Source organism: Lissotriton vulgaris, chromosome 7, assembly GCF_964263255.1.
Source record: "Lissotriton vulgaris chromosome 7, aLisVul1.2, whole genome shotgun sequence".
Classification (NCBI taxonomy): Eukaryota; Metazoa; Chordata; class Amphibia; order Caudata; family Salamandridae; genus Lissotriton; species Lissotriton vulgaris.
The window spans coordinates 293,989,790-294,133,968 of record NC_141695.1 but is presented as its reverse complement, the minus strand read 5'-3'; the positions used below and the strand labels follow the sequence as shown (position 1 = coordinate 294,133,968).

The window sequence follows — 144,179 nt, the reverse complement described above, 5'->3', positions numbered from 1 at the left end:
GAGACACCCCAGGGCTAGGAATGGAGGGAGACCTGGTGATTGGTTTCCAATCAGTGCACTCCCCAGTACTGTCCAGCACACCCCCCTTGCTATTCTCACCAGAAAACTCCCCTACAAGGCAGACCATTCCGCCTACAGCAGCTCCTGCCACAATCGTGGCCTTGCCACCTGTCCAACCAGTCCTGGGAGCAGGGGCTCAGGGACCGGCCAGCACCACACCCCCACCAGTGGCACCCCAGCCCACTCAGCAGGCCGGAAGCAGCAGTGCCCGACGCCGTGCCACCACCACCACCACTGCTGCACCAGCACGGGAGGGCAGTGTGTTCCTGGGCCTGGAGGGACAGATGGTCAAAATCCAGCGCCAACAGGCCAGATCCACCATGGCCTGCCAACGCCAGCTCCTGCAGCACAACATGCAGATGGGGGAGTTGGTGAAGGGTTTCCAGGCTGTTGTGGACAGCAACAAGGAGGTGGCAGCAGGGTTAGGCAGGCTGACCACTGCCATCACCCACTCATCTGCCCGACAGGAGGAGCATGAGGTTGCGCGCAGGAGGGATGCCCGGGTGCTCAACCGGGCCATGGCCCGCCTTGCAGCGGCGACCGCACAACTGTGCCATCGCAGCTCCAATCAAGAGTCTGTGCTCAGTCAGCATACGGCTGAGCTGACTAGGGGGATGGCCAGGATCACCACGGCCATGGAGGCCATGTTAATATCGAACGCCGCCTCCAATCCTGCCCTGGACCTGGGTGATGCTGGAGACAGCAGCAGCCGCAGCAGCCCAGCCAGCGCTGCATCAGAGCCACGGAGGAGCACCAGGCGATCCGCTGATGCTGCTGGCCATTCGGAGGGGGCCGAGGGACACCCCAGTGGGTCTGGAAAGCGGGCCAAAAAATAGCCTGGCAAGGGGGGATGAGCAAACCAGAACACTGGACTTTATTTGAGTTTACAATCTCCATTTTTTGATGCACATCAGTGCTGTAACTGTGGTGCATCACTATTAAAATTTATTTTTTGCAAGCAACATTTAGCTGTCTTTGCATCTGTACTCAGTCAGAAATAGTTCTCAGTGATCTCCTCACGTCTGTATCTGCCATCACTTGGCGTACACACCCCAGCTGGCTGTGTCAGTGGCACAGCTTCGTCGTCGTCATAGTCCTCGTAGTCAGACAACTCCACCTCAGTGCCCTTCTTGACCGCAAGGTTGTGTAACATTGCACATACAGCTATGATCTTGCAGCAGGTGATGGGGGTATACTGCCTTGCACCTCCACTCTTGTGCAGGCATCTGAATCTACTTTTCCAGATGCCAAAGGTCCATTCAACAACATTCCTGGTGCGTATGTGGGCCCGGTTATACCTCCTTTGGCTGGGTGTGGAGGGGTTGAGGTAGGGGGTGAGTATGAATGAGCGGAGGGCATATGCACTGTCACCTGGAAGAGAAAGGGGTCACATTAGACACATGCATACATGTATTACACCTACCTACTATGTGTTATGGGGGTCTGATGATGTGTCTCACCTAGGAGGTATCCTTCTCCAAATTCGCCAGCCATCAGCCGTGCATATATGCCGCTCTGTTGGAATATATAGGAGTCATGGGTACTTCCTGGAAATTTTGCTACCAGGTCTGTGATGGTGCACTTGGCATTGCAGATCACCTGCACGTTGATGGTGTGTGTAGATTTCCGATTGCGGTATATGTATTCGGTGTCCGCTGGTGGGCAAATCGGAATATGCGTGCCATCTATGCAACCGATGATTTGGGGAAATTGCGCCATCTGGTAGAAGTCAGCTTTGGTTTGTAGCAGTTCTGCGTGGGTTGCAGGGAATGAGATGTATTGGTCCATCCTGTCTATCATGGCGTCAAGGAATATGTGGAAGAACCTTGACAGGCTGCTCTGGCTCACCCCTCCTGCTGCTGCTACTCCACTTTGATAGCTGCCAGACGCTACCAGGTGTAGGCTGCATAGCACCTGGACGTGCGCAGGGATGGCGTGTGCCCTTGGGGTGTGGTGGTCCAAGTATGGCTTAAGGTCCCTGATGAGCTCAAGTATGGTGTCAGAGTCCAGCCTGTATCTCTGTAGGATCTCAGCCTCAGTGAGCATGAACAGGGTTATCCTCTGTCTGTAGACCTGTTCATTTCTTAGCCATTCCCTCTGTCCTTCCTGCTGTAGCCGTAGCCGCCTCGCAATGACATAGAAAGCTGCCATCCTGCAAGTTGCAATGCATTTTGGGACTGTTTATATGGGTTGGAGTTGGTTACCACCTGATTGCAATCCATGGTAAATACCGAGTGAATTCTACCGATTTTGAGCCGATTTCGGTGTTTCTGTGCCTCCCTACATCTCCCCAACTGTCGGAATCGGGGAATTTCCCGATCGGAGAATCATACGAATCGGCATGTTTTCCGATTCGGCTCATGTCCGAATCGGTATTTTTTCCGATTCGGTACATGGACCGAATCGGTGATTTTCCGATTCGGTGTCACTAACGAATCGGTAGTAGGACCGAATCGGTGATTTTCCGATTCGGTGTCACTAACGAATCGGTAGTAGGACCGAATCGGTGATTGTCCGATTCGGTGTCACTAACGAATCGGTACATGGACCGATTCGGTCTTTGTAACCGATTCGGTGTTTTTCCGATTCGTTACATATCCGATTTTCGGTATGTACGTATCGGATTCTTTCCCATTCGGTACTCATTCCGAATCGGTTTTCTATCCGATTCGTTCTGTTTTTGGTTCCCTACATCTCGATGGCTGTTTACCGATCGGTATGGGCCAAAAATCGGTATTTTCGGCCGATACCGATCGGTAAAGCCCTACCTACATCGGGCCCTATCTCCCTCTCTCTCCCTCTCTCTCTACCTCTCTCTCTCTACATCTCTCTCTCTACCTTTCTCTATATCTCTACCTCTCTCTCGCTATCTCTCTCTATCACTACCTCTCTCTCTCTACATCTCTCCCTCTCTACCTCTCTCTCTCTCTACCTCTCTCTCTCTACCTCTCTCTCTCTACCTCTCTCTCTCTACCTCTCCTTCACTATCTCTCTCTCTCTCTAACCGTCTCTCTCTACCTCTCTCCCTCTCTACCTCTCTCTCTCTACCTCTGTCTCCCTCTACCTCTGTCTCCCTCTACCTCTTTGTCTCTATCTCTCTCTCTACCTCTCTTTACCTCTCTCTCTACCTCTTCCTATACCTCTCTGTCTACCTCTCTCTCTCTACCTCTCTCTCTCTACCTCTCTCTCTCTACCTCTCTCTACCTCTTTCAATTCCTCTCTCTCTACCTCTCTCTCTTTATACCTCTCTCTCTACCTCTCTCTCGCTACCTCTCTCTCGCTACCTATCTCTCGCTACCTCTCTACCTCTACCTCTCTACCTTTCTCTCTTTCTACCACTCTCTATACCTCTCTCTCTTCCTCGCTCTATACCTCTCTATACCTCTCTCTCTACCTCTCTCTCTCTGCCTCCCACTCTTTACCTCCCTCTCTCTACCTCTCTCCCTGTCTTTACCTCTCTCTCTCTCTACCTCTCTCTCTACCTCTCTCTCTACCTCTCCCTCTATCTCTCTACCGCTATCTACCTCTCTCTATATCCTCTACCTCTCTCTTTCTTCCTCTCCCTCTTCCTTTTTCTATACCTCTCTCTCTCCCTCCCTCTCTCTACCTCTCTCTCTCTACCTCTCTTGCTACCTCTCTCTCTACCTCTCCCTCTCTACCTCTCTCTCTTTCTACCTCTCTCTCTACCTCTCTCTCTACCTCTCTCTCTACCTCTCTCTCTCTCTACCTCCCTCTCTACCTCCGTTTCTCTCTACCACTCTCTCTCTCTCTACCTCCCTCTCTCTTTCTCTCTCTCTCTTTCTCTCTACCTCTCTCTACCTCTCTCTCTCTACCTCTCTCTCTCTACCTGCCTCCCTATCTCTCTACCTCTCTCTCTCTCTTTCTCTCCCACTCTCTCTACCTCCCTATGTTTCTTTATCTCCCTCTCTCTCTCTCTACCCCTCTCTCTCTACCTCTCTCTCTACCTCTCTCTCTCTACATCTCTCTCTCTACCTTTCTCTATACCTCTCTCTCTCTACCTCTCTCTCGCTATCCCTCTCTATCTCTACCTCTCTCTCTCTACATCTCTCCCTCTCTTCCTCTCTCTCTCTACCTCTCTCTCTCTACCTCTCTCTCTACCTCACTCTCTCTACCTCTCTCCCTCTCTACCTCTCTACCTCTCTCTCTACCTCTGTCTCCCTCTACCTCTTTCTCTCTATCTCTCTCTCTACCTCTCTTTACCTCTCTCTCTACCTCTCTCTATACCTCTCTTTACCTCTCTGTCTACCTCTCTATACCCTCTCTACCTCTCTCTCTCTACCTCTCTCTCTACCTCTTTCAATACCTCTCTCTCTTCCTCATTCTCTCTATACCTCTCTCTCTCTACCTCTCTCTCGCTACCTATCTCTCGCTACCTCTCTACCTTTCTCTCTTTCTACCTCTCTCTATACCTCTCTCTCTTCCTCTCTCTATACCTCTCTACACCTCTCTCTCTACCTCTCTCTCTCTGCCTCTCTCTCTCTCTACCTCCCTCTCTCTCTACCTCTCTCTCCCTACCTCCCACTCTTTACCTCCCTCTCTCTACCTCTCTCTCTTTACCTCTCTCTCTCTCTACCTCTCTCTCTACCTCTCCCTATATCTCTCTCTACCTCTATCCACCTCTACCTCTCTCTACCTCTCTTTCTTCCTCTCTCTCTAACTTTTTCTATACCTCTCTCGCTACCTCTCTCTCTCTACCTCTCTACCTCCCCCTCTCCACCTCTCTTTCTTTCTACCTCTCTCTACCTCTCTCTCTACCTCTCTCTCTACCTCTCTCTCTCTCTACCTCTCTACCTCTCCCTCTCTACCTCTCTCTCTTTCTACCTCTCGCTATACCTCTCTCTACCTCTCTCTTTACCTCTCTCTCTCTACCTCTCTCTCTACCTCTCTCTCTACCTCTCCCTCTATCTCTCTACCGCTATCTACCTCTCTCTATATCCTCTACCTCTCTGTACCTCTCTCTTTCTTCCTCTCTCTCTACCTTTTTCCATACCTCTCTCTCTCCCTCCCTCTCTCTACCTCTCTCTCTCTACCTCGCTTGCTACCCCTCTCTCTCTACCTCTCCCTCTCTACCTCTCTCTCTTTCTACCTCTCTCTCTACCTCTCTCTCTACCTCTCTCTTTACCTCTCTCTCTCTCTCTCTCTACCTCCCTCTCTCTCTACCTCCGTTTCTCTCTACCACTCTCTCTCTACCTCCCTCTCTCTTTCTCTACCTCTCTTTCTCTCTACCTCTTTCTACCTCTCTCTCAACCTCTCTCTCTACCTCTCTCTCTCTACCTCTCTCTCTCTACCTGCCTCCCTATCTCTCTACCTCTCTCTCTCTCTTTCTCTCCCTCTCTCTCTACCTCCCTATATCTCTCTATCTCCCTCTCTCTCCCTCTCTCTCTACCCCTCTCTCTCTGCCTCTCTCTCTCTACATCTCTCTCTCTACCTTTCTCTATATCTCTACCTCTCTCTCGCTATCTCTCTCTATCTCTACCTCTCTCTCTACATCTCTCCCTCTCTACCTCTCTCTCTCTACCTCTCTCTCTCTACCTCTCCTTCACTATCTCTCTCTCTCTCTACCCCTCTCTCTCTACCTCTCTCCCGCTCTACCTCTCTCTCTCTACCTCTGTCTCCCTCTACCTCTTTCTCTCTATCTCTCTCTCTACCTCTCTTTACCTCTCTCTCTACCTCTCTCTATACCTCTCTTTACCTCTCTGTCTACCTCTCTCTCTCTACCTCTCTCTCTCTACCTCTCTCTCTACCTCTTTCAATACCTCTCTATCTACCTCTCTCTCTCTATACCTCTCTCTCTCTCTACCTCTCTCGCTACCTCTCTCTCGCTACCTATCTCTCGCTACCTCTCTACCTCTACCTCTCTACCTTTCTCTCTTTCTACCTCTCTCTATACCTCTCTCTATTCCTCGCTCTATACCTCTCTATAACTCTCTCTCTACCTCTCTCTCTCTGCCTCTCTCTCTCCCTACCGCCCTCTCTCTCTACCTGTCTCTCCCTACCTCCCACTCTTTACCTCCCTCTCTCTACCTCTCTCTCTGTCTTTACCTCTCTCTCTCTACCTCTCTCTCTACCTCTCCCTCTATCTCTCTACCACTATCTACCTCTCTCTATATCCTCTACCTCTCTCTACCTCTCTCTTTCTTCCTCTCTCTCTACCTTTTTCTATACCTCTCTCTCTCCCTCCCTCTCTCTACCTCTCTCTCTCTACCTCTCTTGCTACCTCTCTCTCTCTACCTCTCCCTCTCTACCTCTCTCTCTTTCTACCTCTCTCTCTACCTCTCTCTCTACCTCTCTCTCTCTACCTCCCTCTCTACCTCTGTTTCTCTCTACCACTCTCTCTCCCTACCTCCCTCTCTCTTTCTCTACCTCTCTTTCTCTCTACCTCTCTCTACCTCTCTCTCAACCTCTCTCTCTACCTCTCTCTCTCTCTACCTCTCTCTCTCTACCTGCCTCCCTATCTCTCTACCTCTCTCTCTCTCTTTCTCTCCCTCTCTCTCTACCTCCCTATATCTCTTTATCTCCCTCTCTCTCTCTCTACCCCTCTCTCTCTACCTCTCTCTCTCTACATCTCTCTCTCTCTACCTTTCTCTATACCTCTCTCTCTCTCTACCTTTCTCTCGCTATCCCTCTCTATATCTACCTCTCTCTCTCTACATCTCTCCCTCTCTACCTCTCTCTCTCTACCTCTCTCTCTCTCTACCTCTCTCTCTCTCTACCTCTCCTTCACTCTCTCTCTCTACCTCTCTCTCTACCTCTCTCCCTCTCTACCTCTCTCTCTCTCTACCGCTGTCTCCCTCTACCTCTATCTCTCTCTCTACCTCTCTTTACCTCTCTCTCTACCTCTCCCTATATATCTCTCTACCTCTATCTACCTCTCTCTCTATCCTCTACCTCTCTCTTTCTTCCTCTCTCTCTACATTTTTCTATACCTCTCCCGCTACCTCTCTCTCTACCTCTCTACCTCCCCCTCTCTACCTCTCTCTCTTTCTACCTCTCTCTATACCTCTCTCTACCTCTCTATCTACCTCTCTCTCTACCTCTATCTCTCTACCTCTCTACCTCTCCCTCTCTACCTCTCTCTCTTTCTACCTCTCTCTATACCACTCTACCTCTCTCTCTACCTCTCTCTCTACCTCTCCCTCTATCTCTCTACCTCTATCTACCTCTCTCTATATCCTCTACCTCTCTCTTTATTCCTCTCTCTCTACCTTTTTCTATACCTCTCTCTCTCCCTCCCTCTCTCTACCTCTCTCTCTCTACCTCTCTTGCTACCTCTCTCTCTCTACCTCTCCCTCTCTACCTCTCTCTCTTTCTACCTCTCTCTACCTCTCTCTCTACCTCTCTCTCTCTCTCCCTCTCTCTCTCTCTCTCTACCTCCCTCTCTCTCTACCTCAGTTTCTCTCTACCACTCTCTCTCTCTACCTCCCTCTCTCTTTCTCTACCTCTCTTTCTCTCTACCTCTATCTACCTCTCTCTATATCCTCTACCTCTCTCTTTCTTCCTCTCTCTCTACCGTTTTCTATACCTCTCTATCTCCCTCCCTCTCTCTACCTCTCTCCTCTACCTCTCTTGCTACCTCTCTCTCTCTACCTCTCCCTCTCTTCCTATCTCTCTTTCTACCTCTCTCTATACCTCTCTCAACCTCTCTCTCTACCTCTCTCTCTAACTCTCTCTCTACCTCTCTCTCTCTACCTCTCTCTCTAACTCTCTCTCTACCTCTCTCTCTCTCTCTACCTCCCTCTCTCTCTACCTACCTTTCTCTCTACCACTCTCTCTCTCTACCTCCCTCTCTCTTTCTCTACCTCTATTCCTCTCTACCTCTCTCTACCTCTCTCTCTACCTCTCGCTCTACCTCTCTCTCTCTCTCTCTCTCTCTCTCTCTCTACCTGCCTCCCTATCTCTCTACCTCTCTCTCTCTCTTTCTCTCCCTCTCTCTCTACCTCCCTATATCTCTCTATCTCCCTCTCTCTCCCTCTCTCTCTACCTCTCTCTCTCTACATCTCTCTCTCTACCTTTCTCTATATCTCTACCTCTCTCTCGCTATCTCTCTCTATCACTACCTCTCTCTCTCTACATCTCTCCCTCTCTACCTCTCTCTCTACCTCTCTCTCTCTACCTCTCTCTCTCTACCTCTCTCTCTCTACCTCTCCTTCACTATCTCTCTCTCTCTCTACCCCTCTCTCTCTACCTCTCTCCCTCTCTACCTCTCTCTCTCTACCTCTGTCTCCCTCTACCTCTTTGTCTCTATCTCTCTCTCTACCTCTCTTTACCTCTCTCTCTACCTCTCCCTATACCTCTCTTTACCTCTCTGTCTACCTCTCTCTCTCTACCTCTCTCTCTCTACCTCTCTCTCTACCTCTCTCTACCTCTTTCAATACCTCTCTCTCTACCTCTCTCTCTTTATACCTCTCTCTCTACCTCTCTCTCGCTACCTCTCTCTCGCTACCTATCTCTCGCTACCTCTCTACCTCTACCTCTCTACCTTTCTCTCTTTCTACCACTCTCTATACCTCTCTCTCTTCCTCGCTCTATACCTCTCTATACCTCTCTTTCTACCTCTCTCTCTCTGCCTCCCACTCTTTACCTCCCTCTCTCTACCTCTCTCTCTGTCTTTACCTCTCTCTCTCTCTACCTCTCTCTCTACCTCTCTCTCTACCTTTCCCTCTATCTCTCTACCGCTATCTACCTCTCTCTATATCCTCTACCTCTCTCTTTCTTCCTCTCTCTCTCTACCTTTTTCTATACCTCTCTCTCTCCCTCCCTCTCTCTACCTCTCTCTCTATACCTCTCTTGCTACCTCTCTCTCTACCTCTCCCTCTCTACCTCTCTCTCTTTCTACCTCTCTCTCTACCTCTCTCTCTACCTCTCTCTCTACCTCTCTCTCTCTCTACCTCCCTCTCTACCTCCGTTTCTCTCTACCACTCTCTCTCTCTCTACCTCCCTCTCTCTTTCTCTATCTCTCTTTCTCTCTACCTCCCTCTACCTCTCTCTCTCTACCTCTCTCTCTCTACCTGCCTCCCTATCTCTCTACCTCTCTCTCTCTCTTTCTCTCCCACTCTCTCTACCTCCCTATGTCTCTTTATCTCCCTCTCTCTCTCTCTACCCCTCTCTCTCTACCTCTCTCTCTACCTCTCTCTCTCTACATCTCTCTCTCTACCTTTCTCTATACCTCTCTCTCTCTACCTCTCTCTCGCTATCCCTCTCTATCTCTACCTCTCTCTCTCTACATCTCTCCCTCTCTTCCTCTCTCTCTCTACCTCTCTCTCTCTACCTCTCTCTCTACCTCTCTCTCTCTCTCTACCTCTCCTTCACTCTCTCTCTCTCTACCTCACTCTCTCTACCTCTCTCCCTCTCTACCTCTCTACCTCTCTCTCTACCTCTGTCTCCCTCTACCTCTTTCTCTCTATCTCTCTCTCTACCTCTCTTTACCCCTCTCTCTACCTCTCTCTATACCTCTCTTTACCTCTCTGTCTACCTCTCTATACCCTCTCTACCTCTCTCTCTCTACCTCTCTCTCTACCTCTTTCAATACCTCTCTCTCTACCTCATTCTCTCTATACCTCTCTCTCTCTACCTCTCTCTCGCTACCTCTCTCTCGCTACCTATCTCTCGCTACCTCTCTACCTTTCTCTCTTTCTACCTCTCTCTATACCTCTCTCTCTTCCTCTCTCTATACCTCTCTATACCTCTCTCTCTACCTCTCTCTCTCTGCCTCTCTCTCTCTCTACCTCCCTCTCTCTCTACCTCTCTCTCCCTACCTCCCACTCTTTACCTCCCTCTCTCTACCTCTCTCTCTTTACCTCTCTCTCTCTCTCTCTACCTCTCTCTCTACCTCTCCCTATATCTCTCTCTACCTCTATCTACCTCTACCTCTCTCTACCTCTCTTTCTTCCTCTCTCTCTAACTTTTTCTATACCTCTCTCGCTACCTCTCTCTCTCTACCTCTCTACCTCCCCCTCTCTACCTCTCTTTCTTTCTACCTCTCTCTACCTCTCTCTCTACCTCTCTCTCTACCTCTCTCTCTCTCTACCTCTTTACCGCTCCCTCTCTACCTCTCTCTCTTTCTACCTCTCTCTATACCTCTCTCTACCTCTCTCTTTACCTCTCTCTCTCTACCTCTCTCTCTACCTCTCTCTACCTCTCCCTCTATCTCTCTACCGCTATCTACCTCTCTCTATATCCTCTACCTCTCTGTACCTCTCTCTTTCTTCCTCTCTCTCTACCTTTTTCTATACCTCTCTCTCTCCCTCCCTCTCTCTACCTCTCTCTCTCTACCTCGCTTGCTACCCCTCTCTCTCTACCTCTCCCTCTCTACCTCTCTCTCTTTCTACCTCTCTCTCTACCTCTCTCTCTACCTCTCTCTTTACCTCTCTCTCTCTCTCTCTACCTCCCTCTCTCTCTACCTCCGTTTCTCTCTACCACTCTCTCTCTACCTCCCTCTCTCTTTCTCTACCTCTCTTTCTCTCTACCTCTTTCTACCTCTCTCTCAACCTCTCTCTCTACCCCTCTCTCTCTCTACCTCTCTCTCTCTACCTGCCTCCCTATCTCTCTACCTCTCTCTCTCTCTTTCTCTCCCTCTCTCTCTACCTCCCTATATCTCTCTATCTCCCTCTCTCTTTCTACCCCTCTCTCTCTACCTCTCTCTCTACCTCTCTCTCTCTACATCTCTCTCTCTACCTTTCTCTATACCTCTCTCTCTCTACCTCTCTCTCTACCTCTCTCTCTCTACATCTCTCTCTCTACCTTTCTTTATACCTCTCTCTCTCTACCTCTCTCTCGCTATCTCTCTCTATCTCTACCTCTCTCTCTCTACATCTCTCCCTCTCTACCTCTCTCTCTCTACCTCTCTCTCTCTACCTCTCTCTCTACCTCTCTCTCTCTACCTCTCTCTCACTACCTCTCTCTCTGCCTATCTCTCAGTACCTCTCTACCTCTACTTCTCTACCTTTCTCTCTTTCTACCTTTCTCCATACCTCTCTCTCTTTCTCTCTCTATACCTCTCTATATACCTCTCTCTCTACCTCTCTCTCTCTACCCCTCTCTCTCTCTACCTCTCTCTCTCTCTACCTCTCTCTCCCTACCTCCCACTCTTGACCTCTCTCTCTCTACCTCTCTCTCTCTTTACCGCTCTCTCTCTACCTCTCTCTACCTTTCTCTCTACCTCTCTCTCTACCTCTCCCTCTATCTCTCTCTTCCTCTATCTACCTCTCTCTCTATCCTCTACCTCTCTCTACCTCTCTTTCTTCCTCTCTCTCCACCTTTTTCTATACCTCTCTCGCTACCTCTCTCTCTCTACCTCTCCCTCTCTACCTCTCTCTCTTTCTACCTCTCTCTACCTCTCTCTCTACCTCTCTCTCTACCTCCCTCTCTCTACCTCTCCCTCTCTCCCTATCTCTCTTTCTACCTCTCTCTATACCTCTCTCTACCTCTCTCTCTACCTCTCTCTCTACCTCTCTCTCTACCTCTCTCTCTCTCTCTCTACCTCCCTCTCTCTCTCTACCACTCTCTCTCTCTCTACCTCCCTCTCTCTTTCTCTACCTCTCTTTCTCTCTACCTCTCTCTCTACCTCTCTGTCTACCTCTCTCTCTATCTACCTCTCTCTCTCTCTTTCTCTCCCTCTCTCTCTACCCCTCTCTCTCTACCTCTCTCTCTCAACCTCTCTCTACCTCTTTCTACCTATTTCTCTACCTCTCTTTCTCTCTACCTCTCTCTCTCTACCTCTCTCACTACCTCTATCCCTCTACCTCTCTCTCTCCACCTGTCTCTCCACCTCTCTCTCCACCTCTTTCTCTCTACCTCTCTCTCTCGCTCTACCTCTCTCGCTCTACCTCTCTCTCTCTACCTCTCTCTCTACCTCTCTCTGTACCTCTCTCTCTACCGCTCTCTCCATACCTCTCTCTCTCTCTACCTTTCTTTCTACCTCTCTCTCTACCTCTCTCTCTACATCTCTCTCTCTACCTCTCTCCCTCTCTACCTCTCTCTCTCTCTCTTTCTCTACCCCTTTCTCTCTACCTCTCTCTCTACCTCTCTCTTCACCTCTCTCTACCTCTCTGCCTACCTCTCTCTCTACCTCTCTCTCTACCTCTCTCTCTACCTCTCTCTACCTTGCTCTACTTCTCTACCTCTCTCACTCTACCTCTCTCTCACTACCTCTCTCTCTCTACCTCTCTCCCTCTCTCTACCTCTCTCTTTCTCTACCTCTCTCTCTACCTCTCTCTCTTCCTCTCTCTACCTCTCTCTAACTCTCTCTCTACTTCTACCTCTCTACCTCTCTCTCTACCTCTCTCTCTACCTCTCTCTATACCGCTCTCTACCACTCTATACCTCTCTCTACCCCTCTCTCTCTACCTCTTTCTCTCTCTACCTCTCTTTCTTCCTCTCTCTCTAACTTTTTATATACCTCTCTCGCTACCTCTCTCTCTCTACCTCTCTACCTCCCCCTCTCTACCTCTCTCTCTTTCTACTTCTCTCTATACCTCTCTCTACCTCTCTCTCTACTTCTCTCTCTACCTCTCTCTCTCTCTCTACCTCTCTACCTCTCCTTCTCTACCTCTCTCTCTTTCTGCCTCTCTCTATACCTCTCTCTACCTCTGTCTCTACCTCTCTCTCTCTACCTCTCTCTCTACCTCTCTCTCTACCTCTCCCTCTATCTCTCTACCGCTATCTACCTCTCTCTATATCCTCTACCTCTCTCTACCTCTCTCTTTCTTCCTCTCTCTCTACCTTTTTCTATACCTCTCTCTCTCCATCCCTCTCTCTACCTCTCTCTCTACCTCTCTTGCTACCTCTCTCTCTCTACCTCTCCCTCTCTACCTCTCTCTCTTTCTACCTCTCTCTCTACCTCTCTCTCTACCTTTCTCTTTACCTCTCTCTCTCTCTCTCTACCTCCCTCTCTCTCTACCTCCGTTTCTCTCTACCACTCTCTCTCTACCTCCCTCTCTCTTTCTCTACCTCTCTTTCTCTCTACCTCTTTCTACCTCTCTCTCAACCTCTCTCTCTACCTCTCTCTCTCTCTACCTCTCTCTCTCTACCTGCCTCCCTATCTCTCTACCTCTCTCTCTCTCTTCCTCTCCCTCTCTCTCTACCTCCCTATATCTCTCTATCTCCCTCTCTCTCTCTACCCCTCTCTCTCTACCTCTCTCTCTACCTCTCTCTCTCTACATCTCTCTCTCTACCTTTCTCTATACCTCTCTCTCTCTACCTCTCTCTCTACCTCTCTCTCTCTACATCTCTCTCTCTACCTTTCTCTATACCTCTCTCTCTCTACCTCTCTCTCGCTATCTCTCTCTATCTCTACCTCTCTCTCTCTACATCTCTCCCTCTCTCTCTCTACCTCTCTCTCTCTACCTCTCTCTCTACCTCTCTCTCTACCTCTCTCTCTCTACCTCTCTCTCACTACCTCTCTCTCTCTACCTATCTCTCAGTACCTCTCTACCTCTACTTCTCTACCTTTCTCTCTTTCTACCTTTCTCCATACCTCTCTCTCTTTCTCTCTCTATACCTCTCTATACCTCTCTATATACCTCTCTCTCTACCTCTCTCTCTCTACCCCTCTCTCTCTCTACCTCCCTCTCTCTCTACCTCTCTCTCCCTACCTCCCACTCTTGACCTCTCTCTCTCTACCTCTCTCTCTCTTTACCGCTCTCTCTCTACCTCTCTCTACCTTTCTCTCTACCTCTCTCTCTACCTCTCCCTCTATCTCTCTCTTCCTCTATCTACCTCTCTCTCTATCCTCTACCTCTCTCTACCTCTCTTTCTTCCTCTCTCTCCACCTTTTTCTATACCTCTCTCGCTACCTCTCTCTCTCTCTACCTCTCCCTCTCTACCTCTCTCTCTTTCTACCTCTCTCTACCTCTCTCTCTACCTCTCTCTCTACCTCTCTCTCTCTACCTCTCCCTCTCTACCTCTCTCTCTTTCTACCTCTCTCTATACCTCTCTCTACCTCTCTCTCTCTACCTCTCTCTCTACCTCTCTCTCTCGTTCTACCTCCCTCTCTCTCTACCACTCTCTCTCTCTACCTCCCTCTCTCTTTCTCTACCTCACTTTCTCTCTACCTCTCTCTACCTCTCTCTCTACCTCTCTGTCTACCTCTCTCTCTATCTACCTCTCTCTCTCTCTTTCTCTCCCTCTCTCTCTTCCTCCCTATATCTCCCTATCTCCCTCTCTCTCTACCCCTCTCTCTCTACCTCTCTCTTTCAACCTCTCTCTAGCTCTTTCTACCTATTTCTCGACCTCTCTTTCTCTCTACCTCTCTCTCTCTACCTCTCTCACTACCTCTATCCCTCTACCTCTCTCTCTCCACCTCTCTCCCCACCTCTCTCTCCACCTCTTTCTCTCTACCTCTCTCTCTCGCTCTACCTCTCTCTCTCTACCTCTCTCTCTCTACCTCTCTCTCTACCTCTCTCTGTACCTCTCTCTCTACCGCTCTCTCTATACCTCTCTCTCTCTCTACCTTTCTTTCTACCTCTCTCTCTACCTCTCTCTCTACATCTCTCTCTACCTCTCTCCCTCTCTACCTCTCTCTCTCTCTCTTTCTCTACCCCTTTCCCTCTACCTCTCCCTCTACGTCTCTCTTCACCTCTCTCTACCTCTCTGCCTACCTCTCTCTCTACCTCTCTCTCTACCTCTCTATCTACCTCTCTCTACCTCTCTCACTCTACCTCTCTCTCGCTACCTCTCTCTCTCTACCTCATTCCCTCTCTCCCTCTCTCTACCTCTCTCTTTCTCTACCTCCTTCTCTCTACCTCTCTCTCTACCTCTCTCTCTTCCTCTCTCTACCTCTCTCTCTACTTCTACCTCTCTACCTCTCTCTCTACCTCTCTCTCTACCTCTCTCTATACCGCTCTCTACCACTCTATACCTCTCTCTACCCCTCTCTCTCTACCTCTTTCTCTCTCTACCTCTCTTTCTTCCTCTCTCTCTAACTTTTTCTATACCTCTCTCGCTACCTCTCCCTCTCTACCTCTCTACCTCCCCCTCTCTACCTCTCTCTCTTTCTACTTCTCTCTATACCTCTCTCTACCTCTCTCTCTACTTCTCTCTCTACCTCTCTCTCTCTCTACCTCTCTACCTCTCCTTCTCTACCTCTCTCTCTTTCTACCTCTCTCTATACCTCTCTCTACCTCTGTCTCTACCTCTCTCTCTACCTCTCTCTCTACCTCTCTCTCTACCTCTCCCTCTATCTCTCTAGCGCTATCTACCTCTCTCTATATCCTCTACCTCTCTCTACCTCTCTCTTTCTTCCTCTCTCTCTACCTTTTTCTATACCTCTCTCTCTCCCTCCCTCTCTCTACCTCTCTCTCTACCTCTCTTGCTACCTCTCTCTCTCTACCTCTCCCTCTCTACCTCTCCCTCTCTACCTCTCTCTCTTTCTACCTCTCTCTCTACCTCTCTCTCTACCTCTCTCTCTACCTCTCTCTACCTCTCTCTCTCTCTCTACCTCCCTCTCTCTCTACCTCCGTTTCTCTCTACCACTCTCTCTCTCTACCTACCTCTCTCTTTCTCTACCTCTCTTTCTCTCTACCTCTCTCTACCTCTCTCTCTACCTCTCTCTCTACCTCTCACTCTCTCTACCCCTCTCTCTCTACCTCTCTCTCTACCTCTCTCTCTCTACATCTCTCTCTCTACCTTTCTCTATACCTCTCTCTCTCTACCTCTCTCTCGCTATCTCTCTCTATCTCTACCTCTCTCTCTCTACATCTCTCCCTCTCTACCTCTCTCTATCTACCTCTCTCTCTACCTCTCTCTCTCTACCTCTCTTTCACTCTCTCTCTCTCTCTCTACCTCTCTCTCTCTACCTCTCTCCCTCTCTACCTCTCTCTCTCTCTACCTCTGTCTCCCTCTACCTCTTTCTCTCTATCTCTCTCTCTACCTCTCTTTACCTCTCTCTATACCTCTCTCTATACCTCTCTTTACCTCTCTGTCTACCTCTCTATACCCTCTCTACCGCTCTCTCTCTACCTCTCTCTCTCTACCTCTCTCTCTACCTCTTTCAATACCTCTCTCCCTACCTCTCTCTCTCTATACCTCTCTCTCTCTACCTCTCTCTCGCTACCTCTCTCTCGCTACCTATCTCTCGCTACCTCTCTACCTCTACCTCTCTACCTTTCTCTCTTTCTACCTCTCTCTATACCTCTCTCTCTTCCTCTCTCTATACCTCTCTATACCTCTCTCTCTACCTCTCTCTCTCTGCCTCTCTCTCTCTCTACCTCCCTCTCTCTCTACCTCTCTCTCCCTACCTCCCACTCTTTACCCCCCTCTCTCTACCTCTCTCTCTCTCTTTACCTCTCTCTCTCTCTACCTCTCTCTCTACCTCTATCTCTACCTCTCCCTATATCTCTCTCTACCTCTATCTACCTCTCTCTCTATCCTCTACCTCTCTCTACCTCTCTTTCTTCCTCTCTCTCTAACTTTTTCTATACCTCTCTCGCTACCTCTCTCTCTCTACCTCTCTACCTCCCCCTCTCTACCTCTCTCTCTTTCTACCTCTCTCTATACCTCTCTCTACCTCTCTCCCTACCTCTCTCTCTCTCCCTCTCTACCTCTCCCTCTCAACCTCTCTCTCTTTCTACCTCTCTCTATACCTCTCTCTACCTCTCTCTCTACCTCTCTCTATCTACCTCTCTCTCTACCCCTCTCTCTACCTCTCCCTCTATCTCTCTACCACTATCTACCTCTCTCTATACACTCTACCTCTCTCTACCTCTCTCTTTCTTCCTCTCTCTCTACCTTTTTCTATACCTCTCTCTCTCCCTCCCTCTCTCTACCTCTCTCTCTCTATACCTCTCTTGCTACCTCTCTCTCTCTACCTCTCCCTCTCTACCTCTCTCTCTTTCTACATCTCTCTCTACCTCTCTATCTACCTCTCTCTCTACCTCTCTCTCTCTCTCTACCTCCCTCTCTCTCTACCTCCGTTTCTCTCTACCACTCTCTCTCTCTACATCCCTCTCTCTTTCTCTACCTCTCTTTCTCGCTACCTCTCTCTCAACCTCTCTCTCTACCTCTCTCTCTCTCTCTCTACCTCTCTCTCTCTACCTGCCTCCCTATCTCTCTACCTCTCTCTCTCTCTTTCTCTCCCTCTCTCTCTACCTCCCTATATCTCTCTATCTCCCTCTCTCTCTACCCCTCTCTCTCTACCTCTCTCTCTACCTCTCTCTCTCTCTACATCTCTCTCTCTACCTTTCTCTATACCTCTCTCTCTCTACCTCTCTCTCGCTATCTCTCTCTATCTCTACCTCTCTCTCTACATCTCTCCCTCTCTACCTCTCTCTCTCTACCTCTCTCTCTCTACCTCTCTCTCTACCTCTCTCTCTCTCTACCTCTCCTTCACTCTCTCTCTCTCTCTACCTCTCTCTCTCTACCTCTCTCTATCTACCTCTCTCTCTACCTCTCTCTCTCTCTACCTCTCTTTCACTCTCTCTCTCTCTCTCTCTCTCTCTACCTCTCTCTCTCTACCTCTCTCCCTCTCTACCTCTCTCTCTCTCTACCTCTGTCTCCCTCTACCTCTTTCTCTATATCTCTCTCTACCTCTCTTTACCTCTCTCTATACCTCTCTCTATACCTCTCTTTACCTCTCTGTCTACCTCTCTATACTCTCTCTACCGCTCTCTCTCTACCTCTCTCTCTCTACCTCTCTCTCTCTCTTTACCTCTCTCTCTCTCTACCTCTCTCTCTACCTCTCTCTCTACCTCTCCCTATATCTCTCTCTACCTCTATCTACCTCTCTCTCTATCCTCTACCTCTCTCTACCTCTCTTTCTTCCTCTCTCTCTAACTTTTTCTATACCTCTCTCGCTACCTCTCTCTCTCTACCTCTCTACCTCCCCCCTCTACCTCTCTCTCTTTCTACCTCTCTCTACCTCTCTCTCTCTCCCTCTCTACCTCTCCCTCTCTACCTCTCTCTCTTTCTACCTCTCTCTATACCTCTCTCTACCTCTCTCTCTACCTCTCTCTATCTACCTCTCTCTCTACCTCTCTCTCTACCTCTCCCTCTATCTCTCTACCACTATCTACCTCTCTCTATATCCTCTACCTCTCTCTACCTCTCTCTTTCTTCCTCTCTCTCTACCTTTTTCTATACCTCTCTCTCTCCCTCCCTCTCTCTACCTCTCTCTCTCTACCTCTCTTGCTACCTCTCTCTCTCTACCTCTCCCTCTCTACCTCTCTCTCTTTCTACATCTCTCTCAACCTCTCTATCTACCTCTCTCTCTACCTCTCTCTCTCTCTCTCTACCTCCCTCTCTCTCTACCTCCGTTTCTCTCTACCACTCTCTCTCTACCTCCCTCTCTCTTTCTCTACCTCTCTTTCTCTCCACCTCTCTCTCAACCTCTCTCTCTACCTCTCTCTCTCTCTCTCTCTACCTCTCTCTCTCTACCTGCCTCCCTCTCTCTCTACCTCTCTCTCTCTCTTTCTCTCCCTCTCTCTCTACCTCCCTATATCTCTCTATCTCCCTCTCTCTCTACCCCTCTCTCTCTACCTCTCTCTCTCTCTCTACCCCTCTCTCTCTACCTTTCTCTATACCTCTCTCTCTCTACCTCTCTCTCGCTCTCTCTCTCTATCTCTACCTCTCTCTCTACATCTCTCCCTTTCTACCTCTCTCTCTCTACCTCTCTCTCTCTACCTCTCTCTCTACCTCTCTCTCTCTCTACCTCTCCTTCACTCTCTCTCTCTCTCTACCTCTCTCTCTCTACCTCTCTCCCTCTCTACCTCTCTCTCTCTCTCTCTCTACCTCTGTCTCCCTCCACCTCTTTCTCTCTATCTCTCTCTCTACCTCTCTTTACCTCTCTCTCTCTACCTCTCTCTATACCTCTCTCTACACCTCTCTTTACCTCTCTGTCTACATCTCTATACCCTCTCTACCTCTCTCTCTACCTCTCTCTCTACCTCTTTCAATATCTCTCTCTCTACCTCTCTCTCTACCTCGCTCTCTCTCAACCTCTCTCTCTCTACCTCTCTCTCTCTCTACCTCTCTTTCACTCTCTCTCTCTCTCTCTACCTCTCTCTCTCTACCTCTCTCCCTCTCTACCTCTCTCTCTCTCTACCTCTGTCTCCCTCTACCTCTTTCTCTATACCTCTCTCTCTACCTCTCTTTACCTCTCTCTATACCTCTCTCTATACCTCTCTTTACCTCTCTGTCTACCTCTCTATACCCTCTCTACCGCTCTCTCTCTACCTCTCTCTCTCTACCTCTCTCTCTACCTCTTTCAATACCTCTCTCTCTACCTCTCTCTCTCTATACCTCTCTCTCTCTACCTCTCTCTCGCTACCTCTCTCTCGCTACCTATCTCTCGCTACCTCTCTACCTCTACCTCTCTACCTTTCTCTCTTTCTACCTCTCTCTATACCTCTCTCTCTTCCTCTCTCTATACCTCTCTATACCTCGCTCTCTACCTCTCTCTCTCTGCCTCTCTCTCTCTACCTCCCTCTCTCTCTACCTCTCTCTCCCTACCTCCCACTCTTTACCTCCCTCTCTCTACCTCTCTCTCTCTCTTTACCTCCCTCTCTCTCTACCTCTCTCTCTACCTCTCCCTATATCTCTCTCTACCTCTATCTACCTCTCTCTCTATCCTCTACCTCTCTCTACCTCTCTTTCATCCTCTCTCTCTAACTTTTTCTATACCTCTCTCGCTACCTCTCTCTCTCTACCTCTCTACCTCCCCCTCTCTACCTCTCTCTCTTTCTACCTCTCTCTACCTCTCTCTCTCTCCCTCTCTACCTCTCCCTCTCTACCTCTCTCTCTTTCTACCTCTCTCTATACCTCTCTCTACCTCTCTCTCTACCTCTCTCTATCTACCTCTCTCTCTACCTCTCTCTCTACCTCTCCCTCTATCTCTCTACCACTATCTACCTCTCTCTATATCCTCTACCTCTCTCTACCTCTCTCTTTCTTCCTCTCTCTCTACCTTTTTCTATACCTCTCTCTCTCCCTCCCTCTCTCTACCTCTCTCTCTCTACCTCTCTTGCTACCTCTCTCTCTCTACCTCTCTTGCTACCTCTCTCTCTCTACCTCTCCCTCTCTACCTCTCTCTCTTTCTACATCTCTCTCTACCTCTCTATCTACCTCTATCTCTACCTCTCTCTCTCTCTCTCTACCTCCCTCTCTCTCTACCTCCGTTTCTCTCTACCACTCTCTCTCTCTACCTCCCTCTCTCTTTCTCTCTACCTCTCTCCACCTCTCTCTCAACCTCTCTCTCTACCTCTCTCTTTCTCTCTCTCTCTACCTCTCTCTCTCTACCTGCCTCCCTATCTCTCTACCTCTCTCTCTCTCTTTCTCTCCCTCTCTCTCTACCTCCCTATATCTCTCTATCTCCCTCTCTCTCTACCCCTCTCTCTCTACCTCTCTCTCTACCTCTCTCTCTCTCTACATCTCTCTCTCTACCTTTCTCTATACCTCTCTCGATCTACCTCTCTCTCGCTATCTCTCTCTATCTCTACCTCTCTCTCTACATCTCTCCCTCTCTACCCCTCTCTCTCTACCTCTCTCTCACTACCTCTCTCTCTACCTCTCTCTCTCTCTACCTCTCCTTCACTCTCTCTCTCTCTCTACCTCTCTCTCTCTACCTCTCTCCCTCTCTACCTCTCTCTCTCTCTCTACCTCTGTCTCCCTCCACCTCTTTCTCTCTATCTCTCTCTCTACCTCTCTTTACCTCTCTCTCTCTACCTCTCTCTCTACCTCTCTCTACACCTCTCTTTACCTCTCTGTCTACATCTCTATACCCTCTCTACCTCTCTCTCTACCTCTCTCTCTACCTCTTTCAATATCTCTCTCTCTACCTCTCTCTCTACCTCGCTCTCTCTCAACCTCTCTCTCACTACCTCTCTCTCTCTACCTATCTCTCACTACCTCTCTACCTCTACTTCTCTACCTTTCTCTCTTTCTACCTTTCTCTATACCTCTCTCTCTTCCTCTCTCTATACCTCTCTATACTTATCTATATACCTCTCTCTCTACCTCTCTCTCTCTACCCCTCTCTCCCTCCCTCTCTCTCTACCTCTCTCTCCCTACCTCCCACTCTTGACCTCCCTCTCTCTACCTCTCTCTCTCTCTTTACCTCTCTCTCTCTACCTCTCTATACCTTTCTCTTTACCTCTCTCTCTACCTCTCCCTCTATCTCTCTCTTCCTCTATCTACCTCTCTCTTTATCCTCTACCTCTCTCTACCTCTCTTTCTTCCTCTCTCTACTACCTTTTTCTATACCTCTCTTGCTACCTCTCTCTCTATACCTCTCCCTCTCTACCTCTCCCTCTCTACCTCTCTCTCTTTCTACCTCTCTATACCTCTCTCTCTACCTCTCTCTCTACCTCTCTCTCTCTACCTCCCCCTCTCTACCTCTCTCTCTTTCTACCTCTCTCTATACCTCTCTCTACATACCTCTCTCTCTACCTCTCTCTCTCTCTACCTCCCTCTCTCTCTCTACCTCCCTCTCTCTCTACCACTCTCTCTCTCTACCTCCCTCTCTCTTTCTCTACCTCTGTTTCTCTCTAACTCTCTCTACCTTTCTCTCTACCTCTCTCTCTACCTCTCTCTCTCTCTACCTCTCTCTCTCTACCTCTCTCTCTCTCTCTCTTTCTCTCCCTCTCTCTCTTCCTCCCTATATCTCCCTATCTCCCTCTCTCTCTCTCTACCCCTCTCTCTCTACCTCTCTCTCTCAACCTTTTCTACCTATCTCTCTACCTCACTCTCTCTCTACCTCTCTAACTACCTCTATCCCTCTACCTCTCTCTCTCCACCTCTCTCTCCACCTCTCTCTCCACCTCTTTCTCTCTACCTCCCTCTCTCGCTCTACCTCCTTCTCTCTACCTCTCTCTCTCTACCTCTCTCTCTACCTCTCTCTCTACCGCTCTCTCTATACCTCTCTCTCTCTACCTTTCTCTCTACCTCTCTCTCTACATCTCTCTCTCTACCTTTCTTTCTACCTCTTTCTCTACATCTCTCTCTACCTCTCTCCCTCTCTACCCCTCTCTCTCTCTCTCTCTCTCTCTCTCTCTTTCTCTACCCCTTTCTCTCTACCTATCTCTCTACCTCTCTCTTCACCTCTCTCAACCTCTCTCTACCTCTCTGCCTACCTCTCTCTCTACCTCTCTCTATACCTCTCTCTACCTTGCTCTACTTCTCTACCTCTCTCTCTCTCTACCTCTCTCACTCTACCTCTCTCTCGCTACCTCTCTCTCTCTACCTCTCTCCCTCTCTCCCTCTCTCTCTCTACCTCTCTCTTTCTCTACCTCCTTCTCTCTACCTCTCTCTCTACCTCTCTCTCTTCCTCTCTCTACCTCTCTCTAACTCTCTCTCTACTTCTACCTCTCTATCTCTCTCTCTACCTCTCTCTATACCACTCTCTACCACTCTATACCTCTCTCTACCCCTCTCTCTCTACCTCTTTCTCTCTCTACCTCCCTCTCTCTCTACCTCCCTCTCTCTCTTCTTCTCTCTGTCTCTCTCTACCTCTCTCTCTCCACCTCTCTCTCTCTCTAACTCTCTCTCTACCTCTCTCGCTCTCTCGGTCTACCTCTCCCTCTCTCTACCTCTCTCTTTCTCTACCTCTCTCTCTTCCTCTCCTTCTACCTCTCTCCCTCTACCTCTCTCTCTACCCCTCTCTCTACCTCTCTCTACCTCTACCTCTCTCTCTACTTCTCTCTCTATGTCTCTCTCTACCTCTCTCTCTCTACCTCTCACTCTACCTCTCTCTCGCTACCTCTCTCTACCTCACTCCCTCTCTACCTCTATCTCTCTTTCTCTACCTCTCTCTATACCTCTCTCTACCACTTTATACCTCTCTCTGCCCCCCTCCCTCTACCTCTTTCTCTCTCTTCCTCCCTCTCTCGCTACCTCCCTCTCTCTCTTCCTCTCTCTCTCTCTCTCTCTCTCTACCTCTCTCTCTCCACCTCTCTCTCTCTCTCTCTCTCGCTCTTCCTCTCTCTCTCTACCTCTCTCTTTCTCTACCTCTCTCTCTTCCTCTCTCTCTCTCCCTCTCCCTCTACCTCTCTCTCTCTACCCCTCTCTCCACCTCTCTCTCCACCTCTCTCTCCACCTCTCTCTCTCCACCTCTCTTTCTCTACCTCTCTCTCTACCTCTCTCTCTCTACCTCTCTCTCTTTATACCTCTCTCTCTCTACCTCTCTCTCTACCTCTCTCTCGCTATCTCTCTCTCGCTACCTCTCTCTCGCTACCTATCTCTCTCTACCTCTCTCTCTCTATCCCTCTCTCTCTCTACCTCTCTCTCTCTCTTTACCTCTCTCTCTCTACCTCTCTCTACCTTTCTCTTTACCTCTCTCTCTACCTCTCCCTCTATCTCTCTCTTCCTCTATCTACCTCTCTCTCTATCCTCTACCTCTCTCTACCTCTCTTTCTTCCTCTCTCTCTACCTTTTTCTATACCTCTCTTGCTTCCTCTCTCTCTCTACCTCTCCCTCTCTACCTCTCCCTCTCTACCTCTCTCTCTTTCTACCTCTCTCTACCTCTCTCTCTACCTCTCTCTCTACCTCTCTCTCTCTACCTCTCCCTCTCTACCTCTCTCTCTTTCTACCTCTCTCTATACCTCTCTCTACATACCTCTCTCTCTACCTCTCTCTCTCTCTCTACCTCCCTCTCTCTCTCTACCTCCCTCTTTCTCTACCACTCTCTCTCTCTACCTCCCTCTCTCTTTCTCTACCTCTGTTTCTCTCTACCTCTCTCTACCTCTCTCTCTACCTCTCTCTCTACCTCTCTCTCTCTCTACCTCTCTCTCTCTCTCTCTTTCTCTCCCTCTCTCTCTTCCTCCCTATATCTCCCTATCTCCCTCTCTCTCTCTCTACCCCTCTCTCTCTACCTCTCTCTCTCAACCTTTTTCTACCTATCTCTCTACCTCTATCTCTCCCTACCTCACTCTCTCTCTACCTCTCTAACTACCTCTATCCCTCTACCTCTCTCTCTCCACCTCTCTCTCCACCTCTCTCTCCACCTCTTTCTCTCTACCTCCCTCTCTCGCTCTACCTCCTTCTCTCTACCTCTCTCTCTCTACCTCTCTCTCTACCTCGCTCTCTACCTCTCTCTCTACCGCTCTCTCTATACCTCTCTCTCTCTACCTTTCTCTCTACCTCTCTCTCTACATCTCTCTCTCTACCTTTCTTTCTACCTCTCTCTCTACATCTCTCTCTACCTCTCTCCCTCTCTACCCCTCTCTCTCTCTCTCTCTCTCTCTCTTTCTCTACCCCTTTCTCTCTACCTATCTCTCTACCTCTCTCTTCACCTCTCTCAACCTCTCTCTACCTCTCTGCCTACCTCTCTCTCTACCTCTCTCTATACCTCTCTCTACCTTGCTCTACTTCTCTACCTCTCTCTCTCTCTACCTCTCTCACTCTACCTCTCTCTCGCTACCTCTCTCTCTCCACCTCTCTCCCTCTCTCCCTCTCTCTCTCTCTCTTTCTCTACCTCCTTCTCTCTACCTCTCTCTCTACCTCTCTCTCTTCCTCTCTCTACCTCTCTCTAACTCTCTCTCTACTTCTACCTCTCTATCTCTCTCTCTACCTCTCTCTATACCACTCTCTACCACTCTATACCTCTCTCTACCCCTCTCTCTCTACCTCTTTCTCTCTCTACCTCCCTCTCTCTCTACCTCCCTCTCTCTCTTCTTCTCTCTGTCTCTCTCTACCTCTCTCTCTCCACCTCTCTCTCTCTAACTCTCTCTCTACCTCTCTCGCTCTCTCGGTCTACCTCTCCCTCTCTCTACCTCTCTCTTTCTCTACCTCTCTCTCTTCCTCTCCTTCTACCTCTCTCCCTCTACCTCTCTCTCTACCCCTCTCTCTACCTCTCTCTACCTCTCTCTTTCCACCTCTCTCTCCATCTCTCTCCCCACCTCTCTCGCCACCTCTCTCTCCACCTTTCACTCTACCTCTCTCTTTCTACCTCTCTCTCTACCTCTCTCTCTACTTCTCTCTCTATGTCTCTCTCTACCTCTCTCTCTCTACCTCTCACTCTACCTCTCTCTCGCTACCTCTCTCTACCTCACTCCCTCTCTACCTCTATCTCTCTTTCTCTACCTCTCTCTATACCTCTCTCTACCACTTTATACCTCTCTCTGCCCCCCTCCCTCTACCTCTTTCTCTCTCTACCTCCCTCTCTCGCTACCTCCCTCTCTCTCTTCCTCTCTCTCTCTCTCTCTCTACCTCTCTCTCTCCACCTCTCTCTCTCTCTCTACCTCTCTCTCTCTCGCTCTTCCTCTCTCTCTCTATCTCTCTCTTTCTCTACCTCTCTCTCTTCCTCTCTCTCTCTCCCTCTACCTCTCTCTCTCTACCCCTCTCTCCACCTCTCTCTCCACCTCTCTCTCCACCTCTCTCTCTCCACCTCTCTTTCTCTACCTCTCTCTCTCTACCTCTCTCTCTCTACCTCTCTCTCTTTATACCTCTCTCTCTCTACCTCTCTCTCTACCTCTCTCTCGCTATCTCTCTCTCGCTACCTCTCTCTCGCTACCTATCTCTCTCTACCTCTCTCTCTCTATCCCTCTTTTTCTCTACCTCTCTCTCTCTACCCCTCTCTCTCTATATACCTTTCTCTAAGCCTCTCTCTATACCTCTCTCTATATCTCTCTCTACCTCTCTATACCTCTCTCTCTCCCTCTCCATATCTCCCTCTCTCTCTATCTCTCTCTACCGCTCTACCTCTCTTTCTACCTCTACACCTATCTCTATCTCCACCTCTCTACCTCCACCTTTCTACCTCTACCTCTCTCTCTACCTCTTTCTCTCTACCCCTCTCTCTCTACCTCTCTCTCGCTACCTCTTTCGCTTCCTCTCTCTCTCGCTACCTCTCTCTAGCTCTCTCCCTCTCTCCCTACCTCTCTCTCTCTCTACCTCTCTCTATACCACTGTCTCTACCTGTCTCTGCCTCTCTCTATACCTCTCTCTATACCTCTCTCTACCTCTCCCTCTACCTCTCTCTATACCTCTCTATGCCTCTCTGTATACCTCTCTCTCTGCCTCCCTCTCTTTCTCTCTCTACCCCCCTCTCTCTCTATCTCTCTCTCACTGCCTCCCTCTCTCTCTATCACTCTCTACCACTCTTTCTACCTTTACACCTCTCTTTCTACCTCCACCTCTCTACCTCCACCTCTTTACCTCCAGCTCTCTACCTCCACCTCTCTACCTCCATCTCTCTACCTCCACCTCTCTACCTTTCTCTACCTCTCTCTACCCCTCTCTACCTCTCTCCACCTCTCCCTCTCTACATAACAAAACGTAGCAAAACACAACAAAGCATAGCATAACAAAACACACCAAAACATAGCATACATAACAAAACATTGCATAACAAAACGAAGCATAGCATAACAAAACACAACATAGCATAGCATAACAAAAGAAAGCTTAGCATATCATAACAAAACAAAGCTCAGCATAGTTTAACAAAACATAGCATATCATAACAAAACATAGCATAGCATTACAAAACATAGCATAGCAAAACATAGCATAGCATAATAAAACAAAACATAGCAAAACATAGCATAACATACTAAAACACAACAAAACAGCATAACTAAACATAGCATAGCATAACAAATCATAGTATAGCAAAACACAGCTAAACATAGCATAGCATAACAAAACACAACAAAACATAGCATAGCATAACAAAACAAAACATAGGATAGCAAAACTAAACATAGCATAGCATAACAAAACAAAGCATAGCAGAGCAAAACAAAACATAGCATAGCATAACAAAACATAGCATAACAAAACACAACACATAGCATAACAAAACATAGCAAAACACAACAAAACATAGCATAGCTTATCAAAACACAACAAAACATAGCATATCAAAACACAACATATAATAGCATAGCAAAACATAGCATTGCATACCAAACACAACAAACCATAGCATAACAAAACATAGCATAGCAAAACAAAGCATAGCATAATAAAACACAACAACTTTCATTCTGTCTTGCCCTACCTTTTCCTTTCTCTTTCTTGCCTTCTTTCTCTTTCTTTCTTTCTCTTTCTTTCTTTCTTTCTCTCTTCCTTTCTTTCTTTCCTTCTTTCTTTCTCCTTTTTTCCTTTTTGAATTCTCTCTTTTTTGTGTTCCTCTTTCTTTCTTTCCTTTTTTCATTTTTCATTTATCTTTTCCTTTTTTGTCCCTCTTTCTTTCGTTCCATTTTTTCTTTATTATCTTTTTTACTTTCTTTTGTTCTTTCTTTCTTTCTTATTTCTTTGCTCTCCCTCTTTCTTCCCTTTCTTTCTTTCCTTCCTCATTCTTGTTTCCTTTTTGCATACCTCTTTCTAACATTCCTTGTTCTTTCTTACCTCTTTTTTCTTTCTGTTTTTCTTTTTTCTTTCTTTCTCTTTTCTCTTTTTTCTTTCCTCACTCTTTTCTCATTCTTGACTTCCTCTTTTTTCTTAATTTTGACTCTAATTTTTCTATACTTTTTCTCCTGCTTTATTACTTTTCCCATTGTCTTTCTTTCTTCTGTTTCCCTTTCATCATTACTTGATCTTCCCTACCTCTTACCTTCCTTCCTCTATCTCTGGCTCTCTTCTTTCTTCCTCTATCTGTTTTTATTCTTCATTTGCTTTTCCTTTCTTTTTTACCGTCCCCTTGCTTTGTTTCAATTAATTTATGTTCTTTTTTCTTCTTTCTTCTTTCTTGTCTTCCTCTAAATTTATTGTATTACCCTCTCGTTTTTTCGTTATTCAATCTTTATTTTTCTTAACTTACTCTTTCCTCACTTCCACTTTCTTTTATTCTTGTCTTCTTCTTTCTTTACTTCCTTTACCCTTCTTTCTTACTTACTTTCTTTTTTGTTCTGTCTTTTTCTTTCTTTCTTTCTTTCTTTCTTTCTTTCTTTCTTTCTTTCTTTCTCTCTTTCTTTCTTTCCTTATACACTCATTCATTATCAGATTTTTCTCTTTTTCTTTGTTACCTTCTTTTTTGTTTCTATCCTCCTCCTTTTTCCTTCATCTATAATTTTTCTTTTTCTTTACTTCCTCAAACTTTTTTTCTTGCCTTCCTTTCTTTTCATTTTTCTATTGTCATTCTGTTTTTCCCCTCTATCTTTCCATCCCATTGCTTTCTTGCATTCCTCTTTCCTTCCTTCTTTTGTTGTTTCTTTGTGTGTTTGTTTGTTTCTTTTTTCTTAGTTTTTTTTTCTCTTTCATTCTTTATACCTTTTTTATTTCCTTCTTTCCTCTTTCTATCAGTCCTTATCTAATTTTTTTTAAAATTTATTTTCCTTTCTTGACTTCCTATTTGTTTCTTGCCTTCCTATTTCTTTCCTTCAGAAATCATTTTTCTCTATCTTTCTTCCCTCCTCATCCTTTTTTCTTTTTTGTCTTCCTCTTTCTTTCTTTCTTTCTTTCTTTTCTTCTTTCTTTCTTTCATTTTTTCTTGTGTTTCTATTTTGTCTCCCTCTTTATTTCCTCCTCCATTTTCTTTCATGCATCCCTCTTTCCTGTCTACCACTTGCTTTCTTTTTTCTTATTTTCAGTCCTTTTCTCGTTTTTATTCCTTTTTCTTTTTATATTTTTCTTTCTTACCTTCCTCATTGTTGCCAGCCTTCCTTTTTCTTCATTTAATCATTTTTTCGTTATTTCTGTCTTCCTTTGTTTTTTATTCTTTCTTCCATCTTCCATTTTACTGCCTCCCTCTTTATTTCTTTCCTCTTTCTTTCATTCTTGCTTTCTTTCTTTCTTTCCATCCTCTTCCTTTCATTCTTCCCTCCCTCTCTTTTATTTCTTACTTTCTGTATTTCATTCTTGCTTCCTTGCCTTCTTTTTCTTGCTTGACTCCCTGTTTCTTTTTTCTTTCTTTTTTCTTACTTTTTCTCTTTCAATCTCTCTTTGTCTCTCGTTCTTTATTCTTTTTTTCATTTTCTACCTCTTTCTTTCCTTCTTCATTTGTTTACTTTGTGCATTCCTCTTTTTTGGTTCCACTTTCTTTATTTTATTTGTATTCTTTTTTCTTTCTCTTTTATTCTGTTTTACCTTAGCTCATTTCTCTACTATTTTCCTTTCTCTCTTTTTCTTCCTTACCTTCTGGAATTGCTCTCTTTTTTCTTTGGTTGTTTGCTTTTTTGTTTCGTTTGTTTCTTCTTTAGTTCCTTCCTCCCTCTTGATTTTATTCCTTATCTGAATCATAAAGAATCATAAACTTTTATTCGATTATCCAAAATTTACATAATCATAAAAAGTACAGTTTAAAAAGAACCATCATTTTTGTACTGGGGTTTACATTTTAGAATTTACATCTTATAAAACAATTTTCGGTCTGATTCTTGTTACTATTTTTAAAAAAGTCACTATCATTTTGGCTTCATGCGGGTTTGCCGGTGATTGTAGATAGGCAAGCGCTGGATATGTGTTTCTAAGGCCACTTAGTCGCAGAAGGGGAAGGATCCATTTTTTCCTGGCCACACTGTAGTATTTACAGAATAGTGTGACATGGACCGTTGACTGCTTAGAGAGCCCATCGCAAGGACAACAGTTCATGATCCGTGACCAGTTATTCTGTTCTGGAAATGAGACCAGGCGAAAGAAGAGATCAAACCGGAGTCTAGTCAATAAGAACTTTTCGTGATTCGAAAGAAAGAACGTGAGGTAAGGCTGTATCAGCTTCTCTGATTGCAGTTTAGAGATTTTTTCATTTTGTGTTTTCGCTATCTCTGCTTGATTCCGAAGTTCTCTCAGGTGGCCTAGACACAGTTCTTTCAGCTGTTTCTTGGATATATCTTCAATCGAAGATGGATCAGAAAAGTATTGCTCACGGTTGAGATCTTGAAAAAATTTAAAAACGTAATTAAGCCAGGGAATTTTTCTCCAGTGAGTTAGGCTAAGACAGTCTGTGATGAGGGCGCGTGATACATGGCTTTCTGGGTTGCACCATATGCGATGCCATAGGATGAGAGGTTGACAGCGTATGGTGTCTGTGACGAATTCCATCCCTAGCTCTCGATGAGATGCTAAAATCGGAGAGCTTTGGGGGAGAGCCAGTACATATTTAATGAAGGCGTTTTCCGTAGCCTGTAGTTGCTTGATGCACCCATAACCCCAGATGCCTGCTCCGTAACTCGCCACGCTGTGGCATTTTGCGTGGTATAAAGTTATGAGTTCTGACGGAGCAGGTTTGCCTAGTTTTCTGGAGAAAGCGCAAAGTGCAGATGTTGCTCGACGAAAGTTAAGGTTTCTGGCTTCTATGGCTTTTCGCCAGGTCATTGAATCGTCAACAAGTATGCCCAAATATGGATATACTGACGTTTTTTCCAGCTTAGTGTTGTTTATGTATATGGATTTTGTGTTCCCTGGTTTGGATCCTATGGACATTGTAAATGTTTTCTTTGTATTTACTTTTAGTCCCAATGAGTCCATAAACGTCACATATTTGGCCAGCTGTCGTTGTAGTTGGTTGGCTGTTCGGGCCAGGATGACCGAGTCGTCGGCGTAGAGTAGGATTGGTATAGGGCGGCGAGCTATTTGCGGGAGGTCCTGGCTCCCTGCCAACATTGCTTCTTCAATCCCGTTGGTGTATGGGTTGAATAGGAAGGGAGCCAATACACACCCCTGCCTAACTCCACGCGTGATTTTGAAGGGGCGCGATATGTCGCCGCCAATGCCGTAACGCACTCGGCCTTCTGCGTTGGTGTATAGGCCCCTGAGAAAGGCCAGTATCTCTGGATCTACTCCGAGATTCGACATAATTTCCCACAATTTGGCGTGCTGAACACAGTCGAAAGCCGCGCTCAGGTCTACATAGACTAAATAGATCTTCCCTTCTTTTGCGTGGGCATATTTCCCAGCCAAAAGCGTCAGGTTTAGGGCTTGCTCCACCGTACCGAGTCCCTTCTGGAAGCCGTATTGCAGATCAGTAAAGATGTTGTTTACCTTGGCCCAAGTTTGTAAGCGGTCCAAAAGTAGTCGACCTGCAATTTTGCCCGTAGAATCCAGAAGGGAGATCGGCCGGTAGCACGCTGGGTCGTTTCGGTCCCCTTTCTTAAATATTGGCAAAAGAGTGGATGAGGACCAAGAGGGAAGGAGACCGACTTGAGCGACTGCGGTCATTACCCGGGTTATTATTAATGACCAGTAGTCACTATTGTGCAAGAACAAGTCCATAGGTACCCCGTCCGGGCCGGGAGCCTTGCCAGTTTTTGACGCTCGAATTGCTTTTCTAACCTCGGTGACTGTAAAGCGCAAGTTGATTGGAAGAAGATGGGTTTCTGCCTCGGCCACATGCTCTGTTTGGGGTGTGTCGGATGCCGGGCCGAAAATTTTTGTGAAGTGAAGGACCCATTCATTTTCTGACACTGCGACATCGAGGTGGTTTGGATCGGTGTCATTTTCCAAGAAGGGTGATCTAATGGTCTGCCAAAAAGTGGTGCTGTCCTTTTTTAATGCGCTCTCGTGCAATTGGCACCAAAGATCTCTCTTGATCTGACGCCTGCGTTCTTTCCTTGTTTCATTATACAGTTTCCTCCGGGATGAGATTAGTTGGGCGTCTCTTGGCTTCTGCCGAAGAGCTTCTTTTAAAGCTGAAAGGGCTTTTGTGCAGCCTGAGTTAAACCATCTGTTGGTTTGGGATGTAGGTTTGTTTGCCCTGTATTTAACTAGTTCGTCTCTTATGGCCCCTTGTATGTTATGGAAGGAGGCGATAATTAGTTCAGGAGAAGCTTCTGCGGACAGACAGTCCCTTTGCCAGGGGAGCGTTTTTTCAAGTATCCTTTGCGTAGTCGTCTCAGGGTCGACTTTGGCCCATTTAATTGCAAAACCGTTCCTTTTCTTTAATGTTATTGTTTGCTGATCAAGGGAGCTCGTTCTCGTTATGGGAGGACCTGCTTTCTCCATTGTGATCTCCACGCTTAAAGGATAGTGGTCGCTGATCGGGCTCGACCCTACTTTGTAGTTTGCTAACGTGTTCTTACACGTGTTTGAGGCTAGGATGAAGTCGATGGTAGATGTGCAACCTCTCCCATGGAAGGTGGGTTGAAATTCCTGTACCGGGTCCACTAGCTCATTTACGAAGTCTAAGTCCAGGGTAAATAGAATTTCGTTCAGCTTATTTCCACTTTGTGAGTGTGCAAAGTGAGGGACCGGATTGCCGAATACAGATAGTAGGCCACAGGTTCCGGTTTTGTGGTTTGGGCATATTGGCTGGTTAAAGTCTCCTCCCCAAATGAGTTTTATTGTTGCACTTGGATTCGAATTTTGCAGTGTGGATATATGGGCCACCATTTCATCCAGGTTTATGCAACGGTCCTGGGTGCCTGTGTTATTGTAGTAGTTAATGAGTATGTAGATGTTCCTTGATGCAGTGGTGAGATGTGTGATTTGGATGACCTGGAAGGCAGATGTTTCTTTTATTAGTTTTACCGTGGCTGCTAGAATGTTAGAGAAGTAGATCATAAGACCACCTTTGGGTCTTCCCATTGTGCTTGGCGTTGCTTTGGTGAAAAATGTCTTGTATCCCGGTAGATGGAGGGGGGATAGACGCCAGGTCTCTTGTAAGCACAAGATTTGATGGCTTCGTGCTATTTCCAGCCATTGAGGACATGTTATTTTGCTGGCTAAGCCTGCGACATTCCAAAAAGCTATACCTACGGCAGTGGCCTCGTTAGTTGTCGAGATGGCGAGAGTGGTTTTGCCACTGGTTATGATTTCAGTGGTTACAGATTGCTCAGTTAGTGGTCTTGCGCTCGTGGCCGAGATCTCTGAGGGACAGGGGGTTAAGAGATTGTTTTGTTGAGTCATAGAGGACTCTGCTAGCTCGAGCTGTTCAGATGGAGTTTTCTGGTACTTATTTGGGGCTAGGGAATGTGAAACGTCAGCTAAGTAATGAGAGGCAGCTGTAGGTTGATTCAGATCGACCGTGGATGGTCAATCGATCATATCGAGACACTCGTAGCGGTTGTGGGTTGGGAAGCCCTGCCAACCTTCATATGCGGGATAAGGTCTATCCTGCCAATATGGAACTTGGGTATCAACATACCTTTCTCTTGGTCCTCCCCTATCTGGGTACTCACAAGGGAAGTCCCGCCGATTCCACGGTGTTTGACGCCATGGATCCTGATTTCGTCGGGCTTTGGGAAGATGGTGCCATTCCCAAGGAGGGGGGTTGAATTGTTGTTTCATTGGGGGGTAGAACTGAGAAAGGTGGCAGGCGTCTACTCCTCCTTTTTTCTCGAGTTGTGGCCAGGCACATATATAATCAACCGTTGCGGGATCTTTGCAAGTTACTATAATACAATCACCGCGTATTGATTTCTTGGTTTTGCCTATCCAGGCTACCCTACGTGCTGATATGATCCCTCCTGATAGGTGGGATTCAAGAGGTCTATTTATGCTAAGCCACTGCATGGCCTTGTTTTTAAGTGACCATGCAGTTTCTGGGGTGTCGTCTACTAACTCGGGTACTCCTGTTAAAACTATTGTGTAGGGAGTAGCTTCAGGGGGCAGATGGGCAGGGCGTCTAGCTGCAGGATGTTTTTTCGGGGTGGTTACCGATGTGATCTTTGGTGTTTTTTGGAGGGGTAGGGAATTCGTGGGCTGAATTTCTGTTCTTTGTTCCATCTTCTTTCATTTTGCTCCTAATTGTCTATATTCTCTACTGTCATATTGTGTACATGCTGTATGTTTTCTTTTCCTACTAGCCTTTCTTACTTTTCATTTTGTGATTATCTTATTTTCACCTGCTTCATATTTGTTACTTTCTTTTGCTGATTCTTTTCTACCCCCTTTTATTCTTCTGTTACTCATTTGTCTTTATCCTTTCATTTGTGCTATCCTCCTCATTAGTCTGTTTTAGCTTTTCGTCATCTATTGCATTTATTTCGCTTCTTGCTTACAGTCTTGCCTAACCTTCCATTCACCCTGCCTTATTTAATTCATTAATTCATTATTTCTTCCTTTTGAGGTAATATAGATTTTTGGTCAAGTTATGTTCCCTAGCGCGTACCCCACCGACTCCATGTACGAGGTTAAAGTGCATGTAACTTCCCTCCTGTGCCAGCTATGAAGACGCAAATACATTTGCGTCCACCGTTAACATGTCCTCTTTCAGACCCACCATGAATGGGTTGAATAGGCCGTTCCTAAGTATGCTATGCCAACGTCTTTTTGTAGTGTACTCCTACGTTTTTCAGCTCTGACAAAGTAGGCCTGAATTTCTGCCACCGAGCCTCTTTTCTGGCTTCTGACTACGAGGGCCTCTGCCCAGGCTGCCTCTGTACCCGTGAACTCTGACTTACTTTCAGCGCGGCCCTCCGTGCTCAGCTCAGCCTGCTGCCTGCCAAGATTGACTATAACCTTCGAGTTATCTGTTCCGCTCCCCGAAAATACATTCCTGCCTGCTAGCTTCAGTAAACATCCTTCCTCAGCTGCAGGGCCAAAGGGCCGACCTGTCTCTATGCAACTAATTCAAGTAATTCATAGCCTCCGTTACCATGCTACCATGGAAGGCCCCATGCCCCCACGCTTCTCATGCAGACACCCAGGCGCTTATACACGCACTCACAGTCAGTATAGAATAGCTTCTGCCCTAGAGACCTTTCCGCCCAGATAGCTTAGTTCCTAAACACTAGATATCAGATATGATAGAAGCACAAGTTGATCTGACATGCCAGACTTCTGTCTCTTTCCGTCAGTGTAAATGTCAAGTCCCCTGCACCCCTCCAATTACACGTCATGCAGCTGCGCGCGCATCCAAGTTTCCGATTTCTGCTGACATTGCCATATTTCTGCTTAGTGCCACCCACTTGTGACACCTATCAGTGACGTTTCTAGCACACACCTCTAGTTCACGCCTCTTGATTACGCACTTGTACCACGTGTATATTGTTATCTTGTCTTCTCTCAGCTGTTACGCCTCCTGCACTGTTGCTTATGGTGTAAATTAAGTATATAAGCTATGTACTGTTAATAAAATGTAGCGCTCTATCCCTTCTGACACCCCTGTGGTGGTCAGAACATGATATCCTGGCCATGACCATTCCTTTTTAAGGAATAAAACCCCTAAGAACTCTAACACCACGGACTCTGTCTTTTTTCATCAGATCTGAGTTATTATTGATTAAGTACTTACCTGCATAGAAATTAAGAGAGTAAATTATTTATTTACATCATTTTGGCGCCCGAATAGGGACCCCTCCCCCACCTCACGCGCCGGTTGGCGCATTGCAAGCTCTGTCCCCTGCCATCAGTTAGAAGGACCATACGCGTACCGGCAGGATTTCCTGCATCTCCCTCTGACCCACGGAGGTGACGAAGACTGCGATCAGTGCCCGGACGAGGCGGTGAGGAGTGCGGAGGATCCCGACCAGAGCCTAGCCGAAAGAAGCAAGGTCCGAGGTGTCAAGAGGCCCACCAGGTTTTCCGAAGTTTTCCGAAGTTTTGCCGAAGTTTTCCGAAGTTTCGAGTCGAGTCCAGTCGAGTTTTCCGAGGCCTTCTGTTTCCGTGCTTCCCGGTGAGTACCATTGCTGGGACGTATCTAGACGGGTTTGGGTACACAAGTCCGGTCTGCACTGTTTTTAGGCAGTGTATCCGTACTGTTTAGCAGTATATCTAGTATTCCGAATTTCTGAATTTCTGCACTGTTACAGCAGTGTATCTGTACTGTTTAGCAGTACATCCGGTATAGGGGGTAGTCATTTATGTCTCAAATGTCTCTTCATGTGATTAATGTCGTGGTATGAATGTGACTGTTTCTATGTGCATTATTGTGTTTTCTTGTATAACTAGTTATATTCAGAATTAAGTATCAAGGATCTCGCATTCAGTACTAAGAAAGGCAAAATGCCGTTTTTCAATAAATTAAAGCAGATAGGAACTAGGAAAGGGATGTTAGAGGAGGAAATTCCGATCCCCCCCAGGGACACTCCAGGTAATTTCATGTATAATAAACATGGCATAGATGCCATATTGTATCTAGAATTATGGACCGAGTATACCAAGCACCTAGAAGAAAGACACAGATGGCCCGTTAATGGAACATGGGATGCCGAGTGCATCATGAAGGTAGAAGAAGCATTACGGAAAAAGAAAGCCAGACAATCTCAGAAAGACGCCATAGAATTTTGGCGTAAGGAATCACATAAACGTGCTGAAAGAGCACTCCGTAGAGAAGACAGACTTAAAGAATCAGAAAAAGCCAGAGAAAACGAACTAGTTATTGAAGGAATCCGAGTAAAATCAGAACAAATAGATCGCATCCGAAATAGCCAAGTATCTTTTGGCCGAGGGTACACCTGAGGCCCTTTCAGAAATACCGAAAAACTTACCGTCACCATTAGTTCCAACTAAAGTAATGCATAAAACTACTAAAGACATATTCCTAAATTCATATCTAGAGGATGTAGCACCAGTTTACACCAATCTGCCTGTTCGTGCCCTGCCTACTGACAGGGATGGGGGTGGCACTCCGCCCCCAGGTCATGTTCCGCCGGTACCGCGACAGACGTCCCCCGTTCCGCCAGCCCCGCCACTTCCTCCACTCAAAACAGACCTACCGAAACCACTTCTATCAGATCTTACTAAAAGACAGACTCAAATACAGATTGCACACAGAGATGATGCCCAAGCTTCCGCTTCGGGAGGTGCGACCGCGGGCCTTCAGACCCCGCCCTTCACGCGCAGGTTATCCCTAGGGGACATGCGGAGTCCCACCACGTACAAATCACCCCGTCTTGATGCACTCAAAGGACAACTTACTGTCTGCAGATATGACCCAGTACCCGGAAAAGAGGATAGAATGATGATGGCATCATTGCGGTTACGTGCCGCTACTGATTTTCTGTTAATGTTTTCCGGTATGAAGGAGCACCTAGACAGAATCTACCGGTTCATACAGACTGGAAAAGATCCCGAAAGTATTAAAGTTGCCTTGGAGCATCAGAAAGTTGACACTCAAGCATATATATTACGTTTTTTCATAAATTGTCTAATAAGAGAACGAGATAGGCCTGAGACAGATCAGAGTGAACTAGATGCACTCCACAAGTGGGGTCAAAATATATCGGAAGGAAAACATGACAAGCAGAATTGCATAGCCAGTATGTACAAGAAAATAAGAAAAAGAATAATAGAGATACACGAAAAAGAGAAAGACAAAACTTCCTCCGAGGAGGAAGGAGAATCTGAAGAACCAGAAAGAACTGTAGGTACTATAGCCTATGTAGGTAAGGGAAATTACCTTAGGAAGGGCATCCGTCCAGAAAGCAAGAGAGTTTTCTTCTCTGCTTTGACAAATCCGAATTCTGCTGAGCATCAGTTCCAGGAAACTGATAAAAGGCTTCGAGATCGAGTTGGGTACCATGTACTCAATTCTATGGATGAACAAGAACTAGCCCGATCAGCTGTATCATGGGCCGAGAATGCAGACATATATAATGATGACACCGTAGCGCAGACATTTCTGAACCTCTCCCCAGACGAGCAAAAATTAGCAGGTGTATACATGATTCAGCACCTTCTCATCAAATACAGAAAGCATTATTCTGATCCAGGTCCCTTACATGAAACACTAGAAGCACTACTCATGGATAGATGGAGAGGTTTAAGCACCAAATTAATTCAAATAATTCTAGAACAGCGACACAGATATAATACCTTTGTAAGCTCTGAATACGTTCCCGCCCCACCTCCAGAAAGGAAGATGTACCACATGCAATGCGGGGGTAGTATTGAAAGTCAGAACCCCTTACGAGAAGTACACCCAGTTATGGGTGAGGACAATATCTTGAAACGCGTGTATGTACACACGCCTCTGACTAAATTAGAACTGTTAGAAATGAAGAAACTAGTCCCGTGCCATGATAAAGATCCCGCAGGTTTTCACAGAGAGCTTAAAGACATGTTACTGATGGGGGATTACACGTATGATGATATCATGAAAATGTTGAAAGTATTATTGCCCACGGGTATATTCGAGAAATTGAAGGAAAAAGAATGGGAGGTGGGAGACACGAAGATTGCATGGGCAGAAATAGAAGATGAAGAGAAGAAACGGGTCCCAGGGTTAGGCCTTGGGGACAAAACTAAAGCATTACCAGGTTTGATAGTACAGGTTCTGCCCAGATTATTGACAACTAGAAAGGAAGATTGGGACGCCATCTCGTCCTGTAAACAGAAACATGATGAAGATACTAGTGACTTCTACTCAAGATTCGAGAAATGCTTTATTATTAATAGTGGTCTCAAGCCAAGTAGCGAATCATACCCGCATCTTTTTGTATCAAAGTTAGTCGAGAACTCCCTACCATTAGTTAAAAATCGAGTGTACAAAGTTGAAAGTACTTGGCAGGCAAATACGCCATCACAGATGTTACAGATGTTACAATATCACCAGAACAGAATTAGAGAAGAACAAGAACAGGAACAGAAACGTATGAAAGATACAAAGATGAAAATGTTGGTAGCACAGACGGTCCCATCCGACGGTCACAGAAAGGGTACGGCCCAGACAGGTCACCCTACAGCTCCCGTTAAAGGGACATGTAATTATTGCAAGCAGCCAGGCCACTACGTACATGAATGCCCAGTTCTGAAATTAGCGACAGGTAAAACTAAAGAAAGACCGCATCCGCCTAGACAAGACCATAACCAGCAACAGTCTTCACAGAATACACAGAATACACAGCCTATGCATGCTTCTTCACCTCCAGCACAGACAGTAGCAGCACCACAGCCACAGCCCATTGCCGCGTCTCAGCAAGTTTCACAACAGATGTATCAGTATGCCCAGTCCGCTTACCCCGAATATTCCCGATACACATGAAACAGCCTAGAGAGGGAAGGTGGCTTGCCTCTTATTGAGATTCCTGTAGATCAAGAAGGTCCTTATGTACACAGTCAAGTATTGGGAAAAGATAGAAAAATTTTAATTGACACAGGGGCAAGTCGCACTACAATCAGCCATGATGAAGTTCCAGGGGCACCCCTCTCAGGCTCACAGAATGTTTCCCTTGGTTTTTCAGGACAGCCTATTGTAAATGAGGTATCGCAACCAGTTCCCCTGGCTGTGGGTCCGTTATCACGTGTTACAGACTTGTTACTTACAAAATCATGTCCAGAAAATCTGTTAGGAATTAAAACATTGAAGGCTCTAGGAGCTATAATATGCTGTTCCCCGGAGGGAGTTAGACTCTTTCTGCGGGATTTCAAGGGTCATTATGTTTTGCGAGAATTTGATGTCAGATTGAAAAATGTACCAGATTACTTATGGGCAAAAGGCCCAACTGATGTAGGTTGTATGCACATTACACCATACCGTGTCACTCTCAAAGTAGGTGTAGTTTTACCCAGAATCAGACAATACAAGTTACCAACCGATGCTGTAGTGGCTTTACTGAAAATCATTGAAGAGCTCATTGCCTAAGGAGTGGTCGTAGAGACCGACTCCAATATCTGTAATTCACCCATCATTCCGATTCTTAAACGTACTGATCCCAATGCACCGCCAGTATATCGGCTGGTGATTGATCTTCGAGAATTAAATAAATGCATTATTCCACAGTATCCTGTGGTCCCCGATATCTCCGCCCTATTGACTGCTATTGATTCAGAAGCAACGTTCTTTACTGTAATTGACCTCAAGAACGCCTTCTTCAGCGTGCCTATTGATCCAGAGAGCCAATATCTCTTCGGATTCAGTTTAAATGGACGCAGCTTCAAATTTTCACGCGCACCTCAAGGATTCACAGAAAGCCCCAGCATCTACAGCCAAGCACTGAAAAGACAACTCGATTGTATCACAATGCCAGTTAACACCGCTTTACTGCAATACGTCGATGATCTGCTGATCACCGCACGAAGTGAGCCCGAATGTGAACAAGCATCGCTGACAGTTTTACATTTCCTAGCCGACAAGGGGCACAAGGTGTCCCCTTCGAAGCTACAATTCTGTGTTCAGCAAGTTGTGTACTTGGGTCACTTGCTGTCCAAAGTGGGGAGACAGCTCACTCCCGATCGCATTCAGTTAATCATAAATATGCCGCAACCACAGACACAAAAGGAAGTGCGGGCCTTCATAGGCCTCACCTCGTACTGCAGACAATGGATTCCTCAATATGCATTTCTAGCTAAACCACTCATTCAGTTAACGACACAGGAGGCAGCGACTTCAACTGCCCTCCCTTGGACTCAGGAACATACACAGGCTTTTGAAGAATTAAAGAAAGCATTATGCCAAGCACCAGTTTTAGCGACACCATGTTACAGCAAACCTTTTACACTTTTTGTTACAGAACGTGATGGTACAGCGTTGTCTGTCCTCACTCAAGATCAAGCAGGTTCACATAAGCCTTGCGCTTATTTCTCAAGTACATTGGATTCAGTAGCCCAGGCACTCCCTGCGTGCTTAAAGTCAGTAGCAGCAACAGCGTTAGCAATCAGACAAAGTGATTCAATTGTTTTAGGTCACCAGTTAACAGTTCAAGTTCCACATTCTGTAGAGGTTTTGTTAAACAGAACCCAGACTCAGCACTTAACTATAGCACGATTGACAGGTTATGAATTAACACTATTCCAGCCACACATAGAAATCAGACGCTGCAGTATCCTGAACCCCGCAACACTGTTACCTACAATTATGACAGATCCAGTCCCGCATGATTGTATAGAAATCATTAATGCAGTAACAAAGCCACGACGAGACTTGACAGATGTCCCACTGACAAATCCAGACCTGACACTTTATGTGGACGGTTCATGCATGAGAACGAGTACAGGAGAATTAGTGGCCGCGTATGCCGTGACCACTGACACTGAAGTTAAAGAAACACATCGTATTGACACACTGTCTGCTCAAGCAGCAGAGCTCATCGCTCTGACCCGAGCTTGTATTCTAGCCAAGAACAGAAATGTTAACATATACACTGATTCACGTTATGCCTTCGGAGTTGTACACGACTTCGGAGTCCTCTGGCAAGAACGAGGTTTCCTGACCTCTCATGGGGCCAAGATTCAACACGGTCCCCTCATTCAAGCACTGTTAGAAGCAATACATTTGCCCTCGGGCATATCAGTCATGAAGTGTAAAGCACATACTAAAGTTACAGATTCTGTTTCCCAGGGTAACGACCTGGCAGACCAAACTGCAAAACATACAGCATTAACTCACACCCAGATTACCGATGTGACAAAGACAATAGTACCGACAAAGTGTATGGCAGTTAGAGATCCCACCCTAGACGTAATTGATATCCAGACACATGCTACTCCAGATGAAATAAAGAAATGGACTGAACTAGGAGGGATTCAGACAGATCAAGGTTGGATAACGAAGGAAAAATCTATATGGTTTCTCCCCGACTCAATGGTTCAAAGCATGATAAATACAGCACATAGCCCAGCCCATCTAGGAGAGAAAGCGATGTTAAACAGTTTACAGAATCTCTGGTACAATAAACACTTACGAGCAGCAGCAAAACAGAAAGTGCGTACTTGCATGATCTGTTGTCAGTTCAATCCAGGTAAAAGCGTCCCTGTAGAGCAAGGTGGATTTCATCCTCCCGATCACCCTTTTGAAGTCCTCCAGATGGATTATATCCAGATGAACAGTTGTCGAGGATTCAAGTATGTCCTTGTAATTGTTTGTGCTCTGTCCCGTTGGACCGAAGCATACCCAGTCCCAGACTACACTGCTCCGACCACTGCCAAGCAGCTGGTTCGTGAATTCTTCCCACGGTACGGTTTGCCCCGTGTCGTGTATTCAGATAACGGACAGCCATTCTCGTCCGAGTTAATGAAGCAGGTTTCCCTTTTGCTAGGATATCAGTGGAGGTTCCACTGTGTCCGACACCCCGAAGCAGCAGGCCTTGTAGAAAGGCATAATCAGACACTAAAAATCCGCCTTGCAAAGATATGTCAGGAAAAAGGGGTCGACTGGATAGTCGCCTGCCCGTGGCACTATTCTACATGAGGATGGTCGCCCACTCAAGATCAGGGCTATCTCCGTACGAAGTGGTCTTTGGCAGACCACCGAATATGTGGGGGACGCCCATTCCAAAGAAAATCACTGATGTTGATTGCAATATGTTGACAGATTACCTTGCCTCCTTGATGTCTGCACTCCAATCATGTCGTTCACAGGTTGCTGCAGCTTTCCCTGACAACACTGATGTAAAGCCGCATGAGGTCCGTCCTGGGGACCTGGTACTCGTCCGGAATTTCGACCGGAAAAGCCCGTTGTAACCCCGCTGGAAAGAGCCGAAGACCGTCCATCTCACCACGAGGACCGCCGTGAAGATTGAGGGGAGAAAGGGGTGGGTCCACACGAGTCATGTGAAGAAATTTTGTGGACTGAAACCTGATCGAGACTCGTCCACCCCCACCAAAGACTGTGTTGAGGAAAAAGACTTTACAGTATCCGAACGAGAAAAAACTCCCCAAGAACAATACCGAATGAAACTCCGATCTAGCAAGTCAGACAGTTTAATTGTTTAAGTCCTCCCCTAGGTGAATCGGTTAAATAGTTTCTGACATGTATCCCCTAGATCGAGATAGAGAGAGAGAGAGACAAGTCAAAAGAAATACATACTGCAAATCACTGCGTAGTCACTGTATAGTGACGTTGTCAATAATGTTTTTTCTAAGTGTTCTAATCATTATTGCCAGTATTCTGCTACCTATCTACTGGCCTATCTTCAAACATGAACAATCTGTTTACAATGTCTCTGCTGAACACACTTTTAGTGAATTACCCGCACACGAACTCTCTTACAGACTTGCGCTGCGCAACAATACATTCATTAGTATGTTACACCATTCCCATCAGACAAATAATGCTACCGACTGCTGGATATGTGGCCGACTCCCTCCCTACCAGAATTACAAGGGAGCTCTGCCCCTCTTTCCGTACCCGTTCACTCATAATGGCTCCTGTGGGGCATGGTTTAAAATAATTAATTCCTTAGATCCTGATATTGCTGTTTTCGATGGGGGCTGGGTTTGGGGAAACTTGAACTTAGTCCTGCTCAACGTCTGTTACCCTGATAAGGAGGGACTCCCTACTCGAATAGGAACTGATCTAGAAAATGAAGTATATGGATTAGGTAACTACACAATTAGTCTCATGATCCTTACTGTTGAATCCGAAGCTGCTCCAGTTCTGCCCCATATGTTAGTATTACCGGTCACAGGTGAACTATGTGTTAGCAAGAAAGGTTCAGTACACGTAGGTCATAGTAAATGTACTACTGTGGTCGAATTCAGTGACCATGGTAAATCGTCCTTCAAAGCTATCAGTCACTCCTATTTCGTTTGTGGTCATACCGCATACATACGTTTGCCTCCAGATTGGGATGGTACCTGTTATATTGCATTCCTTCTGCCACCTGTTTTTCTAGCTCCCCCTGATTACCATAGAAATACAAATCTAGTACAGAATAGACCCAAAAGAGATATTCCACTTGTCGACTACACAGAAACGGCATGGGAACAATATACTGATTTCAATAAAGGATTCTTTTTCTTTTTAGGCCCCGTCCAAAACAGTAAATTAATACGTAGATTAACTAGAACACTTGAAGCCGTAGTACGTGAAACTGCCTCCGCCTTAGGTAACTTAACAGAGGAGCAATCTGCTATGCGGGTTGTTGTCCTTCAAAATCGTCTTGTTATTGACGTCATCTTGGCAGATAGAGGTGGAGCCTGTAAGGTCATCGGGTCAAGTTGCTGCGTTTTCATTCCACAAAACGCACCATCTGTATATCAAGCTATTACCCGTCTGCATAAAATTGCAAATCAGATACATCAGAATCCAGGCACCTGGACTTGGTCCGGTTGGTTCTGGACAACGTTATCCGCTTGGGGATGGAAGATCCTATCCTTCCTAGGCATTGGCCTTGTCATAGTATTCAGTTGCTGCCTGTGCCTACAGTGTGGGCCAGCGATTTGTGGACTGTGTGCCACATCGTGCATTGAACATTCCAGTTTTCTCTCAAACAGTCAAAGGAAGAAAGATGAACATATAATGTTACAAGAACAGACTGATCGATTCATGAGGATCGATATATCATGAAGGGTCCGTAGGGAACAAGGAGGGAATGAGGTAATATAGATTTTTGGTCAAGTTATGTTCCCTAGCGCGTACCCCACCGACTCCATGTACGAGGTTAAAGTGCATGTAACTTCCCTCCTGTGCCAGCTATGAAGACGCAAATACATTTGCGTCCACCGTTAACATGTCCTCTTTCAGACCCACCATGAATGGGTTGAATAGGCCGTTCCTAAGTATGCTATGCCAACGTCTTTTTGTAGTGTACTCCTACGTTTTTCAGCTCTGACAAAGTAGGCCTGAATTTCTGCCACTGAGCCTCTTTTCTGGCTTCTGACTACGAGGGCCTCTGCCCAGGCTGCCTCTGTACCCGTGAACTCTGACTTACTTTCAGCGCGGCCCTCCGTGCTCAGCTCAGCCTGCTGCCTGCCAAGATTGACTATAACCTTCGAGTTATCTGTTCCGCTCCCCGAAAATACATTCCTGCCTGCTAGCTTCAGTAAACATCCTTCCTCAGCTGCAGGGCCAAAGGGCCGACCTGTCTCTATGCAGCTAATTCAAGTAATTCATAGCCTCCGTTACCATGCTACCATGGAAGGCCCCATGCCCCCACGCATCTCATGCAGACACCCAGGCGCTTATACACGCACTCACAGTCAGTATAGAATAGCTTCTGCCCTAGAGACCTTTCCGCCCAGATAGCTTAGTTCCTAAACACTAGATATCAGATATGATAGAAGCACAAGTTGATCTGACATGCCAGACTTCTGTCTCTTTCCGTCAGTGTAAATGTCAAGTCCCCTGCACCCCTCCAATTACACGTCATGCAGCTGCGCGCGCATCCAAGTTTCCGATTTCTGCTGACATTGCCATATTTCTGCTTAGTGCCACCCACTTGTGACACCTATCAGTGACGTTTCTAGCACACACCTCTAGTTCACGCCTCTTGATTACGCACTTGTACCACGTGTATATTGTTATCTTGTCTTCTCTCAGCTGTTACGCCTCCTGCACTGTTGCTTATGGTGTAAATTAAGTATATAAGCTATGTACTGTTAATAAAATGTAGCGCTCTATCCCTTCTGACACCCCTGTGGTGGTCAGAACATGATATCCTGGCCATGACCATTCCTTTTTAAGGAATAAAACCCCTAAGAACTCTAACACCACGGACTCTTTCTTTTTTCATCCGATCTGAGTTATTATTGATTAAGTACTTACCTGCATAGAAATTAAGAGAGTAAATTATTTATTTACATCACTTTCCTTCCTACCACTGCATTAATTCCCTCCTAAGGTGCTGTTACTTACTTCCTTTCATTACATGGCCTTCTTTATGTCTTCTTTTATTTTTAGCCATTCTTCTGTATCATTTTATGGACTTGTCTTATGTTGATCTTTTGCAGTTTTTTTCTAATCTTATCTTTTTCCTTTCCCTGCTCCTGACCTCTTAATTTTTTCAGTTTATCTCCTTCTTCTGCTTGTATATTTTGCATTATGTACCTTCCATGCTTTTTTCTCCTTTCCTTCTGTCTGGATTGAGCATTTCACATTACACATTTTTCTAGTAGTACTTGCAGCAGTCCTCCTGTCTCTCTTTGTTTGCCTTCTCAGGCTGGTCTTAGCTATTCTATCTCTCTCTATTGTTTCCCCTGTATTTTTCTGCTGCATTTGTCTTTAAGCAAAAGACACACATAGGAGCGTAATGCAGAGCAAGTCAAATATTCACACACCTGTCAATTAATCTCGGTTAAATCCATTGTTCTTGTGCTCACCATGCCACCTCAGTTTAGACCCAGCCATATGCAAATCAGTCTTGACCCAGTGCGTCATGGGAAAAGTCCTGCCTGAACTGCCAAGCCAGGTCCACCCTCGACTGGAAACAAGCATCCTGGGAACAGTTTCATGGCATCAGTTATCATCAGCCAGGCTAGCTTGAATCCAGTGGCACAGTGAGCTCTGTCCCCAAGTCTGGGCATACTCGGCGCACTTAGGGCGAGAAAGCAAATGACCCACATCTGATGGACGGAATGCAGAGCAAAGCAAACATGCACCCCCAGTCAATAGATCTGGGTTAAATCCATCATTCTTTTGCTCACCATCCCACCCGAGTTTAGACCCAGCCTTATGCAAATCAGTCTTGATCCTGTGCCTCATGGGAACAGTCATGCCCCAACTGCAAAGCTAGGTCCTCCCCGGACCGGAAACAAGCATCCTTGGGCCATTTTCAGGGCATCATCCCTCATCCGCCAGGCTAGCTTGAATCCACCGGCACAGTGAGCCTGAGACCCACGTCTGAGCATACTAAGGGCAAGAAAGCAGATGATAGATGGAATGCAGATCAAATCAAAAAGGCCCAGATCTCTGTACTGGGGGGAATGGACATTGTGTAGCATTCTCTCCATTAATTGTTCTTTTGCATTTGTCAGCCTGAGTGTGCCTAGACGTGGATCACCTGCTCTCCATGCCACTGGAGTCAAGCTAGACTGGCTGATGAGAGGTGATGCCCCAACACTGGTCCCAGGATGCTTGTTTCATGTCAAGGGAAGGCCTGGCCTGCAGTTCAAGCTGGCCTGTTCCCATGGGGAACAGGGTCTAGGCCATTTGGATATGACTGGGTCTGAAATGGAATGGCATGGGGAGCAAAAACAATGGATTTAGGCCCATATCTCTGTACTGGGGTGAATGTTTAATATTAGGCAGCATTCTGTCCATCAATTGTTCATTGTTCATTTTGCATTTGTCACCCTCAGTTGGACCGATATGCCCAGATGTGGGTCCCGTGCTCTTAATGCCACTGGAGTCAAAATAGTCTTGCCGATGAGTGTTGATGCCCTGAAACTGGTCCCAGGATGCTCGTGTCCAGTCCGCGGTGGACCTGGCCTGGCAGTTCGGGCTGGACTGTCCCATGGGGACCAGGATCAAGACTCATTTGGCTGGGTCCGACTGGCATGGCATGGGGAGCAAAACAAAAGATGAATTTAGGCCCAGATCTCTGTACTGGGGTGAATGTTTGAAATTGTTCAGCATTCTGTCAATCAATTGTTCTTTTTGCGTACTTCTTTACACCTTGTGCTTTCTTTCTTCCAACGTCAGGTTACTTCTGTGCCCTTATTCTCTGGCGACTTCTGATCGCGACATAAGACCACCACTCCTGTTACAAGATTAGATAAATAGATGACACTACTACATAAATAGGACAATCCAAGCCACCAGAGAGCAGCCAGAAGCCAATAAATAGTTTTGCTAAACAAATAGTGTGCATATTTTCACCTTGGTGCAGAAGAGAAGCGGTGAGAGTAAAGTGCTCCAGAAGCAGCACAGATAGGTCAGAGTCAACATTTTGTTAGATAAATTCACAATAAAAAAAGATCTGGCAAAGTCAGTGCATCTCTTTTTTGACTATTAATGCTGCTATGTAAATTTAGGTTGAGTATGTGTATATGTTTGTGTGTACAATTTATGGATCCGAGAGTCAGTGAATATGGGGATTCAGTGTGCTAGCTGGTGAATTTGGGTGATTATGTACAGGAACGTGTGAGCAAATTATGTGGGCGACGGTGAAGGAGAATGCTTAATTTCTGTTAAACATGTTTTTATTCAGAGCATTTTGTTCTTAAATTTCCAGTGCGGAAGGCCATACTAATATCAAAATGGGCGCTATATAAATATGGCGAACATAAGTCACAGGTGCCAATTGACTGCAACCTGTTAGCAAGAGTTCACTTTGCCTCAATCAGCTTCTGTGACATTAGTGGTAAATCATTTATTTAGTCAAGTGTGATTACTGAACTGTTCACATAGTTTCATTATAACACAGATGTATTGGTAATAGTTTTTTTTTTTGCAGAGTTTTATATAGCGCAAACTTTACCCGAATCAGGTATCAGAGCGCTTTATATAGCACCAGTTACGTTACATTAGGACACACATTCATTTTTGTTAGGCACGGGGAGATTAAGTGATTTACCCAGAATCACGGGATGTTCATCGTTGTTGCCGAGACTCGAACCCGGTTCACCAGATTCGAGGCTAGGCCAACTCCTCTCCCCTAATATGTAATACGAGCAATGTTTCTTTAGCGTTAACGAGTGTCTGTACTATAGACCACTTCTTCTTGTATACTCAGTTATTGTAACAATGGCTAATAGAGGCCTTTGCAGTTGTGCAGTTTACAGCGTAGGTTCCACGTGCTCAAGGGTTGCAAATGTCCAGTTACTTCACAATGTGTGTTCGATCAAATGATTTTAGCAAAAGAGTAACCCAATTTCCCACTTGGTTTCTAACATCTGATAATGCTTAAAGACAAGTAAAAACAAAACGCCATCCAAAAAAGGTCTCACATTTATAAATGAATATTACAGAATCTTTATAAGTCTTCTGCATACATCAGCCGGGGGTTAGCAGCAGGTATAAAATGACGAATGTATACCACGCCTACAGTGGCAAAGTGTACTGTTTTAAAATCGTGCTAAAGGTTTAGATTAATGCCAGAAAAGCTCTGCACTGTCACCGATAATCTATGTAGCAGTGACAGGCTTAGACAGAAGTTATGGGAGACTAATGCAAATCTATGATCTATTTGTTCATGCCTGAACAATATTTATTTATAATGTAACATAAGGTCATCTTTAAAGCACAAGTTCACCCCTTGGGACTGAATAACAGTTACCCAACTCATTGATTCCCAGGATAATGTGCTGTATGGCTAAATACGTTATAGGGTCCAAAGACGAGACCGATTGCATTGTGAATGCCTGTTATATTTTCAATCCTTTATCTTTTATTTTATTCTTCTTGTGTTTACCTTCTCTTTTAGCTAGCCCTTTCTTTCTGTCCTCCTGTAAATTTGCATCCTGTCTATACTATGTGCTTTAAAATGTTTGTGTATTACTTCGTGTTCCACTTTCTTTCTAGTTTTCATGTTTTTTAATGATTTCTTCTTCATTTACAGCTAGATGCATCAAACAAAAATCCGCTCGCAAAGGGTCAAATTCTCAGAATCAGCCCCTTTGCGACCGGTATTTTTGGATTTGGGATGCATCATCCCAAATGCAAAAATCATAAATTGTAAAATCGCTAAATTGCTATTATTTGCATTTAAGGAATCTCAAATTGAGATTCCTTAAATGCAATGCATGAAAGTTGTAAAAATAGCGAATTTGCTAATAGGGCATGCAAAGTACCATGAAGTACAACTTCATGGTAATTTGCAAAATCTTTGAAAAATGCACTTAGGTGCATTTTTCAAAGTTTCATGTTGCGTACACACATGCCCTAAGGGCATGTATGTGCGCAACATATGTGAACAGATCAATTTCAGGGGTGCAACAGGGTGTCCTTTGGACACCCCTGCACCCTTGAAATCGCAATCCCAATATGCGAATCGCTAATTGCGATTCGCAAATTGAGATTGTCTCCCCATTCATTCCTATGGGCCTTTAGGCCCATAGGAATGAATGGGGAGGTAGGTATTCCTTAATTGCGATTCGCAATTTGCGAGGCGCAATTCAGGAATTCTAAGAAATCACTATTTTTTAAGTGATTTCTTGATGCATTCCATTTTGCTATTCCTTAATAGCGAATTGGTATTTTTCGCTAATAAGGAATTGCAAATACCTGTCAGTCCTTCTTGTAAGTCTTCCTTTCCTCTGTACCGTACTTCACTTTCCTCATTTCTTCCTTTGATTAGTTATAATATTAGATATATTTTTCTTTTCTTCATTTCATTTTTATAACTCATTTGTCTTTTTTCTATTTTCACTTATTTTGGAATCTGCTTCCTGTAAATCTTTATTTTCAAATGATTCTCTTATAGATTTCAAATTCTTGCTTTCCTCCCAATACTTTCCTCATTTTTCCAATCTCTAATTCTCTTCTGTTGTCCTCACTTTCCTATTTTTTTTGTCATACATGTATTATCCCACTATTTCTTTTTATTATATCCTCATAATTTCTTCTCTTTCATTTCTTCTTCTTTCTTTTCCCTTCCTTTCTTTCAGCATTCATCTTATCCATTTTACTTCTTTATTTTGTTCTTTCATTACCTTTTCATTTGTTTGGCACCTCTTTCCTTTTGCCCTTTTCTGTATTTTATTTTTCCATTTCATGTTTCATCTGGACTTACTTTCTCTATTCTTACTTCTTTCTTTGTCCTTTTTGCTTCCCCCCTTGTTTTTTCTAGCACTAAGCCCCCTTCCTTTTTACTTTGTCCTTTATTTTCGTCAGCCTAGCAGCTTCTTCTCACTTACATATACAGCATAAAATCATGTCTGTATTTCATTCTCTTTCAGCTTTGTATTTTGGATTATGCTGTGTAAAGGTACTACAAAAGGATTCTTTTTTTATTTCTTCCTTATATTGCTTTTCAGTTTTCATGCTTCCTTTCTTCTTTTTTCCTTCCTACTGCCCTTTTGTCTTCTTCCTTTCGTCTCTCCTTTTTATTTCCTTTTTTCTCGACCCCTCTTCATTCTTTACTTCTCTTTACATACTTCTTTGCCCCTTTTTCCTCACTCCCATCTTATTTGTCTTGATTTTCCTTCATCCTTTCTTATCTTTGTTTTCAACTGCTCTGCTTCTTTATATGTTCTTTTATCTTGCTCCTGTCTTCATTATCTCTCCTTCCACCATTATTACTTCTTCTGTGTCAGTTGTTTGCCATTTTTTCGTATTTGTCTTTTTGATAATCTGTTTTTATATTTTTGGCCATTTTCTTTTTTTCCATCCAACTTTTCTCCTTCCTACATTAGTTTCTCCTTTCCCTGTGTTCCCTCCTTTATAAAACGTTTGTTTATTTCACACTTATTATTCTTTGTTTCCTTCTTGCTCCTATGTTCTTCTTTCTATTTTTTCCTACTTTGGTCCTTTCCATCAGTTTCCTTTCCTCCCTCTCGCTTCCTCATGCCCTTCCATCCTTTGCTCCTTCTTTTCATCCCTTTTCTACTTGTGCTTCCTTATTTGTCCTCATCTATCTTTCATTCACCTCCTCTCTTTTTCCTCCTTCTTAATTCCTCTTCTTCCTGTTATTTCATATTGTGTTTGCATATGTATGCTTCGGTATCTCTTCCAATCATTGCCATTTTACATTATGCTTTCATTATCTCCTTCCTACATTCTTTCTTTCTTCCTTCAGCTTCCATTATTTATTATTCTTTTTTACTCCTGCCATTCTTGCATTTCCCTGCTTATTTTATCTTCTGTTTTCTTATTTCTGAAGTCATTCTTCCATTTTTCCCTTATCTGCCTTTTCCACCTTTAACAACTTGTTCCTTTCTTGTAATGTTCAATATTTTCCTTTCATTCTTGTTTTTTCCTTATTTATTCTATCTTTTAATTCTGTCATTCAGATTTAACCAATTGTTCTTCTTTCTCCTCTTTATCTTCTGTTTTCCTCCTTTCTCTTTGCCCTTCATTGTTTTGTATCCTACTGATTCTTAGCTATTCGATTTGCCCTTCCTCTACCTTTTTTCACCTTAATGTTTTTCCTTTTCTTTCACCTCCCCTTCTTCTTTGACATTTCTTCTGTTCCTTTATTTCAGACTTGTTTATTTCTTTCTTTTTCCTTAATTCTTGTTATCCATTCTTCTCTTCCTTATTCTTTGTTTTTTCTCTTCTCTTGCATTCTTTCCTCCTATCCTTCATCACATCTCAATCCCTTCTACTTCCACTAATGGAATCTTTCACATTTGTTGTTTTGTTTGTGTCCGTCCTCTTCTGTTTTGCATTCCATCATCCATTCTTTCATTCTTGTGCTTTCCTCTTCTCTTTTTGAGTAGACTTCAATCTCCCTTTTGCCTTTCCTTTTCTGCCTTTTTGCTGCTTCTGGTCTCCTCTCATTTCATGCTAATTTTTCACATTTTGTCCTTCTTCCTTACATCTACAATCTGTTACTTTTTGTCTCTGCCTTTTCAGTTTTTATTTTTCCTCTTTTTTCTCTGCAAACCTTTGTGGGATTCCGTCGTACCATTTATTCCTTCCTTTTTATATTTTCTTTTCCTTTTTTCCTATTAACCCTTTTTCTCCACCATTTCAGATTAATTTCCCTTGTTTAATTTCTTCTGTTTTTCATCTTTGTTTTCCCATTTCATCTCCATTTTGTCTTCCTTTTATAGGCTAATTTCTTCTAGTGCATATTTTTATCTTGGATTTCTTGTTCCTTTTACTTTGGTTCTCCACTATCGTATTTCATTTACTCTTTTTTTAATGGATTCATTTGTGTATGTATTTATTTGTTGGCAATATACTGACTCTCACAGGGGAATCTTTGGCAACGTGAATCAGACTGGAGGGCCTTCAATTCATTTAAAGAAGGAAGAAGAGAGAACAAAGTAGAAAAGGTAAGTCTTCAATGCGCTGCAAAATCTAAGGTAGTCTTTGATTTAACAAACATGGAGAAGGCATGACCCAACATTTCTCTAGTCCTGCATGGGATACATTTGGAGTACGGGAGGTCCAGTAGGTGTACTGTGGCAAGCTTTATAGATTTCCCTGAGGACCAAAAAGCATTTGAATGCTGAATTAGAAGTCAGGTACATGCTGGTAGAATATTTGGTGAACATTAAGTGACAAATGTACATAGCCAGCCTAACAACTGCGATCTACATTCTGTGCAGCTAGATTACCAATGAATCTGCTACAATCAGGTGCAAACCAATTTAAGCATTGTTGATTACCATATAATCTATGTAAAGCCGGGTCTGGTGGCTTAGTGGCCTTATTTATCCACTTTAGGGACCTGTGTTCGACCTCATGGTCCTCATGGTCACAAGTTCAAATCCAGCAGGCCCAGTCAGCCTTTGAACCTTCTGAGGTCGATACATTTATTATAATTGAGTTGGATAAAAATAATCATCTGTTATTCAGTGCTAACATACACGGGCAAATGTGTGTTTTACAAATGCACATTTTGTTATTCAGAATGAATATGCAATTGCAAAAACAGTTAGCAAGGCACCAAAATATCTATATTTATGAAAATAAATGCTGAGGTTCCTTTCCTGAGGGGAAGAAGGCAGAGTACCCAGAGACCTGGCAATAGCTGTCTCAACCATTAGCATATGTCTCTTCTATTTATCATCACTTTAGCCTTGCTACTGTTCATGTTTAAAACGTTAATGCCTGTCCAGTTGTGAATGGCAGCTATTCATTCCCCTAACTGAACTGGAATTGGTTGTAAGCTGCTCATATTTCAACAGAAGATAGATATCATTAACATAGCATCGGGTAATAAATCACAGGCATTGGCAATGCCAATAGACCTGGCTTTAAAATAATGGTTATGGTGATATGAAGCATTAAAATAGCATGGATTTGAATATGCATTTGCATGAGTGAAAGAACTGTCAAAATATATTTGTATAGGTTAAAGCCCAAGTGTAAGTTGCACTGGTAAGTCAGATATAAAAATTAATGTTGATTAATAACTGCACTCCTGCCATCTGTGGTACTGCCAGAGAAAAACATAATACATCATCTAGTTATATAAGGTTCTTTAAAATCATTCCAGTGTCATGTGTGTACCCTTAAAAAGTCAAGCTTAGGCAGCTGCGTACATGAACAAAATTAACACAGCTGTATGGAGGGCAAGCTCTTTTTTGGGGAAGCAAATAACTTCTGACCAATAAAAACATGTACTGTCTCCCAAGATGTGGGCATAGTTAAAGCTCCCTCACTAGTAATACTCACCTAACTGTCCATCAACAGCTGCACTGTCAAGCCAGACAAAATAAAGGAATGTATTTACTCCTGCATTGGTTGAACATAGAGATTCAGTGGCATAACAATAGCCCCTGTGGTGCGGAAGGCATGAGCTCCAAGGTGGACCCTCCACAACTGTGCATGGGCAGGTCTGAGAGCTGGTGACTGGGTTCAGAGTGTGGGAGGGGCCCTACATGCACTTTTCAGGTGGCCTCCCAAGTTTTGTTATGCCATTGTAGAAATTAAACATGATATGTGGGAGTGCCTGCCTTTGTGGGACACTGCAGATTGCAGACTTCTCCACTGAGTGAAATGGGGGAGAGAGCCACAATGTAAGTTCACCTCCTGAGGAAAGATCTAAATCACTCAAAGGAGGACCAGCAATACCACTTTTGCTGAGACAACCAATCAAAATAGTGTGACTGACGGTATTAAATGTACCAGGTAGATCAATTAGCAAAAACCCTGCTTGCTCACCCTCACTTTAAAGTGCACAGTTCATTCACATTAGCCAGGAGCACTGATCGCTTAATATGCTTACAACACAATATAGCTTTGCAACCAATCTACAAGTGTGTGCCCATCCAGGTAATTAGTGCGTCATTTGGCTTGATGTTCCTCCATGTTCTTCGAAACTAAATGGAGGTGTGTAATTTGCTAACAGTTTTCCATATTCACAGAAAAATAGAGACAGAATACATATATTGTAATGTCTGTGTTTTTTTAATAATGCGAAAAATAGAAAAGGTTATTTTTTATGAACATCTATGGTGTCAGCCAAGACTGCCATGCCAATAACCGTGAAGGCTGACAACATTGGGGAATAAGAAATAATGTTTTTTAATGAAGATAATAGAGCTGCAGAAATGAATGTGTGTGAGCTACACTGCTTATGTTTTCATATTAATGTATTCATGTATCATATAAGAATGTGTATCATCAAGACATCAGGAATTCAAGTAAGTGTGTACATTTATTGGTTAAATATATTGAGCAATATATTAGCCAAGGCTAATTATATCACAAAACCCAGAATAAACATGGATAACTGTTGATAAAATAAGTGAAAGTTAATATTTACAGATGTAAATGCAAATAAATAAACATCTTAAGACAGAGAGCCTAAGTTTTAACTACTCAGTTCAGCCTGGAGCTAGATTTCCTGAGGAGAAGGGAATCACTTCTTTGTTGCAGACTTTAGGCACAAACCCAGAGGAAAATGATAGGAATGCTGACTTTAAAAAAGGGAGAGCCCTGCTTACTTTATTTCTGATGTCTGCCATATCAAAGAGCAAGTAGACATAGAAAGCCTTGTGCACCCTCTCCCTGCTAACAGCACTTCGATTGCCCTACAAAAGACAACGTTCTAATGTTCAGAGTTATTTTGTGGTCCCAAATGATGCAAATTGAATACAGGGAGCGGATGTGAATTAGAGGTTGACGGAAGGAGTAAAGGCAGTCAGGGTGGCTGGAGAAAATATGTCTGCTACCCTTTCCCGCCTGCTAAATTTACAATTCACCACTGCCTCCTGCTATGAACTCTATGGGTTTATATGAACTCCTGAGACGGCTCCAACACATCCTGAACGCCTCTGCACGCCTGATCCTCGACATCCCTCGCCGCAGCCACATCACACACCAACTGAGAGACCTTTACTGGCTCCCGGTCAACAAGAGGATAACCTTCAAGCTCCTCACCAACGCGCACAAGGCACTCCACAACACCAGACCAACATACCTCAACAGACGACTCAGCTTCTACACCCCCACCCACCAGCTCCGCTCCGCCGACCTCGCTCTCACCACAGTCCCCCGCTACCGAAGAGCGGCCTTCGGCGGCAGATTGTTCTCCCACCTCACCGCCAAGACCTGGAACACCCACCCCATCCACCTACGGCAGACCCAAGACCTGCTGACCTTCATAAAACTCCTCATGACCTGGCTTTTCGAGCAGTAGGAGCATTCCCCACTCCAGCACCTTGAGACCCTCACGGGTGAGTAGTGCGCTTTACAAATGATATGATTGATTGATTGATTGATTGATTTAACTGCCTCCACAGTGGTTAGGACTTTGAACTTTAGGACTCCTAAATGCCTTCTGTGAATACCAAATGTCCTAAAGTTAGGATTTTTCTCAGTTTAGGAGTAGTAAAGTTAGGACTCCTAACTTTAGGACTCCTAAACTGAGAAAAATCCTAACTTTAAGACTTTCGGTGTTCACAGAAGGCATTTAGGAGTCCTAAAGTTTGGACTCCTTACTTTAGGACTTCAAAACTGAGAAAATCCTAACTTTAAGACTTCCGGTATTCACAGAAGGCATTTAGGAGTCCTAAAGTTAGGAGTCCGAACTTCTGTGAATACCAAAATGAGTAAGTATCTTCTGTGAATACCAAAGTGGTAGTAATTTTAGGATTTTGTCTTAAGTTAGTTCTGTGAATCGGGCCCCACGAGTTTAGCGGTCAGGGTACTCCATCAACATGGTAATTGAGTACCCTGTCCACCAAACTCTTAATCAGGCCCAGAGTTTGCAACAGGTAAGTATCTTTTTGTAATGTACAAACCCCATTTTAGTGGGAGTTGGAGTGAAAAGAATACTCTCCCCTATTTGCAAGTTGCAATGGGGTATATAAATGGTTTGGGACTGCAAATGTGGTTGCAGACCATTGATTAGCTACCAGCACTCAAAATATTGTGGTAACAAATTCCCTAACGGAAAGTTGTGTCATTGGGATGGTTTCCTCTTTGAGAAGCAAGGTGGGCAATTTGTAGAGAACAGATAATTTCCAATAAACCATTGAATTCTGCCCTCAATGTTTTTTCAGCAGGTCAACATTATTTTAAAAAAATCATGATTTGTTGTCTTTAAGAAAAAGGACTACTGTAAAAAAAAAGAGGTTAATATGCTAGGTATGTGAATGCAAGTATGGAGATCTATTGGCCCCCATAGAACTCCATCCCTGCATTTGCAGCCAATCCTAGGGGGGTCACAAAATTAAACCAGACTCATTACTATTCATGAGGCAGGATGTTTGCAATGCTTTACAAATATACTTTTAGTGATGTGTTTGATTATTATATCAGTTGTCGCAAAATGAAGGGCCGATCGCAGACCAGTCAGGGTGCCGTTTGTTCATCCTGATTTGCAAAATGCCTTAGTACACCGGGCCTGAATTTTTGATTGACTCATAAATATCAGATACTTTTGTGATAAAATAGAAACAAGCCTGTCACATAATAATTCTAAAGAGGCTATATTAGAGCCAGAATTAACCGGAGACACATGCATGCCTACAGTGACAACAAATTTCATAGAAAATTTCATGGAGGAAAAACAAGTTGTTTTCGGTAAGAAGTTAGATTAATATTTGAGGGGAGTGACTACCCATCTCAAGGATTAATCAAAACCCTTGTTAGGGTGAACGCTCGACATCACTAAATTAACCTGGTAGCTATGGCACAGAACAGATACGATTAACTTAGGGCTACGTGCAAAGTATTTATGGAGTGCCAAACTGTAATAAAGTCAAAATGCAAACTAATAAAATTCCCAAGCCAGATGGTTAACATTTTAAGGAGAAATAATGCTAAAAAACATAAAGCACTAGGGACAGGTGCAGTTTGAGGCTGACCACAATGGAGCACAGTTTGGATACACCAACCAGACTCCTTCTGGTCAAAGATTTTACTAACTGATTTAGTCCTTTAAGTCCAAATTCATCACAGGACTACACTCATAAAGCCCTCCCAGGACCTATGGGGAAGCACTTAAAGACTCTAATGTGGTCAAGCAGAGGGCAACTGCAGGGTTGAGTTTTGGTCAAGTTTCCACTGGTCAGCTGTGTATGTCCAGAAAAAGGCCTCTTGTAGCTTGTTGTTTCTCTGTGGCTTGAACATGAGTTGAGTCTTATGACTATTGGAGTCCACTTCTTTGTTGTTGGTACAAGAGATATGTGGCTTGGTCCTTTAGGACATCTCTCAGATCATAAACAGCAAGTTCAGTCCTATTCTGATCTATCGCAGGTGCAGGAAGTGTTCTAAAGTGGGTGACTCGAGGTTCCCCATTTATGCCTGAAACTAGCTATTGAGAGGGAATGGCTTCTGGGCACACATTAGCCAATGATGTAAAAGTTCCTGGTGCCAACCTTACCCACTTTGGGATTCTTCATGATGGTGAAAGTCTTTGGCCACACTTAACTTTGGCTCTAGGACTTAAGGAGGGGTAGAAAGTGTGCTATGGTAATCCTATGGTAATCCTAGTGTGTTTCTTACAACATCTAACATTAAAATCCAGCTTGAGGCAGCCACTTTACCCATGATAAACTTAGATACAGATGTCTGGAAGGACCAAAAAAAGAGTACTTCAGCAACCAGACAGTGGATCCACAATAATTGTCTTGGCATCCTATTCTATCCCCTTTCAAAGGAGAATGTTAAGCAGGATTTGAAACGCAAGCAGAATTTAACACTGTAAGTGAAAAAGGATGTCCACAGCCTCCACCTTGCATATTCAGAGGAGTGGTAGAGAGTATGCTATGGTAATTTAGTATTTCCTACAAGATCTAACAATAAAATCCAGTTTAAGGAGCATCTGAACCAATCAAACACTCACACCCAGTCAAAAGTTCATATGCTCCGTCCATTACCACCCCCTTTTGTACCGCTTTTGGCCGCCATAAGTGTGGCAGGGTATGCTCAGACGTGAGTCCCTTGCTCAATTTGCCACTAGATTCAAGCAAGCCGGGCTGAAGACGGCTGGAATGTCAGAAACCGGTCCTCGGAAGCTTGTTTCCGGTCCAGGGAAGGCATGGCTTGGCAGTTCGGGCTGGACTGTTCCCATGAGGCACAGGGTCAGACTGATATGCATATAGCCATGTCTGAACTGGGGTGGCAGAGTGGGCTAAAGAACGGTGATGGATTAAACCCAGATCTTTTGACTGGGTGTGAGTGTTTGATTGGTTCAGATGCTCCGTCCATTACCACCCCCTTTTGTACCGCTATTGGCTGCCATAAGTGTGGCAGGGTATGCTCAGACGTGAGTCCCTTGCTCACTTTGCCACTGGATTCAAGCAAGCCGGGCTGAAGACGGCTGGAATGCCAGAAACCGGTCCTCGGAAGCTTGCTTCCGGTCCAGGGAAGGCATGGCTTGGCAGTTCGGGCTGGACTGTTCCCATGAGGCACAGGGTCAGACTGATTTGCATATAGCCATGTCTGAACTGGGGTGGCAGAGTGGGCTAAAGAACGGTGATGGATTAAACCCAGATCTTCTGACTGGGTGTGAGTGTTTGATTGGTTCAGGTGCTCCGTCCATTACCACCCCCTTTTGTACCGCTTTTGGCCGCCATAAGTGTGGCAGGGTATGCTCAGACGTGAGTCCCTTGCTCACTTTGCCACTGGATTCAAGCAAGCCGGGCTGAAGACGGCTGGAATGCCAGAAACCGGTCCTCGGAAGCTTGTTTCCGGTCCAGGGAAGGCATGGCTTGGCAGTTCGGGCTGGACTGTTCCCATGAGGCACAGGGTCAGACTGATTTGCATATAGCCATGTCTGAACTTGGGTGGCAGAGTGGGCTAAAGATCGGTGATGGATTAAACCCAGATCTTTTGACTGGGTGTGAGTGTTTGATTGGTTCAGATGCTCTGTCCATTACCACCCCCTTTTGTATCACAGTGTGCCTCAACTGCCACATGAGGCTGGAAGGGTGTAGGGTAGAGCCAATAATGTAGAAATTGCACCTGGGCGCATAGCGTATAAAGCATCATATTGGATGTACCAAGGCCACCTGTGGTGAGTGGTAGAGTTAGGATTTTCTACTTAATGCACAACTGTTTGCACACAGTTAAGTGTGGTATGTTAGAGTGCAAGCAGTGCAGAAATTAGGTTGGCAGGGGGAATGGGCAAATTAAAAAAAAGTGTAAGAACTTAGGTTATATGATCATCTTCACGATCGCTATTCTCCCAGCCAGCGACAATGCATGCAGGGTCTCATTGGAACTCTGTTTTCGAGCCAGAAAATGAGGTAGCCATCCCCAGGCATTGCACCGCCCCAGATGCCCACTTGAAGGGGTATTCCATGGGGAAGTGCTGTGTGCTGTTAGTGAGGGGGAATAATGTAGATATTGACTAATCAATCAGATTACCAGAGAAGTCACCAAAGCGAATGATCTAAGAGGTCAAGAGGGCCAGGCTCGCCTGCGTATTCTGGATATAAAAGTGTGATGTCACCTGCATGCATGCAGACCACCAGTCCCACTACTGGTGTGATGTTGTCATGTCTGGGCAACCAATGACTTCATTGCTATGGCAAAATATAGTGTTGAATATCACAGGTCACCTGAAACGGGCCAGACAGCATACCAATGAGTGGCACATTAACGATGGACAAAGTAGAGAGGAGTTGGATCTGACAAATTAATCTGGAGCTTTGGCCCAGCCATTCTAACAGTGCAAATAAGTAAGGTTATTCAAGAGATTTTAATGCCTTAGTACCATCAAGTAGGGCGGTGACTGCTGACACCTGCGGGTCTAGATGGTGCATGGTTGCAAAGAGGATACATATATGTTGTGGGAAGTAGAGTGGCTCGGGATAAACCCAGATTGGTCACACATTACTATTGTGGAGAGTAGCGGGAGAAAACAGTTGGCCAGAATATTAGCAAAAATATTATTGTCCACATTGATCATGGACAACGGCCAATAGGAGTCCAATGTTGTGCTGGTTATTCTAGTTTGAGAATCGACATTATACCCACTTCCCTTAGAGACTACGGGCCCGATTCACAGATCTAACTTAAGACAAAATCCTAGACTTACTACTTTTGGTATTCTCAGAAGTTAGGATTTTGTCTTAAGTTTGTCGTAAGACTTAAGACAGACTTAAGACAGACTTAAGACAAACTTAAGACAGACTTAAGACAGACTTAAAACAGACTTAAGTAAGGATTTTGTCTTAAGTTTGTCTTAAGTCTGTCTTAAGTCTGTCTTAAGTTTGTCTTAAGTCTGTCTTAAGTCTGTCTTAAATCTTACGACAAACTTAAGACAAAATCCTAACTTCTGTGAATACCAAATGTAGTAAGTTTAGTGTTGGACTTGGCCCTTCTGGCAGATTCACCCCTGAACTTTTTGCTTTTTAATGGTGGCCTGGTGATAGCGATTTTTGGGTTCTGCGCACTTTACCACTGTGTCCCAGGGTAAAGTGCGTGCGTGTGGTGAGGTTGGCCTGCCCTCCCATAGGAATGCATGGGGAATGTATGTGTCCCTGGTAGTTCCTGATGCGTGGGGAGTGCAGGTGCGACTGAGTTTGGTATGTGCAGACTCGTGTGATTAAATGCTGCGCAATGATGTATGTGGCATGATTGTGTCTAGTGTTGAAGTGCCACTTCTAGACATTGGTGTGTGTATGCAGTAAGGGTGCTGGCATGTGATTGGCTGGAGCTGTCTGGTGAGCCTGGCTCCAGGAGTCTGGATGGGTCTGCCCCGGTGGTGAGTGGAGAGATTAGCATGCTGATGTGAGGGAGGGGTGCACCTGGGACCTGAATAGGGCTGAGCTTTCCCCACACAATGCTGGCTTCGCCCCCTGTGGTGCGACTGATGTCCCTAGCCTGGCCAGTGAATAGTGAGAGGGGCTGAGCACATCAAGAGTGCTCCAAAACCTGCTGCGACTGGTTTTCCCCCCCACCCTGCACCTAAAGACAAAGGTTTTTACTGTGTAAAAAGGGGCTGTGTCCCCTTACAAAATGTTCTCTTCCTGGATCCTTTTGCTGAGGGGGGCTGCTGCTGCTGGGCACCAGAAGGACCGCCACTGGGGATTGCCTCCCTGCCTAGGAGGACCCTGTGAGCTGGCCTTGCCCCCCCCTACCTTCCTGCCTTGAACTTGCCCTGGACTTGAGACTCTGGGCATCCTAAAGCGCCTGGGAAGCGCTTGCTTTCTACTCCAAGGGAGCGCTATTGTCTCCAACTTCAGCCCGGGGCTGCAATCCCCTTTTTCTCGAGGGATTCCCCGGCATGGGGGTTCCCCTTTGTTTGCTGTACTTCTAAGCCGGTGCCCACCCGGCATTTGCCCAAGGTTGCTAATTCAGCACTGGTGCCCACCCTGCATTTTGCTGCTTTCTCGCGGCTGCCCACGCAGCACTTGTGCTGATTTTTGTTGTTTATTATGGGTACTTGTGCCTATTGCCCCAGCGAGTGCCCACCTCTCTTTTTATTTAAATTAAAAGAGGGAGCCTACCCCTCGGCGACCCGGAAGTGCCCCAGCCTGCCCCGGAAGTCCCGCCCTCGCCGCCGCAGCGCGAGGAAAGGAGAGGCGGCTGCAGGCAGGGCTCCGGTGTCTGAGGAGAGCCCTGTGTTGCCTAAAGGTGGTCCCGCCGAGAGGAGAGCACCGCAGCCCTGAGAGAGGAAGCAGGGAGCCCCACCCGCCTCCAGCGAAGCCCCGAGGAGTGAGCTGGTGAGTGCGGGTTATCGTTGTTGGTTCCCCTGGGCGGCCCCACTTGGCAGCGGGCCGCCCCTGCATTGTTGCTGTAGAGCCCACGGCGGGCTCCGGGGGAATTTACAGTAGTCGAGTCCCCAGAGGAAGGACTCCAACGACGGCCGCATTTTGTGTTCGAGCCTGAAGGGCTTTGGGGGCATTTTACAACTCAGAGTCCCCCGAGAGGGACTCCCACGGTTGTGGGCAATACTGAGGGTAGAGCGGCCCCAGTTGGCAGCGGGCCGCTCCCCCAGCTGGCAGTGTTGTTTCTCGAGCCCACGAGGCTCAAGGGGTTCTGTGGTTTCTTGAGCCTACGAGGCTCCCACCAGTTCTTCGCCACCCCCCCTTTGTTTTTGAGCCCCAGGAGGCACACTAGTGCCAGGCTCAGCCCACCAGCTGCCAGCACTTAGTGGGCAGCTGCTCCATTTAGGCCCCCTGACATTTGGGACACAGGGCGTCCTAGCCCCAGAGAGGCCCATGGGCCTGGGGACAAGTCACAGGTTGTGGCTGATGTAATTTCTGCAAATTGTTCTGTGCTTTTTCCTACACCGCTGAATGTATGTTTATGCATCATGTGTTTTCTTCCCTACACCTCTGAATGTTGTGATGTATCATGTGTAATGTGTTCATGCTGGTACCCCTAAATGGATGGTGATGCTTAGGTGGTTGTTCTTTCTAGTACAGGTGTTGCTAGTGAGGTCCTGGTTCCCTGCGTGTCATTCTCCTAAGGTGGTTAGGGTTGCGTAGGTGGTACTTACCTGTTACCAGTGATTACTGGTTGTGTGCTCTATTTTCTATTTTGTGCTAAAGTGATTATTATTCTATGTTCTAACAAGTATTCTAAATCTACAAGTGCATATTCCTGACAGTGTCCATGTGGCCCTGTCCTGTACATATATCCCCTGTAAATTCTGCCCGTGCCTGTTGGCACATTGTAAAGTATGTGTTTTTATCTAATGTGTTTGGTACAATACAAAGCCTATTTTTATATATAACCTTGTGTGGAGTTTCCTTTGTGGTAGGCCTTGGGTGTTGTTGCTGGGTGCACGCTCAAACGCTTAACTTACATAGCCTCCGAGTTTAGCCTTACTGCTCGTGTCACGTTACCAAGGGGGTGAGCAGGGGTTATCTTGGTGTTTAACTCCCTTGCCCTGACTTAGAGTGGTGGTCTCTGACTGACTTTGGCGCAAGCCTCAGCCAACTGGAAATCCCATTTCTAACATTTAGGATTTTGTCTTAAGTTAGTTCTGTGAATCAGCCCCTTGGGAGAATCGGGGAAAACTCTTTGTAAAAAGCAGTCGACAGGCCATCCAGGCCTGGTACCTTGTAGCTAGGGAGTCCACAGATAACCTTCATGAGCTTCTCCACCGTAACAGGTACTCACTGTGTGCATGTTGAATCTAAAGGAGATGTACCACATCAAAATATGCTGCTATGTTGCTCGCCGAGTGAACAGGCGTGGCAGTGTATAGCTTTGCATAAGCGAAGGTCATGGAGTCTGATAGGGTTGCAGAAGTGGACTGGAGGGCTTGATGATCATCCAGCAGTTCAACTACAAATGTAGAAGCATGTGGCTTGCCAAAAAGCCAGCGAGCATCTTACCCAGGCGATCGCCCTCGCCGTAACAATGAGCTCAAGTCTCCCTGTCTAGATAGTGGGCTTCATGAGTGGCTTCCTCAGTGAATTCAACTAATTTGCCCTGATACTCGGGCAGCGCAGCCGCGCTGTGGTAGCAGAAATATTCCTGCTCTAAGGCCTGGATTTCTCGATGCAAGAAGGCCAGTGTGATATTTAACTCTGCAGCTTTAATAGAATCTTAAGGACATCACTAGCCATGTCACCGTATGTGTCATGGAAATGTTCTAATTGATGTCAGTTGATGTCTGCTGGCATTGTATGTGGATGGGATCTCATATTCCTGGATTAGACGTGAGTCCCTTGCTCACTTTGCCACTGGATTCAAGCAAGCCGGGCTGAAGACGGCTGGAATGCCAGAAACCGGTCCTCGGAAGCTTGTTTCCGGTCCAGGGAAGGCATGGCTTGGCAGTTCGGGCTGGACTGTTCCCATGAAGCACAGGGTCAGACTGATTTGCATATAGCCATGTCTGAACTTGGGTGGCAGAGTGGGCTAAAGATCGGTGATGGATTAAACCCAGATCTTTTGACTGGGTGTGAGTGTTTGATTGGTTCAGATGCTCTGTCCATTACCACCCCCTTTTGTATCACAGTGTGCCTCAATTGCCACATGAGGCTGGAAGGGTGTAGGGTAGAGCCAATAATGTAGATATTGCACCTGGGCGCATAGCGTATAAAGCATCATATTGGATGTACCAAGGCCACCTGTGGTGAGTGGTAGAGTTAGGATTTTCTACTTAATGCACAACTGTTTGCACACAGTTAAGTGTGGTATGTTAGAGTGCAAGCAGTGCATAAATTAGGTTGGCAGGGGGAATGGGCAAATTAAAAAAAAGTGTCATCTGCTTGTAGCCTTAAGGATCCAGATTGCTTAGCGATATACATGCCACAGATGACCTCCTTAAAAGCCTCCCAGAGGATAGGGAATTGACTGAGCCGACATTTGTTTTTACAGAACTCTGTTATGGCTGAGTAGAGCTCTTCACGTAAAGTTGTGATGCGCAGCACTCCAAAGGCTAGGTGCTAAGCAAAAGCACGGGGAAATGATGGAGTGATCAGGATCTCAACCATAACAGGAGTATGGTTGGAGAAAGTGTGTGGGAGATGTGATACATGTGTGACCTTGGTCTGGGCATCCTGCAAGACTAGCCAATAATCAATCCTGGACCATGAATTATGGTGATCCGTAACACAGGTGCCAGCTGTATGGGTAGTATGCATGTGCCGCTAGACCTCTAGTAAGCAGTTGTCATGTATAATAGAACTGAGTGGATACACAGCACGAGGGTGTGGGTGCATGGATATCCTAAACCTGTTGAGTTGGTCGTCCATTGCAACATTGAAGCCACCTCCCCATATAACAGCTCCAGTCCAAGACAGGAGATCTATGCTAGGGCCATATACAGCTGGTAAGATAATTGGTTGGCACTGTAGATTGCTAGCAAGCAGCACATACTTGCCACTATCTGCGCAGATGCATAGCACGTCTGCCACTGCAGGCTTCTATGCAGTAATATTGCAACCCCTCTAGCATAATTGAAATAGTAATGTGTAGTTCCTGAAGAAAAATACATCTACTTGGTGTAGTTTGAGGTGCACATGTACTAAACAGGCTTTCTTGTGGTCATTTAGGCCTCGAATGGTCCATATAAGGAATTTAGTGGAAGCTATGTCCTGCGGAGCATCCTCTGTGTAGGGAGGTGGTTAACATAGCTGACCGTGCTGGGCAAAGGTGGGGAGAACAATGCCATTTCAGACAGCAAAAGGAATCAACAATTTAAACCCTTCCATCGCCCACTCCAACCAAGAAACCAGGTTGAGAAGAACATTCCCACCCTACACCCAACGTTCCAATAGAAAAACATTTAAAAAGACGGGAAACATCCCAGGAGGCAGAGGGAGATCGGGCAGACACCCGTGTCAGTCAGACAAGGTGGCCGAATGGGTATCTAGTAGATTGGTGGAAGAGCAGACTCGATACAGCAGATGAACGTATTGAACGGGGAGGCAGTTCCCCTAGGGAGCATTACATTTAAAACACAGTCTAGCAACTCAGGCATAAGGCAACCACATGTCGCCGGCCGGCTCCAGGCATGCCAACCAAACTGGTTCTCTGTGAATCTTGTAAAGTTTCCCTCAGTTATATTTTTGCTAAGAGGATTGTCTGCAAATTAATGTGGAGATTCTTTGAGTGAGGTCCAGGTTGTGGAGATGTGCTTGGTGAATTTAAGGACAGACTTGTCATTGGTGAAGTGATGTGAAGTGATGTGAGTTCCTTTCAAATGAAATGTGTAGATTTGCCAGATACATGAGAGCGTAGGGTATGACTGCCTTTTGAAGGATCCTTTTGGCTGGGAGAAACTCTCGACGGGCAGCCTGGACAGATAAAGTGAAGTTGAGATCAAACAATAGCTAGCAATGGTACATCTGTCGTGGGCAAGGTGGAGGATTGTGTCACAGTCACTGTAATTTAGTATTTTGACGAAATGGGACGCAACAAATAGCGCGACAGCTGCATGAATCTGCCGTGCCCTGGCAGGAGCACCTACGGCTCAACGAGGAGATCAAGGGCACCCACATAGGGGCAGTGCTCATCTCCTGCGTACGGCGCAGAAGGCTTGGCAACAGCAGATGGCAGGAAGGCGGTCCAGGAGAGCACTGGGACTGGCTGAGTCAAAACACGGGCAGGCCGCACCCCGGGCACCCCAGCACCCAGCGTGCCATTCCACCCCCAGGGTTCCCAAACGCAAACAGGGGGAGTACCATCCATCAGGGAGGCCATTGCACTGGATAGTGTCCACAAGGAGTCCGCAGAGCAATGGATAAATGTCGAAATGTAATTCGACGAGCAGAGACCTCTCAAGAAGCGGCCATCTTGCAGCCCTGCTTAGCTCCACCTCCATTGTCCTTGTTTAACTGCTCTTTTTGCCTTCTCTTTACTTAACTGCTTTGCCTATTCTTGTGCTGTTCTCTTTCTCCTTGCCTAATTCCCTGCCTAGGCTTGCGCGGTTCTCTCACTCTTTGCTCATTTCCTTTGTTGATTCTCGTGCTTTTCTCTTTCACTTGCTAACCCCTTTTCCCATTCTTGTGCTCTTCTGTTCTTTTACTCAATTCCTTTGCCCATGATTGTGCTCTTCTCATCTTTTGCTCAATGTCTTTGCCCATTCTTGTGCTCTTCTCTTTGTTTAGCTCAATTTCTTACCCATTTATTTGCCATTGATGCCCATTTCTATCCCACCTCCTGCCTCACAATTGCTGTTGCTCTTCTCCCACCGAGCCTTGTCAACCCGCTTCCTCCTCCCAGGATGTACTTAATGTAGACCACCACACGGCCATACCGCCTGCATGCCAAAGGCAAGCCCATCTGCACATGTCTGTGTCTGGAGAGCTCCGACCGCCTGAACCCCTGGCTCCCAACCCACCATCAGGTATGACACCACCGTCCTCTGCACAGTGAACACAGGCAAACCCAGCAAACTGCTGCCACACGGCACTGCTCTATTGGTAGGACCTTTCTCCTTTGCCAGATGCACCTTCTCCTGCACCAGCACGGCTACAGTCATGCCACAAGCACCACGCCGACCTTCCAACATACCACAATAGAAGCGACCAATCAACTCCACTGGCTACTCCTTAACACACGCTCTGTGTGCAATTCCACCAACTTATGGGACCTCATCACTACCCTTGCACCCAACATCATCTTCCTCACAGAAAACTGGCTCAACTCCTCGTCTGCCCCTGACATTGCCACAGCGATCCCTGATAGATATAAATTCACACACCATTACCACCCCAACATGGCAGGAGGAGGAACAGCTATCATCCATAAGGAGACCATACAATGCACCACCATCACCGACAATCCCACCACCTCCATGGATTACTTCAACTTCAAGCTCCACACTGACATCAAGACAACCATCAGAGGCACCCTTGCATACCGTCCCCCAGGGCCGCACTACAGCTTCTACACACCATCGCAGACTTCATTGAACCCCTAGCCCTGAACTCCCAGGACTACATCTTCCTCGGTTACCTCAACTTCCACATCGACAACACCAGTGACAACTACACCGCACACCTCCTCAATAGTATGAGCAGCCTCAGACAGACTCAGATCGTCCACGGCCCCATGCACACCCCAGGACACATGTTGGATCCTATCTCCACCTCCAGCAACCACGTCAAATACAGCCATATCAAAGAACTCACATGGACCGATCACTCCCTCATCCACTTCAGCATCACCAGCCCCACATCACCACCGCCAAGATGGCCAGCACCCCAATCAGCAGCTGGAACAATACATCAGAGACCAGCTGAATGGGCATCCTCAACACCTCCAACCCAGCTCCCGCCATCAACCTGGAACAGGAAATTAAGAACTTCAACAACTAGATCACAAACTGCACCAACAGATTCACCCCCATCAAGAGCAACAATCAGAGAAGAGTCTCCAAAATGGCCAGTTGTTTTACGCCCAAGAACTCAGAACAGTGAAACCTGACAGCAAACAGCTGGAGAGAAGATGGCATGCCAGCATGGACACCTCCAACAGGGCAGCCTTCTAGACCTCCTTCAACCTCTACCACTACCTGCTCAGGACAACAAAGAAGACAACCCTAGCAGCACTCATTGAAATCCACGCAAACATCAGTAAGGAACTCTTCAGCATTTTTAAGGAATTCTTCGACCCAGCTGCTAGCAAAAACACCCTCACACCTTCACAAGAGCTGTGCAGCAACCTTGCCGACTTCTTCCATGTCAAGATTGCAATCATATACAAAAACCTCGAACCCCAACCTCCAACTACAGACTTCCTCAACAGATATGCTTCCACTGCAAACCAACACGAACCACACACTGACCACCTGGAACCTCTTCTCCATCCAGGACACTGCCTCCATAATGAAATGTATCCACTCTGGAGCTTCCACAGACCCAAACCTGAGTCACATTTTCAGCCTCAGACACCAAAGGATCGACCAGGAGCTCACCGTGTTGTCTAATGCCTCAATCACTACTACAACACTTCCCAACACTTGGAAACATGCTGAAGTCAGACTGCTTCTCAAAAAATTATCTGCCGAACCCAGCAAGCTCAAAAACTGCTGACCAATTACCTTGCTCCCATTACCAGCCAAGGTGCTAGAAAAGGGTTTTAACAAGCAACTCATTACTCACCTGGAGCATAAGCAGCTACTCTAGACCTCCCAATCTGGCTTCCACAGCAATCACAGCACTGAGACTGCCCTGATCACAGCCTCCAACTAAATCCAAAATCAATTAAGGAGAGACAGCATCTCTGATCCTCCTTGACCTATCGGCAGCCTTCAACACCATGTCACACCATACGCTGTTACAAAGACTCCACCACATAAGCATCCAATGGGACGTGCACCGATGGATCACCTCCTTTCTCCCTAGAAGAACACAGAGGGTCAGCCTACCACCTTTCACCCCAAGTATTTCATCTGCAGTATATCCCAGGGCTCACCCCTCAGCCTCAACACATATATGACCTCGCTGGCCAACATCATCAGATCTCACGGTCTCAACATAATATTATACGCAGACAACTCTAAAGTCATTCTCTCACTTTCGAATGACCCTACCACAACCAGGATCAACTTCCACAAATGCTGAACAAGCATTGCCGACTGCATAAAGAACAACTTCCCTAATCTTAACACAGAAAAGATGGAAGTACTGATCTTTGTCAATAACAGCAACCAATGGAATGAATCCTGGAGTCCATCAGACCTCGGACTCGCACCCACACCCTCCTACCACTCCAGAAACCTTGGAATCATTATTGACAACAAGCTCACCATGAAATCACAGATTAATACAATCTCCTCTTCTTGCTTTCTCAATCAGTGCATGCTACATAAGATCTTAAAGTGACTACCCCTACACACGAGACGCACCATGACACAGAACTCATCCCCAACCGACTGGACAACTGCAGCGCTCTCTAGGTAGGAATTGCCGCACACATCCTACAGAGCTTTCAGACCATTCAGAACACCACAGCCAAACTCGTTCTGAGCCCCTCGAAGAACGTACGCCACACTCCACCTCAGACGACTCCACTGGGTCCCCGTACAAAAGAGATGCCAATTCAAGCTGCTCACCTATGCATACAAGGCTATACGCAACCAAGGACCCACTTACATCAACCAGCGCTTGAACTTCCACCAACCATTGAGAAGATTATGCTCTACCTCCCTTTTACTTGCCCATCTAACAAAGCAGAAGTGGAGGACGCTCCTTCTCCTGCATCACAGCAAAGACCTGATCCAGCCTCCCCACTCAGCTCCGGACCATCCTCACTACCAGAAATTCAAAGGGCTTTCAAGACCTGGCTGTTTGAATGAGCCCCTGCCACCTGCAAGTGCCTGAATACACTTTCGGGTGATTAGCTGTGCTTTATAAATCCTGGCTGATTGAATGATTTATTGATCAGGAATCAGATTAAATCAAGGGTTATGACATCTTTGGGGGCCAAAGATGTGTCATATGGTTCAGATCCTGGTGACGGATTGTCCACAGTGTACTTTGTTTGACAAAAGCAAGGCTGCAAAAGAAGTCTCTGCTAGGTCTAGTGCAGGTATCAATGGACCTCTGCTAAAATATTGTATTGTACATTGTGGGGTCTTCAATACATATACAGTATTCAGAGAGGTGAGTGTGTTTTGCTACTTGTAGAATACAAGTCTAGGGGCCTTATTTAGAGTTTGGTAGATGGGATAATCCAATACAAACCATCCTCTGTATTCAAGTGCACTATAGTGTATGGCACTTGCAAAATGGTGGGCAAATTTCAGCCACATTTTTGCAGGGTATATCTTTCACCAAACTCTAGATAATGCCCTAAATGGATTTCAGATACTAGTGTGAGTACTGTGATACCACGGACTTTAACTGACAACATTTTTAATCGATCTTGATTATTGACTATTGTTGGGTTATGTTCGGTAAGCCACAGAAGTCCTAATAGGAACTGAAATTGGAGTTCATCAATTAAATTAAACTGTAAGGTTTCACTGTGTCCCCTTTGGAATATTAGTTCCACCGGCTCAGTGTGACTCACTATGGGCCCAGACGACAAGTTTGTCCTATCTACTGCTCTCACGGCTTCACTCTTTGATTTGGGTAAGGCTCTTGGGCCTAGATGTAGGTAATAGCAAATTACTGAATGGTAAGTACCGAATTTTACCGATTCGGTATTCACTATTCGGTAATTGCTATGTAGGTAAAATATTCGGTAAAAATACCAAATCTGTAAGATTCGGTAATTACCGATTCTGTAATTACAGAATCGGTATTTGCCATTGATTCCTATGGGCCTTGAAGCCTTGAAGCACATAGGAATCAATGGCAAATACTGATTCTGTAATTACAGAATGAGTAAAATTACCGAATTTGCAAGGGTGACAGGGTGTCACTTTGACACCCTGTTGCACCCCTGTTTCTGGCTTGTGTGCCATGTGAAACCCAGACATGCCCTTGTGTGCCATGTGAAACACAGACATGCCCTTAGGGCATGTCTGTGTGCCACATGGGTCAGGTGTACATGCACAGATGTGCATGTACACTGGAATTCGTTATTTACCATGGAATAGTATTCCATGGTAAATAACGATTCGGTAAGGGCCTGTGGCACTGATTACAGTGCCACTTACATCTTGATTTACAGAATCGGTAAATTTACTGATTCGGTATTTTACCGAATCTGTAAATTTACCGAATCGGTAAATATACCGATTCTGTAAATAAAATGCCCCCTACGTGCCAAATCCCAAATACCGGTCGGTAACGGCCGAATTCGGCCGTTACCGACCGGTAATTGGCGACCTACATCTGGCCCTTAGACCCTGCAAATTTTAAGTCGCAATAAGTTCCTGTTGCCCCTGAATTAATCACTGAGACTTCATTTAGTTCTTTTTCCCTAAAGTGTAAAGTTACTGATTTTGTAAGATGAGGGGACAAAGATTGTATAGTGTTTTCCAACTGATGTCCTTTTGGAGTCATATCAGATTCTGCACTCACCGGTTCAACTCCGCTCCCTGGTGGTGCTTCAAGTTTTCCTTCGGTGTTATTTTTGATCTTTTCTGGCAGTTACTCAAAAAATGTCCACTTGCACCAGAATAAAAAACACACTTATTCAGTCTCCTATTCTCTCTTTCTACCTTTGATATGGGCCCTAGAATAGTTCTAACCTGCATGGGCTCTACTCCAGATTGACTTTCGGTCATCCTTGTTGTTTCAGTTTTTGCTTGATCAAATCGCGGAGCACTCTCGGGTGAACATCTCTTCTCTATTGCCCCCTCCTTTTGTTCTGTCGAAAGTCTATCTTAAGAACTAGATCTATCAAGACTGATATCTCTGTGGGCCTCTTGGGTACTTGAGCCAGAGCATCTTTTAATTCATCCTTCAAGCCTCTATAAAAAACTGCAGCTCTTTTCTCTTCTGGCCACTCTGTTTTGACCACCAACTTTTAAATTGAGCTAAATAAGCTATCAATTCTCGGTTGCATTGTTTCAGGTCCAATAATTCATTATCCGTTTCCTGCAATGCCTTCCATCTGTTGAATATCCTAAGTACTTCTTTCTTAGACTCATCAAAATCATACAAGATTGGCCGCCGTATCACCACTAAGGTAGGAGAGGATGAAAGCCACTTGAGACTGTGCGCCAGAAAACATTGCTGGGCGGCACATGAAATTGAGGGTACATTGGGTTAAAAGTATTTGGGGCTTTTGTGGGTCTCCATTGAGTCGTTCTGGGGAAGCTAAGGGTATCACTGGTGATAAAGAATGAATAACTTTGGTGGTGATCTTAGGAATTGGGTCCTGAGTGGAACTAGATTCCTCCCCTCTTCCAGATAATGGAAAACCATAAATACTTCCTGTAAACAAGCTATTCAACTTCAATCCCAAATCAGCAGTTTCTCTTTTTGAATGTATTAAGTCTAATCTCAAGATTCTATTTTCCTCTGTCACTCCGACTAATTCTTTCTGTATGCCTTCCAGCACTTCACTTAACATAGGCCACTTGGTCAGTGTGGGAGCAGAATGTCGAGAATTTTCAAAACGCCCACTTCAGAGCAAACGTCACCAGACTATTCACTTAGTTGACAAATTGGTCAATGAAGGGAGAGGGGAATGGGATTTAAAGAAGACAGCTGAATTCTCCTGTCACCTCGTCTACTTCTGTCTTCGTGTCCTTGCTCGGTCTTGTAAGGCCACTTCAGGAGATTTTCCTACCATTACCTATTAGCTTTAGGCTGAGCGCCCCTCTTCTTTCTTTGATGTACTCAACTTTTTATGTTAACAAGCTTTTTTTAATTTGTACATCGTATTGTTATTTAATAACTTTCATTTGTTAAATTCTTCTCTTCAGATTACATTTATAATAACAGTCTTAAACATTTCATGTCAATAACAGGTACTTGCTTGACCCAGACATAACATGAAGAGCAGCCGGCTTGCTTGAGAGTTCAGGTAAGAAATTACACTTCTTTCTTCTAACTGCCAACTGATGCCTCTCTCGAGAATTTTGTAGGGAAGAAATGCCTTGTTGAATATATTCCTTATTCAACTTGAAAGTAGCACTGCAGAACACACAGGAGAATTAACAGGTTTTTAGGATAATTTCCAGCTTGTGCTGACTCTGCTACAGACGTATTCTTGTGACGCTAATCTACTTTTAGTCACATGAATAACTCCACCCAGAATTTCCTTCAAATAAGGATTGTCTGACAGAACTTGCCACTACCCAGGAGAGATACAGGAAAAGGTACGCAACCAAAAACACTATACACCAAATTTACAATGCTGCAACTACCCTGACTAGCTTCCTGGACGCGGCTAGGGAATAAATCTGACTATAGGTAAATCTCCTCAGGTGAAGTACGAGGAGACCAGAGCTAGCGCGCAGTTTACACTAGGGTGACCAACTGGCATGGGTGCAAATTCAGGACGGTAAGTGTAAAAATTCAGGACAAAGGGTCAAAATTCAGGACAAAAATTCAGGACACAAGGTCAAAATTCAGGACAAAACTTCGGGACAAAAGGTAAGTTTTACAGACACATCAGAGGAAGTTGCACAATAGTATAAAAGTGAGTAAATAGACAACCATTTAAGTAGAAGTCAAAATAAGTTTAGATTAGGTTGAGACAATCGTGCACTTTATGGTTTTTCGGTATGCGTGCAGCTTTGAGCAATGGTGCTGTTTTTTTGTTGTACTTCATATGATAGTAATCTATTTATATGGTTACTGCACTGGGTTGTCCAGTCCAATATTTTGTTTACAACTCATGGTCCTGAGTAAGCATGTGCGGAAAGTCCGTTCCGCTCGCGGATTTTGCGGATTTTCGGTAAATTCGCAATCCGCGAACTCTCGCGAATTTACCGAAAATCCGCAAATTCGCACGCAGCGGATTTTTTTGCTTGGTGATACAATATTGCGGCGTGCGGCGTTCACTTACCGTCATTCAGCGTTTGCGAGTTGTTTTTCTCGATATTTTGCGAGTGCTGCGCCATTTTGGATCTTGCTGCGGGATCCCGTGGGAGTTTGGCGACGCATTGCGAGAGTTCGCAATTGCGAACATGTAGATGCGGCGGGCAGCAACAATCTCGCACTCGCGAAATTACAAAATTTGCAATTCTGCACAAGAAATCCACCAGCAAGTAGCATAAACCTTCTGAAAATGATGATTTTTATCAGAATAACTCCTCAGGTTGACATTTGCCTGCACTTTTTTGGATTTGAGGCCTTTTTGACTTTCTTTGGATCACTTTTGGATTAGAAATCAACTTTCACAAGTAAGTTTGTTTGGGGCATTACAGTTGCTGTTCTGCAGAAAAACGAGTATAGCAAAATTGAAAGCACTCAGCAGGTGCAAAAGTTCAAACTCATCATTAGTAACCATTCCCTGTAGTGCTTCCTGAGGGGCCCCTCCAGAGTTCAGTTGCCTACTTGCAACTATTCTATGACCCTGCTCTGACCCTCACAGCAGGCTCATAGAATGGCTACAAGTAGGCCACAGAGGTCCTGGGAAAAAAAATTGGACAGAAAGCAAATTACAGATAAGGAAGCAGGTGCCAGACAGGACGTTTAAATTCAGTGACACATTAATCAACCCCAAATTAATTCATGTCAGTTGAAGCAGGCAGGTGTGCTTGCTTTCCCCCCCCCCATAATCTACAGTGATGAATCAGAGGGTGGCAGTGATGTACCAGAGGGTGGCATGGGTGAATCAGAGGGTGGCAGTGGTGAAACAGAGGGTGCTGTGAACCTGTGATGATGAACCAGACGTAGAAACAACAAAGTCGCGACCGTTGCGAGCCGACAAGTAAGTTCGCAATTCCGAACTGGTACAAAACCCTCGCAAACTGGCAGAAACCCTTGCGAACACAAAAAAAACCAAAAACGTAAATTTGCGAGAGTTTGCAGATTTTGCGGATTGCGAGTTTGCAAATACGCAAATTCGCGAACGCCAGATTCGCAAAATTCGCTCATGCTTAGTCCTGAGCAGGCATGTTTGGTGAGGGACGTGGTCAGGAAGATCTGCCCGGATAGTCCGTTTGGTGAGGGAAGTGGTCAGGAAGATCTGCCCGGATAGTCTTTATTACTAGCATCTCATATCCGAGTACCATTGTGAGATGTAATGTGGCACGCATAGGCCAACTAAAGGGAGGATTGCTGTGATGAACCCGCTATAGGGAACGCATTATGGATGTTTCAGCAAGTGGAAATTAAAATATGGAATTTGACTTTGCTTATGGAGGCTTCCAGAGAGTTGCACTAGCTGACGAAGTCACAAAGGTGCTTTTCCCTGCAGCTTTCTTAAAGAAGGCACTGTCAATACACTATTACATCGTTTATTTTTTACGCTTTGCCTTTCGCTACAAACACAATATACATCTCAAGCATAGCACATGGCACTATGAGGCTTTCCCTAAAACCTAAAACAAAACATGCAAACATTTACAATTATTCGTGTAACATTCAAGTAGCAGTTGGGTGTCACTCAAAATGTCATATGTATGATGTATAGATCCCACACATAAGCACAGATCAAATACTGAATAGTAACATATAAGCAAGGGAGTAGCCAGAAAATTAAAATACCTCCCACTTTGAACTAAAGCTCCTATGGCACCAAGAAAGCAAATAAGTCATCACAGCCCTCCCCAGAAGAGCTCTCTTGTCCAAGGATCTAGCCATCCATCCTTCCATCAAACTCCTGATATCCACCATTTCAAATTTACATTCTGTCATCTAATAATTCTTTCATCCATAATTCAGTCTTTCACCATTCATTCTGTCCTTCCATCTGTGTGCCCATCCATATCCAAACATTTTCAAACATTTGCAAACTTATCCATCATCTAGCCTTCCATCCATCATTTCACTCATCCATCCCTCTATCCATCATTTCATTCATTCATCCATCCCTCCATCCATCATTTCACCCATCCATCCCTTCATCCACCCTTTCACTCATCCATCCATCATCCATCCACCTTTCACCCAATCCATCCTTTCACTCATCCATCCACTTTTCCACCCATCCATCCACTCATCCATCCAGCCGTTGACCCTTTCATCCAAGCCAACCTTTCACTCATCCATCCACTATTCCATCCATCCACTCACTCATCCATCCACCCATTTACCCTTTCACCCATCCAGCCATCCTCTCACTTACTTATCCATCACCCAGTCACTCATCCATATACCTGTTCAACTTTTCACTCATCCATCCATCTTTTCTCCCAGTTCTCCACCCTCCCTTTCAATCATGTATGCATTCTTTCACACATACATCTTTACATTCTTACTTTCACTCATCCAGACACCCATTCCCCCATCCATTCTGCCAATCATTCATCCATGCTTTAACTCATCCATCCATATATCCTCCCTTTCCCGCTCCATTCCCCTTTCACTTAGCCAGTCATCCTTCCATCCTCCCTTCACCTATCCACCCACTCATAAATCAATCCATTGACCCTATCACTCAACCATCCTTTCTCTCATCCATCCACACTTTCACTCATCTATCCATCCTTTTTTCTATTCTCCCTTTCACTCGCTCATGCATCCACTTGTCCACCCATCCATCCAATCACTCATCCATCCAACTATTTACCCTTTTACCCACCCACCCATCCATCCTTCCACTTAGTAATCCATCCACCCAGTCACTCAGCCGTCTACCCATTCAACTTTTCACTCATCCATCCATCCTTTCTTCCAGCTCTTCAACCTCCCTTTCACTCATGTATGCTCTACATTCCAATGTTCTAATTTTATTTATTTCTTCTGCAAGCATAAGCAATGTGGAAAAAATAGCAAACATATTAAAAAGTAGAATAAAGGAGTTGCCTAGCAGCCCAGGTGCAAAGCCCAGGCCCTGAAGGGCATCCCTTTTTGGGCTGTTGTGCACATATGATTTGTCACTTGCTGTGAAGAGACAGAGCCACTATGGTTTCACTCACTATGTATAAATTCATGTTTATGATAAACTTTTGAGAAAGCATGAGTTGGGCCAAACCTAAAACTAATGCATCATTTAACGCGCAAGAGACAGCCAAGTCCAACGAAGGTGTTTACCAACCACAGCGTCCCGCAGAAGCTCCAACTTCTCCCCAAAGCTTCCAATTGCCTTTAAGACAATACACTTCAAGAAAGTTAGGGAGCATCCTTCATCAGGGTTTATTAACTACGAACCATTGATAGATTAATTCTAAGACATCTGTGTATTGAAACTGGTGAGCACGGGGTCAACTGTTTACAGACCGAAAGTGCGGAACAGTTTGAAGGGGCAGGGAAGTATGACTTAACATCTCTTAAAAAATAACCATGAGGCCACAGATCTCATCAGGCGTAAGGTGGTATGAGTTGATTATAAAGTTATTAAAGCTAAACACATGAGCGCATGATCTTCAAAGGAAAGAACTGCCATTTTGGGATCGAGAAAGCCTGTTGGAGGCAAATCTGGACGTGGGTGACCTGGTGAATCTGCAGCAGGCACCAATTGTGCGGGAGCAAGGTTTGTCACATTATTTGTTCAGCGCTGCTCCTGCCACCCTGGCAAGGCTGAGTCAACTTGTGTGAAACACTGTGCATTAAACAGATTGCTCCAGGGCAGTCTGTGCATAATGAGCGTAATCACGACACTCACAGGAAGAATACCAGGGCAGACCAATGGGGCAAAAGGACAGCTAAAGAGAGCAGGGTGTAACAGCTTAAACTGGCCCATTGTCATTCTGTATGGGGCAATCATCCGCAGACAGAATGACAATGGGCGGGGTGGGCTGCTCTTATCCTCGAGGAAGAGTTCGAGGTGCCCCAACAGGTGCCTGAGGCTTCTCGCAGGGAGCAGTGCTGCTCCCTGCAATGGCCAGAATTACGGACAAAAGGCGTCCGTAAAAGGGATCCTCACGGACAACGGAGTGAGGTCCAAATTAAAGACGGTCGTGAAATTTACGGACGGTTGGTCACCCTAGTTCACACTCTACTTGTCTCGCGCTCCGAAGAACTAGAGTGCTGACTCGAGAGTGCAATTCCGGTGGCCATTTTGGAATTTCGAGAATTCCAACCTTTGAGCCAACTGACCCTCTTTAGCCAATTCTTAACCGGTTTCTTACTTCTGTGATGGATTATGTTTAAACTTAAACCCCGTGACACTACCGGATTTAGTTGGGTTCTGACAGGGACTCCTCATTGTTGGTAATAGATATAGTGCAACAGCCCGCATGACCTCAGCATTCCCTCAGGGCACCGGCACCTTCATTTCCATGTAAGTCTCCCGCAGTACCGCCACCTCAGCAGCTCACGTTCAGGTGAGAATACGGTGGCCATGCTACCCTACAGTATTTTTTTTCCCCACCGAGTTCTTAAAGGGTGACATTTGTTTCATTCCTCATTACCCAGCATATATGTAAGGTTAGTGTTACTGGATTACTAAAAGGTGACCTCCATTTTATATGCAAAATGAAGTCTAGCCGTTTCACATTACTACCATCTGCAAAGTTAGTACAACCAAAAGTGTGACCTTAATTTTGGCTGCAGAGTGATTCTCACAACTCGTTGTTTAATACGCTAATTTCTTCTGTTGTTGATACAAAGCTGTTTATGTGATGCACCAATGCGATTTATGGGAATTAATGTATTATTGATGCACAATAGAGAACATTTATTTTTCTAACCTTGTGTGCATACTCCTTTGTGGTGTGCCTAGTTTGTACCGCTTTTGGCCGCCATAAGTGTGGCAGGGTATGCTCAGATGTGAGCCCCTTGCTCAAGTTGCCACTGGATTCAAGCAAGCCGGGCTGAAGACGGCTAAAATGCCAGAAACCGGTCCTCGGAAGCTTGTTTCCGGTCCAGGGAAGACATGGCTTGGCAGTTTGGACTGGATTGTTCCCATGAGGCAGAGGGTCAGACTGATTTGCATATAGCCATGTCTGAACTGGGGTGGTAGAGTGGGCTAAAGAACGGTGATGGATTAAACCCAGATCTTTTGACTGGGTGTGAGTGTTTGATTGATTCAGATGCTCCGCCCATCACTACCCCCTTTTGTACCACTTTTGGCCGCCATAAGTGTGGCTGGGTATGCTCAGACGTGAGTCCCTTGCTCACGTTGCAACTGGATTCAAGCAAGCCGGGCTGAAGACGGCTGAAATGCCAGAAACCGATCCTCGGAAGCTTGTTTCCGGTCCAGGGAAGACATGGCTTGGCAGTTCGGGCTGGATTGTTCCCATGAGGCACAGGGTCAGACTGATTTGCATACAGCCATGTCTGAACTGGGGTTGCAGAGTGGGCTAAAGAACGGTGATGGATTAAACCCAGATCTTTTGACTGGATGTGAGTGTTTGATTGATTCAGATGCTCCGCCCATCACCACCCCCTTTTGTACCGCTTTTGGCCGCCATAAGTGTGGCAGGGTATGCTCAGACGTGAGTCCCTTGCTCACGTTGCCACTGGATTCAAGCAAGCCGGGCTGAAGATGGCTGAAATGCCAGAAACCGGTCCTCTGAAGCTTGTTTCCGGTCCAGGGAAGACATGGCTTGGCAGTTTGGGCTGGATTGTTCCCATGAGGCACAGGGTCAGACTGATTTGCATATAGCCATGTCTGAACTGGGGTGGCAGAGTGGGCTAAAGAACGGTGATGGATTAAACCCAGATCTTTTGACTGGGTGTGAGTGTTTGATGGATTCAGATGCTCTGCCCATCACCACCCCCTTTTGTACCGCTTTTGGCCGCCATAAGTGTGGCAGGGTATGCTCAGACGTGAGTCCCTTGCTCACGTTGCAACTGGATTCAAGCAAGCCGGGCTGAAGACGACTGAAATGCCAGAAACCGGTCCTCGGAAGCTTGTTTCCGGTCCAGGGAAGACATGGCTTGGCAGTTCGGGCTGGATTGTTCCCATGAGGCACAGGGTCAGATTGATTTGCATACAGCCATGTCCGAACTGGGGTGGCAGAGTGGGCTAAAGAACGGTGATGGATTAAACCCAGATCTTTTGACTGGGTGTGAGTGTTTGATTGATTCAGATGCTCCGCCCATCACCACCCCCTTTTGTACCGCTTTTGGCCGCCATAAGTGTGGCAGGGTATTCTCAGACGTGAGTCCCTTGCTCACGTTGCCACTGGATTCAAGCAAGCCGGGCTGAAGACGGCTGAAATGCCAGAAACCGGTCCTCGGAAGCTTGTTTCCGGTCCAGGGAAGACATGGCTTGGCAGTTCGGGCTGGATTGTTCCCATGAGGCACAGGGTCAGACTGATTTGCATATAGCCATGTCTGAACTGGGGTGGCAGAGTGGGCTAAAGAACGGTGATGGATTAAACCCAGATCTTTTGACTGGGTGTGAGTGTTTGATTGATTCAGTTGCTCCTCCCATCACCACCCCCTTTTGTACCGCTTTTGGCCACCATAAGTGTGGCAGGGTATGCTCAGACGTGAGTCCCTTGCTCACGTTGCCACTGGATTCAAGCAAGCCGGGCTGAAGACGGCTGAAATGTCAGAAACCGGTCCTCGGAAGCTTGTTTCCGGTCCAGGGAAGACATGGCTTGGCAGTTCGGGCTGGATTGTTCCCATGAGGCACAGGGTCAGACTGATTTGCATATAGCCATGTCTGAACTGGGGTGGTAGAGTGGGCTAAAGAACGGTGATGGATTAAACCCAGATCTTTTGACTGGGTGTGAGTGTTTGATTGATTCAGATGCTCCGCCCATCACTACCCCCTTTTGTACCACTTTTGGCCGCCATAAGTGTGGCTGGGTATGCTCAGACGTGAGTCCCTTGCTCACGTTGCAACTGGATTCAAGCAAGCCGGGCTGAAGACGGCTGAAATGCCAGAAACCGATCCTCGGAAGCTTGTTTCCGGTCCAGGGAAGACATGGCTTGGCAGTTCGGGCTGGATTGTTCCCATGAGGCACAGGGTCAGACTGATTTGCATACAGCCATGTCTGAACTGGGGTTGCAGAGTGGGCTAAAGAACGGTGATGGATTAAACCCAGATCTTTTGACTGGATGTGAGTGTTTGATTGATTCAGATGCTCCGCCCATCACCACCCCCTTTTGTACCGCTTTTGGCCGCCATAAGTGTGGCAGGGTATGCTCAGACGTGAGTCCCTTGCTCACGTTGCCACTGGATTCAAGCAAGCCGGGCTGAAGATGGCTGAAATGCCAGAAACCGGTCCTCGGAAGCTTGTTTCCGGTCCAGGGAAGACATGGCTTGGCAGTTTGGGCTGGATTGTTCCCATGAGGCACAGGGTCAGACTGATTTGCATATAGCCATGTCTGAACTGGGGTGGCAGAGTGGGCTAAAGAACGGTGATGGATTAAACCCAGATCTTTTGACTGGGTGTGAGTGTTTGATGGATTCAGATGCTCTGCCCATCACCACCCCCTTTTGTACCGCTTTTGGCCGCCATAAGTGTGGCAGGGTATGCTCAGACGTGAGTCCCTTGCTCACGTTGCAACTGGATTCAAGCAAGCCGGGCTGAAGACGACTGAAATGCCAGAAACCGGTCCTCGGAAGCTTGTTTCCGGTCCAGGGAAGACATGGCTTGGCAGTTCGGGCTGGATTGTTCCCATGAGGCACAGGGTCAGATTGATTTGCATACAGCCATGTCCGAACTGGGGTGGCAGAGTGGGCTAAAGAACGGTGATGGATTAAACCCAGATCTTTTGACTGGGTGTGAGTGTTTGATTGATTCAGATGCTCCGCCCATCACCACCCCCTTTTGTACCGCTTTTGGCCGCCATAAGTGTGGCAGGGTATTCTCAGACGTGAGTCCCTTGCTCACGTTGCCACTGGATTCAAGCAAGCCGGGCTGAAGACGGCTGAAATGCCAGAAACCGGTCCTCGGAAGCTTGTTTCCGGTCCAGGGAAGACATGGCTTGGCAGTTCGGGCTGGATTGTTCCCATGAGGCACAGGGTCAGACTGATTTGCATATAGCCATGTCTGAACTGGGGTGGCAGAGTGGGCTAAAGAACGGTGATGGATTAAACCCAGATCTTTTGACTGGGTGTGAGTGTTTGATTGATTCAGTTGCTCCTCCCATCACCACCCCCTTTTGTACCGCTTTTGGCCACCATAAGTGTGGCAGGGTATGCTCAGACGTGAGTCCCTTGCTCACGTTGCCACTGGATTCAAGCAAGCCGGGCTGAAGACGGCTGAAATGTCAGAAACCGGTCCTCGGAAGCTTGTTTCCGGTCCAGGGAAGACATGGCTTGGCAGTTCGGGCTGGATTGTTCCCATGAGGCACAGGGTCAGACTGATTTGCATATAGCCATGTCTAAACTGGGGTGGCAGAGTGGGCTAAAGAACGGTGATGGATTAAACCCAGATCTTTTGACTGGGTGTGAGTGTTTGATTGATTCAGATGCTCTGCCCATCACATCCCCCTTTTGTACCGCTTTTGGCCGCCATAAGTGTGGCAGGGTATGCTCAGACGTGAGTCCCTTGCTCACGTTGCCACTGGATTCAAGCAAGCCGGGCTGAAGACGGCTGAAATGCCAGAAACCTGTCCTCGGAAGCTTGTTTCCGGTCCAGGGATGACATGGCTTGGCAGTTCGGGCTGGATTGTTCCCATGAGGCACAGGGTCAGACTGATTTGCATACAGCCATGTCTGAACTGGGGTGGCAGAGTGGGCTAAAGAACGGTGATGGATTAAACCCAGATCTTTTGACTGGGTGTGAGTGTTTGATTGATTCAGATGCTCCGCTCATCACCACCCCCTTTTGTACCGCTTTTGGCCGCCATAAGTGTGGCATTGTATGCTCAGACGTGAGTCCCTTGCTCACGTTGCCACTGGATTCAAGCAAGCCGGGCTGAAGACGGCTGAAATGCCAGAAACCAGTCCTCGGAAGCTTGTTTCCGGTCCAGGGAAGACATGGCTTGGCAGTTCGGGCTGGATTTTTCCCATGAGGCACAGGGTCAGACTGATTTGCATATAGTCATGTCTGAACTGGGGTGGCAGAGTTGGCTAAAGAACGGTGATGGATTAAACCCAGATCTTTTGACTGGGTGTGAGTGTTTGATTGATTCAGATGCTCCGCCCATCACCACCCCCTTTTGTACCGCTTTTGGCCGCCATAAGTGTGGCAGGATATGCTCAGACGTGAGTCCCTTGCTCACGTTGCCACTGGATTCAAGCAAGCCGGGCTGAAGACCGCTGAAATGCCAGAAACCGCTCCTCGGAAGCTTGTTTCCGGTCCAGGGAAGACATGGCTTGGCAGTTCGGGCTGGATTGTTCCCATGAGGCACAGGGTCAGACTGATTTGCATATAGCCATGTCTGAACTGGGGTGGCAGAGTGGGCTAAAGAACGGTGATGGATTAAACCCAGATCTTTTGACTGGGTGTGAGTGTTTGATTGATTCAGATGCCCCGCCCATCACCTCCCCCTTTTGTACCGCTTTTGGCCGCCATAAGTGTGGCAGGGTATGCTCAGACGTGAGTCCCTTGCTCACGTTGCCACTGGATTCAAGCAAGCCGGGCTGAAGACGGCTGAAATGCCAGAAACCGGTCCTCGGAAGCTTGTTTCCGGTCCAGGGAAGACATGGCTTGGCAGTTCGGGCTGGATTGTTACCATGAGGCACAGGGTCAGACTGATTTGCATATAGCCATGTCTGAACTGGGGTGGCAGAGTGGGGAAAAGAACGGTGATGGATTAAACCCAGATCTTTTGACTGGGTGTGAGTGTTTGATTGATTCAGATACTCCGCCCATCACCACCCCCTTTTGTACCGCTAGTATGTCACTGGGGCTTGGGGGATGTTGCTCAAACGCTGTACACATTGCCTCTGGGATCAGCCTGACTGCTCTGCCAAGCTACCAAGGGGGTGAGCAGGGGTATCTTGGGTGTGTAACTCCCTTACCCTGACCAAAGTGGGTGGTTCTGCCTGTCTTAGGTAAGCGTGGGCGGAAAATCCGTTCCGCTCGCGGATTTTGCGGATTTTCGGGAAATCCGCAATCCGCGAGATTTGCGGATTTCCCGCAAAATCCGCAAATTCGCACGCAGCGGATTTTTTTGGCGGCGCGCGGCGTTGGTGATACAATTTTTGCGTGATCCCGCGGGAATTGGCGAGCGCGATTACGTCATCGCGGCTTGCCAGCGATAGTTTGTCAACGCGAGTACGGCGAGATCACGTCTCGCGGTACTTCGCAATTGCGAGATTTGAGATGCGGCGAGCGAAAATATAAATTTGCAATTCTGCACAAGAAATCCACCAGCAAGCAGCATAAACCTTCTAGAAATGATGATTTTTATGTGAATAACTCCTTAGTTTGACATTTGCCTGCACTTTTTTAGCGAGGAGTCCATTTTGGGGAGGGGGGCAGGGGGGTGGGAGGAAGGAAGTGCCCCATAGTCTTCAACTTCCTGTTCCTGTTCAGCAGGCTCCTCCCAGTGCTTTGTCCATCTCCTGGTCACTTTTCATTCGGATGTGGACCTGGAAGGATTACTTTTTGTGGATGCTGCTGGATCTTTGGATTTGAGGCCTTTTTGACTTTCTTTGGATCACTGTTGGATTAGAAATTTTACAAGTAAGTTTGTTTGGGGCATTACAGTTGCTGCAACTAAAATTTTGGGATTTTCGATTTTTGGGCTGTTTTGGGGCCTTTTCCCCAGGGGTACTCAGTGGTGGGTGGACTGTGGTTGTCTTGAACTTAAACATCATGGAGGCCATAGATGAATTGGGATTGTGCTGATTTTTCTGTGTTTTTCGATTTTTTTTTTTTGTAAAATTTTGTGTTTTTCGATTTTTGACCTGTTGTTGGGGCCTTGACCAGGGGTAGTGAGTGGTGCATGGGCCTAGTCTTTCTGTGGGCTGTCTTGAATTTAAACATCATGGAGGCCATGGATGGAATGGGATTGTGCTGATTTTGCAGTGTTTTTCGATTTTTGGGCCTGTACTTGTGGCCTTTTCACCAGGGGTATTTGAGTCTAGCATGGGCCTAGTCTTTCTGTGGGCTGTCTTGAATTTAAACATCATGGAGGCCATGGATGGAATAGGATTGTGCGGATTTTGCAGTGTTTTTCGATTTTTGGGCCTGTACTTGTGGCCTTTTCACCAGGGGTATTTGAGTCTAGCATGGGCCTAGTCTTTCTGTGGGATGTCTTGAATTTTAAACATCATGGAGGCCATGGATTGAATGGGATTGTGCTGATTTTGCAGTGTTTTTCGATTTTTGGGGGTGTTCATGGGGAGGGACATGCCATGTGGCTGGTAGCCATTTTGAGTGCAGCTACAGGCACTGGCCATGTGCTGGCAGGCAAGTGGCCATTTTGAATGCAGGCTTTGTTGTTAGGCCTCCAACCATTTTGCCTACTTTTCAACCTTTATTTATGCCCAGGGGTAGTGAGTCTTGCATGGGCCTAGTATTTCTGTGGGTTGTCTTGAATTTAAACATCATGGAGGCCATGGATTGAATGGGATTGTGCTGATTTTGCAGTGTTTTTCGATTTTTGGGCCTGTACTTGTGGCCTTTTCACCAGGGGTATTTCAGTCTAGCATGGGCCTAGTCTTTCTGTGGGCTGTCTTGAATTTAAACATCATGGAGGCCATGGATGGAATAGGATTGTGCTGATTTTGCAGTGTTTTTCGATTTTTGGGCCTGTACTTGTGGCCTTTTCACCAGGGGTATTTGAGTCTAGCATGGGCCTAGTCTTTCTGTGGGCTGTCTTGAATTTAAACATCATGGAGGCCATGGATGGAATAGGATTGTGCTGATTTTGCAGTGTTTTTCGATTTTTGGGCCTGTACTTGTGGCCTTTTCACCAGGGGTATTTGAGTCTAGCATGGGCCTAGTCTTTCTGTGGGTTGTCTTGAATTTAAACATCATGGAGGCCATGGATTGAATGGGATTGTGCTGATTTTGCAGTGTTTTTCGATTTTTGGGGGTGTTCATGGGGAGGGACATGCCATGTGGCTGGTGGCCATTTTGAGTGCAGCTACAGGCACTGGCCATGTGCTGGCAGGCAAGTGGCCATTTTGAATGCAGGCTTTGTTGTTAGGCCTCCAACCATTTTGCCTACTTTTCAACCTTTATTTATGCCCAGGGGTAGTGAGTCTTGCATGGGCCTAGTATTTCTGTGGGTTGTCTTGAATTTAAACATCATGGAGGCCATGGATTGAATGGGATTGTGCTGATTTTGCAGTGTTTTTCGATTTTTGGGCCTGTACTTGTGGCCTTTTCACCAGGGGTATTTCAGTCTAGCATGGGCCTAGTCTTTCTGTGGGCTGTCTTGAATTTAAACATCATGGAGGCCATGGATGGAATAGGATTGTGCTGATTTTGCAGTGTTTTTCGATTTTTGGGCCTGTACTTGTGGCCTTTTCACCAGGGGTATTTGAGTCTAGCATGGGCCTAGTCTTTCTGTGGGCTGTCTTGAATTTAAACATCATGGAGGCCATGGATGGAATAGGATTGTGCTGATTTTGCAGTGTTTTTCGATTTTTGGGCCTGTACTTGTGGCCTTTTCACCAGGGGTATTTCAGTCTAGCATGGGCCTAGTCTTTCTGTGGGCTGTCTTGAATTTAAACATCATGGAGGCCATGGATTGAATGGGATTGTGCTGATTTTGCAGTGTTTTTCGATTTTTGGGGGTGTTCATGGGGAGGGACATGCCATGTGGCTGGTGGCCATTTTGAGTGCAGCTACAGGCACTGGCCATGTGCTGGCAGGCAAGTGGCCATTTTGAATGCAGGCTTTGTTGTTAGGCCTCCAACCATTTTGCCTACTTTTCAACCTTTATTTATGCCCAGGGGTAGTGAGTCTTGCATGGGCCTAGTATTTCTGTGGGTTGTCTTGAATTTAAACATCATGGAGGCCATGGATTGAATGGGATTGTGCTGATTTTGCAGTGTTTTTCGATTTTTGGGCCTGTACTTGTGGCCTTTTCACCAGGGGTATTTGAGTCTAGCATGGGCCTAGTCTTTCTGTGGGCTGTCTTGAATTTAAACATCATGGAGGCCATGGATGGAATAGGATTGTGCTGATTTTGCAGTGTTTTTCGATTTTTGGGCCTGTACTTGTGGCCTTTTCACCAGGGGTATTTCAGTCTAGCATGGGCCTAGTCTTTCTGTGGGCTGTCTTGAATTTAAACATCATGGAGGCCATGGATTGAATGGGATTGTGCTGATTTTGCAGTGTTTTTCGATTTTTGGGGGTGTTCATGGGGAGGGACATGCCATGTGGCTGGTGGCCATTTTGAGTGCAGCTACAGGCACTGGCCATGTGCTGGCAGGCAAGTGGCCATTTTGAATGCAGGCTTTGTTGTTAGGCCTCCAACCATTTTGCCTACTTTTCAACCTTTATTTATGCCCAGGGGTAGTGAGTCTTGCATGGGCCTAGTATTTCTGTGGGTTGTCTTGAATTTAAACATCATGGAGGCCATGGATTGAATGGGATTGTGCTGATTTTGCAGTGTTTTTCGATTTTTGGGCCTGTACTTGTGGCCTTTTCACCAGGGGTATTTCAGTCTAGCATGGGCCTAGTCTTTCTGTGGGCTGTCTTGAATTTAAACATCATGGAGGCCATGGATGGAATAGGATTGTGCTGATTTTGCAGTGTTTTTCGATTTTTGGGCCTGTACTTGTGGCCTTTTCACCAGGGGTATTTCAGTCTAGCATGGGCCTAGTCTTTCTGTGGGCTGTCTTGAATTTAAACAGCATGGAGGCCATGGATGGAATAGGATTGTGCTGATTTTGCAGTGTTTTTCGATTTTTGGGCCTGTACTTGTGGCCTTTTCACCAGGGGTATTTGAGTCTAGCATGGGCCTAGTCTTTCTGTGGGTTGTCTTGAATTTAAACATCATGGAGGCCATGGATGGAATGGGATTGTGCTGATTTTGCAGTGTTTTTCGATTTTTGGGGGTGTTCATGGGGAGGGACATGCCATGTGGCTGGTGGCCATTTTGAGTGCAGCTACAGGCACTGGCCATGTGCTGGCAGGCAAGTGGCCATTTTGAATGCAGGCTTTGTTGTTAGGCCTCCAACCATTTTGCCTACTTTTCAACCTTTATTTATGCCCAGGGGTAGTGAGTCTTGCATGGGCCTAGTCTTTCTGTGGGTTGTCTTGAATTTAAACATTATGGAGGGCATGGATGGATTGGGATTGTGCTGATTTTGCAGTGTTTTTCGATTTTTTTGTGCTCTACAACTGAACTGATGTTCCTCTGTCTTCCATTTTTTTTAGGTGCACAAGACTCAAGAGAACCACCAGTGCCAGGAAGAAGTCCTGCAGCGGTGTGTGTGTGCAGCATAACGTCACGCGACGTCACGTCTGGCCTCAGACAACTCTACAATTCGTGCAACTGCGGCCTGCTGTCTGACCTGCTCTGAAGAAGATGGCCCCAAAGAAAGTTCTCCGTAGCTCCTCTAGCAAGAAAGTTGCTAGTAAGGAGCAGAAGAAGCAAGTTACCAAGGAGGCTGGTGTGCCACCCGCCACTTTTTTTGGGAGCAAAAAAAAAAGTACGCCTGCAGCAGCAGGATCTGCTGGGGACCAACCTGAGAGCAGCACCCCTGCTCCATTGGGTTCCGTGCCTCCACCACCACGCCAACTTAAGTCAAAGCCCTTGAGTGCTTCAGAGGCAGTCAGTGTACTTCTCCAATCACCATCGACCAGTGATGTTGGCTCATTGCAAGAAAGTAGCAGCAATGTCCCTGATTCAACACAGGTTGTTGTAACTCATCTAACAAGTGTTGAACAACCACAGCCGCAACAACAACACCATGTGCAAGTACACGCCCAAGTACATGTGGAAGGAGAGGCAGCAAAAGGAGATGCGCAAGCAAAGGTGCATGGACGTTCACAAGTGCCCACAATAGTTGTTCCTCCCGAAGTAGGGGCACATTTGGAAATCGACATTGAAGCTGAGGTATAATTGGAAGCCACTCCTCCTGATGATCATTCATTGTCTTCCACATCCCTAGCAAGGAAAAGATCAAGGGGGGTGTCTACATCTTCTTCAAGCCCACCTCGTTCTGGTGCAAGTGATCTGTCTTGGGAACCACAACTGCGGTCTGACAGTGAGGCAGAGGCACACCATGATCTGACACCGGTACCTCCTAAGCGTAAAAGGAAGGTCGTCCAAAAACTCAAACCTATGGAGTGTGATGAGGCTCAACAAGAAGTGACAGATACTGCTGGTGATGAAGCCTCTCACGATGACGACGAGCCAGTCATCACAAAGGTCACTGCAGCCCCACCGGGCATGCAGCAAAGAGACATTTTGACCCTATCCCGAGAAGCTGCTGAGCGTGATGATGATGTCGGCGAGGAGGCAATGGAAATGGAATCATTAGATTTGGAGTTAAGTAGTACACCAAAACCTACCGCTTCCATATTTCTTCGCAAGAAGGTACCCACCTCGTCCTCGACCTCAATTCGTGGTGGTGAAAGTGCAAAACGTACTGAAGTTCGGCAATCCACATCCTCCACTTCATCTGTCATTAGCAGCAGGACCACCACCACCAGTATCGCCGCCTCCTCCGGCGGCGGCCCCCGAAGACATTTCAAGTCTCCAGTTTGGGACTTCTTTAGTGTTTGCCCAAAAAAGGAAAACGTAGCCATTTGTAGCCTTTGTAAGCTTCGATTTAGTCGTGGTAAGCTTGGTTCTAACTATGGTACCGGAGGCCAGAGAGGTCATCTTGAGAGAAGGCACGCTGTCGAATGGTTTCCGCACCTAGAGGCGGTCAAGAAAGCCGGAATTGCACGTAATGAAAACGTTGATTTGTCATCTGCTGATGACGAGGAGGTAGAAGAAGACGATTCAAACACTTCACTTACACCCAGTTCCCATGTCAGCAGCACACCCCATGGGAGCCACACTAAGAGTGTGGGAGAGAGTGAGACATCAATGCGGAAAAGTTCATCAGCGAGCGTAACTGGGTCGAAGAGATCATCATCCCGTAAATCATTGGTCCAGGGCAACATTAAAAAGATGTTGTTTACAGAAGCGCAATATGAACGCAACCACCCAATGACCCGTCTGTATAACACTAAGCTGGCTAAAATGCTAGCTCTGGACCTTCTCCCTTTTTCTTTTGTCGAAGGGGTTGGTTTTCTAGAATTAGTGACAGCGCTCTGCCCTAAATGGAAGGTTCCTAGCCGGTTCTATTTTGCCCGAGTTGCGGTTCCAGCACTACATGAAGATGTTCTGAAGGCGATTGGGGCAGCTTTGCAGAAGAGTGCTGTTCACACTATACATCTGACAACAGACATGTGGACCAGTGGCGCAGGCGCTGATTACATGTGCATCACTGCACACTGGGTCTCTTTTTCAGGGGCTAAAGCAAAGCTAAACTCAGGTGTTGACACTAACATTGTTTTTAAAGGTGCTCGGAAACATGCAACACTAGCCATGTTTGGTTTGGAGAAACGTCACACAGCAGAAAACATTTTGGATGTCTTTAACACAAAGGTCCTTAACTGTCTGTCCCCACTAAAACGCAAGGTTGGTTATGTTTCCACGGACAATGGCTCCAATATAGTTAAGGCCATGAGGGACGGTTACTATTTCAGAGTGCCGTGTTTGGCGCACTGTATAAACCTGGTTGTCCAAAAATTCTTGGGTAATAAACGCAGTGCAGCGTACAGTGTATTGGAGAACTGCCGAAAAATTTGCAAGCATTTCAGGCATTCTTTTAAGGCCCGCAAGCAGCTGAGGAGCATGCTATATCAATGTCAAATGCCAGTGAAAGCACTCATCCAGGAGGTGGTAACACGTTGGAACTCAACCTTCTACATGCTTGAGCGTCTGTATGAGCAGTATACGCAACTCGATCAATATTTCTTGAAAGAGGGTATAGAGGAGCTGAGGATGGGTGGGCCGCAATGGAACATAGTTGAAAGCCTAACACGCATGCTTCGTCCTTTTGAGGTCTTCACGCGTGCAGTCAGCAAGGAGGACTCTAATTTGGGAAAAGCTATCCCATTGTTGTACATGCTGGAGGACCAACTGAAGGAGGTGTGTTCTGTGTTTCGAAAAGATGACAAAAAGAAAGACTCTTCTTTGCTTCTGGCTGAGCAATTATTAGAGCTCCTACAAGGTGATGAACGTCTTCAAAAGATCCACTCAGAACAGCATTACATTTGTGCTACTATTCTGGATCCACGCTACAAAAAGGCGCTGGCAGGCAGAGCATTCTTTCCTTTTGCTGATGAAGATGTTACAAAGTACAAACGTTGGCTAGCCTTGTCAGCCAAGAAGTTTGAAACAGAACGGCTGGAAATTGAAGGAAATGGCAGTACATCAGCAGGCCATCCCCAATCAAAACAATCCACTTCTGCACCTGTGGCTGTGGCACAAGTGACCTCTCAGCCGTTAAAGACACCGGCAACCGGATCATCTGCACGAAAGACAACAGAAACATTGGAGGCTGAAGAGGATTGGCTAGCTCTGCGTGGGTTTGGTTCTCAAAAGGTCAGAGGCACAGCAAGAGCTACGCAAAGTGGAGGAACCTTGGAGGAGGACCTTGAGTCGATGGTGAAGGACTATCTGAATGACTCCACAGAGGTCTATGTTAATTCTGACCCATTGGCGTATTGGCATGGGAAAAAAGAATTGTGGCCACAGCTCACCAACCTGGCTTTAAACTACTTGTCTTGCCCACTCGCAAGTGTGTCTTCTGAACGGGTTTTCAGTGCGGCTGGTGGGATTGTAACTCCCAAACGGAGCCGCCTCTCGCCCAAAAATGTGGAGAGGTTAACAATGATCAAGATGAATCAGCACCTCATACCACCAGATATAAGAGTACGAGAGAGCGTGCCGGATGAAGAGGAGGTGGCCAGCACCATAGATGAGGGAATTTCTACTCTGTCAGGTGGCACTGACCTCACCCGGGCTGAATTCGCAGAGTATGATGACGAAGCCTTATTCTTATTCCTGGACCGTGATACCGACTTCGAGCCCTGAAAATGAGACAACGAATCAATAACTTTCTTTTTCATCCTTATTCACTTTTATTCCTGTGTGTCTGTCTTTCTTTGTTGTGCACAGTTAATATAATTCAAACTTTAATCAGATAATCACAAAGACAAGCCCATCAGCAGAACTGTCTTCACTTGTTTGCTAATTTATTTGAAGGTGCCGCAGTCTGCATTCCTCAGGTTCACAAGTTCAGAAGAACATGCTCCTCTATCCTCCTCCTCCAGACTCCTATTTCCATCAAAGCAGAGGGCTGGTTTACGCCCAATGAAGAAAGACTCAGCACTTGTGGGGGTGTTGTTCTACCTCTTTGCAGGTGAGTTGACGGGTCTGGGGCCATTGCTGGGAAGCACTAAAAGTGGTTTGTGCCAAATCCGAGGCGGAAAATTTTTTGTGTTTTTGATGACTTGCTTGCCTTTGAGGTGCTCTTAGGGGGGGTTCCGTCTGTTTGTGGGTGAGTTTCGTGGTCTGAGAGCATTGCTGGGACACTCTAATCTTGATTGCATTTGCTTTTCAGGAAATCCGTCGTGCCAACCCCGACTTATGGCCTAGCTACGCAGCGCGTTTGGACCGAAGGCCCAGAAATATTGCAAGTATGAGATTTTGCTTTTGGCCTGTTTGGGGGTGTTATGCTTCTTGGCGGGTGGGTTGCCGGGTCTTGGGGCATTCCTGGGAAGGTCTAATACCGGGTAGAAGTGGTTGGGACAAAATCCAGGCCGATTTTTTTTTGGGCTATTTCTGACATTTTGCTCTATGTAGCGTTTTCGGGGGCCTGTTTGGGGGGCTTCCTGGTGTTTGCGGGTGAGTTTCGTGGTGTGGGAGCACTGCTGGGACACTCTAATCTTGATTGCATTTGCTTTTCAGGAAATCCGTCGTGCCAACCCCGACTTATGGCCTAGCTACGCAGCGCGTTTGGACCGAAGGCCCAGAAATATTGCAAGTATGAGATTTTGCTTTTGGCCTGTTTGGGGGTGTTATGCTTCTTGGCGGGTGGGTTGCCGGGTCTTGGGGCATTCCTGGGAAGGTCTAATACCGGGTAGAAGTGGTTGGGACAAAATCCAGGCCGATTTTTTTTTGGGCTATTTCAGACATTTTGCTCTATGTAGCGTTTTCGGGGGCCTGTTTGGGGGGCTTCCTGGTGTTTGCGGGTGAGTTTCGTGGTCTGGGAGCACTGCTGGGACACTCTAATCTTGATTGCATTTGCTTTTCAGGAAATCCGTCGTGCCAACCCCGACTTATGGCCTAGCTACGCAGCGCGTTTGGACCGAAGGCCCAGAAATATTGCAAGTATGAGATTTTGCTTTTGGCCTGTTTGGGGGTGTTATGCTTCTTGGCGGGTGGGTTGCCGGGTCTTGGGGCATTCCTGGGAAGGTCTAATACCGGGTAGAAGTGGTTGGGACAAAATCCAGGCCGATTTTTTTTTGGGCTATTTCTGACATTTTGCTCTATGTAGCGTTTTCGGGGGCCTGTTTGGGGGGCTTCCTGGTGTTTGCGGGTGAGTTTCGTGGTCTGGGAGCACTGCTGGGACACTCTAATCTTGATTGCATTTGCTTTTCAGGAAATCCGTCGTGCCAACCCCGACTTATGGCCTAGCTACGCAGCGGGTTTGGACCGAAGGCCCAGAAAAATTGCAAGTATGAGATTTTGCTTTTGGCCTGTTTGGGGGTGTTATGCTTCTTGGCGGGTGGGTTGCCGGGTCTTGGGGCATTCCTGGGAAGGTCTAATACCGGGTAGAAGTGGTTGGGACAAAATCCAGGCCGATTTTTTTTTGGGCTATTTCAGACATTTTGCTCTATGTAGCGTTTTCGGGGGCCTGTTTGGGGGGCTTCCTGGTGTTTGCGGGTGAGTTTCGTGGTGTGGGAGCACTGCTGGCTATATATACTTTACTTTGCAAGAGGTTTGAAGCAAATCCATGGTGGCTGAGGGGACTTAGGGCCTAGCTGCAGAGCGCGCGCGGAGTGATTTGGGAAATTTGTGAAAAAGTGACTAAGTCCCCATTTTTGTACTTTTGCTCTTTGGCTGTTTGGGGGTCTTCTACTCGTTTTCTCCTGGGTTGACGGCTCTGGGGCCATTGCTGGGAAGCTCTAATACCGGATAAAAGTGTTTTGGACCAAATCCCAGGCGGAATTTTTTTTGTGTTTTTGATGACTTGCTTGCCTTTGAGGTGCTCTTAGGGGGGGTTCCGTCTGTTTGCGGGTGAGTTTCGTGGTCTGGGAGCACTGCTGGGACACTCTAATCTTGATTGCATTTGCTTTTCAGGAAATCCGTCGTGCCAACCCCGACTTATGGCCTAGCTACGCAGCGCGTTTGGACCGAAGGCCCAGAAATATTGCAAGTATGAGATTTTGCTTTTGGCCTGTTTGGGGGTGTTACGCTTCTTGGCGGGTGGGTTGCCGGGTCTTGGGGCATTCCTGGGAAGGTCTAATACCGGGTAGAAGTGGTTGGGACAAAATCCGCGCGGAAAAGCCTTTAGTTTTGGCACTTTTTGTAACTTAGGGTTCGTTAGGGTTAGCCCTAGCAGCAGGATTGCATGTGTTTCGGGGTGTTCTAGATTTTTCAAACTGAGTTCTGGGGTCTCAGAGCACTCGTGAGAATGTGTAATTTTGGTTGCAAGTCATTTGAAGAAAATCCATGGTGGGAAAGGGGGGATTTGGCATAGTTAAAGAAAGCCTTTGCCACTATTCTTAACTTAGGGTTCGTTAGGGTTAGCAGTATTTCTATTGCATGTGTTTGAGTGGGGGGGATTTCGAGTCTTGGAGCGATGCTGGCTATGGCTACTTTTGCTTGGTTGCTTGCAAGTGGTTTGAATGCAATCCACGGTGGGTAATGGGTAATTAGGGTACTTCGGCCTACTTTTACTTTCAAAGTAAGTTTTGTCACCAGTTTTCTGCTAGGCCTCGTTTTTTGAGATTTGATTGGGGGTCTTCTACATTTTTGCGACTGGCTTTAGTAAGGGTCTGGGTGGGAGCACTGCTAGGAAGATCTAATTTTGTTCTAAAACACAGTTTACAGTACACCTAGCTTGAGGGGCAAGATCCGATACATTAATTTGCCCATACATCCTTCAAAAGGTGACTCAGAGTACGCACTTTCAAAAACATTGTACTGTCTACTAGGAAAAACAAATTGTGACTTTTTGCACTCCACAGCCTACATGCCTTATATTTATTTATCAGTGGTGTTGTAATATTATATCACTTCCTGTTTTTCGTTGAATAATTACAGGCCGGGTTTCAGTCTCTGCAATGGGGAAAAAAGGATGGAGTCAGGCTTCACAGTAGCGAGCCACAATTCAGCATCAGGCAGGCAGTGGACAGGGTGTCTTCTGGTGACCAACATCGATGGACGAAGCGTCGGCTGCAATGGAGGAGTGCCGCTAATAGGAGGATTTTTTTTCTGCGGGCAACTTACTTACCACTTCCAACAGGACCACTACAACCACATAGATACAGTATCCCTTGCCTTTTTCTCTGACTGTGACTGCATTTCTTGGCTCTCTCTCTGCTTCTACATTGATCCCTTAACACATCACTTAGTCCACTCCACTATCACATCTGCACCACACATAGTCATTTGTAAGTGCTCCTACGTAATTCGCAAGTCGCAGCACGCCCCAGGCCGTAGAGGACTGGGATGGCCCCAATGATGAAGCATGTCACCAAGGGGCAACCCTGGTGAGTGAGGGGACACCTAGAAAAAAAGCAATTTCTCCTTTTCTATCTACTATACCTTCTTCTTGTATGTTAGGACAGCACTTCACTGATGCCTGTCTTGTCTTCTGTTACAGGTATCCTTTCCCTGCTGACCCTACCTTTACCCATCCCACATTTTTTATTTTAGTTTGTTATTTTTCTCCCCCGCCTAATGCCTCGAACACCCTGTGTTTACACTTCTGGGTGTTGGTGACATTTGGAAGTGGAACCATATTTGCATCGACTGGATCACGGGGAGTAAACCGGACACCTTCCAGACCAACCCCATTGAGTGTTGTTGTGAATGGATTTATAGTGACCAGCAAGGCTCTCGGGTATCTGGCTACAGAGACCTTATGTTGAATATCGTTATCAATAATTCCACACAGGCCCTGTACTGTCGCATTCTTTCTTTCCACAGTTGTCGATGATATATTCTTACTCAGCTTGACAAAGAACCATTGCTAATGTGAAAGAACTTCAACCGAATTAGTAGTTATACTTTACCATTTGTTAGGCTACAATGTGGCACTGCTCTACTGTACTTCTGTCACATGCTATATTCTCAGTTGTACCGTTGAATTGCTCAGGAGGACAAACCAGATTTCATTTTCTTTTTTTTCATAGGCATGCAACTGCCACTGTGTCACAACAATAGTACCACCGCTATGAGGAAATTTTATCCGACCAAGATTGCCAACGTTATTCGGTGTTTCCCGTGGAGCCAGCCCTGGGTCTAGCCCTACTTTCAAACACAAATTACAGGTAAGATAAGCGTTTGGTGGTTTGGGGGTATAATGGAGTATTAGTACGAGAGACGAGAGACTGAAGGTAGTACTACTAAAGTCCTAGGACTCTTGGATTCACTTCACTGAGTCTGTGAGAGGCACTTAGTGTTGAAAACATTTGGGCATTTACACTTAAAGGAAGAAAATGGAACTAAACTTTCAGGAAAACAGTCAACGTTAAACCCCCACCCACCAGGCAAGCAGTAAAAAACAGGTATGCTCAGATAAAGTTTGAAAAAGTATATTTATATCCCTAACAAAATAATCTCCCGCAAGACCCTCCCTAACCCCAACGATTGTCCTTCAAAAGTCCCCAAAAACCCAACTCCCAATTCCCACCCCCCAAAAGTCTCTAAAAAAGGGGCAAGGGACACTATGGGTGGATGCTGTTCACTTTTTGGGCCAGGGCATCATGCTCCTCGCGGAGCAAGGCGAGCTCCTGCTGAAGGCGGGACACCATCAGGGTGGTGCGGCGCAGGCGTGCCTTCACTGCCTTGCAGGTGCAATGCCTGTGAGAGGCAGCTGTTGGCCTTGCTGCTCGGTGGTGGCGTTTGCCTTTGGCAGCCTGGCTCAGTCTGGGTGGACCACTGTGCTGGGTGGCAGCCCGTGGGGCCACGGAGGCCGATGCAGACGACGTTGTTGTAGTTGTCGACTGCACACTTTCCACGTCCTCCAGGGCCACCAGCCGCCGATATTCCGCAACAGTGGCCTCGATCCTCCGTTGCCGGGCCGCTCTAGCCAGCTCCTTCCTCCTTGTCCGTTTGGAAGGAGAACCTATATGAAGAAAGAAAGACATAGTCTGTAACCAATGCTCTTTTAGATTAACTCAATCATTCAGCAGAAATTTGTGTTGCAGTACAACTAGCAACTTGCAAGCGCATTACATAACTATTGAGGCCAGTATCTATCTAACCTCACACTTCTTCATCCTTGCTCTAACATTAGTGGGAGTTTAAGGAACAAAGTCTACGAGCACTGTGGACTTCCATTGGAGTCGACTATGAAAGTACACCAGTCTTATTCTTCTTCTTATCTCTTGTTTTGGAAAATTGGTACGTTATTTTCTGCAAGCCGGCATAATGCCAGCGCGGTAAACTTGCACCCGAGAAAAAGAGACGCACGCCATGAGGAGTGACCTAGACTTGCGTTGCCGTTGCGTTACTGTACCCGTCCAGTACATGCAGGTGGTGAATCTCTTACTTTTCTAGTACGGGTGGCACTGAGAATACTCTGTTACAACTCAAGGGCTACTGCTTAATTAATTTAACTTTCACCCTACAGTGGAAATGAGTACTAGAAATGGAAAATTGAAGAAGATAAATAATCTGATTATCTATCACTTCACATGGGATGTTTTTGCTTATATATGGGATGACTTTAGGTGCTTTGCTTTTTATTGAGTGACCAGTGATACATCCACACATGAATGACTGAGTACTACTAAACTTATTAAGAGAGGTAGGGAGTGGCCACCATAATAACCGGATCTATGCAGTGCTTGCAATACAAACTACTGCTACTATTTATGGTAGTATTTGGACAAAATTAAAAGTTCTTTTCCTTGCCTTTCCTACACTGGAACGGACGTGCGGGTGCAGTGTTAGTGTTACATGCTCTTCAAAGTTACACTTAGTTCATCCACTGACCGTCTACTCTCTCTAGATCATGGGTACTCACAAACTTTCTCTCAGGGGCTACATTTACAGTGTAGTTTGGGGCCGAGGGCCGCACTGGTGGGGGCGGAGTCAGAGGGGGCGGGGCTAAAGCAAAACGATAACTTGTGACCATGAGGTTGCACACAGGTCCCTGCAGCAGATGCCCTCATCCACTGAGCCACCAGACCCAGCATTTACATACATCTCTCTCCCTCCTGCTCTCCCTCCTGCCCTCCCTCCATCTCTCTCTCCCTCCTGCCCTCCCTCTCCCTCCCCCTCTGTCATCTCACTGTGTGTGTGTCTATCTGTGTCAGCCTTCAGCCCGGGTTGAGACTGCTTCCTCAACGCGCACACACAGACAACAACACCAAAGTACTTAACAGGTCTTTAAAAGACCATTAACATATTATTGAGGCTTTGTTTGTTTTAGCGCCCCTGCTTCTCCACCCTGACAATCACTGCTTGCCCGGCCCCACAGAGCAGAGGCTTAGTTCTATTTCACCTCTTTGTGGCCTTGCATCTCCACTCTGCTCTGTGGGGGCCGGGGGAGCAGTGATTGTCAGAGTGGAGATGCAGGGGCGCTAACAGGTGAAATACAAAAAAGCCTCTGCTCTGTGGGGGCCGGGGGAGCAGTGATTGTCTGCAAGGTCAGCGCACCGCCAACGAAGGCTTGCCGGGCCACCACTGGCCCGCGGGCCGTACTAGGAGTACCCCTGCTCTAGATACACATATGCTATCTAAGAGTCAGATAGTAGCATGATCCAGGTATATGGACACATACAGTTTCTGTGTCACCCACCCAGGCTGTTGTCCTTCCACCCATCATTGCTTCATCATTCACCCAGCCATGCATCTCATATTCTTGCCTTCCCAGCTAGTCTTCAATCTCAATAAGTAAGGAATATATAAGAGCTTACCTCTGGCCGCCACCACCACCGTCTCAACTCTCACAGCTGCCGCCGCCGCCTCCTCCCCTGAAGCATCGCCCGATTCGCCCTCCGCCTCGGTGTCGAGCACCACCACCTCCACACTGGCCCCGCCACCAGATGTTCCACCTACAAAGTACATTTAAGAATGTTAGAATAAAGCAGTCACTAGTATTTGGTCTAGGAATGAAGACATGTGAAAACAATGTAATTTGTGACTGTCGTTAAAGTTAAAAAAAAAATGTCCCTTTTTCCAGGGAAGGTTGTCTTGCTGCACTTTTTGGCACAACTGATGAAGGCTGTTTTTTTAACACGCACCATTTTTCTCCACACAGACAGAAGATGGACTTCTAACAACAAGATCAAGTTGAAACCAGGTGAGAGCTCGGCTCGACCACAAGAAATGTCTTCAATTAATCGTCAGCACTAACCACTTTTCCATTATCAGTTAAACGTTTAGTTTTATTATGACTTCATTTTAATAAATGTGTTTACTTTTAATAAAGCTTTTAAACTTAAATACAATCTGTGTTTTTTGGTCCAGACTAGAGTGACTGAGCGAAAGGTTTTGCAATTTTTGCAAGCATGAGTCCAGATAGAACACTTCAAAAGACATTATGGACAATCCCAGAGGACTGCACTAAGTTGATAGAGCTATTGCTGACTAGAATCATGGGAGTTTCGCCAACCGTGCAATCTTAGTTAGCTACACAGACAGACTAATAAGAATAATCTAGTAATACCACAGGGAGTCATAGTAGAGGCAGGATAAGAATTTAGATACAGTCTACAAGAAGAGCAAAGACAATTTTGAAAAAAGTCAAATGAGGAACGCTAGGAAAAATAGGTACTAGTCTAAAATGAAAACTTACTGGGGCCAGCAGAGGAGCCCTCGCCTGCCCGATCCTGGCCCTGTTGATGAACAGCATCCGCCGCCTGCTGCTCCTGTGTCCTCCTCTCGCCCCTGGGGGGAGCTGACGTACAACATGAAAGAAAGAACAGAAAACATGGATGATTGTTGCTTGTCAATGTCAACCAAATCAAACATTTCAAAAGAACAATAACAAAATATTTCTGCGAAATTATATTGATTATGGTTACTTTTCATTTATATGCGGACCTGTGACTTCGAAAGTCACGTAACTCACTAAACAAAGTACTGAAACGTTCACCTAGGACTGGCAGGCAGCAGTCCGCAGGCAAGACGCAAAGTGATAGACAAACTCCATTGTGATTTCAGTCAGATCAGTGACAACACTAACAGTTGCCTGCTACATTACCAGTCATTTAAATAGTCAAACTATCAATCCACCGCCACTATTTTTCTTATTGTCAGGGTTACAAAGGAAGGGGCAGATTTAAGCCCTTGCGGCTCTTTTGCGCCGTTCTTGCGTGACTTTTGTGACGCAGCAGCTAAACAAAAAAGGGCGCCATGGTGCGGCGTATAATATTATAACAACGTGACGCATTTGGGAGATGCATCCCGTTATAAAGCCCTGCGCCATCAGGGGGCGTTCCGGCGCAAGGGAGGGCATTCCTGCGCTGGAACACATCCTAATAGTGGCTGAGGGAAATCTACAAAATATCAATCAGTCACCTTTAGGACAATGATGCGTCACACAAACCCTGCACCTGCTTGAAGCAGACGTACGGCTTGACCCAGCATTGGGGAGATAGGGTACCCCAGAGCATTGATGGAGCTGCGCCATCGTTGCGACGCAACTCCAGCAGTAAAGCTTCGGTGACGTTTTGGGCCCATGGTGCGCCGCATTGCAAATACGGCGCACCATGTTTGGTGGTGGTAGCGGGCCGCACAATTAATGGCGCATCCCTGCTACTTTGCAGGGATGCGACGGTAATTGCAATTCTGCCCCTTAGGGGCATACTTACTTACGCGTTCTGGCGCATCTCCAGAGATGCGCCAGATCAAATGCGTCACGCAAAACTACCCTTGCGACACGGCAGATGTGCCTCATTTACAATGCGGCGCGCCCTGGCGCAAGGGTAGGCACTTGCGTGAGGCATCTCGTCACGTAAGAGCGGCGCATCGCTGGAGTCACGTCGCCAACGCAATGCAACTCCAGTAATGCTCAGGGCCACCCAATACTTAACATGCTGTGTCAGTCCTTTCGCCTGCTTTGAGCAGACATAAGGAATTGAATTGACGTAGCAGCGTCGCAGAAGTGCCTGCGTTAAATCTTGTACATTTCACGCAGGCAATTTTGCGAGGCGCACAGCCGCTGGACCGCGGCGCCCACCCTGCGTACTAGGAACGCACCCATTGTGGTGCAGGCCCATGGCTTTATAACATGACGCATCTCCTAGATGCGTCATGCTGTAAATGACTCGCAGGGATGCGGCACGTTTACGCCGCTGTTGCGTCACGCAAGGCAACGTAAACGTGGCGCAAGGGGCTTGTAAATGTAATCTGCCCCCTAGTGTCTAGCATTACGCAGTTCTGTAAAGTACACTCATACATAATAGTTACTCAGGCCAATGAGACCACGAAATAGAAAACAAATAAGCATAGTAGCAACGCCACTGAGAAGGAGAGCAGTGCACCTGAAATGCACAGAAGATTTTGAAATATAATTTAACTACAATGTAATCGTCATCAGCGGCATTATTGGCTTGCTCCATGTAAAAAACAAATATTTGCAATACAACAACACAGAGCAGGAGAAAACATCATAGTAGTGAGTGATTAAATGGCTACTACTACTCACCAAGCCCGGGGATCTCCAAGCCGAGCTGGTCCAGCAGGTCGCGCTCGCGGTCCAGGAGGTCCGTCCAGCGATGGGTGACCTGGCTGTAGGTGCGCTGGACCCCGTAGAGGTGGGATATGGCCCAGCACACCTTCTCCCACCGCTTCCGGCGCTCCCGCATGTTGTACCCGCCGGCCGCGATCCTGCCGCCTCCCGCGATGGTCTTGGGCAGGCGGCGCTGGACGAAGTAGACCAGCGCGCCCACTTCCTCCGGGCTGAAGATCTCCCGTCGCGTCACCTGCTCCCCCCTCAATCTCCCGCATGCTGTCCTGCCACTGGGTCCAGCACTACTCCCCGCCGCCGCTGCGGCCCTCAAGTGCCTGGGCAGCTTCACGGCGCCTGGCTTGACCATGGTCTGGGCAGGTAAGGTAGGAAGAAGTAGAAAATTAAGAAAGAATAGGATAGGGAAGAAGAAAAGAAAAGAGTTTAAAAATGTAGTTTAAAAGTAAAGAAAAATAGCAGAAAAGACAAAAATATACAGCTAGGAAAAGAGAGGGATAGATAAGAAGCAAAATCGTAAAAAAAAAACTGAAAACAAGCAAAGGATGGCAAAGATACCAAGAGGATTAAACACCATGCCCAGACACAGGAAATGAATGAAAAACAAGATGGCCGGCGCCCGTTCACGAGCGCAAAAGTAAGTTCGCGCGAGATTTTCCTCGCGATCTCGTGCGAACCTCTAGATTTCCCGCGCGATCTCGTGCGACCCTCTACTCGCAATGCGCTTACTGCGCGAGATTATACATAGCGGGCGGAAACGGAAATACGTCACGCAAACAAAATGGCCGCGCCCGTACTCGACCTTGGGGTAAATTCGCGTGTTGCGCTGCAAGCGGCTCGCGAATACTGCAAAAAAACTCGCGAAACAACAAGCCGCAAAAAAATAAAATGCTCATTCGCACGAATTGGCGGCTTCCGCGGTCGGTTTCGCACGACGCCGCGCCCCGCGAATAGCGCGAAAAAAAACGAAAAACGATTTCAGCAAAAGCAAAAGCAATGAGCAGGTGCAAAAGGTCAACAGCATGATTTGTAACGATTCTTTGTAGTGCTTCCTGAGGGGGCCCTCCAGAATTCGGTTGCCTGCTTGCAACTATTGTGTGACCCTGCTCTGACCTTAACTGTATGCCACAAAGGTCCTGATTTACAGCTAAAGGAGCAGACAAGCAGGTGCCAGGCTGGAACTTTAAATTCTTTCAGTGACACATTAATTAGCCCCTAATTCATTATTGTCAGTTGGGGCAGGGCAGGTGTTGTAACTAATTTTGCAACAATGAAAGCACTTAGCAAGTGCAAAAGATCACTAATCAGGGCGCACTAAGGAAGCAGGTGCCAGCTAAAAAAATATTCTGTGACACATTAATCAGCCCCAAATTAATTCAAGTCACTTGAGGCAGGGAAGGTGTGCTTTGCTTTGCCGAAAATAATGTACACTGGACAACCAGAGGGTGTGGTGATGAAACAGAGGGTGGCATGGGTGGGCCAGAGGGTGGCATGAGTAGTCAGAGAGTGGCAGTGGTGACAGAGAGTGGCAGTGATGAAAAAGAGTGTCCCAAACAGGCTGGACATGTAGAAACAACAAGTTCGCAAAACTTGCGACCCGACAGGTAAGTTCGCAAATTGCGAAATTGTAAAAACCCTCGCGAACTGGCAGAAACACGGGCGAACACAAAAAAAAAAAAATCCGCAAATTCGCGGGAATTCGCGGATTTTGCGGATCGCGAATCCGCAAATCCGCAAAATTCGCGAACGCGAGATCCGCAAAATTCGCCCATGCTTAGTCTTAGGCATATGCTATGGCCAACCAGAAACCCCCATTCCTAACAGAGCTCATGTAATAAGTCTGACTCCCATCCACCAAAACTCACAACAAAGCCATCAGAAGGGGAGGCAGGAGTGTGCAGAGAGGTACGTTATGCACCAGACACCGGATGTATGATATCACAACGCATGCTTTTACCACGCACGCTTTTACATCGCAAGTTTTACAACGCATGCCTTTACAACGCATAGTGTTGAGGGGTGCTGGATAGTGAATAGTTAAATTTACTATTCCAACTTCAGTCCCCGTGGATAGTAGGGAAGGTGTTGGATAGTAAATTAAATATATTCCCTATCCTAGAGTGCCCCCCAGCGCAATGCGTTGTAATGGTGTGCATTGTAAAAGTTTCGATGTAAAGGCACTGCGTGGTAAAAGTTGCGTTGTAAAGGATGTTTCCCCCAGACACCACACCTTCTAGCATGGAAGTTGATTCATCCAAATGCTAGGGGTAGTGGAAGTAACATCATTCTCCCTTTCACCTCAATGACATCACAGGAGTCATGGCATTTGACCCTGAATCTTCCCAGGAAGTGATGTCACATGAATGAAATCCTGGTGACATCACAATTGTTGTCATTGATCAAGTTCTATAATAATTGAATGATATCACAACACAGCTAAATCTATATCTTTGATACCACCTATTTATTAATTAGGGTGCTGATATGGTATGCAAATGGAATATTACTAATTTCTCTTCATCTTACATGTAGAATGATGTTTTGTTTGAAGGGAGGAACAGTACCACCAAGCACAGAACAATGCTTGGAACCTAACTTATTTATACCACGAACTCACATAAGCTAACGGTTCCCCTAGTGTATACTTAAATTAGAAACATAATGATAAATCATTCAGAGAAGCAAAAAAAGAATTTAAGAAACAATAGGAGTCAGATCCACTTCTATTAATTAGTAAGGGCCATTGGGTCAAGTCACAAAGTTAAATTTGGTTGTAAACGTAAGTTATTTAAACCTGTAAGACATTCACAAAGAGATTCTTGGCAGACTTATGTCATTTTATGAGTGCAGAGTATCTTCACCTTAAGTGCAAATTCCCCACCCCCATAAATCCTATTCAGGGCACTCCATCACGTTCCAAGGTGTGGTTTGCCTGGGAGGTTTGTGAACATCTACATCTTAGTACGTTTGCGGGCATTCACAAACTCATGGAAAGAGTTATATTTTTACTCTGATCAAATGCTGGTGTAAATCCCTTTCCAGGATGGGAAGAGGAATGGACCACTTCCAAATTTGATAGGGCTGTACAGGAACAGTTTTCTCCATTGAGAAAAATATTTCTTTAGTGAAGAAAAAAAAAATTTCATTTGCACAGGGGAATCCATTACTGCTGTGCAGAGTTCTCTGCTACGCTACATAGACCTCTGTACAGTGGGAATGGATTAGACATTTGGGGGCAGATTTATGAGGCCGTTGCGCCTCTTTGCGCCGCAATTGCGTTACTTAATTTGACGCAACTGCGTTGCAAACAATGCACCCTATTTACAACGTTACGCATCTAGGAGATGCGTCACGTTGTGAAGCACTGCACCATAAGGAGGCGTTCCTGCGCAGGGGGGACGTTCCTGCGCAGGAACGCCTCCTGAAAGTGGCTGAGTGAAATCTATGAGATTTCACTCAGTCACTTTCAGGGCAATGCTGCGTCAAAACCCTGCGCCTGCTTGAAGCAGGCGTAGGTCTTGACGCAGCATTGTGCAGAGAGTGTACCCCGGAGCCTTGCTGGAGCTGCGACGCGCTTGCGACGCAACTCCAGCATTGCGCCACATTTCCGGCACAGATGCGTCACGCATCTGTGCCGTTTTTGCACCATGGGTGGCGGAGCTGTGGCGCACTGTGGCGCACGTTAACTGGCGCATCCCTGGGGATGCGCCAGTTAACATAAATCTGCCCCTTGGAATCGTGATTTACCAAGGATTCCATATGGAAACCGTGTTGGATGCAGATTTTCATACAGATTCCAATCCTAATTTGTGAATTGCAAAAGCTAGGAAAACTACCCTTGGAAGTAGATTTGAAAATAAGAGTGTAGTTTTATTACTTTTTTGTGATTTGAACCCCATAAATTTAAAATGAACTATGCAATTGGTTTAAACTATTCCTTATGTTTAGTACATTTTGATATATGACTACTCATAACACACTTGTGAGAAGCACATGGTGGAAAATTGTGCTCTAACAGATCATTTTTTCATGTAGTCACAATGATAAAACATAGCAACAAATGGCTTTTTTATATGTTTCCTTTTTATTTAATGATAAGAGTGTGAACTGCGCTACCAACTCCCAGTGGGTGGTGCAAAAAGTACACATTCCTCACCAGAGCACTGCTTACAGTCTGTCTTTGGCACTGCATGTGCCACTCCTGAGGCAAGAGGTTACAAAGACACTGCCAGGGTTTGCAAGAGGCAAGCCAGGCATTGCAGCCGCGACACCTGGTGACCCTTAAATGACATCCATACTTTCCAGGGCCCCACTCCCCTTCATCAACAGGTATTCATAGATTTTAGCAATTGTCATAAAAAAAAAAGACAGGGTGTGTAGGCAGACCGCTAGATTGTGCCAGACACCATGGGGCCTATGAACAAATTGCATTTTCTAGTAGTATTGTACTACTAACATGCTGCAAAGTGTTAATTACAAACCTGCCATCAGAGGTCTCCTCCTCCATCATTCCTATCTTTTATGTGCAGAAATCTCCACCCCCACTGCAGAGACCTAAGCACACATAAGCATGCATGTTTTAGTATGTGTGGGAATAAAGTAGCAATGGCTGGGAAAGAGGTTACGGTAGGGGGAAATATGGCTTAAGGGAGGGTTAGTTGTGAGTTTAGTGAGGGACATGCACTCACCCACCAAAGAGTAAACTCCCCTTCTATAGTGACTTCAGCTGAAAAGGAGCCAAAGCAGTAGTAACTGTGCTCCAGCTCAGATCTAGAGTAAGTCCAGCACAACGCATGGTACTGTAGCACCCTCCCATAGATACTAATGGAGGAAATAGCTCAAAACGAAAATCCTTTGCAAACAATGTTTACATAAGTTAAATTATTTAAACTATGTAAAAATATAAATCAATTTTAATTGATGGAAAACACATTGTCTATAACTAAAACATATTTAATATTTTCTATATACATATTTAAGTAATCATTTTTAATTTAAAATAAATATAAAAATATTTAAATTAAATTACTTTTAATTCGTTTTATACACCACTTTTAATCATTTGCAATACATAATAAAAAAATATTTTAATTTAAGTGGATTTTTCAAATTTAAACTTCAGAAAATAAATATTGTTTAATTGAAAATATTCAAAATATTCAAAAATATAATTTAGAATTAAGTTAATAATGCTGTTATAGTTTTTGTGTATTGTTATGTATTTAAAGTCAATATGTAAAAAAAATTAACATGAACTTTTAACGTAAAATATTTTTCTATGTGTTTGCAAGTTTAATCAACTTTTATACGTTTTCCTATGCTTTACTATATGGAGAACTCTGCCCCTATTGCAGAGATCTCCATTAAGTGTGCAGAACATCAAATATGTTTGTAAAATCACTACTAGTAGTAACTTTTACAGCCATATTTGACGTTTTACTGACTGCACACCTATTTTAGGGGATGGAGACATGTAAATCTGCACTTTTGAGTGATATTACACTTGTAAACAGTAAATAGCTGATAATATGAAAGTTTCCCAAAAGTGTAAAAGTAAATTTACTTATAGTCAGTGCTTAATTTGTAAAACAATAAGTGCTGGTGCCCAATGTTCTGCTGAGAAGCCTGAGGCCAGCGCCATTAAATTTCAGTGTGCTGCTTACCAAAGCTGCATAGTCCTAAATCCACCTCATGCCTCCTTAATCAACTACTAAACACCACCTCCTCCTTTATCTCACTCTTGCAAGTTCAAGCTTTCTCTCGTTGCGAATGTTTTTCTGTTTTTTTTTCCTCCTGCTTTCCACTTTGCTCTCGATAATGGCTGAATCTGAAAAATGAGTCCTCAAAAATGTTAGCCTTTGGCCCCCACCGGCAACCAACGCCTCAAATTAAGCACTGCTTGCAGATAATCCACACCGAGATTTATTTTTGTGAATAGGCACCGCTATTTTTGCCTAATCTGAAGTACCTTTTTTAATACTTATATACAGGTGTGGCTTATCTCAACTGGCCAAAATGGAAGAGGCATCCAGAGACCCTGCATTATGTTTTGGCCCTTGGCTTGCACTAACATCGAACAACCCCCCCGTGTCCAAAGCTGAGAAGGATTTGAAAAAACAATCAATCTCTATTCGAGCAGGAGGCTATGTGGCTCATACTTCTACCTGCTTCGTTGTTGAAACTCCGGAGCAGCAGTAGAGAGATGGGTAGACATCTCCTTGTGGGGTGGCAGTTTAGCTGCTCACCCCATTTCTGACCTGCTATTCTCATTTTAGTGGTTGATCATTCTTTCATCTCCGGCTTCATTATTTTGTTGCGGCATTCAGTGAATCAGTGGTAGTAGAAGCAGCACTGGTTGGGTGAGGAAGGCACCCATGTAAATAAGTACTGCATACCAGCGCGATATGCAGGTGTTCTAACGTACTGTCCAGCACGTCCTGGATTATTTAGTGGGCAAAGTCTAGACTGGCTGTACTCATAATGTTTAGAAGGTAGCAGCCATTGCCCACAGTAGACAATATGGCAAACATGCCTAACACCATCTCTAGTAGGCTAGACTTGAACTACCTTGACCCAATTCAGAAATGAAAAAGAAAACACACTTAGGGGCAGATTTTCAAAGACGTCACGCAAGGTAGCGCAGCAGACAGAAATGCTACGCTACGTTGCCTGACAGGGAGGTAAAAGGAGAGTTCCATGTTGTTATAAAGTCTTTCCTACTCTTCCTTCTTTCCACCCTGTCTTCCTGCTGTTCAGCCTATGTTGTATGTGGAATGTGATGACTGCATAGAATGTTGGGTGTAGGAGGTTAGGCAGTTGGGGACAGCTGGCTGAGCAGTAAGGACACTGCTCCTGAGGGGGCGTACTTTATGCTTAATTACCACCGTGGCTCTACCTTAAGCTACCTGTAACTTAATTACAAATAAAGATATAACTTGGAACCTACAACTTGGCATTCTGAAGATTCTAACTTGTAACAAATGTCTACAGAGATATGGCTCTCTCCTTTCCACTCCCTAGCACCAGTGCTGATTTCAGCTGCAGTGCGCCAGGCACACACTTTAGCGCCATAATGCAAAGGTGAGTGCCTGAGCTTTGTATAAGTTATGTGCAGGAAGGGTCATTTTCCTGTACAAAATACTATGCTTAAAGAAGTTCAAACACTTCCCACTCTGTGTGTGTGCTGCACAGGTCATCATGCATGCAAAGTAGGAAAAGAAAAAAAAAACTTAAATATTTCCCCTCTTAATGCCTCATTTCAGATAGCGTTAGCTTTTGTCTACAATTGTTCATCGATAGGGTTTTGCCTCAAAAGTCAGGGGTGGCTGCATGGAAACGCCCTGTACCACCCATCTAACTCCCCCTTGGCATTAAGTATAGCAAAGCAGTGCTTCGTGCTGCTTTGCGTTACTTGTAGGGTACTTTCAAACGCCAAACAAGTTTTGCGCTGGAAAGTAAATTGATTAAAAAAAACATTTTGTGCTGGTTAGTGTCACCTTTGTGACGCTAACCCACCACATAATGTTTAGAAATCTACCCCATAGTTCCCTACATGATTGAACACACAGTATATTGATAGACCTACAGTATATTGATAGACCTACACGTACCAATTCTTTGCTCTCACCGGTATGTTTTCATGACTGAGGAACCTCCTGAAAGGATACATTCTTCAGGGAAGGGTAAGGCAGTAGCCTCAGAGTTTGGGTTATACCAAGAATGCCAAATATGTTGTCTCAAGCAACTCACCCAGTAGGTCATATTGAATTATGAATTCTGAAACATTTCAGATGCCTGTATCAAAAGATTTTGTCAGAGACTGTTGGTTATTTGTCGAGTTCCTAATGTTATATTGTCCTTGACCTACAGGTTCCAAAGATGGAGGCCACAAGGGAGACGGTTCTGCACATGCCGATGGATGAAAATAGTTACTAATCAAAGTATAGTGCTGCACAAGTATGGCATAGTAACCCGAAGAGCTGCTAAGATTACATCACCTGAACCTTGGTTGGAACGTGTTGCCTGCATGATGTTAGGTGCCAAGTAACACAGCCTCAAATGGCTGGATTATAAATGTATATGAATAAACACGGCAATAAACATATTTGGTTTCATAATCAAGTGTTTTATCTCCTGTGACTTGTAGCACGGAACTGCAAACTCTGCTGATAAAATATATGTGCCATCGGGCACTTGATAACCTGTACTGATAACTCGGAACTGTATTTCCTCTCCTAAGGATTGTATGATGGGAAAACATTGTTTGTGAATTAGCACACAATAAAAAAAAGCAGAAACATGATTTATTTCCTAATGAATACATGTAAATATGTGCCAAATGTACCTTTGAGTACTAAATAATGCATGATATTACCTCAATAAAGGAGCATGTATGAAAGAAGCAGTCGCTACTGTAATTGTTTCCCATGCAGAAAAATTATTTTTTGAATTTCTGAGCATAACAACGTTTTATTTAGCCAGGTTACAAATACAATATTTGAGCCAAATTGAAAAAGCAGGGTTTACAATGTAGAAAATATGATCATTTGCATGTATTTCTACATTTGGAGCCGCTTTTTGATGTTTTGGTAATCTGAAGAATCAGAAGACTAACCTGAGAAATCTGCAACTACACCCAAATTAGCATTTTAACTTTCCAGTCAGGTCACAGTATGTGGTTCAGGTAATACTCTAATGACAGAGAACTTAAATGTTGATAGTGGACCTAGGCATATATTATGCCCTCCAGCTGGCTGACCAGAAATACATAGCTTTAGGCCTACATGTTTACCCTGACTGCTACAGCTTAAAAACCTGCAGGCAGGCTGGTCATAATAAACCCTTTCTGATAAGAGAGAACCCTACATCTAGGTACTAAATAGGTAATCTTTACATATTCCTTCCAGCAGCATGCATAGTATTTAAAAGTGGGACATGTGGAAATTACAGGTTGACTAGTCTTCAAATGCTATGTTCACTGATAAAAGCAAAAATTCAATTACAATGCTAATTTTGTCACCCTGGTTAGGCTATTTATTGAATAGCAAATTCAATGTTGACGTGGGATATTTGATAAATGTTTAGGAAAAATACCTTTCTAAGGGTATACTTTTTCTGCCTGAAGCTCAAGCAGGCTAATTATTAGCATTAGCTTGCCTGGTCTACCCTCCCTGCCAGTCCTCACCTCTTGAGGAGGTGTTAAATTGTTCTTAATCAAGTAACAATGGCTTAAGTCATTTGGACATATGTCATATGTATGAGGTATGAAGCACAGTCTATCTCAGGAAGGCCCAGTGTGCCCAGGAACTTCTTTAATTTGAAAGGGGTCAGGGTAAGGCCTGCCCATTAATATAGTAGTTTAAGGTGAAACCTTTGCAAGAGAGGTCTTTTGATCCCAGTTATCATGGTACAACTCAAAGTGAGATGGAAACTGGTCTCAAAACCAGTTTGGTGTGGATAGGTAGGAGGGGTCTGCTTATCACCACGTGCACAACCCTGGGTGGGCTACAAACCTCCTCCCAGGTCAAAGAAAAGTTCTTCTATCTTGTGGTGGAAAAAGGGAATGGTTTACCCTTAGGAACCTTGTACTCATTGGTTAAGGAGTTATCTCCAGAGACTGACTTGTGCCCTGCACAAAAGTGGCACCACCCTCCCAGCTCTACAGAACAATTCTGGACACGATGATGAACGTGAGAGAAAGAACCCTACTGTGTGTGACCTTGGAGGATTTTAGAAAGGTTGGACATGCTCTTAGCGGTACCCAGGACTAAGAAGTGGACTCCAAAGTTCTGCTGTCCAAAATGCTGTTTGGCTAGAGGGACATAATTAGCGGCATGTGTCCCCTTCTTGGAAGTGACCAGTTGACAGTCACTGGTCACTGACTGGTGGCCTCTCATGAATTTTGGTCTTTGGTTCTACCTTCAGGTCCTGATAGCATAGAAGTGACCACAGGAGGACCGAGGCTAACTCCTGTGACCACCTTTAAAAAATATTAGCTCAGCAGGCAAGCAAATCAGGTGTGGGCTTGGGGCTGGGCGGAAAGTTTTATTATGCTCGTGGAAGTGGCAGAATTTGGTTACTCCACATTACTCTTGTAATGCAAAGTTCAGACTAAATTCTGCCAATTGCCGCATGGAGGAATTATGCAGGAATAACACAAGGATCCAGCAAGAGAACTGATGAGCACAAGTGTGATTTGATGCCCCCTAGCATGATTTCCGGTGCTGTGGAAGTCTTCCAGCACCATTTTCTAGCATGGGCGGTTGAGAGCATTCAGGTTCAGATGCCTGCTCTCAAGTAGGTTTTCGAATCGATAAGCAGCAAAATCAACTTGAAATTGGATTTTGAGATAGCTATTTTAACTGAATGGACCCTTCAGGTAGTTTTTTAGAGCGAAACACATTTTTTTTCTTCAACAGGAAGGAAGTGACACAGAGGCTCCAACTATCTCTGCCTGTCCAGAAGACTCCTCCTAGTGCTTTGTCCATACGTTTATCCCTTGCCATTTGTATTTTGAGGGGACAGGATCACTCTCTTCTTTCTCTATAATCCCTGCTGCATATATCATTGGATTTTTTAAAAGATTTGTTTTGAGGAATCAAGTAAGTTAAAAAACTTTTGGCAGAGTTTATTGTTTGATGGAAGGCAAGCGCCAGTATATTTTTACCTTTTTAGGTTTTTCTTTCATTTTTAAATTTGATTGTGGGTGGCCTAAGGTTGCAGTAGGGGCCTATTTTGCAATAACATTTTAGTTTGTTCTTAGGAAAAAATGTTTGCTGCTGTTTTTATGATGCTGAGAGTGCACTGAAGCCTGCTAACAAGGCCTCAGTGCTCTAACCCTAGGCAAACAATATGTTAAATTGGATACACCCAATTAGCAAGTACTGACTTATTTATAAGTCCTTAATGTATGGATCCAGGGTACCTAGAACAGGTAAGGCGGAGTGTTCATCCAGGGCTGCCGAACTGTTTGGGCCACCCTGCATGTGACAATATCAAAATTGACCCCAGCCTCCCATTGCAGACTGTAAGGGCAATGTTTACACTGCTGGTTCGCCTTTGCCTTTACACCTAATGACAAAGCCACTACTTCCCTTAAGGATATACGCAAGTCTCCTCTAAGGAAGGTCTATGTAGCCCAATGGCAGGGAGCTATATATTATCAAGTAGGACACTGGATTTTAATATATCTTAAAGCAACACTCAAAAGTTGCTGTTTTGCTGTGGAAAGGTTAGTAACTCCATTGGCTAACACCGGGTTACCGACTGGCATCCTAGCATGGCTAACCTCTGAATGAGACTACTTAACAAGGTTGAGCAAGGTATCAAAATAATCATAGTATTAAATCTGATCAGATTCCCAGGCCAGATGTAAAGTCACTATTAAAATGAGCAACTTTTAGAAAGTTGCAACTCTGCATGCCTGCAAGTCCAGTGGCCTCACCAAGGTCCTGACACATACATAGAGTTCTGGCCACCTGGGGTGATGTATGAATGACTACCAGGCCTAGGGACAAAGGCAGTTGCCACAGAACGGGGTGAGATATCCTCTCCCAGGATGGCCACTTACTGTGTTAGACCAAAAAGTTAGCTTCAAAGAGGAATCTACCTTTGAAGGTTCAACTGCGACAACACCCCGGAGCAGGTTGCCTTTTTGTTCCTGCAGACAACCAGGTGCCAGAGAGGGAAAACACATCCCCAAACCTGTATTCTCATGGGTGTGTAGCCCACTGGTAACCCCACCTCTAGAATGGCCTACTCTGCTCCTGACAACCATAGAATGGTCATGCCAATTTGAAAGGGGCAAGAATGGGGCACTCCGGGATAGCTAGTTGCCACACATTGCAGGAAACATGTCACTAGGGCGGAGTAGACCCAGTAACCCATTGGTTTCCTTGGTCCTCTTTCATGAGATACATGTGACACCCCTGGCACCCTGCCCCTCAGATCACACTGTAATCAAAGAGATGACTAAAGAAGGACTTCCTTGCTGCCATTAACCCACACCAAAAGAGACTGCACCGTCAAAAGGACTGCATCCGCTGCACTTTTGCACTAGTGAAAGTGGGATTGTGCCTGCGGCTCCTGACACGGAAAAGTTGATCTCCCACCTTCACCCACAGGAGTGACTCCAAGGATCAGTCGGCTGATCCCCTGGAACCAGCTCCAGGATCGTAAGAGCTGAAAGAGACTAAACCGACAAGTTGGTAGCCATTGCGGACATTTTGCCACTACTTGGTTCACAATCTGAGACAGTCAAAAGTGTCACCCATGTCTGTAGGACCTAGGAGTGCTATCAAAGTCTGGATTCATCCTACTCAAGGGACACCAGCCCCCACCTAATGATTTCACCTCAATCGCAGTGCAAAGTGACCATTAGCGAAGCATCAGCTGTCAGACTACTGCAACAAAGAGGATTTCGAGGGACCCGGATCTCTGTGGCCACCATCACCCCCCAAAACTGTGGAACGAGGGACAACCACAACTCATTGAGCTCACCTCAATAGAATCACACTTTGAGCATCTTTTGCCTGTATCCCCAGCATCAGAACCATTCCTAATATCTGTTACTCAGGAACTCTCTCTGGTGAATCTTGTGTCTCTTTATCGCTGTGTGACTTTATTATTCTGTTGTTTGGTACTGCTAAATGCTTTACACTAAGTTCCTTTGTCAAGTCTTACTGCTTGCAGCCACAGCTACTCAGGGTTGAGCTACGGTTAAGAAAACAATAACGATCGGACCCAGGTGGTGTTTGTGAGTGTACTCCAAGATAAGACCCCACAGCCATATCATATGGTACACCCAAATACTCACAGGGTTGTATGTATGATAGCAGTAATGATGTTTCATATTATTCTGAACTATTTTGCACTTACTTTCATAGCTCTAATGCCTGTCTCCAGGCAGGTCGCTCCCCACGCCGAGCAGCTCCTGTGACCAGCTGCTCTGCTGAGGGTGTTTGAGGCCCGCCTCCACCCGCTGGCTGCCACCTGCACCTCATCCCTGGAGGCCAGTGGTTGGCCTGTAGGTTTGTGTTCTGTCCGCACTACTGTTTCCATCACTGTTGCTTGAGCTGTATTTTTGTAGTTGTGCCTGTTGCTTAGTGCCTTGCTTTGTTGTTTTGTTGCCCACTTTGTTGCTTATTGCCTGTTGCCTTTGCCCGTGCTTGTTTCCCCCTTCGCCGGTCCCAATTCCTGCCGCTGCGGCCCCGCCCCCTGCTTCCATTGTACTGTTCCCTCAGCCAGCTGCTCCTCCCTTCCACCTCCCCTTCTTTTAACGGTCGCTGCGCGGCAGTGAGAGCGACCCTTGACCCTGTTTCCAGGCAGGTCGCTCCCCACCTGACTGCACCCGTGTTCCTGTGACCAGCTGCTCTGCTGAGGATGTTCGATGCCCGCCTCCACCCGCAGGCTGCCACCTGCACCTCATCCCTGGTGGCCGGTGGTTGGCCCATAGGTTAGTGTTCTGCCCGCGCTACTGTTTCCATCACTGTTGCTTGTGCTGTATTTTTTGTAATTGTGCCTGCTGCTTAGTGCCTTGCTCTGTTGCTTTGTTGTCCGCTTTGTTGCTTATTGCCTGTTGCCTTTGCCCGTGCTTGTTTCCCCCTTTGATGGTCCGATTCCCGCCGCTGCGTCTCCTGCGGCCCCTCCCCACACCCATTGGACCATTCCCCCCGCCCAGCTGCTCCTCCCTCCTACCTCCCCTTCTTATCGTGGCCGCTGCACGGCAGTGAGAGCGAATCTTGACCCTGTTTCCAGGCAGGTCGCTCCCCACGTCGTGCAGCACCACCTGACTGTGCCCGTGTTCCTGTGACCAGCTGCTCTGCTGAGGGTGTTCGAGGCCCGCCTCCACACGCAGGCTGCCACCTGAGCCTCATCCCTGGTGGCCAGTGGTTAGCCCATAGGTTTGTGTTCTGCCCGTCCTACTGTATCCATCACCGTTGCTTGTGCTGTATTTTTTGTAATTGTGCCTATTGCTTAGTGCCTTGCTGTGTTGCCCACTTTGTTGCTTATTGCCTGTTGCCTTTGTCCGTGCTTGTTTCCCCCTTCACCGGTCCCCGATTCACCTTCACCGATTCCCGCCGCTGCGCCCCCTGTGGCCCCAACCCCTCCGCTCCCATTGGACCGTTCCCCTCACCCAGCTGCTCCTCCCTCCCACCTCCCCTTCTTATGGCGGCCGCTGCGCGGCAGTGAGAGCGACCCTTGACCCTATTTCCAGGCAGGCCGCTCCCCACGTCGCGCAGCTCCACCTGACTGCGCCCGTGTTCCTGTGACCAGCTGCTCTGCTGAGGGTGTTCGAGGCCCACCTCCACCCGCAGGCTGCCACCTGCACCTCATCCCTGGTGGCCAGTGGTTGGCCCGTAGGTTTGTGTTCTGCCCGCGCTACTGTTTCCATCACTGTTGCTTGTGCTGTAATTTTTGTAATTGTGCCTGTTGCTTAGTGCCTTGCTTTGTTGCCCACTTTGTTGCTTATTGACTGTTGCTTTTGCCCGTGCTTGTTTCCCCCTTCACCTGTCCCGATTCCCGCGACTGCGTCCCATGCGGCCCCGCCCCCTGCTCCCATTGGACCGTTCCCCCCACCCTGCTGCTTCACCTGTCAGGATTCCCGCCACTGCGTCCCCTGCGGCCCTGCCCCCGCTCCTATTGGACCATTCCCCCCACCCTGCTGCTCCTCCCTTCCACCTCCCCTTCTCAAGGCCTAAGGCCCGTCTGTGCCCGTCCGTGCCAGGATCGCGCCCAGCGCCAGAACCCCTGGACCCCGAAGATGCCACGACACCCGACTGCACTACGATGCCAGCACCCTCCACGCACCCAACCCGGGAGGAGAATACACCTGCTACCAGGCCACCCGAAGTGCACCCAAGGGCCTTTCACCTGCCGGAACTGCAGCTTCACCAGCATCCGGCCCACCAACCCGTCAACCAAAGAACCCAACCACCTCTGATGCATCCTCCTCAACACCCGCTCTGCTCGCAAACACGCCATCGAACTCTGGGACCTCCTCAACTCAACCACCCCGACGTCGCCTTCCTCACGGAGACCTGGCTGAACACCACCTCAGCTCCATACATCACCATAGCCATCCCGGAAGGCTACAAAATATCCCGCAGAGTCTGCACCAAAGGAGTGGTAGGTGGAATCGCCATCGTCCACAAGAAAACCCTCAGAGTCTCAACCAACACCGACGACACCCTCAACATTGGCGAATACATGCACTTCCAGATCCACACTGACCCCAACACCACCCTCAGAGGAACCCTTCTCTACAGACCCCCCGGACCCTGACCACAGTTCAGCGACTCCTTCGCCGACTTCATCAGCACCCACGCCCTCGCCTCCACGGACTATATACTCCTCTGGGACCTGAACTTCCACCTCGAGAACAACAAAGATGCCAACTCCACCACCCTGATCAACAACCTCACCAACCTCGGACTCAGACAGCTCCTGATGACTCCCACCCATGCCGCCGGTCACACGCTTTTCCCATCTTCTCTGCAAGTCCCCCCGTCTCCTTCAACCACACCACCGAACCCCCTTGGACCGACCATCAATGTGTCCATTTCACCTTCAGGAAACCCACCACGCACCACCGCACCCAACAGATGCCATGTCGCTGCTGGGGCAAAGTCACCAAAGTCAAGCTGACCACCACCCTCACCCAGAGCCCACCCGCCGACCCCACCGACCCCGACACCGCCGCCCACAACCTCAGACAGTGGATCAACGACTGCGCCAACACCCTCGCTCCACTCAAGACCCCCTTCAACAGCCTCACCAGCAAGAAAGCTACCTGGTTCACCAAAGACCTCCAGGCCTCCAAGCGCACATGCTGGAAACTGGAGAAGAACTGGCTCTGCAAACGATCACCAGTCAGCTACATAGCCGACAAGAACGCCACACACAAACACAATCAACTCATCAGAAACGCCAGGAGGACCGCTTTCATGGACCGCCTGGATAACAACGCACACAGCAGCTAAGAGCTCTTCAGCATCGTGAAGGAACTCTCCAACCCCACCTCCAACACCAACGGCATTCACCCATCGCAGGACCTGAGCGACTCGGTGGCCTCCTTCTTCCACCGCAAGATCACCGACATCCACAACAGCTTCAACGCCTTGACTCCCCCACCTACCACCAAGTCCCCCACCACCACCCGTAACAGCCGTCTGATCTCCTGGTCCAAGGTCAGCGACGATGACACCGCCAGGATCATGAACTCCGTCCACTCTAGATCCATGCCCACACCACGTCTTCATCAAAGCCAGCACAGTCATCGCCCCCATCTCCGGAGAACGATCAACATCTCCTTCGAGACAGCAACCTTCCAGGAATGCTGGAAGCACGCCGAGATCAACAGCTTACTCAAGAAACTCAAGGCGGCCCCAAGGACCTCAAGAACTTCCATCCTATCTCCCTGCTCCCGTTCCTGGCGAAAGTCACAGAGAAAATTGTCAACAAGCAACTGACCGCTACCTCGAGGACAACAACATCCTGGACCCACAGCACCAAAACCGCCCTCATCACCGCCACCGACGACATCAGGACCCTGCTGGACAACAGAAAAACAACAGCCCATATCCTCCTGGACCTGTCAGCCACTTTTGACACGGTCTGCCACCATACACTAAGAACACGCCTTCACGACGCCAGAATCCAAGAGAAGGCACTGGACTGAATCACATCTTTCCTCTCCGGGACAACCCAGAGCGTCCGCCTCCCACCCTTCTGTTCCAAGGCCACCGAGATCATCTGCGGTGTACCACAAGGCTCCTCACTCAGCTCGACGTTGTTCAATATCTACATGGCACCACTCGCCCACGTCACTCGACAGCACAGCCTCAACATCATCTCCTACGCCAACGACACCCAACTGATCATCTCCCTCACCAAAGACCCTCTCACCGCCAAAGCCAACCTCCGCAGAGGAATGAAGGCCATCGCCAAATGGATGAAGGATAGCAGGCTGAAGCTGAATTCTGACAAGACGGAGGTCCTCATCCTCGGCTCCACCCCCTCAGCCTGGGATGACTCCTGGTGGCCAACATTGCTGGGAACAGCTCCAACACCCACCGACCACTCACGCAACCTGGGGGGTCATCCTCGACTCCCCCTCTCCATGACCAAGCAGGTCAACGCTGTCTACTCATCCTGCTTCAACAATCTCTGAATGCTCTGCAGGATCTTCAAGTGGATCCCCACCGAAACAAGAAGAACTGTCACCCAGGCCCTCGTCACCAGCAGGCTGGACTAGGAAAATGCCCTCTACACATGAACAACAACCAAGCTCCTGAGACGGCTGCAACGCATCCAGGACGCCTTGGCACGACTGATCCTCGACATCCCCCGCCGCAGCCACATCACACCCCACCTGAGAGACCTACACTGGCTCCCCGTCAACAAGAGGAAAACTTCCAAGCTCCTCATCCATGCACACAAAGCTCTCCATAAAACCAGACCAGCATACATCAACAGACGACTCTGCTTCTACACCCCCACCCGCAACCTCCGCTCAGCCGGCATCGCCCTCACCACGGTCCCCCGCATCCGAAGAACGACCTGGAACACCCTCCCCACCAACCTACGACAGACCCAAAACCTACTGGCCTTCAGAAGACGCCTCAAGACCTGGCTCTTCGATCAGTAGCAGCACCCCCCCAGCGCCTTGAAACCCTCAAGGGTATGTAACGCGCTTCATAAATACCTTGATTGATTGATTGATACCTATTTATAGAGCAATGCGTGTAAAAGAAGCTTGGATGATGTCATCAGTGATGTCGTCAATGATGTTGTTTGAGATGTCACCTGTGATGTCATACATGATGTCATAGAACATGTCATGACTGATGGAATAATATGTGCAATCTTAAGCAGTGCATGGCGGAAGTGCAAGTTATAGACTCTCCAGGGAGATTAAGGCCACAGATATGGTTGTGACCAATGTTCCCTCTAATTTTTTTCCTCTGTGTGCGGCAGTGTAAGGTCTTTGTGCACTGCAGCCCAGGCTATGTGCGCCGGTAACCAGACCGCGCGTGTGGGTGCAGCGCCAAATATCACTCCAAATATTTGCTTTAACAAGTGAAATGACGGTGCATTCCCACACCTGCAGCATGAAGGGTATAAAGGCAGGTGTTCAATTTAGATACACACACCATGACATGAATTGGTTACACAGACAAGTACACTTTGGGTTTAAAAAAAGCATAGGACTCCAACGATGGTACCTTAAGATTTTACTATTGATCCTCAACTCGAGCACTGTTCATAGGGTGGGAAAATGTTGGGAGCCTATACAAGATCACATATATACAATACACATGGATATGGCACAAGAATAATCTGGTTGTGGGCGGCTTGAAGACGCCTTTAAATACACAAAGTGCAAGCACTGGGTTAGCCTCACAACGACCCCAGAGCCTTTTCTTATTTTCCGGCTCCTGAAACTACTGAGCTTAAACACGGAGTTACATAAAAACATGTCTCAATACTGCCCCGCGCATTGGCTTGCAGTGCCAAAGGAGTGCGTAGTAATTACAAGGAGACTGACCCAGCATCACCCATCTTGTCAATGAGTTGCCTTACACAGTGTTTGGTTAAAGTTAGAACACCCTTTCAAGCACTAATACAGTAAATTGTATACATGGCTGTCTGGTCCTAATTGTAGGTGTTGGAAATCTGACTGCTGAGAGCAATTGGAGTATATGAGCAGAGTCAACATCATTCAATATCTATAAAGCAATCTACTTATGTACATACTGAGCAGATGGTAAATGCCAATGCAGAACCCTGATTGTCTGGTGTGCTTGACAGTGGAGAGCTGTAGGAAATAAAATCTTGTGTAGGAAGATGGCATCTACAGACTTGCAATTTGGCCCCACATGAGGCAAGATCATATTAGGCAGTCAGGGGCAGCTTCTCAATTTGAGTGGAGGAGCGTCGCCCCACAAGTCCCAGAGCTGAAAAATAAAATGTAATAAAGCTTATTTTTTATTGTTTTCTTTTTCAGCAACCCGTCCCTAACTAAATGTCAGGATCAGGTGAGGCTAGTGTTGCTGAGTGTCAGCAGCAGGGAGCTGAGTGTCAGTAGCAGGGAGCTTTTCGCTTTAAAATGTGCATGGCTATCTTTGTACGGCCAGCCAGAAATGCACATTTTAAAGATCTCTAACCTAGCTGTTTTAGACAGCTGGGTTAGAGAAAGTGCAGGCCTTCAGTGCTCTTAGGAATGCTGAGAGAGCCTGCTCTATCCAATCCTGGTGCTGCTTTCATGCTGTGAAAGCAGTGCCAGGATTGGGTAGTGCAATTTCCTGCATCCGGAGCTTCCTGGAAGACACCCAAGGGAGGAGGACGTTGCACTGCGGAGGTAAGTGTATTTCTTTTATTTATTTGTTTGTTTTTGTGAACCCCACCACCCTCGGTACAAGCCAGCCACCACTGGAAGCAATAGTAGGAATATGCAAAGAAGGAGTCATTAAACAAATTCTAGAAAAGAAACCAAGGCTAAGGAGTCCAATAGAAAAGAAAATTTCCTGAAAAAAAGAACAAGCCCATTGACCGTTCAGATAGAAGTTATAGTGCTCAGAGTGGACCATCCTACTTTCGGTCGAATTATACCATGCACACTGGTAAGCCAAATGGCAAACTTGATAAAAACAGGTTGAAGAATAAAACTACCTGACAAAATGCTTTAAGAGGTAACTGCGCTGGAAGAAAATGGTCTACCCACTTGGACACTCTGCCATATGTCGGCGGTCGTTTAGTGAATTGATTAACTCTTTTCATTCACAAATAGACTAAAAACATCTATTGAAAATCTCATGTGTCTCTTCTGCTATTACAGGGCTCTTCGACCTCCAATAGCCTCAACAGATGAGGAAGGCTTCTTAAAAAGGATCAAACATTCCAAGGGTTCTATAGGGTATGTTTAGGAATGAGTGTATCCGAACAGCAAAGGAAGAACTTTAACTTTCAATAAGAAATAAAGCTTATCCTAATCAGTTTACTCACTGCTGCTCTAATAAAGATATCACTGGTTTCCTGAATGCAGTGGCAGATGGTTGTCTTTGAAAGTGATGGAGTAAAATACTTACACTGAACCCCAGCGATCAAGTCTGACTTCTTGTGGGGACTTTGTGGTGGGGTTTTTTTTACTCTGAAAATGGTTTTAAAAAGGGGGTTAAACAGTGCATTTTAAAGCAAAAAAAACCATAGGTTCTATAGGGGAGATGATGAAATATTCCAGTACTTTCAGGGTCTGCCTCAGCCCCCTCAGTCATCCTCCTGTCAGCGTCAGGGGAAGCTGTTGATCTGAAGTATACACTGGTGTCCTAATATGCGCACTGCAGTGTTTCTGCAAAAAACAATAGTGCCATGAACACTGATAAAAAAATGTAGAGAAAATATGAGCAGTGGCCAGGGAGAAAATGTGGCGACTTATAGATGGCAAGCATTGACATTAATTGGTCCTAACAATTGCTTCTGCAGAATAATTAAAGTGCCTCTACTTTGTATTAAAGTGCTGATGCCTCCAAGCAAGCAAAGCAAGTGAGCCGAACCCTCAATAGAACAGCTTCCTTGTCTCTTCCATCCATGCACCTATCTATTCATTCTTTCACCCTTCCAACCACCTACTTGCATCCACTATTTCACCTTTAGATTCTGTCTTCCATTCATTCTTTCATCCATCATTCAAACTTTCCACATTCTATCCATTTATCCATCCAATTTGCCATCCATCTATTATGCCATCCATCTGATCATCCAGCTAGTCTAAAAACCAACCATCCACTCTGCCACCCATCGACTCATTCCCTCTGCCATCCATCCTCCACCATCCATCCTCCACTCTGTTATTTTACCATCACCTCTGCCATTCATGATTCAACTGCTATCCTTTCATCAATTCATTCACTGTTCCATTCATCCACTCGGCCATCCATCAGCCTACTCTGCCATCCATCCATTCTCCTATCCTCTCTTCCATCCAGCCATCAATCCATTCTGTCATTCACCCTCTCTGCCATCCACTCCGCCACCCATTCACCATCCTTCCACTCTGCCACCCATCCATTCATCAACTCTTCTATCTATCCATTCAACCACCCATCCACTCTGCCTTTCATTCATCCATCAATCCATCTACTCTGCTATTCATCCACTCTGCCATGCATCAATCCTCACTGCCATCCATCCATTCTGCCATCCATCTGCTCATTCATCCATAAATGCATCCACTCTGCCATCCATCCTGCCATTCATTCATCACTCCATCCACTCATTCATCAATCCATCCACTCTGCTATCCAATCATGCATTCAGTCACTTTGCCTTTAATCCATTCACACTGCCACGCATCCATCCATTTACTTTGCCATCCACCCATACATGTATTCACTTTGCCATCCATCTATTCACCCTGCCATCCTTTCATCTTCTATCCACTATGACTTCCATTCACAGATCTTTTTGCCCACTCATCCATCACTTTACTCTATCCTCCTTTCAGCTGTCCCTCCACCTATTCATTCACTCAACGATGCATCCCCTTGCTGTGCCATCCTTTCACTTGTCCATCTACCTATCCATTCACTCACACACCCATCCCTTTACTTTACTATACTTTCATGTGTCCATCCATCATCAGTCACTTCTTCTTTCATCCACATATCCATTCATCCTCCTACTCCTTCATCCCTACTTCCTTTTTTTCCACCATTTTCTTGCAACATTCCTTCTTTCTTTCTTTCCATGTTCTACTTACCCAGCTGTCGGTTTTCATCACCCCTGCTTGCTATTTTATTCAGGCTGTATCCTGCATTAAGGATGAGCTTTTGACTGCCGAGTCTTATACAAAAGTAGCCCATAAAGAACGACAGCCGTACTCTGTGGGGGTGGTGGGTGTACATCACATTCAGTGACTATGTGCCCAAATAAATCCTGGGCTGGCCACCAGTGCCACACAGCTGCCGCCGGCCGCAACCAAAATTGTGATGCATGGGGCGGACCGCTCCCACCGCACCCGCCCCCGCACCCCCCTAGCTACGCTAGTATTCTTGTTAACTGCAGAGCACACCGGCGCTGGAATTAACAAGAATACTATCTGACAGGCCCACATTCAGCCCCACAGCTGCCCACTATCAGCTAAAGAACTGCAGGGTCAAACACGACGTGTTCTTTCAGATGATTCTGAAACCACACATTGTGTATGACCCTGCATTCCTTTTGCTGATAGTGCGGGGCTGAATGTGCGCCTTTGACATAGTATTCTTGGTAATTTCAGCGCCTGTATGCACTGCAATAAGCATGAGAACTATTTCAAAGGCGCACATTCTGCCCCGTCGATGCCCACTATTAGAACAGGAAAGTAGTCAAACACAACGTGTTTTTTCAGAATCATCTGAAAGAACACGTCGCCCTTTAGATTGCCACATTCCTTTTCTTAATAGTGCACTGCGGGGCAGATTGTGGGCCTTTAAAAGTATTCATGTTAATCGCAGCACATGATGGCGCTGTGATTAACATGAATACTTTCACAAAGGCCCACAATCTGCCCCGCAGTGCACTATTAAGAAAAAAAAGGCAGCAGGCGCCACTTGCTCGAAAAACCCGAGCCTTCCCTACCCATACGGGGCATAAGGGAGACACTTTCCTGGCTCGGCTGTGTCTTCTTCACTCTTGTCTCCATCTCTGCCTCCTACAATCCGGCAATTACCATTTTTCGCGGTGCTCACCTTCCGTTTTAAATCTGTGTTATGTGTGTGCGCTCTACAATTGGGACACTGCGCGCTCGGGGTGACTTCAGTGCGCGCACGTTCTTGGGAACAGTGGTTGTGACCTCCCCTGGGACTACCCTTACTCTCGAAAACGAAGGCCCCAGAAGCTGGCATGGGTCCTAAATTCTGAAAGCATCGTAGAATCCAAGTGCCACAAGTACCTAGTGGTTCTCTGTGATAACAACGGCAGATACAAAACCCACCTAGAAGAGCAAAGAAAGAAGGGAGTAGCACTATCATTTGCACTCAGTTCTATTCATAAGAAGCTATTTGGCCCAACATTCGCTCCAACATTGCAGGCAGCACAGGCAAAAGTAATTCCTACACTAACATACGGAAGCAAGGTGCTAAAAGGGCTTGACACTGGCCAATTAGATAAAATCATTGCGAAAATCTTCAGAACAGTGTTCCAGTTACCAACACACACGTCACCTGCCCAAATCACGCTGGAACTGGGTATCTGTAATCCATCATTGGCCAGATTGCTGAGCTTCTTAATGTGTTGCCACAAACTGAGGTCGTCAAAAGAAGGCAGCTTAGCGCAACACCTATGGTCAAACCTGCATACGGAACGATGGTGGGCCGGGTACGACAATTGGGCAAGAAGACTAAAAACCTTAGGCCTGAACGAAGTTTGGGTCCCACAAGTCAGCCAAAACGAATTTAAAAGGCTAGGAAAAATAAAATAAGTGCAAAAAACTCTCTTCACTAAAAGACAAGGCATGTCTCGCAAGAAGAAGCCACAGCTGGAAGACTCTTAGATCAAAAGACCAGCTGATGCCTCAGGGATATCTAATTTTACCATTCACAGCATGCACTAAACTCTGCTTCTTAAAACTAAGAATGGGAGTGATCAACTAGTCTTCCCACCTTCCCAAATGGAAAAGAGAACAAGCCCAGCAACACAGCTCTGTGGAAACCATAGGGAAGACATAACACATATCATTTGCCTGTGTCCAAGTTTGCTGAAGGAAAGAAGGTCCCTTTTACGGAGAGGCTGGATCTTCAACGAGGTCAGATCGTGCAGGGCTGCAGTACCAGCCTGCTTTAACCCACGGAACACCAACCTAATCTGTGCTCTTGTAAGGAATATTGATCGTGCTGCCAAAAAATTAGGGGAAGGGACTTACTAACAGCAACCTCCTCCAGAAAAACAACCGGCAGTTCCACCCTGCAGGTACTCAGGCAAAGGAAAAATAATTCTCAGAGGCACCAAACAAACTGAATAAAGGGGCTCAGCGGATAAGCTCAGCGTATAAGTTGGCACACTCCGGGAATCAATTTTCAAATCCTGGACATTACCATCAATAGCTAAAAGGGTTATTACTAATGGGTCGGCGAAAGGGCAAGCACGATTGTGTACTGTGAAAAACGGGGGGCACAGGGATCTATTACTAGAACTGGGGTTTTATCTTCTTTTAACTTGCAATACTTTTATCTTGTGTAACTTGCAAAGGTTTTTTTAAATCATGCAATAAAGTTTTATATACACTGATCAGCAGTGGCAAAGTGCCCAAAGCATCGAAGTTGGCAACACTATGTCAGAAAAAAGGTCTAGAGGAAAAGCAAAAAAGTTTAGGGAATGTTAGTCAAAAAGGGCCACGTCCAACACAATCCCCTCCCAGCCAAAAGCCAGGGTTAACCAATCAACTTCCTTGATGGACTTCCTTGCTAAGGGCGATAGAACACAGATGCAGGCCCACTACCGCAGGGACAAACTTCTGTTCTATGCCTTCCTGACCCCAGGAGATTCTCTTGGTCGCTACTCCCTGGGCCAGCTATGCTGCTCCATGGGTACTTCCTGGCAGTCAGGCCCTCCAGGGGTGCTCGTCCCTTGCCAACTCCCACCTAGAGAGGTACCCCTGGAAGAACCATCAGATACTGTCTGCAGTTATCCTGCCCTCCGGGTTAGAGATGGGTCTACCCTGGTCACTTCTTGGGAACTTAGCCTACTGGCTGGGTATGGTCTCACGAGTTTTCCCACTGGGGAACACCTCCCTCCCTTAACCTTCCACTTAGATTTCTGTACCTGCCATTTAGGAATGGCACCCACAAACTTCAAGACCACAGGAGCTCTTGTAACAGACACCCCACGCACTCCTGACGCTAGGTGTTCTTCCTCACACAGCTGGCAAGTAGGTGCTAGGCCTTCAACCTGGTGCTCCTCCAAGTATCCCTCCAGTCTCTGGGTGGAATGGTGAACCTCTGGGGACGCTGCTCACACTCCCTCCCTCTCCTTTGAGATAGGGCGTTAACCCATAGCCCCCCACTACTTGGGGACCTAACTGTCCTATTTCACCTCTCCTCCCTCTCTAAGGCCTCCTCAGACCCTTGGACCCATGTGTGATAAAAGAGCCACTCTTGTGGTTGAGCACCCCATGATGACTGTCGACTACCACCATCTTAGACTGACTTTAGTGTGTTATTTTATCCTAGCCTTAATGTAGGATGGCCCTGTATCAGTGGGAGCCATCACGGAGTAGAACAGTACATCGTATTATGAGTTCATACTATTGGCTTTGACTTACTTTGCTTCACAGCAGTTCTTACTATTGGCTTTGACATGGCCTCATGTGATAGTGCTTCCTAAAACTACCCTGCTGTCAGCTTTTCTGTGTACATGGCAGCGCTTACCTAACTGACTCCATTTTCATAATTTACGCTATGTTCTGTGCTCGCATGTAGCTGCAAAGCAGGGAAGGCATGTTTTTCGCTCCTCTCTTATTTTTCGCTCCTCACCGACCAGAGCGAAATTGATTTTTTCTGTGGAATGTACAACTCTGTCTCAGAGTGAAAATACAGAGGATTGCCAGCCACGGTCTTTGCCTTGATGCAGACTGGTACCAGACAGCTCGTTTTTTTCCAATGAGAAAGGGGCAGGGTTTACTAGACGCTTCGTCCCACATTGAATAATGGTATTAAAACTGGAAGCTTTTGTGGGTCAGGTGGAAGTTCACCACAGAATAGACATCTTGCTGTGGATTGGTGCTGGAACTTGGGTCCAGACCAAACTCCTTCCTGGGCTGTTGAAAAGTACTCCCCACAGCTAGAGTTGGCAAGGATATTGCAGAATCAGTCAGTGAGGTGTTCCTATTATGTTATGTTATCCAATATTTATAGCGCTCACGGATACTCGGAAGTGTCCTGGCGCGAAAGCCAGTTTAAGGAGACAGGGAGGCTTAGGCCGAGGCTGGTTGATTAGTTAAAAAGCAAGGTTTTTAACTGCTTTTTAAACAACCTAAGATCGTGGATGTTCCGATGCTCGTAGGGCAGGCCATTATAGGACTTGGTTGCCTTGACAGAGAGGGAGCTACCTCCCATTCTAGCAAGGCAGTAGCGAGGGCTAGCAGCAAGGCATTGTCCAGTGGAGCGAAGATGTCTGTGAAGCATGTAAAAATCAAAGCGTCTCCTGAGATACATGGACCCCGATTTGTATAGGGCACCATGAGCACTAGTGAAAGCCTTAAACAGAACACGCTGACCCACCGGAAGCCAATGCAGATCCAGGAGAAGTTGCTTAGTGCTAGACCTACCAGAGGTGCACAGTTGCGCTCTAGCGGCCGCACTCTGGATGGTCTGTAGCTTTTTTTAACTGGTAGCCAGAGAGACCAATGTACAGGGCATTGGCATAATCTAAACGCTAGAGAATGAGAGCATGGGTCACCATTTCCTTTACAGCTTTAGACAGCAATGGCAGAAATGTATTAAGTAGTTTCAGGATGCCGAAGCACACTCCGGACAAATTTTTAATGTGCAGTAGGAATCCGAGGTCCTTACTGATCCAGACCCCAACATTTTTTACTGGGCTCCTCATTGACTTGGGCATGGGGAAACCCTCGGGCCAAAGGTCATCCCTAAAATGCGTCGGGAAGGACCCATAGAGGGGTACCTCAGACTTGTCCTCATTGCATTTGAGTTGTGCCTGCGCTAACCATTTAAAAACTTTAGCGAGACAGTTTTGAGCTAAATCAGGGAATTAATAGTTTTTCTTCCATGTGAAAAGAAGCTGGGTATCATCAGCGTACGCTATGATCTTAGCACCCAGCTCCTCCGCCAGATAGATAAGCGGCGTCACATGAACATTAAAAAGAATGGGGCTCAAGGTTGAGCCCTGAGGGATGCCTGTGGTTGCGCTTCTTGGTGTAGAAGAGAAAGAAGGCAGCCACACTTGCTGCGTTCTGTTCTCCAAGACAGATTCGATCCAATCACACACCAAGCCAGAGATTCGGATATTGTACAGGCGGGCCAGGAGATGGCGATGCAGTACCGTGTCGAACACAGCAGAGAGGTTCAGTAAAACCAGGGCCACTCTGCCGCCGGAATCTAGGCACTTTCTAATAGCCTCTGCAGTCTCAACCAGGGCCATCTCATAAGGCCCTGAAACCCAACTTGACTGAGTGGAGGGTGCAGGATGTCTCAACAAACTCATTAAACAACAGGGGGTGGTGATGGACAGAGTTTCTGAATTAAGCAGAATACTCTCACCCAGTCAAGAGATCAGGGCTTAATCCAACACCGTTTTTTAGCTCACTGCACCATCCCAGCTCAGAACCTGGCTATATGCAAATTAGTCTGTCCCTGGCCCAGTGCATCATGGGAACAGGGCAGACCAAACTACCAAGCCAATTCTTTCACTGGGAAGGAAACAAGCTTCCGGGGACCGGTTTCTGGCATTACAGCCGTCTTCGGCCCGGCTTGCTTGAATCCTGATGGTGCAATGAGCAAGGGACTCACGTCTGAGTATACCCTTCCACGCGTATGGTGGACAAAATAATTAAACAACAGGGGCTGGTGATGGACAGAGTTTCTGAATTAAGCAGAATACTCTCACCCAGTCAAGAGATCAGGGCTTAATCCAACACCGTTTTTTAGCTCACTGCACCATCCCAGCTCAGAACCTGGCTATATGCAAATTAGTCTGTCCCTGTCCCAATGCATCATGGGAACAGGGCAGACCAAACTACCAAGCCAAATCTTTCACTGGGAAGGAAACAAGCTTCCGTGGACCGGTTTCTGGCATTACAGCCGTCTTCGGCCCGGCTTGCTTGAATCCTGATGGTGCAATGAGCAAGGGACTCACGTCTGAGTATACCCTTCCACGCTTATGGTGGACAAAATAATTAAACAACAGGGGGTGGTGATGGACAGAGTTTCTGAATTAAGCAGAATACTCTCACCCAGTCAAGAGATCAGGGCTTAATCCAACACAGTTTTTTCGCTCACTGCACCATCCCAGCTCAGAACCTGGCTATATGCAAATTAGTCTGTCCCTGGCCAAGTGCATCATGGGAACAGGGCAGACCAAACTACCAAGCCAATTCTTTCACTGGGAAGGAAACAAGCTTCCGGGGACCAGTTTCTGGCATTACAGCCATCTTCGGCCCGGCTTGCTTGAATCCTGATGGTGCAATGAGCAAGGGACTCACGTCTGAGTATACCCTTCCACGCTTATGGTGGACAAAATAATTAAACAACAGGGGGTGGTGATGGACAGAGTTTCTGAATTAAGCAGAATACTCTCTCCCAGTCAAGAGATCAGGGCTTAATCCAACACCGTTTTTTAGCTCACCGCACCATCCCAGCTCAGAACCTGGCTATATGCAAATTAGTCTGTCCCTGGCCCAGTGCATCATGGGAACAGGGCAGACCAAACTACCAAGCCAATTCTTTCACTGGGAAGGAAACAAGCTTCCGGGGACCGGTTTCTGGCATTACAGCCGTCTTCGGCCCGGCTTGCTTGAATCCTGATGGTGCAATGAGCAAGGGACTCACGTCTGAGTATACCCTTCCACGCGTATGGTGGAAAAAATAATTAAACAACAGGGGGTGGTGATGGACAGAGTTTCTGAATTAAGCAGAATACTCTCACCCAGTCAAGAGATCAGGGCTTAATCCAACACCGTTTTTTAGCTCACTGCACCATCCCAGCTCAGAACCTGGCTATATGCAAATTAGTCTGTCCCTGTCCCAATGCATCATGGGAACAGGGCAGACCAAACTACCAAGCCAAATCTTTCACTGGGAAGGAAACAAGCTTCCGGGGACCGGTTTCTGGCATTACAGCCGTCTTCGGCCCGGCTTGCTTGAATCCTGATGGTGCAATGAGCAAGGGACTCACGTCTGAGTATACCCTTCCACGCTTATGGTGGACAAAATAATTAAACAACAGGGGGTGGTGATGGACAGAGTTTCTGAATTAAGCAGAATACTCTCACCCAGTCAAGAGATCAGGGCTTAATCCAACACCGTTTTTTAGCTCACTGCACCATCCCAGCTCAGAACCTGGCTATATGCAAATTAGTCTGTCCCTGGCCCAGTGCATCATGGGAACAGGGCAGACCAAACTACCAAGCCAATTCTTTCACTGGGAAGGAAACAACCTTCCAGGGACCGGTTTCTGGCATTACAGCCGTCTTCGGCCCGGCTTGCTTGAATCCTGATGGTGCAATGAGCAAGGGACTCACGTCTGAGTATACCCTTCCACGCTTACGGTGGACAAAATAATTAAACAACAGGGGGTGGTGATGGACAGAGTTTCTGAATTAGGCAGAATACTCTCACCCAGTCAAGAGATCAGGGCTTAATCCAACACCGTTTTTTAGCTCACTGCACCATTCCAGCTCAGAACCTGGCTATATGCAAATTAGTCTGTCCCTGGCCCAGTGCATCATGGGAACAGGGCAGACCAAACTACCAAGCCAATTTATTCACTGGGAAGGAAACAAGCTTCCGGGGACCGGTTTCTGGCATTACAGCCGTCTTCGGCTCGGCTTGCTTGAATCCTGATAGTGCAATGAGCAAGTGAGCAAGGGACTCACGTCTGAGTATACCCTTCCACGCTTATGGTGGACAAAATAATTAAACAACAAACTCAGAGAGCTGTTTGGGGGCTGCCTTCTCACACACCTTCGACACAGAAAAGAGATCGGTCGGTAGCTAGCCAGTGTGGCAGGGTTTAATGAAGGTTTTCTTAGCATGGGGAGAAGTTTTGCCTGTTTCCACTCAGATGGAACTGTGGCAGTTTGAAGCAAAAGATTGATGATATTGTTCACTTCAGGGTTGACTACCTTTGCAACTGCTGCCAACTGCCTGGCTAGGCAGGGATTGGTTGTGGAACCTAATTTAAGAGATTTAAGGATTGCCATAGTATCTGACAGAGGAATTGGAGTAAACACTGTCGGGCTAGTGCGGGCTAGATCTGAATCTGAGGGCACCCGTAGCGGGTGTTCCACCTGCACATGGAGAGCAGACCCAAAGCTATCCTGGATAGTTTGGATTTTATCTCCAAAAAATCCAGATAGCTGCTCGCACCAGGAATTAGAGGCGGGAGTGACCATACGTTCTGCGCATGACATCAGGAAACTCTGGACAACTGCAAAGACTTCCTTAAAGTTATTTTTAGATTGAGCAATGCGCTCCGCATAAAAATGGCCTTTGGACTTCTTGATGGCGGCATTGTAGCTGTTCTGAGACTTCCTAAGGACTATTTTGGCTAACGGGCAATACGCTTGTCTCCAGCTGCGTTCATGTTTTTTGCATGATTTATTTAGCTCTTTAAGTTCATTGGAAAACCAGGGTTTGGACGGGGTATTTCTTGCTCTCTTATGGACGAGAGGTGCAGAAAAGTGTTCCACTGCTCGTGAAATCCAATTATTGAAACTCTCTACAACTTCCAACAAAACCCCAGAAACACCAGGCATGTATCCGTCACAACTCTGCAAAGAGCAGCAGGCTCAATGTGTTGAGGAGGTCTGTCCTCTGGTAATCTCATAGCCGGGTAGGAGGGTTTAACGGTCCAAGAAAATTGGATAAAAAAATTATCAGACCAGGGAACAGGGAGAGGTTCATGTACAACTATGGGAAAGTTGGAGCAGACTACTTCTAGGTAATGCCCCCCTCTTTGTGATGGGGAATTATTCCATTGAGTCAGATGGGAAAGATCTAAAGAATCAATCAGTTCTCTTGTATCAGAAGCCTCCACACAATCCAGATGGATGTTGAGATCCCCTAAAAGTAGATAATTAGAGTACTGCAGGGCTCTTGACACAATGGCTTCGTATAAGGCTTTTATGAAGGTGCTAGATGGACCGGGAGGGCGATATATCAACGTGGCCCCGACTGAAAAATGCGGGGAGATAGTGAGGGAGAAGTCCGAAGCTTCGCCCTCTGTAATGTTGTGTGACTCTGCCTGCGTAAAAATTCAGTTTTCCCTAAATATCACCTCAACCCCTCCTCCTCTGCCTGTTTTTCGGTCAACCCTGACTATTTTATACCCCACAGGGATGGCCATGGCAATAACTGGAGCCGAGAACTCTTTAAGCCATGTCTCTGTTATGAAAAGCAAATCTAACTGACTGTCGGCCAGCAGCTAAAAAATATAAGTAGCATGTTTTACCACGGACCGTGCATTGATTAGGGCAGCTTGGATACACAGGGAGTTCTGTGGAACAATAGGGTCGTGATTGGAGGGAGTAATAGAACCCAGGGCATTATTAAAATGGTAGTTGCACACCTGACAAGTACTGTAAATATTGTCCAAAACCATCCATTCATGGCCACACTTACTGATATATGTGCCAAGCGAGTGTGTTTCCTAACCACTCTCTCTCTCTCTCTCTCTCTCTCTCTCTCTCTCTCCCTTACATATATTTTCTATTCTTTGCTACCTGTGTACATATTGGATTCTATTTCAATCGTTCATTTTAATTATTTACTGGAGTCTGCCATGACTGATCTATTCGGCCTACCTTTCTAAAATATTGCATTAATAAATGTGTATGTGTTATTTTACCTAAATGTGGGTGTGTTTTCTTAACCCGCCTTAAGGAAGTGCGGAATCTTTTGGGGGTGTTGGGTTAGGGTGTGTTCTTTTAGCGGAAAGCACATTCATTACACTATGACCATGGGTCAGGCTCTTGTGCCAGCTCCCAGGAATCGAAGAGCTCACATCCTAATATGGGTTGGCGCAATACTGGAAAACAATTACTGAGCCTGTGGTAAATATTTGATTTACCGTCTTAATTTCTATGCAGGTAAGTACTTAAACAAAAATAACTCAATCGGAAAGAAAGAGGCAGAGTCCGTGGTGTTAGAGTTCTTAGGGGTTTTATTCCTTAAAAAGGAATGGGTCAGGTACTGGATATCGGGTTCCTGCCACCACTGGGGTGCAGGAAGGGATAGAGCATACTTTATTGACATTACATTACTTTTATACTTAATATACACAATAGAAGTCAATGCAGAAGGCGTAACAGCTGAGAGAGACAAGATAAAGATACACACGTGTTGGCAATACGTAAGCAGAAGGCGTGAACTAAGGCGTGCACAGAGGTGTGTTCTAGAAACGTCACATGTAAGTGTCAGAAGTGGGTGGCTCTATGACAGAATAGTGCAGAGTCAGCAGGAATCGTTAGCTAGGATGCGCGCGCAGCTGCATGACGTGAAATTGACGTACAGTTGGAGGGTGCAGGGGACTTGACATTTACACTAGAGGAAAGAGACAGAAGTCTGGCATGTCAGATCAACTCGTTCCTATATCATATCTGGTATCTGATGTTTGGGCACCATATTATCTAGAAGGAAAAGGTCTCTCGGACAGAAGCTATTCTATACTGACTGTGAGTGCGTGTATAAGCGTCTAGGTGTCTGCATGAGATGCGAGGGGGCATGGGCCTACCATGGTAACAGAGACTATGAATTACTTGGACGGAGACAGTGAGGCCGGGCCCTTTGCTCTGCAGCTGGAAGGATGTTTACTTAAACTAGTAGGCAGGAATGTATTTTTGAGGAGCGGAACAGATAATTCGAAGGTTGAATACAGTCTTGGCAGGCAACAGGCTGAGCTGAGCGCCGTGAGCCGCGCAGGAGTAAGGCAGAGGTCACGGGTACAGAGGCCGGCTCAGGCTGAGGCATTTCAGAATCTGAAGGCAGGAAAAGGCTCGATGGCAGAATTCAGGGCCTACTTCGCCTGGGCTGGAAAACGTGTAAAGTACACCACAAAAGACATTGGCAAGGCATACTTAGAAACGGACTATTCAACCCGTTCAGGGTGGGTCTGAAAGAGGACATGTTAACGTTGGACGCAAATGTGTTTGCGTCTTCATAGCTGGCACAGGAGGGAAGTTACATGCACTTTAAGTTCGTACATGGAAACGGTGGGGTACACGTTAGGGAACATTTCTTGACCATAAAATTTATATTTCCTCATTCCCTCCTTGTTCCCTACGGACCCTTCATGATATATCGATCCTCATGAACCGATCAGTCTGTTCATGTAACATCATTTGCTCTTCTTTCGTCTTTTCGAGTTTTGCATGAAAACTGGAATGCGGAATACATGACGTGGCGCACAGACCGCAAATCGCTGGCCCACATTGTAAACATAAGCAACAACTGAATACTATGACAAGGGCAATGCCTAGGAAGGATAGGATCTTCCATCCCCAAGCAGTCAATGTTGTCCAGAACCAACCGGACCAAGTCCAGGTGCCTGGATTCTGATGTATCAAACTTGCAATTTTATGAAGACGTGTAATAGCTTTATATACAGTTGGCGCGTTTTCTGGAATGAAAACACAGCAACTTGACCCGATGACCTTACAAGCTCCGCCTCTATCTGCCAAGATGACGTCAATAACGAGACGATTCTGAAGAACAACAACCCGCATGGCGGACTGCTCTTCTGTTAAGTTGCCTAGAGCGGAGGTAGTTTCATTCACTACTGCTTCGAGGGTTCTAGTTAATTTGCGTATCAGTTTACTATTAAAAACAGCACCTAAGTAGGGGAAGAAACCTTTATTAAAGTCTGTATATTGCTCCCATGCCGTTTCAGTATAGTCGACAATCGGGAGATCTCTTCTGAGTCTACTGTTTACTAGATTTGTATTTCTGTGATAATCAGGAGGAGCTAGGAAAACAGGGGGCAGAAGGAAGGCAATGTAACAGGTACCATCCCAATCTAGAGGTAAGCGTATGTATGCGGTATGGCCACAAACAAAGTAGGAATGACGAGTAGCTCTAAATGTAGACCTGCCCTGATCACTGAATTCGACCACAGTGGTACATATACTATGACCTAAGTGTACTGAACCCTTCTTTCTGAGACATAAATCACCAGTGACTGGTAATACTGACATAGCTGGGAGAACTGGGGCAGCTTCGGATTCAACAGTAAGAATCATGAGGTTAATTGTGTAATTACCTAATCCATATACTTCATTTTCTAGATCAGTTCCTGTCCTAGTTGGAAGTCCCTTATTGTCAGGGTAGCAGGCGTTAAGCAGAACTAAGTTCAGGTTTCCCCAAACCCAATTTCCTTCAAAAATAGCAATGTCAGAATCTAAAGAATTAATTAATCTGAACCATGCACCACAGGAGCCATTGTGAGTGAACGGGTACGGAAAAAGAGGCAGAACTCCCTTGTATTTCTGGTAGGGAGGGAGTCGGCCACATATCCAACAGTTGGTAGCATTGTTAGTCTGATGGGAGTGATGTAACATACTAATGAATGTATTGTTGCGCAGCGCGAGTCTGTAAGATAACTCATGTAATGGTAATTCACTAAAAGAATGTTCGGCAGAGACATTGTAAGCAGATTGTGTAGGTTTGAAGATAGGGTAATATACAGGCAGCAGTATACTAGCAGCAATAATCAGAAGGCTCAGAAAAAACAAAATCAATAATGTCACTATACAGTGACTACGGAGTGATTTACAATATGCACGTTTCTTGAATTGTCTCTCTCTCTCTCTATCTCGATCTAGGGGATACATGTCAGAAACTAATTTAACCGATTCACCTAGGGGAGGACTTAAACAATTAAACTGTCTGACTTGCTAGATCGTAATTTAGTTCTGTACTCTTCTTGCGGAGTTTTCTCTCTTTTGGGTACTTTAAAGTCACTAGATTCTAGGCAGTCCTTTGAGGGGGTGGACGAGTCAGTTTCGGGTAAAAGTTTGTTGCATTTTTTTATATGACTCGTGTGGATCCACCCCTTGCGGCCTTCAACCTTGATAGCGGTCCTCGTGGTCAGAAGGACGAGCTTCGGCTCCTGCCAGCGGGGCTCCAGCGGACTCCTCCTATCGAAGTTGCGGATCAACACCGTGTCCCCTGGACGGACATCGTGTGGCTTTACATCAGTGTTGTCGGGAAAGGCTGCAGCAACCTGTGAACGACATGATTGGAGTGCAGACATCAAGGAGGCAAGGTAATCTGTCAGCATGTTACAGTCAACATCAGTTATTTTCTTAGGCATGGGCGTCCCCCACATATTTGGTGGCCTGCCAAAAACCACCTCATACGGGGATAGCCCTGATCTCGAATGAGGAACCATCCTCATGTAGAATAATGCAACTGGCAGGGCGACTATCCAGTCGACCCCTTTCTCTTTACAAACTTTAGCAAGACGGGTCTTTAGTGTCTGATTATGCCTTTCTACAAGGCCAGCTGCCTCGGGATGTCGGACGCAATGGAATTTCCACTGATATCCTAGTAGGAGTGAAACCTGCTTCATGAGCTCGGACGAGAAAGGCTGTCCGTTATCTGAGTACACGATACGAGGCAAACCGTACCGTGGGAAGAATTCTCGAACCAGCTGCCTGGCAGTGGTCGGAGCAGTGTAGTCTGGGACTGGATATGCTTCTGTCCAACGGGAAAGTGCACAAACAACTACGAGGACATACTTAAATCCTCGACATCGGTCCATCTGGATATAATCCATCTGGAGGACTTCAAAAGGGTGATCGGGAGGATGAAATCCACCTTGCTCTACAGGGACGCTTTTACCTGGATTGACCTGACAACAGATCATGCAAGTACGCACTTTCTGTTTTGCTGCTGCTCGTAAATGTTTGTTGTACCAGAGATTCTGTAAGCTGTCTAACATGGCTTTTTCTCCTAGGTGAGCGGGACTATGTGCAGTATTTATTATGACTTGAACCATAGAGTCGGGGAGAAACCATGTAGATTTTCCCTTCGTCATCCATCCCTGATCTGTCTGGATCCCTCCTAGTTCAGTCCTTTTCTTGATTTCATCTGGAGTGGCATGTGTCTGAATATCGATTACATCTAGTGTGGGATCCTTAACAGCCATACAAATTGTCTGGGTGTGAGTCAATGCTGTATGCTTTGCTGTTTGATCTGCCAGGTCATTACCCTGGGAAACAGAGTCTGTAACTTTAGTATGTGCTTTACACTTCATGATGGATATGCCCGAAGGCAGATGTATTGCTTCTAACAATGCTTGAATGAGGAGGCCGTGTTGAATCTTGGCTCCGTGGGAAGTCAAGAAACCTCGTTCTTGCCATAACATTCCGAAGTCGTGTACGACTCCGAAAGCATAACGAGAATCAGTGTATATGTTAACATTTCTGTTCTTGGCTAGTATACAGGCTCGGGTCAGAGCGATGAGCTCTGCTGCTTGAGCGGACAGTGTGTCAATACGGTGTGTTTCTTTGACTTCAGTTTCAGTGGTTACTGCGTATGCTGCCACTAACTCTCCTGTACTTGTTCTCATGCATGAACCGTCCACATAAAGTGTCAGGTCTGGGTTGGTCAGTGGAACATCTGTTAAATCTCGTTGGGGCTTTGTTACTGTATTAATGATCTCTATACAATCATGCGGGGCTGAATCTGTTATAATCGAGGGTAACAATGTGGCAGGATTTAGAATGTTACAGCGTCTGATTTCTATGTGGGGCTGGAATAGTGTCAATTCATAACCTGTCAATCGTGCTATAGTCAAGTGTTGTGTCTGGGTTCGGTTTAGAAGGACCTCTACAGAATGTGGAACTTGTACTGTCAATGGATGTCCTAATACAATTGAATCGCTCTGTCTGATTGCTAAGGCTGTCGCTGCAACTGACTTTAAGCACGCAGGGAGTGCCTGGGCTACTGAATCCAATGTACTCGAAAAATAAGCGCAAGGCTTATGTGAACCTGCTTGGTCTTGAGTGAGGACAGACAACGCTGTACCATCACGCTCTGTAACAAAAAGTGTAAAAGGTTTGCTGTAACATGGTGTCGCTAGAACTGGTGCTTGACATAAAGCTTTCTTTAATTCCTCAAAAGCCTGTGTATGTTCCTGAGTCCAAGGAAGGGCAGTCGAAGTCGCTGCCTCCTGTGTTGTCAACTGAATGAGTGGTTTAGCTAGAAATGCATACTGGGGAATCCATTGTCTGCAGTACGAGGTGAGGCCTATAAAGGCCCGCACTTCCTTTTGTGTCTGGGGTTGTGGCATATTTACAATTAACTGGATGCGGTCAGGAGTGAGCTGTCTCCCCACTTTGGACAGCAAGTGACCCAAGTACACAACTTGCTGAACACAGAATTGTAGCTTCGAAGGAGACACCTTGTGTCCCTTGTCGGCCAGAAAATGTAAAACTATCAATGATGCTTGTTCACATTCGGGTTCACTTCGTGCGGTGATCAGCAGATCATCGACGTACTGTAATAAGGCAGTGTTAACTGGCATTTGGATACAATCAAGTTGTCTTTTCAGTGCTTGACTATAGATGCTGGGGCTTTCTGTGAATCCTTGAGGTGCGCGTGAAAATTTGAAACTTCGTCCATTTAAACTGAATCCGAAGAGATATTGGCTCTCTGGATCGATGGGCACACTGAAGAAGGCGTTCTTGAGGTCAATTACAGTAAAGAACGTCGCTTCTGAATCAATAGCAGTCAATAAAGATGAGATGTCGGGAACCACAGGGTACTGTGGAACAATGCATTTATTCAGTTCTCGTAAATCAATCACCAGCCGATATACTGGCGGTGCATTGGGATCAGTACGTTTAAGAATCGGAATGATAGGGGAAATTACAGATATTGGAGTCGGTCTCTACGACCACTCCTTGGGCAATAAGCTCTTCAATGATTTCCAGTAAAGCCACTACAGCATCGGGTGGTAACTTGTATTGTCTGATTCGGGGTAAAACAACTCCTGGTTTGAGTGTAACACGGTATGGTGTAATGTGCATGCAACCTACATCGGTTGGGCCTTGTGCCCACAGGTGTTCCGGTACATTTTTCAATCTGACATCAAAATCTCGTAATACATAGTGACCCTTAAAGTCACGCAGGAAAAGTCTAACTCCTTCCGGAGAACAACATATCACGGCTCCTAGAGCCTTCAGCGTCTTTATTCCTAATAAGTTTTCTGGACATGATTTCGTCAGTAACAAGTCTGTAACACGTGATAATGGACCTACTGCTAGGGGGACGGGTTCTGATACTTCATTTACAATAGGCTTTCCTGAAAAACCAAGGGAAACATTCTGTGAGCCTGAGAGGGGTGCCCCTGGGACTTCTTCATGGCTTATTGTTGTGCGGCTTGCCCCTGTGTCAATTAAAAACTTTCTGTCTTTTCCCAATACCTGGCTATGTACGTAAGGACCCTCTTGATCTACAGGAATCTCGATAAGGGGCAAGCCAACCTCCCTCTCTAGGCTGTTTCATGTATATCGCTGATAATCGGGATAATCAGATTGGGCATACTGATACATTTGCTGTGAAACTTGCTGAGTCGCGGCAATGGGCTGTGGCTGTGATACCGCTACGGTCTGGGCGGTGTGTGATGAAGCATGCATAGGCTGTGTATTCTGTGAAGTCTGTGGCTGGACCTGGTCTTGTCTAGGCTGACGCGGTCTTTCTTTAGTTTTACCTGTCGCTATATTGTGTTTCAGGACTGGGCATTCATTTACGTAGTGGCCTGGCTGCTTGCAGTAGTTGCATGTCCCTTTAACGGGAGCTGCTGAATTATTTGTCTGCGTCCCACCCTTTTTCTGGCCGTCAGCTGGGACTGTCTGGGCAACTAGTATTTTCATTTTCGTGTCTTTCATACGTCTTTGTTCATGTTCTTGTTCTTCTCTAATTCTGTTCTGATGATATTGTAACATTTGTAACATCTGGGATGGCGTATTTGCTTGCCATGTGCTTTCGACTTTATATACTCGATTCTTAACCTGCGTTAGGGAATTTTCCACTAATTTACTTACAAAAAGGTGTGGGTACGACTCGCTACTTGGTTTCAGGCCACTATTAATAATGAAACATTTCTCGAATCTTGAATAGAAAAACCTGTACTATCAAACCTGGTAATGCTTTAGCTTTTTCCCCAAGGCCTAGCCCTGGAGTACGAGTTTTTTCCTCGTCTTCTATTTCAGCCCATATAATCTTTTTCTCTCCCACTTCCCATTCTTTTTCTTTGAGTTTCTCGTAAATGCCAGTAGGCAACAGTACTTTTAACAATTTCATAATATCCGTATATGTGTAGTCTCCCATGAGTAACATATCCTTAAGTTCTCGGTGAAAACCTGCAGGGTCTTTATCGTGACAAGGTACTAGTTTCTTCATTTCTAACAATTCTAACTTTGTCAAAGGTGTGTACACATACACGCGTTTCAGAGTATTATCTGTACCCATGACTGGGTGAACTTCTCGTAAAGGATTCTGTCTGTCCAAATGCTCCATATGAAACATTTTTCTTTCTGGGGGCGGAGCTGAAACATGTTGTGGGCCTAAGAAGGCGTTATATCTGTGTCGTTGCTCTAGAATTATTTGAATCAACTTGGTACTTAGGCCTCCCCATCTATTCATAAGTAGTGCTTCTAATGTATCAGGTAAAGGACCTGGGTCCGAATGTTCGTTTCTGTATAACGTGAGAAGATGCTGAATCATGTATACACTCGCTAATTTCTGCTCGTCTGGGGAAAGGTTCAGAAATGTCTGGGCTACGGTATCATCATTGTATATGCTAGGATTGTCAGCCCATAATACTGCTGACCGGGCTAGTTCTTGTTCATCCATAGAATTGAGTACATGGTACCCCATTCGTTCTTGAAGTATTTTATCGGTATCTTGAAACAGATATTCAGAAGAATTCGGTTTTGATATACTGGACAGAAAAACTCTCTTGCTTTCTGGGCGAATACCTTTCCTAAGGTAATTTCCCTTACCTACGTACGCTATCGTTTCTTTAGGTTGTTGTTCGGGTTCCTCTCGGTCTTCCTCCCCAGAGGAATCAAGCCGGTTACTATCTGCTTCACTTTCTTGTTTCTTTCTTTCATGTATCTCTATTACTTCTTTCCTGATCTTTTTGTACATACTTGCTATACAATTTTGTTTATCGTGTTTTCCTTCGGCTATGTTCTGGCCCCATTTGTTTAGTGCATCCAATTCGTCCTGGTCTACCCCAGGCCTGTCTCGTTCTCTTATTAAACAGTTTATTAAGAATCGTAATATACAACCTTGAGTGTCAACTTTCTGGTAAGCCAGGGCCTCTTTAATACAGTCAGGATCTTCCCCAGTCTGGATAAAATGGTATATTCTATCTAGATGATCAGTCATTCCTGGGAACAACGTTAAGTAATCTGTAACTTTTCGTAAACGTAGAGATGCTAATAACATCCTATCGTCTTTACCGGGTACTGGATCGTATCTGTAAACTGGGAGGAGTTCTTTAAGCATGTCGAAATTTGAAGTTCGGGGTGTACGGTTCTTTAATATGTCCCTTATGTTTAACCTATGTTGTTGTGGCGGGGTCTGGTGACCTCCTGTCGCACCTCCAGAGGCGGATGCTTGAGTATGACTTGTCTGTGGGGACTGTGTAAGTAACTGAACTGGTGTTCTTCCAGGGTCAGGCCTAAACGGATTCAGAGTATCCATCTTAGGTGTAGGAAGTGGTGGAGGAACAGGTGGAACAGGATTCCGGACGGGTGAACTTTGTTGTGGTAAGGGCGGGATATGGTCTCGGGGTGGGTGGCCACCTCCGTCACCATCAGTAGGTGGTACCTGGGCAGGTGGATTGGTGTAAGCGGGAGCTACGTCATCTAGATAGGAGGCAAGGAATATGTCCTTTGTAGTTCAGTGATTTACTTTAGTTGGAACCAATGGCGGTGGCAGATCTTTCGGTATTTCTGAAGTGGCTTCGGGCGAACCCTCGGTCACTAAGTACATGCCATTTACAAGGTTATTTCGCATGCGGTCTACTTGTTCTGCCTTTACTCGGATCCCCTCATTATCTAATTCGTTTTCTCGGGCTTTATCTGACTCTTCTCTATGTCTGTCTTCTCTTCGGAGTGCTTTTTCGGCACGTTTATGTGATTCTTTACGCCAAAATTCTATGGCATCTTTCTGAGATTGTCTGGCTTTCTTTTTCCATAGCGCTTCTTCTACTTTCAGGATGCACTCGGCATCCCAAGTTCCTGTAACGGGCCATCTGTGTCTTTCTTCTAGATGCTTAGTATAATCGGCCCATAAATCTAGATACAGTATGGCATCTAAGCCATGCTTATGATACATAAAATTTCCAGGAGTGTCCCTAGGGGGGATAGGAATTTCTTCCTCTAGCATCCCTTTCCTAGTTCCTATCTGTCTTAACTTATTGAAAAGCGGCATCTTGTTTACTTAGTGCTGGATACTCGATACTTGTTACTTACTTCTGAACACGGCTAGTTACACAAAAACACAGTAATGTACACAAAACAGTCACTCATACCACGACATTAATCACATAAAACATTTTGAACACATATGACTACCCTTTACACTAGATGTACTGCTAAACAGCACAGATACACTGTTGGGAAACAGTGCAAGAACTTGTATGCTAGATGTACTGCTAAACAGCACAGATACACTGTCTAAAACAGTGCAGACCGCGTTTGCGTACCTAAACTCGTCTTTACCGGATACATAATAATGCACCCGTCTAGATGCGTCCCCAGCAACGGTACTCACCGGGAAGCACGGAACAGAAGGCCTCGAAAAACTCGACTGGACTGGACCGGACTGGACTCGACTCGACTCGATACGTGAATACTTCGGAACTTCGGAACTGGTGGGCCTCCTGACACCTCGGACCTTGCTTCTTTCGGCTAGGCTCTGGTCGGGATCCTCCGCACTCCTCACCGCCTCGTCTGGGTGCTGATCGCAGTCTCCGTCACCTCCGTAGGCCTGAGGGAGATACAGGAAATCCTGCGGGTACGCGTAGTGTCCGTCACGACTGTGGCAGGGGACCAAAGCTGCAACGCACCAACCGGCGCGTGGGGTGGGGGAGGGGTCCCTGTTCGGGCGCCAGAATAATGTGGTTAATATTTGATTTACCGTCTTAATTTCTATGCAGGTAAGTACTTAAACAAAAGTAACTCAATCGGAAGGAAAGAGGCAGAGTCCGTGGTGTTAGAGTTCTTAGGGGTTTTATTCCTTAAAAAGGAATGGGTCAGGTACTGGATATCGGGTTCCTGCCACCACTGGGGTGCAGGAAGGGATAGAGCATACTTTATTGACATTACATTACTTTT

General features: G+C 46.2%; 1 long non-coding RNA gene across 2 annotated transcripts; it reads left to right on the top strand.

Moving 5' to 3' along the window:
• The first annotated feature begins 46,565 nt into the window (after positions 1–46,565).
• On the top strand, positions 46,566–110,507 carry LOC147701419 (uncharacterized). 2 transcript variants are annotated; one of them, XR_015297466.1, is made up of 4 exons: positions 46,566–50,354; positions 52,288–52,368; positions 73,278–73,333; positions 109,982–110,507. It is a non-coding gene; the product is annotated as an uncharacterized LOC147701419 (long non-coding RNA). The 2 variants fall into 2 exon arrangements; XR_015297465.1 differs by lacking the exon at positions 46,566–50,354 and having other exon boundaries at positions 50,368–52,368; positions 109,982–110,493.
• Positions 110,508–144,179: the final 33,672 nt, after the last annotated feature.